Here is a 141,813-nt window from a genome sequence, read left to right as displayed (position 1 = left end):
TTACATGTCTTTTGTCTTTAAATTTCAGTCTATGAATGAAATGTTCTAAATCTAAAGCAGTGTAAACGTGACGGGATAAATCTGGAATGTCTGTTTTGTGGTGCCAAAATTTAGAACAAAGTCACAAGGTCCTAATGTAAAATATGTGTAATGCTTACCTGACTTTTCACAAAGTGTGAGACTGTTTGGCTAAAAAGAAATAGTTTTTTGATCCATAATTTTGAAAAGAAAATCACTAAAAACCCTGAAGTCTGAAGAAATGGCAAATAAACACAAGTATCAGTATTAAACTTCTATAATTTTGAAAAAAATGGATGTATATATATATATATTAATATGTTATTCAGTTGTGAAGATGTAGCTTTGATGTTTATTCTACAATCAGAATTGAATAGACATGCTTTTTTTTTGTAAGCTAATTGTGTTAAGATCTTCTCATGCAACCAATGTTTCCCATGTGACCAAAGTCGACTATGTAGAAAGATAACATGGGAACCAAAAATCTCATATGTACCCAAGGTTCACATGAATCCAATGTGTCACAGGATCGCCAAATTTAAGGCAGCTCTTGGATGATTATGGATTGCAAGTGAATGGCCTGAATTATTCCACTTCATAAACTATTTGAAGAGGAAACTAGTAAGACCAAATTGTTGCTCGTATTTCTGGTTGTAACCGTCTCTGTGCATGACAGAGAGGGTGAACTGTTCCCAATTAGCCACCCACAATATATTCAACCTGAAATCCCAAAAGCGAGTCTCCAAATTTCTAGGAAAAAGAACTGTAGTGTATATTCTGTATGGAAAAAGTCCCAGATTCTAGGGTGGGGCTAGAAAGAGATGTATTTATCAGGGAACAAAATGCTACCCTGAGGTTGAAAACGTTATCACTTAATTTTATTATTTCTCTGCCTTATAACAGGAATGAAGCCAGCTATCTCAGGGGTGTTCATATTAATTTTGGAGTCTTAAAGTGCAAATAAGAATGTTGACTTCTATCACTTTTTTCTAAAACCTTTATACATCCCTAAGCCAAGATTTTAACAGTGCAATCAATCATGAAAATAGGATTTCTGTTGATGCTGACTCTTAAGATGTGAATGTAACCTGTGCCAATACAACAGTAAATGGAAATTTATAAGTTGCCTATTGTCGTCTTCACCAGTATGACAATCATGCTTTCAGTTTACACTAGCTTTTAGCATAATCCTAGCCAATTTGGGCTGAATTCCATAGCTAAGCAAGAGCAGCCCTGGTTAGCACTTGAACTGGAGCCAATGGCAGGCTGTACAAAATCAGAACATATCCCTCCCAAGGGAAAGCAATAACAAACTAATACTATAACAATCCCAAGAAAACACTATGGATGTAGGCACTAATAGCCACTCAGTTCAAAGGCCTTTAATTAATTAAGTTAGGCATGAATGCTATTCATGCTGATATTAAAACAACTGAATATATCTAAGAAATGTCTGTCATATATTCATGCATAGTGATTGATGATGTTCCTTGTGCTTTAATTTGAATAGTCATCTAAACACCCTGTGATTGATCATCTCTAAATGGTCCATTTATATACACAAGAATCATTTGATGCTACATTTCAAAAGTGATAAACAAGCAAAGAACAGTCTGAACCGATCTTGAGTCACCAGTGATGACTTTTTGAGAAGTAGAAGTAATATTCCTAGATCTTCTGTAGTGTCACCCTTCTATTTGTCATTCTGCCGTTATGCTTACATTTTAAAATTAGAATAACATTCTAACTGCTGAAATTGATATGGTTGTGTGAAACTGTGAAAATAACAAGAGTGAGAAATGACTGGCGTGTGACAATTGCTGCTCATTTTCTTTGTTCTTTAGGGACTGCTGATAAAGCCTGAAATCGATAGTGCGCAATTCTCACACGAATAATTGCTGCAGTTGCTTTACAGTTAACAGAATGCTGCCACAAAGAGGGAGTTTGTGTTTTAAAATATTTTGTTGCAGATAGGCTTGTGCTTTTCTTACTTGTATGAAGTAATCCATAAGAATCAAGCACTTTCCACTTTCTACAGGCACCACAATTGTATGGCTTAGGCAGAAAATAAGTATTAAATGCATAAAATAGGTAGTAACTCTGAAATGTGATGAAAGTGCAATACATTAAATCTGAAGAAAATATGTGTAACCGAGTTGTGCAAATTTATATAGGAAGAAATAAGTTCAAATGATGGTTGATGGTGGAGCAGAGCTCCATTCTAGAAGGGGAAGATGTAAAATTTCAATTGCAAAGGCCTATAAAGAATATGTGTTAGGAATAGATTTCTCTTAAGATATCTTTAAATGAAATTATGGAACTGAATGAGGAAATAGTTTTTGTACTATAACTTGCTTTAACCTAAGTGTGTACTATCACAAGAAATATTTATTTTTTAAACAAATAGCTTTTACTATTGCTGCTACTGCCTCCAGTTGTAAATAATATGTCTGTTGTATTTTTGTATACTACTTTTTGCCTCTCAAAGCATATTTTTAAAATGTCAATTTTACAATTTTAATTTTTCTTTGCTGTTTTTGTGAAGCACAATTTCTTATAAACAATAAAAATTGAATGTCTGAGAAATGTTATCTGGTTTGCTGCTGACACACTCAAGCACAACTAATTAAAACACAAGGAGCCATTCCAGCCAAGAATTAAGACTTTCTCTCCCACTAAAACAAAAGTCATATTTTATCACTTTTTAATTAATAAAAAGAAAATACAAAAACAATGATAATATATCCATTTATCTTTCCAAAGATCAGCCTTTTTCTAGTAGTAAGAACATAAAGAATCCATTTAAGTTGTCAGATTGTCAAATTCCACAGACTAGGTTTAAAACAATATTGTCCTCTGAATATCTTAGCTTTTGTTGCACAATCATATTTATATAATCCAGTACTTTCTCCAAAAAATTCCTAAGTATAACACATTGTAGAAACATTTTAAAGAAGTGTCTCCAACAAAATGCTGTTTGTGACAGTCCTTTTCTATACAAACATAATGAAGTCTTCTGAATATTTTTGTTCTATAAGTCATAATTGGAAGTCCATTGACATGTTTGTTATAGAAATTAAGACATTGTCTAGCCAATATAGGACCCTCTAATTCTTTATTCTACTCTAATTTCTTAACATCTGCATATCTAATAGATTTACTGATAACAAATATCTAAAAACTAAAACTTTTTTTAATTTTAAAGGATTAACAAGTTGTTTTAACATCTCAGGTGTCTCAGAAGTTGAAAATGCTGTTGGTTCAGTGCTGTTAACAAATGTTGTAACTGTAAATATTGCCACTGGGTTACCTCTGATAGATGATATTTAACTCTTAGCGCAGAGTATGTTGAAAATTGGATGTCATCATCTAACAGTTGGTCCAAAGTCATTATCCCTGCTTCCACCCAGTTTTTCCATATCACCATTTTTAGTCATACCAGATTGACTTTATGGGGAAACGCAAACTTAAAAACCGAGACAAAGAAGAACATTTATTTGTTTGTCTGTTCTTGGGGTTTTGTCTCGAAGGTAGGAGCACTCGGGGCTGTGACTCCTAGGCTTAGGAACAACATCAGCGCTCTCTGTTCAGAAGAGGGTAATGCTAGGAGTGAAGAAAATACACACCATCCATAGGAATGAGAAGGGTTTTTTTTTTTGCACAAATACAGTATATGTGCACCCATAGAGAAAAACTCCCACAAAATACCCTCAAACCAAGCCAAAGATATCTCAGGTATCATGTCCTTCTATGTATCTAAGATATACTCAAAATTGCATGGTCCTTTGTTGGGATAAGCCTGATGCCCTGTTTGATCTTGCATACTTTATGGCTGCTTTCTATGAATTATATGAATGAACTAGCAGGATACCCGTGCTTGTGAAACTATGTGATCGGGCAATGCAGGAGAAATTCAGTTCACTCCATTTCAATCCATTGGCTCAGTGGCGGTTGGTGATTGAAACACATAGGGAATATCACTCCTGCCGCCTTGAGTCCGGAAGCAGTTCTATAGGTGGAAGGCATAGACATTATGGTGAAGTACTGATATTTAGTACTGAAGAAGCCCCAGACTGCTCCTGAACTGAGGTAACGGAATGTGAGGCAATTGACAGTTGGAACAGAGTTTTTTTCAGGTGGGGAGAGGGAGTAGAACTCCTTAGCATCATAGTGTGTTAATTACTAATGAAATACTAATGATCTGATGATCATTTCAAAAAAACCTTTCTTAGCAAGCACGTAGAAGCCAAGAGGTACATACATGCCAAATTTCAAGTTTGTAGGCTTTACGGTTCTGGAGATTTCGTGATGAGTGAGTGGTATTTGGCTTTTATATATATGATTACATGGTGGTGGGGAGGGAAAAAACCCTTCCTCATTCCCTGAATCCATGAATGGACTATTATGTTTCTCTAAAAGAATATGGGTGCATAGACCAACTCTTAAAACAATGTAATAGCTGTTAAAAAATTAAAATATAAATAAATGCAAAACTGCAGAAGAAAGAGCATCCATCATCAAAAACCTTTGCCTTGGCAGACCAACAGGTTGAACTCTTCATATAATGGAACATTTTTAAAAAGAATGACAAGCACTTCTTGAGAACCAATCGTTAATATGAGTGAAAATTGTGAAACCTTGAGAATACGAACAGGAAGCTGGGGGTAGGTGAGATTGCTTTAATGAAATAGCAGAAGTGCTACGTTTACCATGACACCCAAAGCACTGTTTCGAAAAAGTTTTCTAAGTATGCACAGCCATTATTATCCTGAAAAACACAATAGCATATTATTCAAGTAAAGTATTAGTAACATGCCTCCCTATAAGCTATCAATTCCATTCTGTTTAATTACAAATAATTCAAAAACGTATGTAGGAAATGCATGCTAAGTATCACGATACTTGGAATAAGTTGCATCTTTTACCTAGTGGAGTATGAAGCTTTCTCCTCCAATGTAAAGTTTCTCCTTCAAAGTAAGCCTTTTAAGGATAATACCCTTGCATTGGACTATAGCCCAGAAAGCTTTGGTAGAATATATGTGCTATTGTTTAAAGTATCTGCCACCAGACTCAAACATGGGTCTTGTGGCTCAATAAATTATGGTTTGTTTACTGTTTGCTGACTGGATTTATGAGATATGAAAACCATAAGCCGTAATGAATATATATTGGGTCCAGATAACATGTTATGCCAAATCCCAAAAAATCATATTTTGTGGTTTGTTGAATGAAGTATATCTGACTTTGCTAGACCAGACCAACATAGCTATTTTTCTGGAAAAAGTGTACATTGATTCTGATCTGAACTCCGTAGTAGCAACGCGGAAACTCTTCTGCTGAAGGGCCATCCAAAGGCTGCTGCATTTCTACTTTCAGCCATAAAGGAGGCAGAAGAATTGGATGATGAGTAGAACCAACAGAACCCTCTGTTGACGTTTCATAGAGTGGAGACTTCATGCTATCCTTCTTTGAAAATGTTCATGCTACCTTGGACCTTTGGTTGATCAAATCACAATGTGCTAAAGAAGAAACTACTGTAGCCTCCCAAGCAGAGGTCAGTTCCTACTGGTTTGGCCCTGTTCGGCCAAGTAGGTAGTAACTTGGTCTGCCACACCCCATAACTGGTTCTCTCGGCGGTGCCATAGGCAATGCCATCTTGTTTTTTGCTACTACGCATGCTCAGAAGCATTTTTGTTCAGATTGCACAGCGCATTCCTGAACGAAACAGCAGCTGCAGCAGCTAGAACCCACCCCTGCTTCCCAGGCCACATATTGAGCTGAACCAATGCTGCCTTTAGTCTTAAATGGTCTCTTCTATGTTCAGTGATTGCCTTTATAACTGGCCAGGCCAGGTATCACAACCAGAGTTGCCTCCTGCATGTACAAGCAGAGTTAAAGCCCCTTCCTCAAACGAAAATGTGATCGATTTTCACATTTTTGTTCAAATGACTGACAGATAAGCTAATGGAAGATGCTTATGGTCCATGAAGGTTCTGATTAATGGATCATAAGCTTTACTAAACAAGATGTGATATTCCTCCATGGATCAGCGAATCTAGATGAGTTGGCTAAAGGAACAGCTCTTTTCCCAATGTTCTTTGGATTATCACGCTACCACTGCCCCCAAATCACTAATCACTCACGCTCCTGCTGATCCATTCCTGCTCTATTTCTTCATGGCCTCCTCCCTCCCCCTCCAACAGCTTATCCTGCATTGAACTTGCACTGCCTTGTCACTCTGGCGCTGAGTCAGGATGGTTCCAGATGTACGTCAGCTTACTGTTGCTTGTCTGCAGACTTTCACGCGAAAAAAGCCCAAGTGTTGAGAAATGGTTGCAGGCTTTGAGTCACAAGTTTTGTTTTTAAAAGGCCAAGTTGAAGTAACCCCAAGGCACCAGGCTGATGCAAGATGTTGCTTTGAATAGAAATTGATGCCATGGTAAGTTTTTAAATGAGAGAGAAGACTCCTCCAGATTGAGACATTTGGTTACAAGTAATTTTCTAAAGCATTTGTTTGTTTCTCAGAAGAAGGAAGGCATTTCACAGCCTGTCCCCAAACAATAATGTAATATATTGATACAGCATGTTATACTTGTTAGATTGGGTAATGGATAGGCACACACAGGTTTAACGGTAACAACAGCTCTTTATTAAGTACAACAAGTGAGAACAATCCAGCGAAGGTTGAGTTTGACAGCAGCCCTTTTATAGGGAGCTGTCAGACCCTTCGACCAATAGGATTAAACCTCTGTTTCCCCCCCCCCCCCCAGCAACAGAGGACCTTGGTGGAAACCACTGTAGTTAGAACAAGTATCTAACAATACTTAATGGGTGAAAAGTAGTAAATCTATTGTTAACACAGTGAATATCTAAACACGCTAGCTATTTTGCTGTTTGGTAGTTTAAAATGGTTGGTGTGGGGAGCCTTGTGAATTCTGGATTTTATTCAATAGCCTCTGCTGGTATCCTTATTGAGACCAACACAATCTACCCTCTGGAGGTTAGTTTGTGAGAAAATATATATATATTTTCTCCCACAGCACTGCCAAACTTCCATTTCCTTGCTTTTATTTTTTAAAAGACATCTTTAAGTTGCAATGCAAGGACTTTACTATTTTGTTTCTATGAGATCAATCAAGATCAATTAATCCTAGCCTCAAAGTTTCCACAGAGATAACAGAGGAAAGTAGTATTGAAAGACCTGTTCCTTCTTGCTTTGACAAGGAAGGAAGGAAGGAAGGAAGGAAGGAAGGAAGGAAGGAAGGAAGGAAGGAAGGAAGGAAGGAAGGAAGGAAGGCTCTGCATTTATGTCAAAAGACATGAGGTGGGAAGGGGAGTAAAGACATCCAGATGTGCAAATATCAGAAACCACTGGAAAGCCACTGGGACTAGGAAGGTGGAAACAGTCCCTACAAGAAAAAGGCAGACACTAGAGTCACAAAACAGCCAGCCAGGGGAGTTCACAGTTCCTCCAGGGTGTCTGTACTAAGCACCAGCTTGGCTGCTTGCTAACTCACTGAAATCTGGTTTGGAATTTCTGAAGTTGGCTTGTGGAACAGCTTGGGATGTGAACAAAGCAAGGCTTCTGGAATTATCGTTCCTCAAAGTTAGAATCCAGGAAGAAATTTTTTTTTCTTTGTTTGACTTATTATGACTGCCCATCTCAAATAAATGATGTTGGGTGGCTAACCATGCTAAGAGTAAATAAAAACAAATCCATTTAGGAAAAAATAAAGCAGACAGCAACCAGGATAAAGAAAATGCAAACAGCTATTAGGCCAACACACATCAAGGGATGAGACTTGAGCACAAAACTGGATCTTTAAGGGGATATGAAAGGGCAGTGGGGTTGAGGCCAACCTGATCTCCAAGTGGGTGCCATAGCAGAAAAGGCCCTCTTCCTTGGCCCTGCCAGCCAACATTTTTTCTTAGCCAATGATATTTGGAGCATGCCTCTTCTACTGAATTGCTTAGGATGTGTAGAAATACCTGGGAAAGATAATTCCATTAGTAATCCAGCCCCAAGCCACGAAGGGCTTTAAAGGTGATTTACTAGCTCCTGGAAACATACTGGAACCCAATGAACACTTATAGCATCCAATGGAAGAGAATTGTCAGGCATCTTTTCTTTTGGATCTTTGGCCTGCCACACTTTCTACTATTCTACTATGCATTTTCTACTGTGGGAAAATGGGAAAGGGATTGTAAGGAGTTAGATGCTATGTAGCCATAACAAAATTCTTTCTAGAAAGCCAAGGTCATCCTTTGTCTTTGCACCTCTGCACCTGAGTGGAACTGGATGGGGGGAACTGCCAGCATGACAATGGAAGATTAGACCATGTGATGGACTTGTGGGCGTGGGGGCAAGATCGTGAACTTTTAACGGGGTGGGGGAAACCGGGAAGCTTTCAGATTCAGGTTTCCCCAGATGTGCCAACAAGGCTCTGTTAATAAATTGGAATTTTGAGGAATGCTTTGCCTCAGACTCTGATTTAATTTTAGATGCTATTTGGAAACCTGACAATAATATTTAGAACACAGAGGATAGAGTTCACAGTTCAAGGTTGAACTATGGGTTCCTTGGTTCCCTTCGAACTTGACTGTTTTCTTGCAGACATTTCATTACCCAACTAAGGTATTCATGATGTTATCTAGTTGAGTAATGAAGCATCTTCAAGAAAACAACCAAACTCGGAGAGTGCCAAGGACCCCATAATTCTGCTAGCATGTGATCTATCTAGCAACATAATTCACCTTAATTAGTTTATACATCACAAGTTAGCAGAGAACCACACACTACATTAGAAACAACTCCAGAAGTCCTCCTCTGCAGGATTTCCCTGGTGCGTTTTTAAGTCAGAATTGGTCTAACTGTGATTTCCCATGGCTTTGTATTCCACTTTTTGCCTTTACTGTTCATTCCCCCCACCCCAATTTCTCGGCCTTGACAGTTTATCTTCTACTTCTTTGGAATGAGTGTTCTGGTAATTGTTCCAAAAAATGTCCACAAAGGAGGGTGACCTATCTAAAGGCCCAGGGCTGTAACCCACCCATTCCTTGTGCACAATTCCCAGTGCAAATCATTTTAGTGTGACACAAGGGAAAATTGTGCAATATACAAGCTATAAACATGTTAGCAGTATTGAATTCAAGGGAAATGTAATCAAATTTAATCTTAATCTATTTTTTTTAGTTCTGCCACTTTTTTTCCTGCCCCTCTCAGATATAATGAAATGTCTACTGTTTGAAACCCAGAAACCTTTCTGTTTAGAAGTCAAGATTGAGCTTCTACCTGAAAAGAAAGGTGTGCACACTTTATACTCCAATATTATCCTTGCTCCAAGCAATACTTATTATCTTTTTAAAATAGTCAGATGAATAGTCAGATTATAGATCTTTCTAAGGAGAGTTATGGGCTGGTAATAAAGCTGGTGGAAGCTCTTTCCTTTTTCCCAGTATCTGAAAAGAGAAAATAAGAATCATCATTATCATCTTTTAATGACCCCATAATTCCTTGCAGGGTGGAATATGGAGCTAGCAAAGTGTTTAATGGCTGGATGCCCTTCCTGTCGCCAATGCGGAGTTTTGTTCAGCAGATATATTCAAAAGAGAAAACAAGAATGCCTTATAATATTTAAGGGACAGAAATGGGCACTGATTGCTTTCTGCAATAGACAACAAAACAATGCAAGAAGAAGAGGAAGCAAATTTAAACCAGTGGGTGTAAATACGTTAGTCACTCGAGCAAGAGAAGTGATGATATCCTCCCTGGAGGAGCTATCTAGTTTATATTTTGCAAAAAAGAAAAAAAAAAGCCAGGAGGAAGGTGATTTAATTTTAACCCAGAAAACCAGCTGTAGTTTTTCTTCTCACACTTTGAATTTCAACACACACACACACACACACACACACCAAAGCAAAAGGCAATCAGAATTTAAGAACTGGGTGGGAATCTTTCGTTTGGCTTGGCTCACAGACCACCTGACCAGCCTATTCAAAATATTGGGGTTTGCCTTGAGCTGGATTTTCTTTTGTCTCAAAAGATGCCTTTATGGTGAGACTGGATCGGATCGAGTTGACCCATATCTATCAGTGGACTGGCTTGCCTCCAAGAAGCTGTGAGTGCTCCAATACTGGAGGTTTTTAAGAAGAGATTAGATATCCCTTTGTCTGAAATGGTATAGGACCGTGATGGCGAACCGATGGCAGACAGAGCTTTATTTGTCAGCACTGCAGCCCTCCGCTCTGGCACGCATGCTGATTTTCAGCCTTCTGGAGGGCCGGGAGAGGCCTTTTTTGCCCCCCCCCCCCCCCAGCTTCAGGAAAGCCTCCTGAGCCTGGGAAGGGTGAAAAACAGGCCCAACCAGAAGTTCGTTTCTGAAATTACAGTTGGGCCACTGGGCCATTTTTCGCCCTCCTCAGGCTCCAGAGGTTTTCCTGAAGCCTGGGGAGAGTGAAAAACAGCCCAACAGGCAAACCGGAAGTTTGGGAATGAGCTTCCAGTTGACCCATGGGGCCTGTTTTTCGCCCTCCTCAGGTTCCGGAGGCTTTCCTGAAGTCTGGGGAGGGCAAAAACTATGTTCAACCTTGCCAGGCTTCAGGAAACCCTTCGGAGCCTGAGGAGAGCAAAAGCTCGCCCCACATGGGAGGGGGGGGGGTTATGTACGCACATACACATGCACATCTGGGTGGGCATGTACGTGCTATAGCATGCACGCACAATTTTGGCACACCTTTGGAAAAAGGTTAGCCATCACTGGCATAGGCTCTTCTGCTTGTGCAAGGGGTTGGATTAGAAGACCTCCAAGATCCCTTCCAACTTTGGTATTCTGTCTGTTATCTCTGCCTTTTCTCTGTGAAGCTTCTCCATATTGTCTGCACTGCCCAGAATCTGCTGGCTGCCAAAGGATTCTGCCTATTCTCTCCGTCCCATGATTTTTGCTTTGTTAGGGCTGGCAGCAGGGCTGATTATAACAAGGATTGATCTGCCAGGATGCAAGACAGGCCTTTAGCCGGAGCTATAAATAAAACCACAGGATGACAGGAAAGGGAAAGGGAATGGAATCGCACAAGGTGAGGAAAGGGAAGAAAAAGGAACAGGCGAGAGAAATGGATGGAGAGCAGGCAGATGATGAGGGTGATAAGGGAAATAGATACACCAGGAACACAGGGTTTGCCTGCTCTGTTAGGTCAAAGCTGGGGTGGACACTGCGGCTGGATAACAACAATGAAGAAAGCAAAGGAAATACCAATAGCAATAGCCACCTTGGGTGCAATCCCAAAACAACAGGAGCATCCCTTGAACCTCATTGGCACGGACAAAACCATCACCATCGGCATTCATCAAATTTGCCAATTCATTGAACTGAGCAGTCAATTGCAAAAGCTTTTACTAAGAACAGCTTATATCCTGTGGTATCTGCAACACCCTCAAACATCCACATCTGCCTATCCCAAGTCCTTGAGAAGGACTCAGTGGGTAGACAAAAATGCCCAGGGGTGGGTTCCTGCCAGTTCTAACCTTTTCTATAGAAGAGGTTCCACAAATCTACAGTGACGTTTAGAACCGGTTCCAGCTCCCTCCCCCCGCCCGTCTGCACATCATCAAGATGAAGAGTGAGAAGAGGAATTCTGGGAGTTGAAGTCCACAAGTCTTAAAGCTGTCAAGTTTGAACACCCCTGGGGTTTTTTCCTAAATGGTTAGGGGTGCAAGGGTCTTGTAACTTGACAGCTTTAAGACTTGCGTGCTTCCAATGCCAGAGTTTCTGAGCCAACATTTTGGTTGCTAAGCAAGAGCGTTGTTAAGTGAGTTTCACCACATTTTACAAGTTGGCCATGCCCACCCAGTCACATGACTGCCAAGCCACTCCCACTCGGTCACATGACTGCCAAGCCACTCCCACTCGGTCACATGGCTGCCAAGCCACTTCCACCCAGTCACATGGCCGGCAAGCCACTCTCACAAAGCAGGCCACACCTACAGAAGAGGTTCTAAAAATTTTTGAAACCCACCACTGAAAATGCCAAATACAGTCTGAACATCTGGATCACTGTGTGGCAAAGCATAACAACATAAATGAGTCCAACAATTAAAACATCGGGAGACCAAAGACAACTAGCAAATACAAAGCTGAAAACCATAACATTGTACAAAATATTACAGCCTGAATGGCTGTCTCTGCTATTTAGCCTGCCCCACCTAACCAGGAGAGCTGAGCACCAAACAGCTATGTCACCTTCGGCTGCTTTTTGGTTTTTCCTTCTTTCTTTGATCCCCAAAAGTAGGAAAACCACTTTCCCTTTTCTGCTACTTAAGTAACATAGGGGCAGCCTGGGCTTGGCTCAGTGGTTGACCATGTGGGGAGGCTTAGATGGCGAATCTATGGCATACATGCCAGAGGTGGCATACAGCACCCTCTCTGTGGGCATGCGAGCCGTCACCCAGGTTGAGCTCTGCCACACATATGCATGTGCCTCTCACTGGCCAGATGCTCTTCAAGTGTTTGTTGTGCATGCGGGGAGAGCATGCAAGGGGGCAAGGCGCATTTGTGTAGGGCGCACATGCATGCACGGGGTAGGGCATATGCAGGGGCACACACGCATATGTGGGGGGCAGGGCACATACAGGGGGCCGCACATGCATTGCATTGGGGGGGTTCGGGCACATGCATGCATTCACACACACGCATGCGTGCTTTGAGCACTCAGTCTGGAAAAGGTTAGCCATCACTGGCCAAGACTTTCAAGGCATGCTACAATCCCCAAAAGTCCAAACTGACTTCAAAGGTAATTTTAGAATCCCTGTGTTTCTGGTGGAAACTGAACAGGGGCCCAAGAAGTAGTTTAGAAGGGTGAGAAGAAGAGGGAGAAGGAAGATTGGGATGAAAAGCCAAGTTCTGCCTTGAATCCTCCAGGATGTCAAATAGCCTAATATGAATTTTTAAAATCCATGTTTTATAGACATTGAAAATTCCCTGCATTGTCCCAAGGTCCTGGGATCCCCTTTGGCAACTTTCTGACAAGCAAAGTCAGTGGGGAAGCCAGATTCATTTAACAACCGTGTTACTAACTCAACAACAGCGGTGGTTCACTTAACAAATGCAGAAGAAAAATCGTAAAATGGGGCAAAACCCACTTAAAAAAATTCTCGCTTAGCAGCATAAATGTTGGGCTCAATTGTAGTCAGAAGTTGAGGACTACCAGTAAGTGAGGGCATCAGCTCTATTCTCCAATCTACCAATTTTTTTTGAAAAGGTGGAACTTTGAGAAGCTCTATCTGTGGATAGTTGAAACTTAGTAGGATATCCTAAGCATCTATCAAACATCATGTAGGAGATATTTGATAAAATATCTAAAAGAAATTTGCTTAATGATGGCTTGTGCAGTTAAGACAGAGGAGCATTTTGAAAGCTGTCTAACCACATTCAGCCCAGGCATACACATTACAGGAAACCAGAGAGCAAACGAAGCAGGTTTTTCATGCACAAAGGTAGATACAGGAAATCAAAGCATTTTGGGGAACAGGAAATTTTAGAAAATACCACAGCTGATTAAAAAAAATATATTCTGAAGAAATTAAGCTAAAAGAGTGAAGCCCATTTTTTAAATATTTTGTGGGCCTTTCCCTGTGATGGCTGTTGATGCATCATTTCATGTGGGAAATGCCAGTGTGTTCTTCAAAGTTTCTCTCACGAGGCATCCCATATCCCTGATGCTCGAGCAGAAATACTTGACCATAAGAGAATGTGACTGTGGCTGATGACCTCTGAAGTCACTGACATCTACAGATTTGTATTCCTAGAAATCTCCAGGAATCTCCAGAGATGCCATTTCTACCCATTCTGACTTCCGGATCTTCTCTGCAGCCTTTTGAAAGTCAGAAAATTGAAATAGGGGAAATACAAGGTATACATGACTTATTTATCAATTTTATACAGCTGCCTATCTCACGAAGGAGACTCTGGCTAAAATCACAACAAACTGACCAAAACCGCATGTAAAAATAACAACATAGAGCACATAAAAATCACTTTAAAAATTAAATATTATTTTTTAAAAAAACAACAACACAGAGATATAAACCCTAAGTGAAGAGAGAATAAGAATAACCGGCTCAGCAATGGAGTCATTTAAGTAAGTCTCAAATTTTCTGGGAGCCCAAAACCCAATAACATAAACTAGGCTTTTGAGGGCCTTCAAGATTGTGAAAAGGGGTGGAGCTAATCCAGGGGTGGGCTTCACAAATTTCAGCAGCAGGTTCTCTTCCCAGTTGCTTCGTGGACATGGCCATGTAGGTGCGGCCTAGTTGGCCTCCTGCACCACAGCAGCGGAGGGGGAGGAGTTTCCTCAAGCCTCGGGGGGGGGGGGGAATTGGGCCTTCCAGAACTTCCAGGAGGAGATTTCCCCCTCCCCAAACCTCTGCATGGGCTCTGCACTTACCTCGCATCTAAAATGGGCTGCATGGAGACTCCTGGGAGGGGTGGGGATGGGTGGGAGGGGCAGGGTGGAGTGGGAGGGGGTGGGTGGGGCCAGCCAGAGGTGGGATTTGGAGGCTCTCCGAACCGGCCATAACATTAGCTATGGGTTCTCCCAAACCCGGGCAAACCCGTAGCAGCCCACCCCTGAGCTAATCTAATTCCAGGAGAAAGATTGTTCCATAAGGCAAGCACCACAGCGGAGAAGGCATGTCTCTTGAGACCAGTGACGTGCGGTGAGGTTTATGGCTGGTGAGGCTGGTGACGTCATCAGGAAGGTGGGAAATGGGACGTGTGCTGGAGGCTCAGGCTGCCTCAGCCTCCAGCACACGTGATCCCATTCCCCGCCTTCCTGAGCGTGCTGCGCCGGCTTGTGCTCTGCAGTCCTCGAAAGCGACTGGGGAATGATGAAAACCTTCCTGCCTCTGCTGGACTTTGCGCGCTCCTCGCGACTGCAGTCACGAGAGCGTGCGAAATCCAGCAGAGGCAGGAAGGTTCTCGTCATTCCCCAGTTGCTTTCGTGCCTTTGTCATCGGGAGCGCTGACAACATTTCTGCCTCCGCCCTCCGCAGCTCCTGGGCGCGCCCGGACGGAGGTAGCCAGAATGGCGCCGAGGCAGTCCGGCTGGCGAGCGACCGAGGATCAGGCTGCCTCGCTTGCTCTTTCATCCGCCCGGACCGCCTCGGCGTCGCTGTGGCTACATCCATCCGGCCGCGCCCAGGAGCTGCGGAGGGCGGAGGCAGAAATGTTGTCAGCGCTCCCGAAATGTCGGCGCTTCTGGATGACGAAGGCACGAAAGTGGAGCGCCGACAACATTTCTGCCTCCGCCCTCCACAGCTCCCGGGCGCGGCCGGACGGATGTAGCCACAGCGATGCCGAGGCGGTCCGGGCGGACGAAAGAGCGAGCGAGGCAGCCTGATCCTCGTTCGCTCGCCCGCCGGACTGCCTCGGCGCCATTCTGGCTACCTCCGTTCCCCAGTCGCTTTCGTGCCTTCGTCATCGGGAGCGCCGACAACATTTCTGCCTCCGCAGCTCTCGGGCGCGGCTGGACGGATGTATATAATATTATAATATTATATATATATATATAGTATATAATATTATATACTATTATTTCATGAAGAGAGGTGAGGCTCTGCCTCCCTTGCCTCCCCTGACCGCACGTCCCTGCTTGAGACCCACCTAAAAACAGTTGTACTACTGAAGATGAATATCCAACTGCTCCCTCTGGCTCTGCTGTGCTTTATAAAAATGTCATGAATTACAGTGGTAGTTTCGGAACAACTACATCTTATTCTGTGTCATGCTTGTTGCTGATATTCTATGATAAGCATGATATCAGCATCAAAGTTATAATACAATATACTACTGATCAGTGGTGGGTTTCAAAATTTTTTGGAACCTACTCTGTGGGTGTGGCCTCCTTTGTGGGAGTGGCTTGCCAGCCATGTGACCTGGTGGGAGTGGCTTGCCGGCCATGTGACCGGGTGGGAGTGGCTTGCCGGCCATGTGACCGGGTGGGAGTGGCTTGGCAGTCATGTGACCGGATGGGAGTGGCCAAGACAATGTCACTGAATTTTTTGCCCCAATGAATGATCTACAAAAAGAAGATATCAAAAAGGAAATTTATTATTTTGTACACTTACTACTTAAATAAGATTAAAATAAGTACACAAAACAATAAAAGAGATACTTACAGAAGGTAAGTAGCTTACTACTTACTACTTGCATTTCAAAGGAAATAAATACATATTTAATTTTACACATGTTAACAGCTGTTGGAATTGTGTTTGCACAACAGTGGAAAAAACAAAGATATGAAAATGAATAAATATTAGAATGTGCAAGAATGAATAAATTGACAATTAAAACCAAGAAGGCTTTGAATACTTTTTCATGTGGAATTTGTTTTATCAATTGCTAACTAACAGAAACAGCAATTAGAAATCTAAAAGTATGAAAGAAAACACCAATTATGAAAGGAAAGGTCATTAAAATGTATAAGGAAATATTATTAGTACTTGATCATTATTAATGTGTAGATAACTGCAGGACATTACATACCCACAAACACAAACTATGACAGTGCCAGGAAAACACACACACACAAACAAACAATTTCCCCCCAAAAGACTGCAGATGAAACCAGTTTTTTTCCCTAACCCTAAGAACAGGAAAGACAAAGCCACAGGAATAAAAACCATCAAGGCATTGTGGGAAATTATAAAGGACAGTGCCAGGAAGCTCACAGAACCAGCAACCACCTCACAATTACCTAAACAACCAGGTATCACATAGAAACACACAAAATCTGGCAAAGCTGCCTTGCACCAACCTGGCCTGCCCATAGAAAAGAAGCCACCTTGAGACACATACCATACACCAACCTGTACACTTAAAAGCAACATATTGCATCACAAATAAAACATTTGCAAAAAGGAATAACATTTCTTGTAATAAACATTCTATAAACAATAAATAAATAAAATTTCCCTAAAAATAATTAAAAACCACCAGGTTCAGAGAACACTAAAGGACCCCAAAGTCCTCTCCCTCATCTTTTTCCTTTTTGTCCTTCGACTTCTCCTCCTCCTCCTTTCCCCACAACCCCATCTAGTTTGTTACCTAGTTTGGTAGTGAAATGTCTGTAAAAAAAACCACCAAGCTCAGAAAGCAGCAAGGATCCCACTTTCCCCCACCTCCTCCCTCTTTCTCCTTTTTGTCCCCCCCCCCCCCCCAAAGACTGCAAATGAAACCAGTGTTTTTTTCCCCCCTAACCCTAAGGACAGGAAAGACAAAGCCACTGGAATAAAAACCATCAAGGCATTGTGGGAAATTATAAAGGACAGTGCCAGGAAGCTCACAGAACCAGCAACCACCTCACAATTACCTAAACAACCAGGGTGAAACACATTAAATGTGGCAAAGCTGCCTTGCACCAACCTGGCCTGCCCATAGAAAAGCACCCACTTTGAGATATATTAACCTGGTCTGAACACTTTTAAGCAACATATTGCACCACAAAGAAAACATTTGCAAAAAGGAATAACATTTCTTGTAGTAAATATATTTTATAAACAATTAAAACATAAAAATTCCCAAACAATAATTTAAAAAAGATATTCTATAAATAAAAAAAAATCCTTAAAAACCATTGTTAAGTATTCCACCAGCAATAATTTATACTATAACTATTTTAAGGTATTTATTATTTATTATTCACATTTATAGACCGCCCCCTCTCCCGGAAAGGACTCGGGGCGGTTGTACCAACTGTAACCATTATTCCACCAGCAATAATTTATACTGTACCATTTCAAACTACTCCACACACAATAATTTAAAATGAAACCATTGAAAACATTCAATACACAATAAATTACAATAAAACAATTTAAAACAATTCTATACACAATACATTTTAAAGTATTGAGTATAGAATATTTTAAAATGGTTTATTTTAATTTATTTTGGATAGAATCTTTTTTAAAATAGTCTGAGACAATTTTAAAAAAGAATCCATACACAATAAATTGAAGTAAACCATTTTAAAATATTCTACACTCAATACTTTTAAGTAAAAATATTTTAAAAAATTCTATGCACAATAAATAAAATATTATTTTAAAATACATTAAAAAAATAAAAGAAAAAAAACCAGGTTACTTACCAGCAGGCAGAATCAGCAGCTCTCCGATGCAACAGGCAGCAGACAGGTAGAGAGGCAGAGGACAGGTAAGACTGTTTAAGACTGCTTAGGGCTTAGCCAGCCAGGCAAGGCTGGAGAGGGGAGGGTGGGGGGCTTTTGGCCTAGCCTCGCGGAGGCTTGCCACCCACGCGACGCCGGCGCTTCGTCCCGGAAAGGCCCAGGGGCCTCTCCGGGGCTAAGCTAGCTTCCCGGCGGCCGCGCTTCCCACGCGACGCCGGCGCTTCGTCCCGGAAAGGCCCAGGGGCCTCTCCGGGGCGAAGCTAGCTTCCCGGCGGCCGCGCTTCCCACGCGACGCCGGCGCTTCGTCCCGGAAAGGCCCCGGGGCCTCTCCTGGGCAAAGCTAGCTTCCCGGCGGTTGCGCTTCCCACGCGACGCCGGCGCTTCGTCCCGGAAAGGCCCCGGGGCTTCTCCTGGGCGAAGCTAGCTTCCCGGCGGCCGCGCTTCCCACGCGACGCCGGCGCTTCGTCCCGGAAAGGCCCCGGGGCCTCTCCTGGGCGAAGCTAGCTTCCCGGCGGCCGCGCTTCCCACGCGACGCCGGCGCTTCGTCCCGGAAAGGCCCCGGGGCCTCTCCTGGGCGAAGCTAGCTTCCCGGCGGCCGCGCTTCCCACGCAACGCCGGCGCTTCGTCCCGGAAAGGCCCCGGGGCCTCTTCTGGGCGAAGCTAGCTTCCCGGCGGCCGCGCTTCCCACGCGACGCCGGCACTTCGTCCCGGAAAGGCCACGGGGCCTCTCCTGGGCGAAGCTAGCTGCCCGCCGCCCGCATGGCCCACGCCAGCCCGCCGCTTCAGCGAGGCCTTTCCTCGCCAAAGCTAGCCTCCCGCCCCCCCCTCGCGCTTAGTTGCTTACCTGAGGGAAGCAGCAAGCTCCTGGAAGGCGAAGAGAAGGGAGTTTTGAAATGGAGGACCCACTTTTAAACGGGTCGCCTCCAGCCCGCTCACTGATTGGCTGGACTCCAGCCAATCAGTGAGCGGCTGCCTGGGCTAGCTAGTTTAGTGCAGATGGGCGGGGGAGCGAGCGAGCTGCATTGGGATGGCAAGGGCGATTGAGCGACAGGACCGGTGCCGGTTCCCAGAAGTTACTTCCGGGTCCGGTTACTTCCGGGTTCGGTCGCCAACCGGTTCGCGCGCCCCGGTGCGAACTGGTAGGAACCCACCACTGCTACTGATGTTTTTGATATATTTTGTGATATTTATACTCTTTCATTTGTACGCCAGTTTCCTGAAAAGAATCATATGTAAAACATTTTCATTCCATCAAAATATACACATAACTCTCTGAGGTTTCCATAATAGCTGGGCCAGGAATAAGGTATTCTTGGATTGCATTTTTGTAAATTCTTCAAGAGAAATAAAAGCCACATACTATGGAGTTTCAATCCTTGGTATTCAGAAAGTTCTGAGGTCCATTTGTATCTGAGGACACGACGCTGCCTTCTAATTGGCCAGGTCATTTTATCTGATTAGGCTCAGCATTGCACACTGTAAATCTTTGGTCTGTCTTGAGTTCAAAACGAAGATTCTCAATTACAAAAGCCCTTTCCAAATTAAAGTCAAAACAAAACATTTTTCTCTAAGACTACAAATTGGGTTGCTAAGGGTTTCTTTGTTCCTTATCTGGAAATTGTTGTGTGGAGGACAGAGGAAGTAACTCTATTTATAGTGGAACCCACATACGTATTCATTGTGTCCCCTGTGTTCCTGCAACCATGGAAATGGCTACTATCAGTGTTAGATTGGGTAATGGATAGGCACACACAGGCTCAACGGTAACAACAGCTCTTTATTAACAACAACAAGTGAGAACAATCCAGTGAAGGTTGAGTCTGACAGCAGCCTTTTTATAGGGAGCTGTCAGACCCTTCGACCAAAAGGATTAAACCTCTGTTCCCGCCGGAACAGAGGACCTTGATGGAAACCACTGCAGTTAGTACAAGTATCTTGTCAGGGTGTGAATTCCGCCCTGTAAATTAACGAGGTATGAAATCGTGGCATTTCCTTGAAGCATACTTTTTAAATAAGTAAAATAAACCCGAGGTATATTCTAAGAAAAACATTTTATTGTAAAGAAAGTAAAAATACAAACTTACTAACTAAATGACTACATCTTGGCAAAGTTTTCCTGTCTGCCTTGGCAGACGGACAAAAGAAAAGAAAGTAAAGATGAAGGTATGGAATGTGTGACATGCGCAGTAAAGCTTAGATAAGAAACAGTTCATTCTACCGTATAACCCAGAATATGGGCACAGCTGGAAAACCAAATAAACTCAGTGACATATCTAACAATCAGTATCTGTGTAGTGCCCCTTTGTACCAAAGGATGTTTGGTAGGTGGTTTGAAATGTGCATTCTAGTAATGGGTGAACTCCTGCAAGCCCTACTCCAAATAGTTTAGTAGTTGAGTAGTTTTTACAATGAAGATCCCAAGGGGGGGAAAATGCATTTATAATACTTCTTTCCCCGGGGGTATCATACATTTTTATATTACTTAGTGAAATTGTTATTACTAGCCCAATCCATGATGGAAGGAGCCTTTGGAATTTACTCTAATATGTTAAAATAACCACATGTGAGAACATAAAGGTTTGAATGCGGGCAGCAACCACATCAAGTGTTTGCAAGTAGCAAAAGGACATAAAACAAAAAAAAGGACATAAGACAAGGTCTTATTTTCTTTTGACCCCCCAAAATAAGCACTTGGCCTTATTTTCGGGGAGGTCTTCTTGTGGTGCAGGAGGTGGTGAATGTGGTCACCTCATGGCTGCTGCTGTGTTACAATATTTTTGGGGAGGGCTTATTTTTTTTGGAGGACTTATTTTAGCGCATGCCCTCAAAAGCCCGATTGGGCGTATTATCCAGGGAGGTCTTATTTTCAGGGAAACAGGGTATGTTTTAAAATGTCTCTCTCACTACAAAACAGAAAGATAAATATTTCACGTACTGCAATCACACACATATTCCAGAAAAGACTATTTAAGAATATTTAGGCATATATTTAGCCTATTAAAACCATGCACACACAAAAGAGTGGTTTCCCTATTTGCACTTGTACAACATTGCTAATATGACGCTGTACTTGTGTCTGTGGTTTGTTATCAGGTGCCTCATTTAAGAAGACCAAGTTCCTGAGGCTGAAGATTATCTGAAAGGCTACTGTGAGGACTATTCAAGGCAGAATTGTATGAACATGGTTTGATTGTTCGGTATCATTTCCAACAAAGTGTGTTTTAATATATCTTGTTGATTGATATTTGTTGCTTTTAATTTTGCACAGCCCTGAGTCATACATTGAACAGATGCCCATACACTGAAAAACAGGGTAGGGGAAATGAAGAAAATGACATCAAACCTGTATCTTGAATTGCACCTGGGATCAACTGGCAGCCAACACAGCTCCTATAGTAGTGATGTTGAGTGATAAAGGGGTGACAAGGGAACAAATTATCATCATTATGTTACTGACCTGTGTATTATCATTTTTTTTCTTACACCCAAAGAAACGAATATAATAGAAGAAGCATTGTTGTAAGGATTTCAGCATACTTTAATAGTGTTAGAATGTGAACCACAGCTGAACTGAAATGTTTTTTCCATTCGTTCTTGAGTCCAGACAAAATAGCACCAGCCTTGTGTTCTCCATTGCTAATTGCCATCCCACTTCTGTTAAGTCACCAGCTTCCTTCCAAGAGAATGGATGACAAAAGTATTTTCTGCATGACTTGCTAACTGCCGTAATCATATTGAAAGGATGCGTGTGGACCTCAAGACCCTCAGCTCACACTTTTTTGAATAGAGGCCATATTTAATATGCTTTCCTGCAATGATGGATTGAGGAATATGCAGCAAGTCCTGGGAACATAGTGTTGTGGCCCGCCAGGGGACAGCAGAGCTGGCAGCAGATTCAGACAGTGAGAAGGTTGGGAAAGAACATGGGCCAATCCTGGAGTCTGGGGAAGGCTCTGACGAGTAGTCTGTGTCGAAAGCAGAGAGGGGGCCATGACCGTATGTCAGTTATCAGTTGCCTTCAGAGTCAGACATCATTGAGGCAGATGAACAACTGGAGCCTGTTCCCAGTGTGTGCATGCGCAGAGTTGCCAGACGAAGGGAACAGCTAAGGAACAAGGGTCGACTTGGGAGCAAAGCTACAGGTGGATGGTGAATGTCCCTTCCCATAGGGAATAAAAGAGGAGCGAAAGGGGAGGGGTGTTTGCAGGAGACAATTAGTTCATTCCTGCATTCTTGCCAAATATTGTGGCGTCTGAAAGATATCAGCCTGGCCACTCTCCAAGCCTGATAAAGGTCGGTAATTGTGAACTATCTTGAAAGACTGTGGGAGAGGAAAGACTTTGCTGGAGAGGAATTCACTGTATATTAAATAAAAGGGATTTATCGGGACGAGGAGTTGGCTTCGTGCCGCTGGGAAAGCTAGGTCAGAACACATAGTAGAGAAAGAGGGACGTGGAGAAAGAGACACAGGAGGGGCGAAAACTCCACAAGGAGAGTTTTCTTACACCAGGTGTGACCAAGTTCTGCAGAAATGACTTTGGCAGGCTTTCAAGATTTTGTATGATGCCCTCCTAGAAACAAAGCCCTTTCCAGAAACCCAAGGGGTTCTTATTTCTTGAGTCAATCTGCCTGGAAGGGGTTGATACCCGATGTGCTTCAAAAATGGGGCTTTCTGACTTGCACAAGAGCCTAGTGTGTGGTTTTGCTACCATTCATTCTCTTCGTGTGTTTCTGAGACTTCCTGTACTTTGTGATGCAGATCTTGGGCATGTTGTGGATTTTTTTTCTTTATATCTAATAAGCAGTCCTCTGAAGCCCTAGTTACCCACTCGGACCCTACAACCAGTGTTCCAAGGTGGAAGGCAAACAATGAGTGGTCAGAGAGGACCAGTCACTCCTCCTCCCATTTCCAAGGCTGGACTGATGAAATAGGAGACTATTTTTGTTTCACTGACTATATTGCATTTATTCATCTATCTATCTATCTATCTATCTATCTATCTATCTATCTATCTATCTATCTATCTATCTATCATCCATCCATCCATCCATCCATCCATCCATCCATCCATCCATCCATCTATCTATCTATCTATCTATCTATCTAACATATATCCTGCTTTTCTAATTTTTACAAATAGCTCAAGGCAGTGAACATGGCTAACTATGAAATGGTGGTGTTTCCTTTCCCTGCACAACAGTCTACTAGGTGATATACCACCCAGATAAGTGTTGAGTATGCGGGAAGAATCACTGGTGGGGGGGACTCATACAAAAGATCTCTCAATGGAGCCCTCATGTCAACAAAACCCATCCTTGGAATGGAAAGTTATTGGCATTTGTGTGCCTAGCATACAAGGCGGGAAGGATTTAGAAACATGATTCCACCAATTAGGAGTCTTCGTTACCAAAAACCTGATAGTCCCAAAGGTCCTTTTTCAGGAGGCCACTGGACTTTCTTATTTTTTCTTTGGAAGATGTTTTGTTTCTCATTCAAGAAGCTTCTTCAGCTCTGACAGGCTGGTGGGAAATGAAAGGATTTATATTCCTTGCAGACAGCTGGTCATTTCCATCCTTTTATAGAGTGTAATTTAGAGATAGAAAATGGTATCATGGTAGACAAAAGAAGTTACTGGGGACATGTTTGGCTAGGTGCAACCTGGAAAAGTCTATATATGGCATTGAAAATAAAACAGGATTTTCAACTTTTCATCCCTACTTTGCCACAATCAGATAGACAAGGAGAGTCCTGTCTCATTCAAAAATGAATGTTAGTCCCCTATTAATATATTCAAAGACTCTTGCTTTACTTTTAAGTAACAGTTTTAATCTCCCTCCCCCTCTTCCCCCCTCTCTCCCTCCCTCTCCCCTTCTCCCTCTCCCCCTCCCTTCCCCTCTTCCCCTTTCTCTCCCTCCCGCACACCCCCTCTCCCCCCTCTCTCCCTCTCTCCCCCTCCCTCTCTCTCCCTCTCGCTCCCTCCCTCTTTCTCTCTGTCCCTCTCAATTTCTGCTATGCTTTTGAAAATGGTGAGTTCCTTAATACAAATTTAAAGTCATTTATAAAAGGCACGAAATCATCACATCTGGAGAGATTGACAGATGGTGTTTTGGACACAGATTATCAAGGGACAGAAAAATAGCATGTTAAGAGTACCTTCTACTTGCCACTAGCTGAAGGAGGCGGGGGAAGAATAAGCAGATCTTATAAGCAAAAAAATACAAAAAACCCACCACCACTACACGCCCTGAGTAACACTGAGTGATCTGAGAAACAGATTTATGTAACCTGCACCCTAAACCACAAGTCACATGGGTTTCCCCTATGCTTTTTTTTTTTTTGTATACTTTGGGCTAGAGTAGTTATGCTTTTAGCTGGCTTCCTCACTCATGCAATACTCTTCAGTGCTGAATGAGCTCAGCTTGAATGCAAGATGTCCTTGAAGAGGCTGATTCAACAGAGAGGCAATGCCAACTGTGTGGGCTACTGTCTCAGCTCAAATTACAGCCCATCTTTGAAGTCCATTGGACAACCTTTGGACAACCAGAGAAGCCAAATGTTCTCAGACCCAATTGGGAGATTGTCCAAGGACTGCAAACAGGTACTGCTCACTTTGGAACTTTGCAGGATTTCCTTTGTGCTGCCTATAAAAGACATACCGTATTTCTTCCCTTCTTGGCTAACCAGAAATAGATTTGCCAGAAGATTTACTGGGAGCTCAAAAGATTCAAGCCTAAACTAGTTTAAGAAAAAGTTTTGTACCAGGAGCATTGCTTGAATTACAGAAATTTAGTAGGGATTTAGCTGGTGATTATTTTTTTGTCTTCTCCTTTCTTTCATATTGCTCTCTGGTTTATATATAGAAAAATGATTTGATATCCTATATATGCATGTATTTATGAACACTCCTTTCTTCCTCCCTCCCTCCCTCTTTTGGGATATTTTTTTATTTTACGTGGCCAAATAATTCATAGCAATTTCAGCACTACCAAAGTTACTGGAGCGCATGGTGCCCTTTGCTCTTCTCTCTCAGACAGAAAAAATGTTTGGGACAATCTCTAGGTAGCGGAGTGGTGTTGATAAAGGGATTGTAATCCCAACTGATTTGAGTGCAAGCCAAAGGCAGACCCCAGATGTAGCTTGTTCCCACAACAGCAGCCTCCTCGGTCAGCTTGACTAAAGTCAGTTCTGGGAATTGCAGCTGTGATGCAACGAAAGGGTGCCAGCAGGTCCATCTTAACAGCATTATGGGCCCCCGGGCAAAACAGTGTACTGGGGCCCCTACAACAACTACCCACAGGAATAAAAATATAAACGGTCGATAAAATTAAACATACGTATATTTGCATGTTATTATTAATTTTTAAAATGCAGTAAAATGTAATAAATATGTTGCTGTATTTATATGATATGAGGTGCATTGAAGGGTTAACATACATAGATTAGCATGGGGCCCCTATGCTTGTGGGGCTCCCGGGCAAGTGCCCATTAGGCCCATGCATTAAGACAGCCCTGGGTGCCAAGATAGAGAAGGTGCTTTAAAACAGCCGGTCAGCTTAAGGTCAGACCATAATCCAAGCCTCCTTTGACACAAAATCCTGTTGCTTTTTCTTAACTGTCTACTTGTGCCAAATGGGGAGTTTGCAACATTGAAGAATATGTTGAGGAGGTCGGACGGTGGTAGTTAAAATAGCTCTTACTGTCTATTTTAAAGGGATGAGTTTTGGTCTCGCAGATGTAATCATTAACTTCAGACCATACAGTGGTGATGTTTAATTTTTAGATTACTTGAAAAAAATGTTTGTCTGATTATATAGCTTGACATTCAACTTTTCAGTTTATAAAAAGGTTTGTATGGGAGGAAAAAGAAAGTGACAATGAAAAATAGCAAGCTAACATCCTCCCTTTTTTTCAGAACATGCATTATTTTATTTCTATATTGGAACTAGCATCAAACATGCATTATCTTATTTCCATATTACAATTGCCATACATCTCCTCTATGTTTTATTTAATGCTTTAATTTGGGAAAACCTACTTTTATCACATGTGTGTACCTGATAGGCAGAGGACAGAGATATTGTCTGAAGGAGATTGTCCTGAACGACAGGTGTAAGATGACTTTCAGTTTACTTTGACTTATGAATGGTAGCTTTGGGTTGGTTAGAGGAGCAGCAAGGATTGATTACTGAGTTCATATATAGAAAATCTCAGAAATCCCAATTTAAAACAAAACAAAACAAAATCCCAGAAGAAAGCAATAGAAAACCACATCTGTATCATTGACAGGAAAACTACAGCAACGTGTAAATCAGCCACCGAGAATGCGTTTCAATACCCTGTTTCCCCGAAAAGAAGCCCTCCCCGGATAATAAGCCCAATTGGGCTTTTGAGCATATGCGCTAAAATAAGCCCTCCCCTGAAAATAAGCCCTCCCCAAAAATACTGCAACCCAGCAGCAGCCCTGAGGTGACCACACTCGCCGCCTCCTGCACCTCAAAAATAATAAGTCCTCCCTGAAAATAAGGTGAAGTGATTATTTCGGGGTCAAAAGAAAATAAGACCCTGTCTTATTTTCAGGGAAACATGGTATTATGTTCAAAAGTGAGTCAATATTGTTTGACTACATTTACAACTCAAGGCAACCATATTAAGCGCTTTTAACTATTTTTATATTTTCCCTAGTTTATATGCCATCCAGAGACCACTGAAGGCGGGTGGCTAATACATACATACATGCATACATACAAACAAATAAATGGACCCAACTCACACAGTGTCCTGCCTCATTGGGCCTTCTACTTTTCCAGTGAAAAAGGGGCTACGGCACTTTCTTGATTTATGAACATCATGTGCAGGACTAAAGATGCTTGAGCCAAGTCCTCCTATAGTTTTTTAAGTAGTCAGAATTAGTAAATTTGAGCCAAAAATTCTGAACAACTAGAATGGACCCTAGTAATAAAATCAAAATCTGCAAAACATAGTGTCTTTCTTTGGGGGTTGTTGCTGCTGCTACTGTTGTGCTTTTCTGTTGTTCTTTTGCATAGTTCCTTGATATTCTTGAATGAGGAATCTATGTTGATATGGCGTTTTGTTTAGGAAGATGGCAGAGACTGCCCTGTAAAAGTTTGGGAAGAATAAATAAACTGGAATTTGCATAGAGTAACAAAAGACGATATACAAATTCAAACAAAATTAGAAAGGCACATACCTATAGCAATAGCAATAGCCTGCAGACTTATATACCATTTCATAGTACTTTATAGCCCTGTTTAAGCAGTTTACAGTGTCAGCTTATTTTACCGACCTTGAAAGGATGGACGGCTGAGTCAACCTTGAGCCTGGTGAGATTCAATCTGCTAAACGGCTGGCAGCCAGTGATCAGCAGAAGTAGCCTGCAATACTGCACTCTAACCACTGCGCCACCGTGTTTCTAATATATATTTGAACAATTAACAAATTAGCATGTTGTATATGAAAGTTATCAGTAACAAATTTATGGCAAAACGAAGGAAGATTTCCCTCACCCATTCTAAATTACTAAGATAAGATCTTCATAGATCTGATGAGAGCTTTAGATGACTTTGAAGAAGAAGCTGTCCATGATACCTGAATGAGATGTCCACATTGCGAAGAAAGGTCTCTCTTGTTCAGGGAGGCTTTTTGACAACCAATTTAGCTGCTAGATATGACTATCAGATGAGTATTCTACTAACAGTTAAAAATGAAAGACAGAAATTATGGTTATGGTCTATATGTGGCTTTCTACTCTGAAAAAGATGATTATAAACAAAATTGGGGTCAATTAGAGCAAGATTTCTAACTTAGTTATACTGGTCAACTTCGACTGATAAAGTATTTGTAAAGCAGTTGTCTTGTTTATTTCATTATTAAGGATTCCTATCAGTCCACATGAGACGTTTTCATCATGCTACTGGTTTTATTTGATAGAAAAAATACTTCTGCCTGTGATGGAACTAATTTCCTGCTCTCCATTTCTATTTCCAGCTTGCTTTAAATAGAACGAGCTCCATAAGCAAATCTTCTGGCCCACACCGGTAATAAAGATATTACTTTGCTCCTTTCTTTTATTATTTGTTTACTATCTACCTGCCTGTAAAGCAACAAATGTGTAGGAAGATAGAGGAATATAATGAATGGTGAAGATGCAAGCATGAATTACTGCAGTGAAATATGTGGGCTGTTACAGAGGTGAAAAGATTAAATGATTCATAAGGGCAACCTCTCTATGAAACCAGTTAAGAATGCAATTATTATGCCACATTGTGGCAAAATGGCATTAAGAGATTAAGTAGGTATGTATATTAGATTTTTTAAAAAAGCCCTTAGAAGACATTGCATGCAAGTTCATATCTATGTTAAAGAAACCACTGATTGATCTGGTAGCAAATGCACGAGGAAGGGACCTAGCGTTTTATGTTCTGTTAGGTTCACAATTTGATTTATTCCACCAAATCAGGAAGCCGAGTGTGTAACCTGAGAGGATTGGTGCAGAAAACAAATATGCCGAATAGACATATTTTAACTCTGTGCCTGTTGTCCAAAAAATTATGCCAGGGAGATAAATATGAACATAAATTGCAAGCTGGAGCAGATGTGAGATAACGGCAAAATTATTACCCACTTTGCTCCACTTTGATTTCTCAGCTGTGCCCTTTGTTAATTTTTTCACATCGTAAACCGATGGCTATATTCCCCCTTTAGAGTGATAATCGCCATCTGCCTTTTCTGTCCCCTATCATGACTGAAGCCCATTTTGAACTCAAGTTTTTGAAGAATCAAAAACTCTGAGGTCTACTTCGTTACCTTTTTTTGAGTTCAAACCTGGAGGTCCTTGCCTTGCCTTGCATTTTATCTAATTTGTGTCCATGGTTTATTTCACTTATTTCCCATATTTCTCCAACATGGTCTCCTCCCAGATATTTTGGGAATTCGTGCTACTTGAAAACTGCTGGAGGGCACCAAGCTGGAGAACTATTTGATTTCCCCAATGTAGGAATTCGCCGTATTACTTTTGTTTTCAGTAAAGTTGAAGATAATCTCATAAGAAAAGCCCATTCAAAAGTTATTATTTTTGTTCACTGTATCTTCTAATCACTTACTGGTAGCAATGGTAGATGGCATAGCTCAACAACTTCTTCCTATTTTATTTTTTATGCAGAAAGACATTTAAAATCTTCAAGGAAGACAATGAAACATTTGGATTTGAAATCCAGGTGAGGCCTTAACTTTGTGAATAGGCATTTACGTGGCTAATATGTAGGATGGCAAATAGTAATTCCAGAAGACTGATTTCAGCAAAGGCGTTCTTTGATACTCGTAGAGATATTCCTCACTCATTGATGTTCAAGCATTCTGGGCCATTGTGGACAATTGAAACAGTAGCTTCTGACCATCTTTGGAGCTCTGCTTCTATTGACTTCCATCCTCAATGTGGCACAAAGGACAAGGAAAACCCATCAGAATCCTTTTGCTTAAGGAACTTACAATTACATGCTGTTGCTGGGGCTTGATGGAAGAAACTTCAAAACCAGCCTCATTTATGAAGCTGTTGGAGCAATTTGAGGCCACTTGCTCTTTATCTATTGTATCTTACGTTGCACGTTTTTAGAGAGAAACCATAACATTACACAGGCATATCTATGAAATCGCAAGAGTTAACTCACCATGAAAGAAACTGTCCTTTTGTTGTGGCCCATCGGCTGCTGGCACCTCCAGTAGCTGAATCAGAGAAGGAGGAGGCGCGGGAGTTAGGGTCAGCAGCAAGGCAGCCTGAGAGCTCCAAGGGGGAAGAGGAAATGGGAGAGAGAAATGGGAGAGAGAGAGAGAGAGAGACAGAGAGAGAGAGAGCCTTGGCCATTAGTCAGCCCTCAGATGGAGAGTCAATAGCCCCCAGGTCTGGAGGTGACTGATGAAGAAGAGGAGGAACAGCTGGGACTAGTGCCCAATGTCCGGATGCGCAGAAGATAGAGAAGAGGAGAGTAGTGGAAATCTGTGGTCCGATCCTCGGGGCGGAAAAGCTACCGCTGCTAGTGAAGCAGGGGTGATGTGTTCTTCATAGGGCCAGCCCTACCAGGGGGTAAAATGAGTCATTTACCCTTTGTATCAGATTCCAGGAGGTATATCTACATTGTGCTTTGGAGAGTTAAATGTCGGGTGACTGGAGCTGCATCTTTAAGTTACCTTGCTCCCTTCGGATGCAGGGAAAGGTGGTATTCCTATCACAGTTGAAGAACATCCCACTGCCCTTTCAATCAGATTTTGTACAGTATGTGGCATGGTAGGGGATGCTACTTTGCCATAGGCAGCAAAATGTTTGGGTCAGGGGTGAAATCCAGCAGGTTCTAACAGGTTCTGGAGAACCGGTAGCGGAAATTTTGAATAGTTTGGAGAGCCGCCAAATGCCACCTCTGGCTGGCCCCAGAGTGGGGAGGGAATGGAGATTTTGCAGTATCCTTCCCCCTGCCACGCCCACCAAGCCTTGCCCACCAAGCCACACCACGCTCTCCAAGCCACACCCACAGAACCGGTAGTTTAAAAATTTGAATTTCACCACAGGTTTGGGTCTGTCTCCTGGTCCTTGCTCCCTTCTGTGAAGGGCATTGGGGGGGGGGGGGGTCAAACAAACTCAAGAGTTCAGTCACAAATTGGTGCAATGCACATTTTTAAAAGGGGGGTTTCCACTGTATGATTGTGCTGTCCTCTTGATTTTTCAACCCTCCCCTTTTCCCTTTTCTTCCCTTTACAGCATGGGTGTCCAAACTTGGGAACTTTAAGACTTGTGGACTTCAACTCCCAGAATTCCCCAGCCAGCCATGCTGGCTGGGGAATTCTGGGAGTTGAAGTCCACAAGTCTTAAAGTTCTCAAGTTTGGACACTCCTGCTTTACAGCATGTTCTAAAAGCTGACATCTCACACTGGGCAACAGTGCAGAGAATCTTCCGTAGCGCAATGGCCCAGATTCCTCCTAATCATATTGGTGCAGCTTGGCAATCAGTCATATGCGATGAGAGAACAGGACAGCCCAGTTTTTGGGTGGGAAGCCTATTTTTTTCCTCTGATTGTTCCTGTTATTTTTCTTTAAAGGCTAAAAAGAGGAAATGTTTATTTTTGCACTTGACAAGTGAAGCTTTCCATGGGCGTAGGCAGTTTGGTAGAGTTATAAGGCAACTCACCTTCCTGTACCATGTTGGAAGCTCAAGGATAGCTGTTTGCACACTGCCCAGAAGAAATGCACCACCCAAAAATGAAGACAAAACAAGACATCATTTTATATATTTAAATTTTAAATAAAATACACTAGCCCTTAGTGAAGATATAGGGGTCTGTAGGAGCTATTTGCTTGCCATTGTTGTTGCCCAATTTCCAACTATAATGAGTAACTTCAAAGGCTTGGATTGGACCAGTGGTGAAATTCAGATTTTTTTACTACCGGTTCTGTGGGTGTGGCTTGGTAGGCATGGTGTGGCTTGGTGGGCGTGGCTTGGTGGGCGTGGCTTGGTGGGCGTGGCTTGGTGGGCGTGGCTTGGTGGGCGTGGCTTGGTGGGCATGGCAGGGGAAGGATACTGCAAAATCTCCATTCCCACCCCACTCTGGGGCCAGTCAGAGGTGGCATTTGCCAGTTCTCCGAACTACTCAAAATTTCCACTACCGGTTCTCCAGAACCTGTCAGAACCTGTTGGATTTCACCCCTGGATTGGAACCTATCAATGGAGGACACTTTCTAGCAGACTTAATTCACCTGACATGCTTATCCCTGATTGATTCATCTGTTGATTTGTGTGATAAGCCAATCAACTGACCACCATTCAGGCTAAAATGTAGTCGGCTTCTCAATGAGTTATGTGAACCCAACTAACATAACAGGCTATTCTTTGAAAAGGGGGACAGGTGGGCACTCTAATGGTAGCTAGGAATTGGGGCCAAAGGTTGCAAGATAGAGTTTCTCTTCTAATAGAACTTTTTGTTTCATTTTTTTATTTTAATCCTTTAATTCTTCCATTTTAGTGCCAAAATAATCATTTCATGGAAAGTTGCACTTATATTTGCAACGTGAAAGAAGGAAGCCCAGCTTCTCTTACCGGACTCCAACACGGTAACTAATCTTTCTTAGAATTCTCATGGTTTAAGGGATCGCATTTCTGATAATGTAGAAGGGTTGATGAAGATCAAAATACATATTCTCACATATTTCATTTTGCAATTGTCACAGGTTACATCCTGGTCGGCATCAATGGAGTGAGCATTAAAGGACTAAGTCACAAAGAACAAGTTGACATGATTAAATCATCTAGGAATCTTTTAAGGTAATCAAGAAATCTTGGGCTGCTGTCTGAGCTTATTTTTGTAATATTATGTATTTGTTATTGATTGGGGTGAGCATTGCATTAGTTTTTCACACGGATAAGGAAAGGATATGATTGCTCTCCTTAGATCAGAAATCCACTACAAATGGGAACAAACACATGTCTGTATTGTAAAGGGAGGAGAGATGGCCAAGATGACCTTCTGATGGATGAATGAGATACATCGTAACAAAGGGACGAGGATTAAATTGTAGCACTCTGCCACTCAAAGTTACAGTTTCCCCAAAAATCAGAAATAGTGGACAGTCCGGCGGCTGTTCTTGTCTCTCATGGTTTTCATGAGATCCAACAACTACATGAACCACTTTTCTCATTGTGTTTCCCTTTGACTAATTGAAGACATGATTAAGTAGCGTTCTTTTGCAACTATTGTCATTTCTTAACTACTGGCACTTTTAACTAAAAGTTAAAAGAACTAAAAGTTTAACTTTTAGTAAATTATCTTCCAGTTCAGATAGGGGAGACTAGCATCCATTTTTTTCATCTCTCCCTCTCTCCCCCTCTTTCTCCCTCTTCCCCCCTCTCTCCCTCTTTCCCTCTCCCACCCCTCCCGCCCCTCTCCTCTTCCCTCTCTCCCTCCCCTCCCTCCCCCTCCCTCCCCCTCCCTCTCCTGTCTCCCTCTCTCCCTCCCTCCCCCTCCCTCCTCTTGCTCTTTCTCCCTCCCTCCCTCCCACTATCTCTCCCCCTCTTCCTCTCCTTCTACCTCTCCCTACCTCTCCCCCCTCTCTCCTCTCCTTCTCTTCCCCCTCCCTCCTCCCTTTCTCTCCTTAAACTTCACTGGTATCATTATTAGAGTGATGGAAAAGTCACAAAGTGAAAAAACATTTACCAACTCTAGATTTTCTTGGCTCCTTAAATGATATTTCTTTCTGAAGGCTACCTTTCTGAAATAGACTGATCTGAAACATTTCTTGCTTCCATTCCTAGGGTTGTATTGCCACTATAAAATTATATTAAGGTGCTGCTGCTGATAGTAATTCACTTATTGGTTGGACACTGATGATGATATTGTTAATTCAATTTCTAGGTTAGATACAGTGAATGAAGCCCTGATTATGAAAAGAATGGAACTGGAAACCAAGTTGCATTGCATGAAGGTATGATTTCTATGTAAAATGCAAAGCAGGGCCTTGTGTCGGCTTCAGCCAGATTCTAAGGGGAAGGGAACCCCCTTGGGTTGCTCAGTGAGGCAAAGCTGGATCCCCCCAAAAGCAGCCCCACTGAATCCGAATTATTGTGAAGCTTTGTGAGCAACTCAGTGAATAGAGAAACAAAAAGTCTACAAACAAATTCCATATCCAGGTTAATTCCTCCATAAATGAAAACACTTGATGTCAAAGTCAATCCCTCCACTTCTCTATTTGGTGTTTTTGCCAGGATCTGCCTCCCTGCTTTATAGCTACGGATATAAACTCAACCTATTAACAAATACACTCACAGGTGCACGCCTGATTATTATTATTTGCTTAGAGTGCATTATTCAGTGAAGCTACCTTAAAACTTTACTGTCTTCTATACAATTGGACAGCCTTCTTGCCAAAAAGAACAACTTATAGGGAGGATTCAAATGTGTTGTAGTAGTTGAGATAATGTGATCAAGGCCAGGGAGATCCAGATTCAAATCCACTGCCCACTATCAAAACTCAATGAGATGATGTTGGACATATCATTCTCTCTCAACCCAATCTACCTTACAGGGTTTTTGTTGTCGAAAAAAAAATAAAGGAAGAAAGTATAAGCCCCTGCCTTTTTCTCCTGGGGGTTAAAAAACAGGCTATAAATCCATTAAATAAAAGTTAAACAAGGTTGTCTACTTCTAGCCCTCAAAGTTCAAGAAAAAGTTAGGGGAACGAAAGGGCCAAAATAGAGAAATTATCCATTGTCAGCTGCACCATATTACTGGAAATCCAAGTCAGCTCTTTTGTAATTCCTTAGATCCTACCCACTTAATGTTTTGGCTCACTAGAATAGAGAGACCAGGTATAAATTACATATAAGTCACAAAGGTTCTGGAACTGAATTGTTCCAACATTTTAAAGAAAATCCCACTGTATGGAAGTAACACATAGGATCTGTACCTACCCTTGCTATCACTCTATATGGGATGGCCAGTCCGAATGAGATGCCAAGTGTTCCTAACACCCACCTGACCTTCTGTTCCAGAATGCAGATCTAAATCCCGCGATGAACTTCATCCTGGTCTATGTTTTGATGGTTTGTCTGCTGCTGTTGGCTTTCCTACTCTGAAAATTGCCACCAAATAGTCACCTTTATTAAGACCAAAGGTGCAATTTAGTATTTAATCGGAACCTTTCCAGTTTTTGGAGGGCAGCAATTGGCCCACCACTCAAAGGGTAGCTGTGGCCACGAGTCTCCAAGAAATGGTGCATCTAAATAATGCTTGAAATACAACCCATACTGTGACTTTCTCAATACAGGTAGTCTTCCACCTATGGCCAGTGGTGGGATTCAGCCAATTCACACCATTTCGGGAGAACCGGTTGTTAACTTTCTGAGCAGTTTGGTTGTTGGAAGAAATCATTAGGACAGAAAACCGGTTGTTAAATTATTTGAATCCCACCACTGCCTATATAACAATCCCTTTAATGACTGTTCACACTTACCATGGCACTGAAAAAAGTGACGTGACCAGCCTTCACACATATAACCATTGCTACCTTCCCAAAGGTATGTGATCAGACTTTGGGTGTTTGGAAACTGGCATGTATTTTCGATGGTTGTAGCATCTCAGTGTGCTGGGATTGTCACTTGCAAGCATCCTAGTGATTTTCTGACAAGCAAAGTCAATGCGGGAAGCCAGGTTCGCTTAACGACTGCACAATCCGCTTAACAACTTCAGTGATTTGTTTTCCAACCATGGCACAAAATGTCGTAAATCGGGGCATGGCTCACTTAACATCTGTCTTAGCCACAGAAATTCTGGGCTCAGCTGTGGTTATCATTTGGGACCTACCTGTACATTAAGTCATTTACTGTTATGATAGAAAACTATCAGGCTCCACTAACGTAATTTAGAAGTGGACTTACAACAAAAGAAAAATACATATACAGGTAGTCCTCGAGTTACGACCCCAATTGAGCCACACATTTATGTTGCTAAGTGAAACATTTGTTAAGTGAGTTTTGCCCCATTTTACGGCTTTTCTTGCCCCAATTGTTAAGTGAATCATTGCATTTCTTAAGTTAGTAACACGGTTGTTAAGTGAATCTGGCTTCCCCATTGACTTTGCTTGTCAGAAGGTGGCAAAAGTTGATCCCATGACCCCAGGACACTGCAACGGTCATAAATATGAACCAGTCACTAAGCACCTGAATTTTGATCATCTGAACAATGGGGGGCTGCAACGGTTGTAAGTGTGAAAAACAGTCATAAGTCACTTTTTTCAGGGCTGTTGTAACTTTGAAAGGTCACTAAATGAACTGTTATAAGTCAAGGACTACCTGTATTTTTGTATGCAGTCTTGAGATATCCTCAGGTCAGATTTGTCACGATGAACAATAACTGAAGCATGGAGTTGCTGACTGATAAAAGACATGTTAGTTTCTAAATGACAAAGTGCTGTTTTCCCTTGGACAGAAAACTTTGCAAGATAAGTTGGCCGAGATCCAGGCCCTGTGCTTACGAGAAAAGGAACTTGCTCGCGGTAAGTCTGAACCTCCTGTTGCAGAAGTAAGAAACGGTCACACCCAATTTCTGCACGGACGTATGCAAACTCAGTTCATGGTTAACGAAGTTGCTGAGTTTCAGTTTTGTTTGCGTAGTTTGAAGGAAGTTCTGAAGAGGAGTAAGAGCCATATGCTGCTTTTATGAAAAGTACATTCGTGGTAGCCTATGTTGTGGACAGTAAACAGTAACAGAGTTGGAAGAGACCTTGGAGATCATCTAGTCCAACCCCCTGCTCACGCAGGAGATCTGTACTAGGGATTCGAACTGCTGAACTGCCAACCTTTCTGATCGTCTTAGCCACTGAGCCACCTAGTCATGGATGTGCCACATCGAGGAAGTTGTAAAATTAGATATTAAAATCATTATTATTTTTTTACCTTGCCATTCTGATGGTTATTGATGGTTATCAATTGCTTAGTTTTATTACAAATCATTGTCAGTTCCCCAATAAACTTTTATGTAGGCTCACATATAGCTTGATATTTCATATCAAGGTGCATGCAGCACATACATTAAGTAAACCGGCACTAATTTTTCTGTCTGATTCATATAATCTTTTCTGGCTGATTTGGAACATTAAAAAGAAATCAATATTTTTCATATCAAGGTGCATGCAGTGCTCTAGAAACTTCAAAACTAATTTTGGTTTGTCTTTGTTAATTTTTTTTTTCCTTTTGGACTCTGCCGAGTTCTGATTGACACTTAAAACTTTCAAAGGATGCGTGATTTCTTTATTTCTTTATTTGTCTGTTTATTAAATGTATATGCTGCCTCTATCAGATGACTCTGGACTTTATTTGTTTAGCTTGCTCAAGCTCATGGAAGGGGGATAGTGGCAGAAAAAAAGTTGGAATCTGGACTTTCCAAACGATACCTTAGCATCCAGAGTCTGAAACTAATTCAAACTACAGTTCTCCATTGACTTTGCTGGCTCTGTATCATAGCAATTTATTGTCTTGAGTCAACTAAGCATTGTTTAGGCCAGTGTTTCTTGACTTTGGGCACTTGAAGATGTGTGGACTTCAACTCCCAGAATTCCCCAATCAGCATCCACACATCTTCAAGTGGTCAAAGTTGAGAAACACTGATTTAGGCCAAAATGACACCAATGAGAACAGGCCTTACTGCTTCAACAGAGCCCTTTTGAAGCAATAAGGCCTGTTCTCATTGGTGTCATTTTGGAGTGATACTAGGAAAACTTTACCAGTGATTACCAAGGAAACAGCCTTAAAGGTTGCTAGAGATTGTAACTCCGTAATATGAGGAGGCTTACACTCATACAGAATAAGTCTGGAAACTAACCTTTTGCTCCACATGTAAAGGCTTCCAGTGTCTTCACAGTAATCAAATGGCACTTTTGGTATTCTTCTCGTACAAACAAACATTTCTGAGAATATAATGCTTGTTTTCTTCCGTTTGCTCTTTAGGAGAAGTCTGCTCACTACCAGATTCTGCAGGATTAGAAGGACCTAATATCTTTGGTGATCATGCTGGATTAGAATCCTCATTCGGCAGTAAACCCCGATTTTCCAGTGAAAGCAGCTGCTTAAGCCGCCTTAGCTCAATGACTGTGGATAGTGAGGACAGTTTTTACCAATCCAGTGTTTTCGAAGACACCGCTAAAGAGACTTTTAGCCGACAGTCAAGCACAGAAGATGACTGCTTTCTTCCCATTGGTAGTAATCAAGTGAAGAAGACATCACTGAGAAGGCATCGGAGTATCAGTGTGTCTAGCAATGTCTGTAGATCTCCTTCAAAGAATGGAGATAACTTCTCAAAGATCTTTGGGACTCTCCCACGGAAAAGCAGAAAGGGAAGTCTTCAAAGGAAGCTGTTGACTTTCATTCCTGGCCTTCACCGAGCTGTGGAAGAGGATGAAAGTCGCATCGGACAACAAGTTTAGAAGGACATGGAAATCTTGGACTGCAATTTGCATTTTTGAAATCAGATCGGGCCTGCATTTCATATTCTCAATCAGTTAATGAATGGAAGTAAAATAAATAGCTGGGATCGATAGCTTTGGTTTTTTTTTTTCCTGATATAGTTTCAAGACAATTGGATTGATAACTTACATTGGGGTGTTATTTGTGGATTTTTGGCGGGAAGCAGGAAAAATGTTGACTAGAGTCGTTGCTTAGTAACACTACAAGATAGGCCTGAAACCATGAAAAGGCAGCAATTTGTAGTAGCTAAGACATCACATAATCTATAAGTGTTCAATTGCTAGCAAGACAAGTTAAATGTATTTTTAAAATAAAAATATATATTGTTCTGGTTACCCAACATCTGGCTCACACCTTGTAAATCTGGGTGATGACTAAGCCAAATGATTCCCCTAGTTTATGTCACTCTAATGTGGAAGACAAGTGAAGTGTTAGAGGTCTTTGCCCAAGAATCTATACTGGCAAAATGCAGAAAGTCCTTGACCTACCACCACAATTGAGTCCAAAATTTCTGTTGTTAAGTGAAACATTTTTAGGTGAGTTTTGCCCCATTTTACGACCTTTCTTGCCACAGTCATTCTGTGAATAACTGAGGTTGATAAGTTAATAACCCAGATATAAAGGGTATCTGGCTTCCCCATTGACTTTGCTTGTCAAAAGTTTACAAAAGCTGACCACATAGCCTTAGTACACAGCACCGGTCATAATTATGAATTAGTTGCCAAGCATCTGAATTTTGATCACATGATCATGGAGATGCTTCAAAGGTCATCACTGAAAAAGGATCATGTCACTTTTTTCAGTGGCGTTGAAGCTTTGAACGGTCACTAAATGAACTGTTGTAAGTGGAGGACTACCTGTAGGTACCAGTTGGGATTTGAACCCAGTCTCCCAGAAGGTGGCTTTCAAACCACTGTCTAGCCATGTGACAGCAACATTAGGAAAAAGGATGATGAGAAGCTGGAGATAATGCCAGGGCCTGTAGGAGGAGCTAGAGGGGATGTGGAAAGTAGAGGCCAAATTGAGCATTGGGGGCTTTGACTCCTAAGTAGGGAGAGAGGCTCAACAACAGCCTCAGAGCTCTCTGTTCCAGAAGAGGGCAGTGCTAAGAATAGCCAAGATCTCTCAAAGTCCCAGGCCCTCCACAGACCCAAGACTGAGGAAGACACAATCTACTCATAGGGGTGAGAAGGATTTTATTTTAAAAAAATATATTGTAATCAACGGATATATTTGAAATTATGACCACATGGAAGAAGCTGTATGTGAACCAGAAATCTGTGTGAGTATGTTCAGAGAAATGCAATGATTTTTTTTAATGATTGGAACATTGTGGAAGAACATAAACACCACGAAGCCAATTGCAATCAGGGTGAGAATTAAAACAGGCTACTATACTCATCTATCTATAGTCCACACTCACACCTTACTTTTTGCAGAGGAACTGAAGCTGGAGTAGGCTTAAAGGAAATGTTGTTAGCATACTGAATTACAATAATAGCTATTGCTTTTAGAGTTTTATATACTGATATTTCCTGTTCTGTGAACTTCCTGGCTTGTTAAGGAAGAACTCAGTGTTGAAAGAGGAAGTGCTTTAGTACCACCTCCCCCTCCTCCTCCTCCTCCTCCTCCTCCTCCTCCTCCTCCTCCTCCTCCTCCTCCTCCTCCTCCTCCTCCTCCTCCTCCTCCTCCTCCTCCTCCTCCTCCTCCTCCTCCTCCTCTTCTTCTTCTTCTTCTTCTTCTTCTTCTTCTTCTTCTTCTTCTTCCAATACAATAGTAGAGTTGGAAGGGACCTTGGAGGTCTTCTAGTCCAACCCCCTGCCTAGGCAGGAAACCCTATACCGTTTCAGACAAATGGCTACCTAACATCTTCTTAAAGACTTCCAGTGTTGGGGCATTCACAACTTCTGGAGGCAAGCTGTTCCACTGATTAATTGTTCTAACTGTCAGGAAATTTCTCTCCTTGATTAGTTTCCACCCATTGCTGCTGCTGCTGCTTCTTCTTCTTCTTCTTCTTCTTCTTCTTCTTCTTCTTCTTCTTCTTCTTCTTCTTCTTCTTCTTCTTCTTCTTCTTCTTCTTCTTCTTCTTCTTCTTCTCCTCCTCCTCCTCCTCCTCCTCCTCCTCCTCCTCCTCCTCCTCCTCCTCCTCCTCCTCCTCCTCTTTATAAATATAGTCTGAATAATAATTTAACCATGGGGTAAGAATATTGGTCTTTTAAACATTCAAATTTTGCATTTATTGCCCCCTGCTTTGTGTTTGAATTGCTTGAGAACTGGTATTGTCTTAATATGGGTGCTGAAATTCCAGTGAACTCTTCAAAAATGGAAATACCGGAGATTTGTCATCCAAGACTGAAACAAACAAACAAAAAAAAAAAAAAACAGGTGAAGCAGACTGAAAAATAACATGTCAAATATCAATTCCAACTTTTAAAAAAAACCAAACAAAATATGTAACATTTGGATTTGTATGGCTTTCATCTTTGAAGTGAAATGGTTGAACTGGAAAACTTCCTAAGAGTCCAGTGTCTGGCGAGTGGATGTTTTGGAAGGAGACTAATCATTTTTAATTTCTAGGCAAAATGTTCCCTTTCATAAATCAACAAAATAAACACTGCTTTGATAGTACCACTTAGCAAATTTCTCCCGGTTCTTGTGCCCTTATTCATCACCTTGGATCCTGTTAGTGGACTGATTCTAAACAGACATGCAGTACTGTTTGCATTTCCAACACAGTATCTGAAGCAAACTTTAATTTAATGAAGCTTCTCGACTGATATAAATGCAAACAAATCAATCAGCTATCACAACTCCAGAGGAATCTTGTGGGGCAGCTGCAGCGTTGCAGCCAGTGCCTGCGGTTTCAGCTTATATTATTAACTTGAGAGCAGCTGGGACTTTCATTTCTCTTTCCAGTGAAAATGCTCCACACTTGAATTTTTCCGCAGTGCAGCCTGCTTGATTCCTGTGTGTAAACTGTCTGGAAAGGAAGCCAGCTTATGAAACCTCTGTCTGGATTTTGGAGTTCAGCACCTTTCTCTACTTTGACCCCAGTGCTGGCCCTTTAATCTCTTTGGCCAATGGCTACTTAGTCCTCTAACAAATGGATCTTCCTGTTTCTTTACCCTTCCGATCCTGGCCATGAAACAAGCTACAATCACTTTCCTTTCTTTGAGCAGGTCAGAAAGAATGAGAAAGAAGGAAAGAAAGAAAGAAAGAAAGAAAGAAAGAAAGGAGGGAGGGAGGGAGGGAGGGAGGGAGGAATGAATGAATGAAGGAAGGCCACCATACCTTTCTTCCATTCACTTAGACTAGAAGAGGAAATTTGTGTGTGTGTGTGTGTTTGGGTGTGTGTGTGTGTTTGGGTGTGTGTATTTTAAATCCAAAGGGAAGAAGAACTGATTCATAGGTTGAGGTTTCCTTAGAAGAGGTGTCTATCTGTAATGAAATGAAAAATAGTAGGCAAACTGGAAAGTCAGAAAACATGATGGTATTATTGGAAATAAAACTATGTTAAAGATAAGAGTAGCACTTTTCCATTTCCAAAACATTAGATCTGGAGAGGAGAGTGTTAAATGTTGAAATCAAGTAGGGCAGAAATGATAGCAGGTGAGCCCTTTAACACCCTGTATTGGAGATCTGCCCCCCCCCAATAGCATATAAAAATAAAGCTAGCTAAAATCACTATAGTAATATAATCAAACATCTGAGATAATCACTACAATCATAAGTAGTATGTCAGTAACAGCATAAATAGCACTGAAGTATGATCAGGGCCAATCAGTTATCCCAAAGGTGCTTTTTAAAAGAGGCAAACGGATTTTTGTTTTTCTTTGAAAATATTTCGCTTCTCATCCGAAAAGCTTCTTCTGCTCTGGCAGGATAGTGGGGAATGGAAGGATTTATATTCCTTGCAGACAGTCATTTGCATTCTTTTAGAGAGTATTTGAGGCCACGGAGGTTTCTCTGTGTCCTTAAAGTCACCTAAGTAGTGCAAATGGGTGCAGGAACTTCTTGGAACTGCTGAAAGGACTGTGCTGTAGACAGGAGATAGATGATGTCATATCCCTCCCCGTCTGTTAAGACGGCTGTTCAATTTTGACATTGATGGCCTCTTCGACCCTCTCTTTCAAACCAGCAGTCCTCTCTGTTCCAAAATGTGGATTTTGCTGTCTTCAAAACAGTGGCCTTTATCTTTTAAATGCAGATGGATTACAGATGGACTGCTAAATCTTGTCTTGATGGGTTTGTTCTCCTGTTTGTGCCATGAGAAAAAAATACCCACATCAAGACAAGATTCAGCAGTCCATCTGCAATCCATCTGCATTTAAAAGACAAAGACCACAGGTGAGCCTGAAGTCATAGTCAAACCTCCAAGTGGCCTCAATGACTCTCTAAAAGAATGCAAATGACTAGCTGTCTGCAAGGAATATGAATCCTTCCATTCCGCACTATCCAGTCAGAGCTGAAGAAGCTTCTTGGATGAGAAGCAAAATGTCTTCAAAGAAAAACCAGAAAGTCCAGTTGCCTCTTGAAAAAGCACTTTTGGGCAACCATGACCTGGATGACTGAGAATCTCCATAGGCATTTAGACCAATTGGTTACAGGTAAATTTTAAAAAGCATTCAGCTTTTATTCGTGGATGTGGACGGGAGGCCTCATAAGAGGCTCTTCCAGATGTACTGATGCCAAGAAGGTGAGTGAATATATGACTTATTCTTTACCAAACACTTTCCAGAGTCGAGTTAGACACTGGCATGTGAAAAGGAGACAGAATTACTGACAAAGAAAAGCAGAGAGACCTAAGACACCTAATAGCTGAGGGAAAGAAAGACTTTTCATTTGCACTTAAATAAGAGGGAAGGCACCAGGCAAACCTCCATAAGAAGCACATTTTAGAGACGGTTCATATAAGAGTGTGTGAGGAGATGGTGGGAAACTTGCCAAGAAGAGGACAAGAGAGTGTTAAGGAGTGGTTCTCTCTCTCTTTTTGGGTCTTTGTGGTGACAATGAGTTCAGAGCTCTGGGAGATGTAATATTTTTATCCTGCAGTTGAGACATGTGAAACTCTTCTCAAGCACGGTCCACCCTCGCAACACGAAGCTGATCTGCAGGCCCTGCTTGTTTACAATGCTAATATTACTCAGGTGGGTATATTGCCTGTTTCTCTGCAGAGCAGAGGAGAGAGGAAGTGGTTTTCTATAATGTTGTTATACACCAGCCATTGCCACAGTAACTTTGGCTTTGCAGTCTTCACACTGATGACGCAAACAAACTGCCAGGTGTTCTTCCTGAAAAAAAGTCCTTGAATAAATAAAGACCCACACTACTTATAGGGCTTCCATCCCATCAGAGATACAGGTTGAAGAAGGGCAGTATAACCACCCTTATGTATCCTGATTTATTTTCTCTGAGTAATGGGGGAGGTGGGGGAGGAAGATGAAACTTCAGAGCCTGATGGGCTGACAAGCAATGGCAATTACATAATACTGAAATGCAAGATCATAAGCATCGGCTGGACCTAGGAAGAGAGAAACCAGGAAGGAAAACAATCCCCGATAATTCTCCAAGCCCGAGAAGGGGGGGGGGCTCTTCCTGCTCCTAGTTGAATATCTTGGCAACAATACCACACTGGCTCTCAAAGCTTAAGTATTGCCACAAACCAAACCGTGGGGTTATTTGTTATGTATTAGCAGCATGCTTGGCTTCTGGTGGCTTTTTGAATATGTTCATGGAGGTTTTTTTTTTTTTTAGCAAAAACTCTTTGCCTTATTCTGGGATGTTATTTGACTTCTTAGTTTATAGCTATAGTCTGAAATACTAACAGGCCCAACCTTATTTAGCTTTATAGCCCTAACATTGGCCTTGGTAGCCTTAGTTGCTGGCCTCCAGCTCCTTTTGAAAGTGAAGGATCCTTCGTAATCTCTGACCTTGGTTGTTTTCTTGCAGATGTTTCATTACTCAAACTAGGTAACCTCATCAGTATAACCTCATCAGTATAGCACCCTGAGCTATAAATATTTATTGGTACCTTTTAGAACTCTTTGTAACCTCAGAAATAATTGACTATGGTAGACTTCTGAACGATATGCAACATAATAATTTCATTCCTTTTTAAGTAGAAGTTCCAGTTTTGTGTAGGGGCGCATGATAGTTTCTCCTTTGTGGATTCTGCAAAGCCCCCCCCCCCCGCTGCTTATTATCTACCTGAAGTCACTACAGAGGTCATCTGTTGGTTTGGGGCATGTTATCTTCATTCTGGCCGAGTTTAGAGTGGTTGATGGACCCCTTGTATGGTGGTTTGGCCTAGTCAACCAAAGTTGTTGAACTTTTTTTTGTCTTTTTAAGAATGTTGTGGTTGCTTTTTTGTTCTACCCTGTAGGCTGCCCAAAGTCACAAGAAATTGGAGCATGGTAAAAATTCCCTAAATACATATTCAAGAGCAATGGTTAGAATGCCGTTTTGCAGGCAAACTCTGCTCACAGCCAGGAATTTCATCCTGGCCAGGTCAAGGTTGACTCAGCCTTCCATCCTTCTGAAGTAGGTAAAATGAGGACCCAGATGGTTGGTGGCAATAGGCTGACTCTGTAAACCTCTTAGAGAGGGCTGTAAAGCACTGTGAAGTGGTATATAAGTAAGTGCTACTGCTACTCTACCTCCTAAAAGTACTTCTTTTCATATTCCATGTCCATCATTTAGGCTGAGTGGTGGATTGAGAGCTATAGAGTGGTATATACGTCTAAGTGCTAGTGCTATTCTATTTTAGCAAATGTTTTGTTATTTCATACTCCTATTTGTAAACAGATTCAGCAATGTCTTTGCCTTTTTGTCTAACTTCATTTGCCTCTGTTAGAGCCTTTCTATGATTATTTTGAGAAGGGGTATGCAAATATTCTGTACATAAAGCAATGTGAGACATTACAAAGTTAGCTTAGCCTCAAACCTCTTTTGATTGGGAGGATTTATTGCAGAAAAACACCAAATTGCCACATCCCCAAATGATTATTTATTTATTTATTCATTCATTTATTCCTATTTCTAAATTGCCCATCTCCCTCAGATACAGTTTGGGAACAAATTTGACATGACCTGGAGAGAAATGGAACATTCTGGAGTTCTCTGGAACATTCCATTCCTGGACTGATTAATTTTGCACATTCCATTTCTTAAATATGACTACTTAATGACCCAGTAATTTCTCTGATCTTCTTAAAAACACCACCCATTTCTTTTTCTTATTCATAGTCTTTATTGGTTAATACTCTTGACTGAGTATTAACTGAGTTTCCTTGTTTGAAAAAAAAATCTGACTTTAGTTACTGACTGGACATCTTTGTTATTGTTGTTTTCTTTTGGCATAAGTTTTATCCTCCATGTTTCTCTGACTATCATATTAGCTTATTCCGAAAGCCTCTTGAATATATTTTCTTTGAAATTTTAGAAGCATATTTTTTCTGCTTTAGTTTTCACAGTGCCTTTGATCTGTAATCTGTCCCTGGCATTGATCTCACATTATGACTGTATATTCTCAATTGCTTACAATTCTCATCAATTTTCTCTCTTTCAACTCTGACTTTTTCGCAATATGCACCTGGAACTATCTTGGCTATGTAGCGATTCAGCGCTGCAATTTTGGTGGGTTTATTTTAATACAGAATTTTTTTAAAAAAGAAAGACAAAAAGAAAAGAAACAGACAAAACTTCAGAAATAAAAAAAAAGAAATAGAAAGAAGCAACTTCTAATTTCCTTTGCAGCAAATATAAGCATGATTACAAAGTTCTGTCTTATGCCAGGGCTATAAAAACAGCTTGCTTTATCTATTCCCCCTTCCCCCCTAATCATCCATCCACAAGTTATAAGTGCATTTTTTTTGTTTCATGCAAAAAGACTGTAAGAGATTTCCAGTCAGCCACAAATGTAGATATTATCTTTTCACTAATCAAGGAAGTCAGTTTAGCCATCTGCAAATTGTTCACCAACAATTTTTCTGTGGTTGGTAGTGTCGAATCTTTCCACTTACTAGAGCATCTACTAATCTTCCTGCAGTTGTCAAATATATAAAATATGCCTTTTCCCCCTAGCTATCAGTCCATTAATCCCAAAAGAAAAGTCTCTGGTTTCAATTCTACATTTGTCTTTAAAATATTCTGAAATGGTGTATTAATCTGTAGGCATTTCCCCCCACTTTTTTTTATTTATCTACCACACATGATAAATTATCCTTCATGTTGTTAGATGACAGTGTTTCAAGCGCTGGACCTTAATCTGCCCAATCTTGCAGGTTGGGCAAACAAAGGTTCTTTCTTAGATAACCAAGCCCTGTGCTATTATAGGAAGTTGGCACCCACTTCTCTCCTAGAAAAATGAAATATTTTAGGAAATATGAAAAAGGCAGAATATTATATTTCCCTGGATGAGAAATGGAGAAACGTGTTTTTAGGAAGGAAACAGACCCACTCTTAATAGCTCCCACCATCCTCAATAGCCCACAGTAGATGTCCCACTTAAGAGATACAGAGATAGCTAGGTCGATTCATAGGCAAATGCCCTCACCCAAAATCCAACAAAGGTAGGATTAGCCCTCTACCCATCTCACCACATGGCACCAGGGAAGATTACATCACCCAGCAAGGCTCAACCAAGCCTGGGACTCAGGACAGCCTACAGAGTTGCCCCTGCACGGCCCCATGGGAGTCCGACAACCAATCAGAATACAAGCTCCAATTCAAAAGCCCAGAGAGGGTATACAATGCAGGCACTCTCAGCATCTCTGCCCCTTTTTTCTTCACCCGACATCTTGAAGGCATGTGATCCTGCCCACCATTAAAGCCATCTTTCCAAACAGCCACCATGTCTCCAGTGTTTTTCTCTGCACTTGGAACTGAACCCAGAAGGACATTAATTCCAACACTATGATGCTGTTTTAATTACATTTTATTTCTCTTTTTAGCTATATTGACAAAGTAATTCTTGCCTGAGTTACCTACCCCTATCTCAACAAATAATAATTATTTTTAAATAGAAAGATTGAATATGGATATTTAGGATTTTGTATTTCTCCTTATGTTTACCCAGGTACTAATGCTTACTCCAAAGGTTTTGTTTTTAAAAATATTTGCTGTTGTGTAATTTCTGTTTTTGTTTGATTTTTTTAAATTTCAGGGTGTTTTTTTTTGCTTTTGCAAGTTTTGTTCCTCTTAAAAAAAAATAAACGAAAAAGCAAACAAAGACGCATAGGGATTGTATATTTAATGTGTTTGAAAAGTAAATGCCAAATTTAAGACAATGCACATACTGAAAAAAAAGACATTTTAACTTCATTTAACACGAAGTTCACACTGGAAAAAAAAAGGAGAGAACAAAATAAATGATGTTTGGCTTGATCTGTCAGTCTATTCCTGTCCAGAATATATGTTCTGCATCAAACAGAGTTAGTGTTGGCAAGGAAATTAGATTTCATTCTTCTCACATCATAGCATGACTTGTAAATCAAGATATTCAGAGCTTTCTGACATTCCCAATAACACAAACAGGAAATGGCTACTGTAGTGAACATGGGGGGCTGTCTCACTTGAAATCAAGTTAACCACAATTTGAAGGTTATCTACAAATTTCCTCAGGACAGTGGTAAATATTTGGGTACCCTCCCTGACCCATGTTACATTTTACGATATGCATCTTTGCACGTATTTGGGAGACATTCATCCCACTTAAGCTTTGTTGAATGGGATTTTCAGTCTTTTGTGGTGCTAAAGAAAGATGCAAAAATTGGGCTAACAGGAGAACCTTCTTCAAAACTGAGTGTGTATTGTAAGCAGCAGTGCCTCTTTGATGCCGTTCTCTGCTTTTTATAAAATATCTTCCCCTTTCGGTCCCCTTGCCCGTAATAGTTTTTATCAGGGGATTTATTTCTGAATAGACACAAATAGGATTTTAGTAAATCTGGAAAGACTTTTTTTTTTTTAATTCCTAAGAGCTTTTTATTCCTAAGAGCTTTCAGATTGGCTTCTCCCTCCTTTCTTTGCACCTATAAGCTATTTTGTCCACAAGGACAAATAGGGACAGATAAGGGGAAGGCTCTTCCCATACTGCCCTGCGTTTGTTTCCCACATGATCTAATTATTAGTCAGAGGAAACTCTATGTTTAAGGACAAAAATAGAATTCTGTAGATGTATATCTCTTCAAGATAGAAGTGCGGTCCTTGTAGCATCATGTATTTCCTAGTAAATCCCCTTTTTATGTCAAGCGCCACGGATATCCGTTTAGCAATTCCCGATAGCTAAGCACGCACTTTGCCTCCAGGACAGTTTGATCATGAGCACTTCACATTTGCAATGGGATGCCTTGTGACCAAGTTACTTTATGTACTTTTCATGCTCTGCTTACGTTCAGAAGCACATCATCTAACAAGACTCTTGCTGAATTCAAATGCCCAATATGTCCCCAGTCTTTATGGCTGTGAGAACCGGCAGTGGTTGCAGCGGGGAGGAAATGGTGTCAGGCCTGCAGCCATATTTCTTTTGGATCTTTGGCCTGCCACACTTATATTCTATTCTACTATGCTGTTTCCTTAGTGGGGAATTGGGAGGGGGGATAGTAAGGAGTAGAATGTTATGTAGCCAAAATAAAATTCCTTTCTGGATTGCCAAGGTCATCCTTTGTCTTGGCATCTTTGCACCTAACGGCAACTGGATGGGTGGAACTGCCAGCATGGCAGTGGAAGATTGGACCATGTGATGGACTTGTGGATGTGGAGCAAGAACATGAACTTTAACTTGGGGGGGGGGGGGCGGAAAAAGCTCCAGATTTAGGTTTCCCCCCAGATGTGCCAGCATGGCTCTCTTAATAAATTGGAACTTTGAGCAGCATGTTGCCTTGGACTCTAATTTAATTTTGGATGCTATCTGGAACGCTGACAGATGGTTTGGCTTGTGTACTTGCTGCTTGCACAAATGGAGCTTTGCACACTTGTCCACCACTTGTGCGGCCCAGTTCTCAATGGACCGGTACCATCTATGGACTAGGAGTTGGGGACCCCTGCAATAAGACCTTTCAGTGTTACATAACCTATGAGCATAATTGGGACCAGAATTTCTATTGCTAAGCATGGCAATAGTTAAGTGAGTTGCACTTGATATATATTTTTTGCCATTGTTGTTAAGTGAATCATGTGGTTGTTAAGTGAATCTGGCTTTCCCCATGGACTGCTTGTCAGAAATTGGCTGGGAAGGTTGCAAAAGGATCGGTTTTTAGTGACTTTTTTCAGTGCCATTGTTAACTTTGTTCTCTAAATGAATGGTTGAAGTCAAGGACTATTACATAAGTTAATGCAAGTGGCTTTTTCCTCCTAGAAGAGGATGTTACAATAATGTTCTCGAGCTCATTGCTAGACATGTTGTCAGTGAGGATATGGGAAGTAGTCTGCCATGAGAAACAAGAGTGGTTTAATGAACACAAGAGGACTTAAGAGGAAATTATTAAATTCTGTGGCCTGTTGGACTTAGTTCTGCAGATATTGGCTTGTGTGAGCTTAGGAAGGAAGGAAGAAGCGGCTGAAGTGGCCAATGGAAGGGCTGCCATGGACATCCTTCTCTGTTCAAATGCTAGACAAAGTGGGAGGCTAGGGGTCAATAATAAAAGCAGTGGAAGATGGGAGCTGTTGAAAGAAGACTTTGGTGCTTTTTTCCTGTTGGAAATACCCCCTCCTTGACTTATGACTAACAAAATTGAACAGAACCAGTTTTGTATTTTAAGAGTTCAATCAAAGCAATCGTAACATTTGATACAGGGATGGGTTCTGGCTGTTGCTACTGCCGGTTTGCTTAGGGACGCGCTGTGCATATGCATGCGCTTGATGCGTACTTTGCACGAAAACACAGTACTAAAAAATGCTTGCGCAAAAGCAAAAAACAAGATGGTGGTGCCTATGGCGCCGCCGAGAGAACCAGTTCGGAGGCATGGCAGGCCGAGTTACTACCTACTCGTCCGAACGGGTCCAAACTGCAAGGAACCCACCTCTGATTTGACAGATATTTATCTAAAATTGGAACATCTGGGTTAGGTCACATCTGGGATATGGAAGAAATGGCTGGCAAGGACTTCAGGTCTGTTCAGCATTATGGTATGAAAGAGCTTCTCTGCTGCCTTCCTGGAATAAATCTGATTTTTAATTTATTTACTCAGATAAAATTCCTTCACTGAAATCGGTCCTCATCGTGAAACTTTGCAAATGGCTGACTTTCCGGAGCTTTGGGATGAACCGGAATTTGAGATCGGATCAAATCTACTATTCTGACCTGTAGATGGCAATATTGAGCCAAGGGTCAGCCTTGCTCCATTGGAAAGTTCACACACAAGATGACTGCACTTTTAGGCAATTCCTATGTGATTCTCAGAGATGATCCAGTTCTAGCCATAGGAAGTCAGAGAGATGGGGAACTCCCATCCTCATCCTGATTTGGCTTTATAAATTGTCCTGGGATTCTTTGTTAAAGAGTGACTTAATTTATTTGTATGGGATGGTGACCATTTACTCTGTCTTGGAGCTTCCCTTGAGGACCAAAGAGGAATGACTGCTGGTGCAAAAGGCAGCTACCCAGTTACTTGCAGGACTCTTCCAATATTGCCATGTGATGACACTGTTGTTATGGGAGTTGCATTGACTGCTTTTTTGTTTCTCGGGGCAAATGTGGTTCAGGGCTTAGAAACCATCTCCATTGCTTAGAGACCACCCCAAATGCTGAAGCTACCATATGTTGAGAAGGCACATAAAGACAGGCATTCTTGGGGGGGGGGTGCTCCTGTCAGTTGCCACCTTATGCTTGCTTATGCTTTGCTGCAATGCAGTGACAGACTGCCATGAACTGGAGAGAAGGGAACCGAAGGGGGTGGTGAATGCTTGGGGAAATGAAAGTAAGTGCTGTATCCCCTCGAGACACTGCCTCAAAGTCACTGAGCTGGAAGAAGCTGCATACCAAACTACACTATGAAAACATGTTGCCTGAATATGATTGGTTACATGCATATGGGCAATGAGAGACAGCTAAGGAAGGGAAAACTTGAACTTAGTGATTTTGGCACGCAATTCTCAGTTCTGGGTTTGCATTACTGCAATATACTTGACTTCTAATAAAACTATACCTTTCTCAACTGATGGAGCCAAGGGTTGTTTCTATTTAGAGGTTTAAGTTGTGGCAAGTCTAACATCTCCCTTCCTTTGAAGCAGCAGGAATGGTTTCCTCTCATCCAGAAGTCCCAACTTTTCTGGAAAGCATTTAGAGATCAATACAGGAATTGAAGATACATCACCACAGTTCTTGTTCCTGTCTTGTATCTAACGGTATTGTTATTTTCTTGTGACTTTATTGCTTTGAGGCTTTGGAATGGCGCAGTCATTACGAACCAATACATTATTTTACAATAATTAAGTGTATAAACTTAGTTCTTTGTCTGCTTTTCCTATTAAAGTGTTAGCTGCTTCGGTAGTTCAGTCATTCTTCCTTATAGTATGGAGCATTTACTCATTTTCCTGCTATTTATCAATTAGGATCACATTCTGTAGCATCATCCTCCATCCTCATTTGGATAAGGTATTGACTTTCCCCTCTCCTAATTAATTAACTAATTAAGATAAATACACTTCTGAAATTGCTAGTATCACAATTATGCATTATTGGGGGGCATCATTCTTTCCCCCCTATTGTTCACTGAAACAGATTTCTACCAGTTTGCATACCTGGGCTATAAAAATAGGATATGGACAACTAAAGTTAGATGAGAGCAAAGTGACACAGAAGACTCTTTGCTGCCATCAACTGGTCATCAAACATTTTGCAAGCCAAACATGATTAACACACATGTCTGTACATGCACACATGCATACACCCTAGTTGCAATTCTGGAACATAACAAACATCAAAGCCATTTTTATTCACCTGGAGCTTAACTGAGAAGAAAGATAGCATGGTAGAGTGAAATGAAATAATTATACCTGTTGGGTCATTTATTAGGCAAAGAATTTCTTACTTAGGAAAGACCGATCTTCTCTTTCATAGGTTTCATTCTTCATGGGGTTCATTCGTCCATTATATTCATAAGGTTTCACTCTTTGAGAAAGAAGCAAGACTGAAAGTAATTATGGATGTACTGAGAAAATTAGAGAAAATCAAAGGGGAACCACAAATGAACAGCAATTTAAACTTCTTTGTATAAAGAAATACAGAGAAGCGTATGAAATCTAATTTGCTGCCCATCTCACTCTTACTATTTTCCTATATCACTAACTTCACTTCCTTGCTGAGGATTTCAGCGATTGCTTTCTGCTATTTAATTTCCCTTAATTTGACCTGATGCCAAACACTTTTTTACAACATAAATCAAACCAACATAAATTAAAACATAAAAGATGTTTTCATCATAAAACATCTCCCAGGATCTAACATATGGAAAGTGAAGCAACTTGAAGCCAAAGATCCATGGATTGATATGCTGAAATTCTGCTGAACTAACACTGAACAGAAACATATTCACAGAAAACAAATGTTTAATTAGTACATTTGTAATTGATAACCATATTTATTAGGCAACTATCTCACCTTTCCACCATAAAGCCATGGTGGCACAGTGCTTAGAGTACAGTATTGCAGGCTAATTCTGCTGACAGCCAGCTGCCAGCAGTTTGAGTCTCACCAGCTCAACATTGACTCAGCCTTCCATCCTTCCAAGGTGGGTAAAATGAGGACCCAGATTGTTGGGACAATATGTTGACTCTGTAAACCCCTTAGAGACGGCTGTAAATGCACTATGAAGCGGTATATAAATCTAAGTGCTATTGCTATAAAGAGCCCTCAACAATCTCTAAGCAACACAACACAAATGCATATTCATAATAAAAAGCACAATGAAGTCACAGCAAAAATAGAACCCGAAACATTTATACAAACTAAAAACTGTCCCCAAATCTACTTCAAAACCCAAATGAAAGAGATGCTTCTTGATACCCTTCCTAAAATCAGAGGGGAGGGGCAGATAACAGTGAACTGCACTTCAGCAACAGCACAGTTGTTGAGTGGAAACCACAAGCCTTTGGCTCCACTGCTGACCAACAAGAGCTTTAAGACACACCCATGTGTTTTCTTTGTTGCAGGAAGCAGATTGATGGGGTGCTGAAAGCACAGGATCTGACTGAGTAAAACATCACTGAAGGCAATATATACACACACATTAATTTTAAGCGGAGATGCATCCTTCTAGCATGTGGCACACTGGTTACCCCGTGATAAGAAGCCATTTGCTGAACTGCATGATTAATTGGTAGACAAGCTGAACAGGGTATTTATGTACATTTCCATATGGCACACTGCAATTAATCAATGGCATGCCACAGGATTTGGAGAATGGATCACGGCCTAGTTCCCTTCAGTCTGCCCCCCCCCCCCCAAACCCTCTACCTCCTTCCAAGCAGCATATCAAATAAATATAAATTGGGACAGGAGAGGAAAGGGAGGATATTCTGAAGAATTAAAAAGAAGAGAGCCCCGTTTTAGTTCAAGGTAGTTTTAATTATCTTCAGTATTAGTCAACTGTGGCGGGGCAGTGGTTAGAATTGCAGACTGACTCTGCTCACTGCCAGCAGTTTGACCCTGATCAGCTCAAGGTTGACTCAGCTTTCAATCCTTCCGAGGTGGGTAAAATAAGACCCAGATTGTTAGGGGCAATATGCTGACTCTGCAAACAGCTCAGAGAGGGCTGTAAAGCACCATGAAGCAGTCTATTTCCAGCTGTTGTGTGGTGTTGCATGCACAATTATTAATGATAAAATAACCAAAGGCCATTGTATATTAAACATTACCTCTAAGTTAGGGTTCCAATGCATTCTTTTTGACGGAAATAGGAGGTGAGGAAGCAGAACAGTTTCCTTCAAGTTATTTAACCTATAGGTTGCCGTCCCAGATGCTTGCACTCCAGTGGTGCTCCGAAGAAACACCAAATCCATAAGGATGCTAGATGAAGAAAAAACAACCATTCTATTCATTTTGTCATCTTTCACAAGGAAGCTGACCTTTGCTCTGAGACTAGGTTTTCTTGATGCCCTGGAAAGCAGGATTTTTTTTTTCTTCTCCTGTTTGATCGCGGGATAAGGAAGAAAGCTGTAGGAATCGGCTGCTGTTGATAGGCATTTATTTGAGCACGGCCTGAGAGTTGTTGCAAAGGTGCTTTGATCAATCATTAACATTCAATAATTTGCTTGTATGTCTTATTAATCAGCAATGAAAGCTGGGTCTTAATGGATTATCCCAGAGTGGCAGGTACATTGGAATATTCAATATAGACATGCTTCGTAGATTTGTCTTTGTTTAGAAGGCAACTCCGGCCTTCTATTTTGTTTTTTCCAAATAAAATCTCACTTGAGTTAAACTTTTCAAGTGAATCCATGGATATGTCCTTTTTTTTAAAAAAAAAAGTTTTTATTGAACACAAATTAAACATTGGACACAGTGTAACCATCCTGGCAAAGTCTTTGCCATACATACTAAGATATAAAGGTATACATTATAACCACCATGCTTATTTACAATTGGTCTGTTCAGCATTTACAAATATAAAAATATCGTATTTACAACCATGTTGCTTTGTTTTTATTTTATACATTTTCACTGTTAAGAGTTTCATACATAATTCTAATCTCCATTCTATAAATCTTAGTCATTGCTTATTTGGGGTCTTTCCGATTTTGTTCCAACCATCGATAAAATTTATCCCAGATCTTATAATATTCTGATTTGTCTTTATTCTTCAATTCCCATGTCAATTTATCCATTTCAGCACAAATCAGAATTTTCTAATTAGTTCCTCTTCTTGTGAAATTTCTCTTTTTTTCCAGTTTTGGGCAAAGACCATTCTTGTTGCCATAATAATATGTATTGTTAAGTAGATTACCTCCTTGTTATGTTTATCATTTATGATTCCCAAAAGAAATAGTTCTGGTTTGAATTCTATTTCCTCTATGGTTATCTCTATCATCCACCTTTGAATTTTCCGCCAATATTCTTTTGTTTTTTGACAAAACCACCACATATGGTAGTATGTGCCTGATAATTTCTCACAATTGGTGCTACATTTCTAAGCATTTTGGTTATTCTCGCGGGTGGGAGATGCCACCTATAAAACATTTTATATAAGTTTTCTTTATACGGTATTGACAATGTTATTTTCCTATTCCTTCTCCATAGTTCTTGCCATTTTTCCAGATGGATATGTCCTAATAGCTTTCTTGGCCACAGTATGGACTCTGGTTGACAGTGCTTTCTTCCTACTTTGGTGGTGACTTCCCTGTCTAATCTACAGCCCTGGGATTTCCCATCAAGTCTAACTCCTATTAGCTTTTCGATATCAGCTAACATCAGCTAAGTGCTGCCATCTGCTGCATCACTGGGAAAAATGTGCATTGTTTTCCCTAGCAGGTGCTGCTACTAACAGCAGAGCTATCTAGAAAAGAAATCAGACTGTCGGAGAAGAACGGCATTTAATGGCTAACAGACATATTTCTTTAGCTTCCATAATACCATTTTGATTTTAGATCTTCAAAACAAAAGACAAATAGAGCAGTCATGTTACAACACAGTCCTAGAAAAGCTGGAGATGCTTATTTTTTAATTTAAATATTTATTATTCCTTAATTTCTTATCTCTCTGTATTTGCAGCTCAAATAAATATGCTGGTTCTTTCTTAATGTGTTTCTACAAGGATATGTTCCTCCTAAAAGCACCTGTTTTCATACTTCATGTAGGAGAGGCCATCCATCGTTTTGGTTGAATGGTGGATTGAGGACTACAAATAGATGCCTGATCTGTAGCCTCAAGAAGCTACTTTGATAGTGTCCTAAGCCTGAATCCAATGGGAATTGGTCAGATATTTAATATACTATATAATACTCCAGGAGGAAAATGGTATGAAAAAATAGTAAAAGTCCTCTCTGGATTAAACTAAGTTTCCAGTAACATACAGTTTTCTTAGAAACTAAGAGACCTTGAATTTTAGTCTTGCCTTCCTTGTTGATTTTCAGCAGATCATTCAATTAAAAAAAAAAGTCTATAGCAAACTACTTATGGAAAACTACATAGATTTGTCCCTGTGGTCAACAGGAATCAAGGTAGACTTAATGGGCCATTACTTATACTTAACTAATTCACTCTAATGTCTAAACTAAAAAAATTACCCACTTACCGTGTGTTTATGTATACACTGATTTCCCTGCTAACAAGTCTTGTACGTCTTTCAGCACCAAAGAAAGAACATGGCTTGAAGATGGGGAATGCTGTGCTCTTAGGCAGAGTAAGGCAATCATTTTGAGCAGCAGATGCTGAAGACTCCCAAATGGACCTCTTGAACATTGTTGCGCTGACCTGTGCATTACACCTGTTTACCCATATGTTTAATTGGACACTGCCCAGAGTCATTTGGTGAGTGAGATGGATGGTCTTCAAAGTCAGTATATAAATAAATGACCAGTTTGTCCCATGACTAAGCCAGGGGTGTCACATTTGCATCGTCATCATGTGACATACTGTAGCGTGACTTTTTCCCCCTTTGCTAAACCAGGGGTGGGCGTGGCCAGCGCATGACGCATCCGGCCCACAGAGCTTGATACACCTGCTGATGGCTAACCTGTTATCTGAAATCCAGAGGAGGATATCATCCATCATCCAGTTTGAAATAAGGTTCATCTGCAGTCTAGTTCTGTACAGTGACTGAAAATGAAGCACTATCTAGTCCTTCACCCAAAATAGCAAAGTACATAGAAAAAAAGGTAGGCTCTAATAAGAAGAGACTTGGGTTGCAGGTACTAAGGATGCCAGATATAGAAAATGTCCTCTTTCTTGGAAGTTGGATTTATTGGGACCAAGATCCCTCTAAACAGACAAGTATTGGAGACTAATGGATCTATGGCAGCCAAAATCTTACATTTGGTCATCCCCATTTGAGTCTGATGCAATAGTGTCTGATGTAATATCTTGAGCTTAGCATACTGTATAAACCCAGTGGTGGTATTGATAAATCATGGCTCACTATGTGTGAATCCCAACTGTGGTTTTACTTAGCAAATCTTGGCCAATAAACACAACATGGAAACCTTGTCACAGATTGCAATCTGAGCATGAGCTTGTAAGGAGAAGACAATTACTTGGGGAGTGGACTTTTAGGCAACGCCATTTCCCTACTACAGGAAAAGAGATCTCCTTCATTAATGTTATCATGTGCAAGATCTATCGCTTAATGACACAATTTATTTGCACACAGAGCTGTAGCATTCATTAAGCACCTCCACTTTGTTTCTCAGTGATGACTGACCATCAGAGATCAGATATTCGGCTACTAGCAGAATCTCAGTGATCATTTAGAGCAGGGGTGTCAAACTTGTGGCCCGTGGCCTGGATACGTCACATGCTGGCCACGCCCACCCCCATTTTAGCGAAGGGGGAAAATCACAATATGTCACGCGATGACAACATGACACTGCGAGTTTGACACTTCTGATTTAGAGGTTCTGGGCTTTTCTTCCATTTCTCAGTATTGGAACTGAGCCTAGCAGTTTGACTGTGGATGAAAAAAAATGGAGAAAAATACAACACTTACATCTTCAATGGGAATATCATTCAGCTTAAATTGTTTTTCTGCAGAAGTAAACCAATGCTTCCCTTGGCTGAATTTTATAAACTATGTACTTCTAACATTCCATCCTGTTTATTCTGTCACTCATGGACTTCATGGCAGAAATGGGAATATTCCACTTTTGATGGGAAGGAAATAAGAAAAAAAAGATAGGTGTAGCTTGTTGTTCTGGGCTGGGGAAAGATGATGATGTTGGATGCTCACATCGTTGACAAATGGGTAGCACCTAATGGCCTCTTCGCATCTGGGCAGGACAAACAAGCCATGCAATTGTAGTGCCTTGGAGATACATAATAATATCCACCAGAAGAGAGTTTTACAACACATCACTGGACCTTATCTGGAGAACCGCCACTTGCAAATGTTACAGGTTGTTGTATAAGATACCTATGCCAAATAGTCTTTGGAATCTGGATGGAGATATTGGTAGCGTGTTGAAAGATCGATTTGAGATTTTGTGCTGCAGCAATGCTGTAAATCAATCTTTTGATATTATCCACTGGGAAGGATACTTTGGTGGCCTTCTTGACCTGTAATGTTCAGACAACTCACTGAAACATTTAAGAGCATGGAGAAATAGAATTGAAGGCAGAACTTCAAAACCTACTTGACAGTTGTGTCACTAAATGGTAATCTCCCTTTTGCTGCCTCGACTCAACAATTCTAAAATATCTCCTTTACATCATCAACAACAGAACTTTACTTTGTGGCTACTTTTTTTAACACATGCATTTTAAAAAAAGTATTATTACCATATGTAAGACATTATTTTAATTGTGTATAATATATTGTTTAATTGTGTGAATAGTGTACTCGGATTAACACATCTTGAAAAAAGTGATGCAACCACATGCAAGATTACCCAGTGCCCGCTTTTATTCTTTCACAAATGTCAAATGAATTCTTTGTCTGACCCAGGAGGATATCAAGGTTTAACCAGAACCTATTGGGGAATGTTAATCTGTTTATACTGCAGTACTGTGTCTCAAGGTGGTCACTTGGTGTAGATTAAAAGGTTGGGACAATCACACTCTTGTTTCAAGGCGAGCGGACAAAGCAGCTTTATGGTAGATGGACAAAAATCTCTGCTTATTTCAATGGGGCTGATAGGCGGAAAGCTCAGCTTTGCATACCAGCACAAAAAGCTTTGTTGCTTGTAGATTGTTTGTTTATGTAAATTGAAAATAGTGCATTTATTATGCAACAGAAAGGCTAAGTGACAGGAGAGCTACCGATTGGCTAGCTTTTTTGTGAGGAGAGCTCGGACAAACCCAAGACAAATCTATTCTCTATTTTGGTTACAACAACTTGAAGGGAAGGGAAGCTTGTTGATTCTTCAACAATTCTTTATTCCACACACACACAAACCTACACAGAACAATTGGTTTGAATATTGCAATAATTATAGGATTTTTTTTTATTGTCACTGGATACAAATCTGCAAGGAAGCAACTGGAAGTTACTTTAATCATGACAGAAGATATCCAAGCTCCGACCAGTATTAATCGGAACATGTCTTCTGAGAAACCTCAGCTCCAGGTCATTGATATTATTGATCAACTAGCTAATTCTTCTGAGATACCTCCATATGAAATTACAGAGATTAATCCCGGCTCTCCCTTTATAGAAGAAAATCAAGAAGGTGCTAAACATTTGGCAGAGAATTCGACACACCAAATTTCGGATGCTACAAAAGAACTTCAAGGTAAAATGACATCGGCACAATTGTGCTTTCCAGTAGCTTTAGAAAAAAAAAAGATAACGGATTTGCATTTTGTTTTATTGCATCATATTTCAGTAGCATTTTTAAAAGAATGTTATATTTTTTAAAGAATAAAAAATAGTAACCCAAGGTTACAAAGGACAGCCCCCCCCTCCCCAAATGTCTGAGCTTTTAAAAAGAAAGTAAACAAACAAATATTCCTTATTTTAGGTAAGGTCTCGATAAAACGAGCTACTTTTAATTCCTACTTATTTCAAATTGAAGAAATGTAATCATGTGTACTACATGTTCTTGTTAAAAGTAGCCTGATTTAAAAGAGTTGTAGTTTGGCTGAATTTTGCCTCAGGCTGATAATTTTAATTGACTTTATTTATAAGTCCTCAGTCTTAAAAAAAACCAAACAGTTTAACTGCAAATTCAGTTCACTTAGAGTCCCAGCTGGATTGTACGGTGAAGGGATTAATAACTGCAAGTTATAATCTTTTGTTTTTAGGGAAATATCACTGTTATACTTTATATCTTTTCAAGGAAAGCCAGAAGGAAAAAATGAAGAAAAAAAATGTCTCATTTATCAGGAATCAAGAGGCAGTGAAGAAGAATCCAGAGACGGTGAGAAATACACTTAGTTTTTGGAAGTAAAGAAACATCATGGATATTGTGAATTGCGTCATGATCTAACTTGAGTTATAGACAGTGGGCTCACGTTTATTTTAATAGGTTACTTAACATGTTTACTGCTTCAGGTTAAATTAATTATAGCTGTGTTCCATCAAGTGTGAGGACTTCACTATAGCCCAATTCTGCTATCTAACAGCATCTCTCAAGCCAATATTGTTTCAAGGGCTCTTTGTAATAGCCAGGATGGGCTGAAGAGATGGGGTTAGTAATTCAACAGATTTGAATGGAACCAGGTTGAGAAAGGCTTCTTACAGGAATAGATTAGTAATCTACTCCCCCCCCCCCTCAGTTGTAGGCCAGACCTGACCTTAGTGGAAATAAATGCCATAAACGTGTGTGAGAGAGTGACAGAATCAAAACAGTCTTGGGAACAGTTAAGCCTTGCCTATTGTTGCAGTTTTGGTTAAGGTAATCTGCAAAAGCCATGACTAACCTTAAAGAGAATATTTCTCTAGGTTCCAGCCCTTGTGGGAATCTTTATCGTGGGGATAAAGCAGCCTCTGGGATGGGAAAATGCTTATGAAGAGAGTGTTGGAGAAGAAATAGTTAACCATTGGATGATTGACCTCTTGTCTTTTGAAGCACACAAGCTAGTTGCTTTCCTGAATTTAAGGAATGTATAGTTTGGTTCATACACAGAAATGAATATACGGAAGAAGAGGAAACAGGAGAGCTCCATTTGTTTTATCAACTTCTATCCAGCCCCAAATGAACCAATAAACGTTGGCTGGAAAATTCTAGCTAGCTTATGACAGCATTTTTCAGCTGACTCACCGTAAGGCAGCAATGACAAGAAGCAGTATATCTTGTCCACATTTAAGTCTGGTAGTTATTTTGGACTAGAGGCAGGCACATTTGTAATTTTTAAAACACATTATAGGTATTCTCACAAAATGGATGTCAAGGAAAAGGGCTTGCTTATTCACAAAATGGCTGCCATGATCATTCATAAAAGGACACTTTCTCTAGGACCCCACAATTCTCTTTCCTGCCCAGCTTATCTTTGACTTCCTTTCAAGCAAGTGAATATAGAGCACTTTTGCACGAAGTGATGAGTTTTTAAAAATTTTCTGAGACTGCCTGAAAGATACATGTTGTTAAGTCCTACCAAACATGTTCCTTGCCAGAAACTGGTGGCATTATAAGATGATCATATAGAAGCAGATGTTTTGTTTTGCATGTTTTCTATTGAAATCTAATAGGAAATAAACAACAATGTGTATTAAACTCATGGATGAACGAAGAGGGAAAAAATAATATTCACTATATTTGTGACTTCCCTAGGTCCTAGATCTGTTCTTTCAATATTGTTATTTTGACATATAGTCTATGATGTTTTAATCAAGAGATCAATTACTAGCCATTATTCCACCAGCCAAGGATCAGAAAAAGTAAAACTTGCTTAAGAGTTAAGGCTATTACATCTATTGGAGGCAAGGAGGGTCATTGTTCCATGAGGCAGGCACTACAACTGAGACGGCATGACTTCTAAGTCCCACAGATGATATTTCCTAATAGAAGGAACATAAAGAATGCCAGTCATTCAGATTCTGGTGGGCAAAGCATAATGGGCAGAGACGAATGGTCTCGTGAGTATCCTGGTCCCATGTCATGTAGGACTTTATAGGGGATAACCAGCATTCTGAATTGTGCCTGAAAGCCCACTGAGAGCCAGTGAAACTCACATAGATAACCGTCCAAAATGCTCATTGTCAACCCTGAAGCTGATCTGGCCAAAGCTGGTCTAGTTGAGTCCCAGGCCAGCAGGCACATCCATTTTCTGAACCAGCTGCAGCTTCTGAATGTTCTTCAAGGCCAGTCCCACATAAAGCACATTGCAATAATCCAGCTGAGAGATGAGTAAGGCATGACTTATCATGAGTTGGGCCTCTTGGACTGGCAACAGGAACAATTGCACATAAGATACATCATTATAAAGGCCTTCTAAACTAGAAGCCGTGTGCTCAGAAAGACACCCCCTCCCCCCAATTGTTTACTAACTCTGTTTGGAGGAGTGTTATGTCATTCAGAGATAAAGATTAAAAAAAAACCTAACTGGATTGGATGTGGTACCAAAACTCACAGCTACCTGATCTTATTAAGATTAAGCTGGAGCTTGTTCTTCTCCATCTAGACCCCCACATCTTCCAGACACTTGGATAGAACTTTGACAGTGTTCATTTGGTTGACCTATAGCAGAAACATATGGGTATCGTCAGCATATAATAACTTGGCCAGTGTCAATGAATGATCTCCCACAGAATCTCTGTGGGAGTTTATCCATTCTTATAGGAATTAAAAAAGAAGCTTCTTATAGGAATTAAAAAGAAGTGGAAATGTAGACCAGACTTGGGCATTTAGCAGCCCATGAACCACATCTGGCTTACAGGCTGTCTCAGTCAAGGCCACTGTCATCGGTGGGATGGAGCGTCACTGGTGGTGGGATGTGGGGTGATGCCATTATTGGGGGTATGGCATCAGCAGCAAGGAGTAAGGCATCAGTGATGGTGGGCTTCCATAACAGGCCCAGTTTCTCATGTGGCCCCTTGGGAAAATTTATTGCTTACCTCTGTAGTAGAACCTGGAGGAATCGCACAAAGCAGGGGCCTTGAACGTGATCACTTCCCACTGACCAATACTGGCTGGAACCAGCCCCAGAGGAAGGAGGATAGTAGCATCATGCCTTCCAATCACAACCCCTTGAGCTTCTCCAGAAGAATACCATGAGTGATGGTATCAAAAACCACTGAAAGATCGGAGAGTGCCAGGATGGACTCACAACATCTATTTTGTGCCAAAGGGCATAAACAAGTGCAATGAATGTTGCCTCAGTGCTATAACTAGCACTGAAACTTGACTGAAAATGGTTTGGAATCCTTTGAGGGGACTCTAGAGCTGTAGGCTGACTGTCCTCACAACTTTCTGTAAAAGACAAAGATTGGAGATTGGACAAAAATTGTCCAATTCTGCTGGGTCAAGCAGTGGCTTTTGGGGCAAAGCTTCCTCCCTTTTCAAACCAGGCAGCACCAACGCCTCTACAGAAAAGCATTAACCACTCCATAGACCAGTCATATCACACCTCTGGGGAAGCCTTCACCAACCAAGAAGGATGTGAATTCATATCTAAAATGCTGAACACAAAGCCCATGTCTACTTCCTCAATTCTAAGCGGGTCATATTTCCCCCAGATAATCTGTAAAGATCAGATCTCAGGCATCTCAATAGGACCTGTACAATTCTAGTCCAACTCCAAATGACTCCAGCCAAGGAACATAGAATAATGCCCTGCAAGTATTCGTTAAATTCCTCTTTGCTCAGAAGAGATTCATCTAAACAGGATCACTGACCAGCTCTCTGTAGATGCATGAAGAGGATGGAAAATTAAGTGTCAGCCATTGAGGTAGACAGTTAGGAAACTGAAGTCATGCAGGTTAATACTATTTTTATTATAAGATTATAGAACCTTGCATACCTAAAGGTACTTTCTCCCTCTTTTCCTTTATTTTCATGAGAATTAGGGAGGGTATTTTCTGAGATGCTTCCTCAGATTACAGTTCTCGCCCAGACTCAGGTTTCTTTTATCTAACTGTTGTCTTGATAGTAATTCTTCCTTCTGTTCCTCAAGATTATTCCTTCCATCCATCACAATAATTACATTTTCTCACCCTTATCATCATGGCATAATGCCTAAGGAGGGCTCTTACCTGGGCTCAGTTGAGTTCATTTTTTTGCCTTCGCCCAACAGTGCATCTCTTATGCTGCTTTGTCAGGAGGAATTCCTCTAAAAAACCAGGGAGCTCTCTCTGCTTCTTATGGTATATATATAGTCCTGGTTTATTTTCAGGATCTTTACAATCTTCACATCAAACACAAAGCTGAAACTAGCAGGATATTGGTATTAAGTATCTTCACTGTTCTGTTTATCCCAAAGTGATTGCAGTTCTTTCTAAACATAAGAGTTTTTCAAAATTATCAGGTGTATGGTACATCCTGGCATATCTCCTACTGAATGAACACATTTAATGCTACTTCTTCCCCATGGACTTTAAAGCACAAGGCTAGTGCAAATCCCATTTTGCAAATCAGGTTGAATTAACTTTGTTCAGTGAAGGCTTTTACTTGCACAGGGCTTGCTAAGTGTCTGATTTCACAGCCTTCACACTGCATTAGTGCCCATGAGTCACATTTCACATGATTAAGCTTGGTAAATCATTCCAATCATTTAGAGCCACTTTAACTACATGTCAGAAACCATACTTATCCAGTGACCCAAAAGGGCACAAGACGATGCACGTTTCCGTCTGTCCTGCAGTGCTGACATACATACACCGAACTTTTACGAAGTGACTTTGGGTGAATGCCCCCAGAAAAAGCTTCAACTTATTTATCTTCAAACTTATATTTTTGGGAGAATCACGCCTAGATGCAGGGGTGAAATGCTACCAGTTCGGATCGTTTCGCCTGAACTGGTAGTAAAAAAATGCTACCGGTTCAGGCGAACCGGAATTTCCAACGTGACACCTGATTTAAATTAGCTAGAATCGTCGGATTTCCTGCTTTCTAGCTAATCTAAATCACGTGGCATAGCTGTTCTATTTACCTTTTCAGATTCGGAAGGCTTAAAAATGTTCCTTTTTTAGCACTGCACGGATGCGCCTCAGGCATGCATGGGTGCAAAACGCACATGCGTGCACACTCACCAAACCGATAGCAGATTTCGGAGGCTTTCACCACTGCCTAGATGTTAGTGTTTCCCGGTTTGATAATCAGGGAGTAAAATACGAAACTTTTTTCTGGTTCCTGAGAAAATCTCCTATTGATTCCCTTCCTCTCCACTTATAAAGAATCAAACAAAAAAGTAATGAGAAAGTGGAGATAAAAAGCTTAGATAACTATGCATGAATTACTATATTGTCAGGATAAGAAGATATAGATATTTATGTAACATTTCATATTGATCGACCAATTATATATACAAGCTACCAACCGACCTCCCCCCCCAAATTTTGAATACACACATATGACTACAGTGTTAAAGATTTTCGATGTTGCTTGGTAAATTTGTCAGGGTGGCTGAAAAAATGAGATCAATTTACGTTACTGATAAGGTACCTATTATACCATAGTAGATGTCCTTAACTGCTTCTGAGAAATCATTGTCCTTATTATGGCCCACTTGGTTTTTTAGGTATGTTTGTTAATATTTCTTTGGTGTTAAAAGTTCCCCTCCTCAGTGTCTTTGAGAACTAACATTTCTGAATAGATTGATGGCAATGATGGCTGCTGGTTATCTCTAGATCACGGGTGTCAAACTCGCACCGTCATGGCGGCGTCACATGACGTATCGGAACTTTCACCCCCCTTCGCTAAACCGGATATGGGTGTGGCCAGTGCGTGACGCATCTGGCCCGTGGGCTGGGGGTTTGACAGCCCTGCTCTAGATTATACACACAGATGAACCCAAAGGGATAGTGCAGGACATTGGTTGCTATTTTAGAGATCCATGTTTACAACTATGGAGTTTGTCATTCCTAACATGGTTTGAAGCTAACCAGGTTCAACCTGGAGACCTTCAGAAGTATTAGACTTAAGTACTCATCATCCTCACTGACATGAATACTAATTATATTTGTTAGAAATAAAGTAAGTTGAGTTCAGGACATCTGGAGGATGTCAGGTTGAGGAAAGGTGCCCAAATCCACCATGTATTACAATGTGACTATTTGAAAATAATAAGAGGAAGATTTAGAACACTGCTGCCTTCGTGATATCGTAAGGCAGACAGAGGCAGATTAGCATAATGCAGTAAAGCATAGGTAGAAAAGAGGTTGTCACAATATGTCCAAAGCAGTGGTGAGTTTCAAATTTTTTTAGAACCTCTTCTGTAGGTGTGGCCTGCTTTGTGGGAGTGACTTGCCAGCCATGTGACTGGGTGGGCATGGCCAACTTGTAAAATATGGTGAAGCTCATTTAACAACACTCTTACTTAGCAACCAAAATGTTGGCTCAGAAACGCTGGCATTTGAAGCACGTGAGTCTTAAAGCTGTCAAGTTACAAGACCCTTGCATTCCTAACCCTTTAGGAAAAAAACCCAGGGGTGTTCAAACTTGGCAGCTTTAAGACTTGTGGATTTCAACTCCCAGAATTCCTCCTCCAGTCATGTTAGCTCATGAACTCTGGCATTGAAGTGTGCATGTCTTAAAACTGTCAAGTTACAACACTCTTGCACCCCTAACCCTTTAGAAAAAAAAACCCCAGGGGTATTCAAACTTGACAGCTTTAAGACTTGTGGACTTCAACTCCCAGAATTCCTCCTCTTGCTCTTAATCTTGATGATGTGTGGATGGGCAGCGGGGGGAGCTGGAATCGGTTCTAAACGGCACTGTAGATTTGTGGAACCTCTTCTATAGAAGAGGTTAGAACTGGCAGGAACCCACCCCTGGTCCAAAGGGCAAGGCAAATTGTTTGAGAAAGAAGTATGTCTCTAATTCAAAGATACCATCATTAATAAAGGAAAGGAATCCCTGAATGGGCTGTGGGATATGAACTCTAATGCAGGTAGTCCTCAACTTATGACTACAATTGAGGCCCAAATTTATGCTGTTAAGCGAGAATAGGTTAAGTGAGTGTCGTCCCATTTTATGACCTTTCTTGCCACAGTTCTTAAGTGAATCACTGCCCTTGTTTAATTAGTAACCTGGTTGTTAGGTGAATCTGGCTTCCCCACTGACTTTGCATGTCAGAAGGTTGCCAAAGTGATCACATGACCCTGGGGCGCTGCAACAGTCATAAGTATGAACCAGTTGCCAAGCATCTGAATTTTGACTACGTGGCCACGGGGATGCTGCAAAGGTCGTAACTCTGAAGAATGGTCCTAAGTCACTTTTTTCAGTGCCATTGTAACTTTGAACAGTCACTAAATGAACTGTTGTACGTTGAGTACTACCTGTATAGAATCCATAGATAATGATTAAACTAAAAGCCAAAACTTTAGTGGAGATGTGAGACGTAAAACTAATCAAGGATGTGATTCTCTCCAACAGACATGGGAAACATAAGGCTAGTCCAACAATTCAGTAGTCCAGCATAGTAGAGCCAAGTTTGATGTGGTGATTAAGATGCTGGATTAAGAATGGAGAAACCACATTCTAGTTCAGCCTTAGGTCAGATGGGTGATCTTGGGCCAATCATTCTTTCTCAGCCGTAGGAAGAAGGGTGAACCCAGGGGTGGGCTGCTACGGGTTCGCCCGTGTTTGGGAGAACCCGTAGCTAACGTTATGGCCGGTTCGGAGAACCTCCAAATCCCACCCCGGCTGGCCCTGCCTGCCCTGCCTCTCCCACTCCACCCTGCCCCTCCCAGGAGTCTCCACGCGGCCCAGTTTGGATGTGAGGTAAGTGCAGGGGCCACATGGAGGCTCGGGGAGGGGGGAAAAACAGGCCTCGCAGAAGTTCCGGAAGGCCAGAAATGGGCCCATTTCCAACATCTGGAGAGCCTCCAGAGCCTGCAGGAAGCAGTTTTTGCCCTCCCAGAGGCTCAAGGAAAGCCTCTGGAGCCTGGTGAAGGCGAAACACCACCACCACCCCCGCCGTGGTGCAGGAGGCCGACTAGGCCATGCCCACCATAGCCACGCCCACCCCTAGGTGAACCCCTTCTGAAAATGCTGCCTAGATAACCACATGGACGTGTTCGGACAGTTGCCAGAAGTCAAGGCCGACTGAAGTGGGTTTGTTTTTTTTTTAAAAGCTACAAAAGTTAATAATATGAGTAAATGATGATCCTGAAGTCCCTTACTAGGAGGGAGCCTTAATGAACTTATGGGTTGAGACAGACAAGCTTGAACTGTCTGCTTGTCAGCATATTGCTATATTGTGAGTGTTGTTATTTGTTACAGGGCTCCATGAGAAGGCTGCTACTTTAAGTACTAAAGAATGTCAGGGGGAAGAAAATGTCTCATCCAAATTTCGGGATGAAAGCACCGATATCCCTACAGAAGCAGAGGAGGAGCAAAGAAAGGTACAGTTGAACGAGACCAGCGACCAAATTAAAGAAGAAACACTCTTAAAAGACAATGAGAGCCTAACAGAAGAAGACTGGGAAGGTGAAGATGATGAATTTCAACAGGAAACCAGCGTGGCTTTTCATAAAAAAGGGCAAGAAAACCATAATATCCAAGGCCTTCCTACCAGTCCCAGCTATGCCTCTCAGACTGAGAAATATGACGACCAGCCAGGGGCCCTGAAAAAAAATGATATCTCTCGGCACAGTTATTCTCGTTATAACACAATATCCTATCGGAAGATCCGGAAGGGAAACACTAAACAGAGAATCGATGAATTTGAGTCCATGATGCATTCATAAACTGAGGCAGAGAATCAAATAGGCTTGCTAGGACCCTTCCATCTATCTCCAATCCAGATGCTCCTCCATCTACAATATCAAGTTATTGTAAAGTCTTTGGTGGCTTCAATCCAACTAAATGTAGTAGTCCTGACTAATGGTGTAACAAGAGGCTCCCTTGCCACTTGGGAGTTAGCCACATTGACCGCATGAAGGTTTACTTCTAAATAAATATATACATAAGATCAGGATGCATGATTGTAATCCTATACACACTTAACTGGAAGAAGTCCCCCTCAATGTAATGTAACTTATGATGGCAAGTACCTACCTACATATCTTGCAACAAGCTTGCGTTCTGACTTCAGGCCTACTGATTTTGGATGCAACTGATGGTAGCTGGATGGGGGCCCTGTATGCATTGTTTGATTATAGGCTTAAACAGTGTAACTACTTCTATTTTAAAATGACAGTTTTAGAGTTTAAGTTGATAGTGCGATCAATTTACCCCAATTAGATTTTAAAGATACATTTCAAACAAAATGTTTCTGTCCATTTTTGGTACATCATTGACACTTTGTTCTGTTTTAACAAGATTGGGGGGGGGGGGTTTGCCGGTTTTTCTATAGCGCTACCTTGCATAAATTCACTCTAGCATTTCATGTCAGTCTTAATAAATTACTAATTCAGCCTAGGAGCATCTTTGTAAGTGAGCGATCCACATCACTCTTATTTGGCAGCCAGAGTATTGAAAACGGGCTGCTTTGAAAGTAGGACTCATCTGAGTTCTATAAACTCCAGGCCTATACACACGTACCATCAAGTACAATGGTTTTGAGGGCAGGACAAGAAGCAATGGATGGAAACTAATCAAGGGGAGAAAAACCATGAAATCATCTTTGGAGAACTCGGGGCACCTTATATGGTTTCCCCAAAAATACAGATGACTATGAAATGGCTTTCCTAAGATAACCAAGCAAGTAGATGTGCATAACAGTTTATGTCTCTATTCCAACCATCTGAGAAATGAAGGGAAATTATGAATGCTAGTTTTCATGTCTATCTTCTGAAGGTATTCAACAGATTGACTAAGTTAACTGATCATAAGACACCATATGGTTAGTTTCTGATTTAGCAAAACGGATGTATCTCTCATTCAATACCCCAGGATTAAAATACCACGATTTAATGTGATCTGTGAACTGATTTCTTAACATTTGCAGTCATGGTGGGAGGAATGGGGAAGGTATTGCGTAGTTATTTTGTTGATTGTTTTACAAGGTTTTTGGCAGGACATGTTACTTTAGTGACTCTTTTTATAAATTGGTGGACGAAATTGTGGAAGCAATCAGGGGAAGCGATCATTTACCTTCCCTACTGATTCTCAAATGTGGATGTGGGTGTGTGCACACACACACAAACACACATGCTTGCTTCACTTGCGTACCCCCCCCCCCCATTCACTTTCTTTGCACCTATTGTTTGCAATGTCTGTGATTGTCTGAGTTGTGGCTTCTGTTTTGTTGCTGTGGAGGGCACCGCTGCTCAGCAGCTGCCCCTGCCCAGTGCGGTCCTTATCATTTTTATTAAATTTCTTTTGCACTTGACTTAACTGAACATCAAGGGTAATAAAATTAAACGAAAGAAAGCGAAATGGTGCGGGGATGGAGCTGTTACAACGCCACTGAAGTTTAGAAATGAAATAATGCTTTGGGTTTATTTTTCACGTTTTGGAATCTATTTTTGTTCATCATACAAATCACTTCTTTATTGTTTAAATGAATAAAATGACAGCATTGTACAAACTAAACACTAACCTCATTGTACCAAGGCAAGTTGTTTATTCGCCCCATTAGTCTGTATGACCCCAGAGGATAGATTTGCAAATAGTAGGCTTCTGTTTATGATCCTTGTCTCCAGACAAATGCTAAGAATTCAATCAACATTTCATCTTCATTCTGAGAACACACACGTATTACTTTGTGTGAAATAAAAATGTGTGCGCGCGTTCACAGATTTATTGAAATTAATATTTGGGAAGAAGTAAACTGAATGAAGAGTCTACTTTGCTCTCCAAACTAGTGAATTAAACATCTTCCCCTTTACATCCCAACTATATTCAGCAGGTACACTTTCTATTTGTTGCCTAATGAAATAGCTGAACATATATATGCAGTTACATACATACAACCCCATTCGCACACACATACATATAGCAGCAGCACATAGCAAGATTCTTAAAATCTGAATTTTGCTGAAGAGTGTTTCCTTCCAAGAATTCCTTTCAAAACGGTCAAGATTGGTACAAATACTTTTTCTTCTGAAGTCTGGTAAGTTGTCCCCATCCTCCACGTTTGCAATCAAATTCTAATAAATTAAACTTGGAGTAGCAGTCTTCCTGGTTACTTTCTATATATTCTAGTGCAAATATTTCAGTCTCAAATAAGCCTGTAGACCTCAGCAGCTTTGGTGTGCTTTGACTTCAATAAATGGCCTTGGGAAATGTCTCATTATCAAGGCACAATTTGTGTGTATGTGTGTGGGGGGGTTGTTGTAAATTTGCGTGCAACAAAAACTTCAGTTGAGTTGAATGAATCAATAATCTGGATGACATCACCTCTAAGCTGCTTCAGTAGCTGTCCCTGTGGATTCCACACACAAGGTTGGTAGTGTTACAGAACCGGATCCAAAAGAAGGGTCACTTGCTTTATATACAATTAGTGGTTATTATTTTAATGTGGGTTCTGTATTCCACTAGAGAAGAAAGCAGAAAAGAGACAAGGAACCAAGTGCACGGATACTGAACAGGTAACACCTGGCTCAACAGCAGTAACTGTTTGAAGGATCTAGGAGTCTTACTGGACCCCCACTTAAGTATGAGCCAGCAGTGTTGCTTCAAATAACATGCAAACTATTTTAATTCCTCCTTTGCTCAAAGATTTTAGGGAACCACATGCGCAGAAGCATCTGGGTGAATGGGCAGAGCCTCCCCCGCCGCTACTACCGCTTCGGCCGATCCAGGCCGGACCGGCAGCAACCAACCTCTGGTGTATAGTATTCAAGAAACCCTCTTTGACCCAGCAGTTTCAAACCCTCTGTCATGCAATCACTGATGAGAAAAATACTACAGTTCAGATGCTGAGTCACAACTGAAAAACAACTAAATATCCATGGTGCTGCAAAATTAACAGATGGGGACACAGTAAGAACTTATTAAAACACACAAACCATTTTTATATAGCAACATTTTTGGTATTTAATACTAGATTTCAAAATTAAAACTTCATATCAAACATTATCAACAAATACCATCAAGGAAGGAACATCTTATATAAATGATATGTGCTCAAGTTTGAAAACGTAATCTTTTATAGGTATCTATTCCACAACAATTTCCAGGGGGGGGGGGATGTTAGTGAAATTTATTCCAATGTAAGTCATAGGGGACGGCAGATTAAGGCACATCTTGTTAGTTCATATATATAAATCACTGATTGATTTACAAGGATTTACAAATCCTATTTGTAGATTTGAATAAATCTACCTAAGCATGAATAAGAATCAAATCCAGCAATGAAACTATGATGGGAGGAGCCTGGCTAGCAGAATTGTTGTATCCATCAACACACCATTCAAAACTACTCCAGAGGATGTCTTGAATGGAATTTAAGGCACACCCAGTGATGAAAAGTCCCATTGCACCAGCCATAGTTATGTATACAAATGTGTATCCAAATCATTCCAATAATATATACTTAAATTCACCAAAGAAAAGAAAAGCTCTTCTCTGGATGCTAATTCAGCTAAAACAAAACAAAACAGAACAAAACAAGGAGCAGCTATTAACTGAAACAATTTTAACACCAGGTGCATAATATACAACCAGAACAAATTATATTTCATACAAAAATAATGGCAGAGTTCATACATTGATCCCATACATTGATCCCTATAGTTTTTTGCTTTTCAGACACAGATCTATTAAACAAAACACAGAAGTCTGCTAAAAACATTTTACTGAAGAAGTCGCAATTGCTAGGTGCATACAGACATACATATGAAAATGAAACAAACAATATATTATTCAGATTAGTGTGAGGCAGGAAGCAAACATGTTAACATTTAAGGCTCCCTGAAATAGTTATTAGGATTCATTTTGAGTGCCTCGGATCAGAAAAAGAGAACAGTTGCTTCAGTATCAGCACCTTCATTATCATGAGTAATAAACTTTAACAGAATGGTCCATATTTTCAATAAATGATCTTTTGATCTGAGGCTTGGTAATACATTAAAATGCAACATGCCTTCTTATTACATAAATAGATACTGTTCGTGTATCAATAATAGAAAGCTCTATAAACTAATTTTCCATGTACCACAAGGATTTTTTTTTTGTTCTTAGGTAAAACCAAGATTGTGCTTTAAGTACAGGTAGTCCTCAATGTAGACCATAACTGAGCCAAAAATTCATTGCTAAGTGAGAAATTTGTTAAATGGGTTTTGTCCCATTTTATGAAATTTCTCACATTTATTAAGTGAATCACAGCATTCTTAAATTAGTAACACGGTTGTTAAGTGAATCTGGTTTCCCCATTGATTTTGCTTGTTGGTATGTTGCAAAAGGGGATCATAAGACCCTTGGACACTGCAACTGTCATAAAGGTGAGTCAGTTGTCAGGCATCCAAATGTAAATCACATGACCATGGGGATGCTGCCACAATCATAACAATGGTCGTAAGTCACTTTTTTCAGTGCTGTCGTAACTTTGAACAGTCACTAAACGAACTGTTGTAAGTCGAGCACTACCTGTAGATTAAAAAAAATCTTTTAATGAACCTGTAATCCCTTACAGGGCGGAGTCAGGGCAACTGAATGGAGCTAAGTGTTTACTGGCCGGATGCCTTTCCTTTCCCAATGCAGAATTCGCAGCTGATTATGTAAATAATCATTGTGCCAGAGAGAGAGAGATCTGCCTCTACCTAGAAATATCTGCCTCTATCTACTACTTGTAGATAGCAAGGGAAATGAACTGCAGAGAATTTGTAATCATTTCAGTGAAACTCAATTTAAGTTTTGGTTTATAGGTGCAACTTGAGATTGTTCGTATTTCGGAGCTGACACCTACCTTGGAGAGATGTTAATAGCAATAGCAATAGCACTAGACTTATATAGCTTATTCACAGTGCTTTACAGCCCTCTCTAAGCAGTTAAAAGAGTCAGCCTATTGCCCCAACAATCTGGGTCCTCATTTTACCCACCTCGGATGGAAGGCTGAGTCAACCTTGAGTTTATTGCAGAGGTGCTATTCTGCTGGTTTGCCATGGTTCAGGCGAACCAGTAATGGCGGCGGCAGGAGGCTCCGCCCACCTGCCCAGATATCATCATGGACGCTGAACTGTAGTAAAGGTAAGAGGATTTTATGCCTGGCATGGTGCGATTTGAACTGCCGAACTGCAGCTAGCAATCAGCTAAAGTAGCCTGCAGTACCTCAATCTAACCACTGAGTCACCTCGGCTCTTAAAAGATGTCCATGTTTGTCACATCTTGTACAAATCAATATGGAAAAATCAGTTTTTCACCTGGGCTTGTTGCTGTTATGATCTATCAATGCTGGGCCAAATACAGGGGTTATCCATGCAGACTGGATGGGCACCTAGGTCTTTTTCTGCTGTCAGTTTTCTATCCTTATTGGGCATTTCATTCATAAATGCAAAAATCACCACAAGCACAGTGTTCAGTTTCATTGGGCTTTGAAAGAAAGGAAAAAGGGATGGCAGGCTGCATTCACTGTGTATTAACACTATTAAACAAATTAACATAATTAACGTGGCGTCTATAGACATTTTTAGACGTTCGGTGCCAGGATTTTACATTACGGTGAACACGAGGCTATTTGCCATGCTATATGGATGGCTGGATCCCAGAGTGATATTTGTTCATTGAATTATTTTGTAAGGGGGAAAAAATAAGAAACATCAAAATTGCATCATGTGCATTTTTTTAAGAGGCAAGAAATGGATTGGATAAATTCAAGGATATAATCAACTGTATTGACACAAGTATCATCAGAGCAGTATTCAAATCTTTTTGCACAAAGCAGGTAGATTCACTTAGAAGCATGGGCTAAAGAACATCTATATCCTGGCTTGATTCTGAAAACAATTACACAAAGTGCTGCAGAACACAGAATCCAAAGAGGCAAAGTAAATGCTCAAGTAAGGATGAGGGGCTTATTTGTCTTTTATTAAGAATTCAGGAATCAGCGTTGGAGAATGAGGGAAGATTCTTTCTGCCCTCTTCTACACTGGTTGGCAGGGACACTTATTGGATTTGGTATCCTTTCCAAAAGCATGGCATCAAATTTCTAAGCCCAATTCATTTTTGGAATGCATTCTGGTAAATTTTCACCAAAAAAAAAGACAACATATGGTTGCAAAATGTAGGGAAATATGTTAACGTGACTGCTTGTTAAAGAACGAAAATAAGAAATCGCGATTGATTGCAAAGGGATATTTGTGCCATATTTTAAAAACTTGTGAATATTAATTTTATCAGATATTCTGCTTTGGAGTGAGGGAAATGTCACAGGTGCTCATGCTTAAATCCTGGGCTTCTAATTTTTATTCAGATATTGAGCCCAAGTTATCTGTTTCCTGCAAGAAAAAATTGGATATAACATTGCACTTTTTTATTGCTGCTATGTTCCCCACACTACAAAGGGAATGCTTTATAATTTTTAAAGCCTAAACCATTTATGAAACAGACATTTTGGAAAATAGAGTGTCAAAATGCATTGGGACTGATGTGAAATACAATGTGACTGTTACATATGGCCTCTCTATGTTGGCTTAAATGAAGAATGATAGAATATCAGCACACACAATGTAATGAAATTAATGTTTTTGATAAATCATGAGCTCACAGACAACATCTGTGTAATTTTTTTGATAGCGCCCGCAGGGTAGCAATACTAAATGATGTGCAAAGGAAATCAGAAAGACAGTTGGGAATGAAACTGTGATGTCTCTTAGGCAAATCAATATTTTGGCAGCTTTGCTTTGCCAAGCGTTGTCAGCATTATGTGATATTATATACAAAGACCCTCTTAGACACCAAAGAATCTCATAACCGGCTGTAAATATGTTGGCTGATGAAAGCTTGGCTGCCTTCTAAGCTTGTATTACAAAAAGATACAATAATGTCAGCACGATGTTCTGAGACACAAGATGTGAATTTTAAGTCTTTTGCTCCAGAGCAATTCACAATCATAAGAATTCTTATGCTGATGAGCTGTTTCAGCAAATTAATTCCAGAGTTACCAGTGTTCATTGCTCTTCAATAAATACCTTGAAGATTATTGTTAAATATTTTGGTCCTGTCAAATAACAGCTTCATTTAACAATGGGCACCACTCTCAAGCCACAACCAACCAAGAGCAATAGCACTAGCAATAGCACTTAGACTTATATACCGCTTCATAGTGCTTTCCAGCCCTCTCTAAGAGGTTTACAGAGTCAGCCTATTGCCCCCAACAATCTGGCTCCTCATTTTACCCACCTCGGAAGGTTGGAAGACTGAGTCAACCTTGATCCAGTGAGATGGGAACTGCTAAATTGCAGCTAGCAGTCAGCTGAAGTAGCCTGCAGTACTGCGCACTAACCACCGCCCCCAATCAGGAGCCCCCAATCCCTGAGAAACACACATTCTTGATAATAATGTGCTGTAAAGCCAGGCATCCATCTCTTGGGGAAGCCCATATTTTATTTATTTGTATCCCACCTTTTATTATTTTTACAAACAACTTAAGGTGGTGAGCACATCCAATACATCATCTTCTTCCTATGCCCCCTACAACAACATTGTGAGGTGAATTGGGTTGAGTGAGTGACTGGCCCAAATCGCCCAGCTGGCTTTCATAGCTAAGGTGGGACTTGAACTCACGTTCTCCTGCTTTCTAACTTCGTACCTTAACTGCTAAACCAAACTAGCTCTAGGTCCTTCATTAAGAGTTTCTTTTCACATACAACTATCTAGAGATAGGGTGGTTGCAAGCCATGACATAGTCCCCTTGTGCTATGCATAGGTGTGCTAAATACCTGGAAAAATATATATTTATAGTGTACAATTGCATAGTGTAGAAATAATTTCATTATACCGTCGGGCAATGTGACTTCAGATAATGGGTGGATAACTCGATAGTGTTTCTCCCAACATCAAAAAAATATAAGTTCACATATTGTCCCCTCGGGGAGAGGGGGCGGTTTATAAATCGAATAAATGAATGAAATGAATGAATTGGCAAAGTATGAAAAACACAAGTATTTGTTTTTTTAGAAGATGACAAACTATTTCAAGATAGTGGGGTATGTGGGAAATTTGACTTTGCTTTTGGAAGCATTCAAGATTTTTTTTTTTTCTTAAGTGCTAATTATCTGTTTTAGGGGAAACTGAGCTGAACACGGTGAGGTCCATTCTTAAGTAGCATCTTATTTTTTTAGAGATGCTCATTCTGAATTTTACATCAGGAACATTCCATCCCTATGATCTTGTAGATTGTAAAAATACACTAACATCTAATGGAACATTAACTGATAAGGTGGCAAGTTCCAAAGTACAAACCAAACAGTCTTCTGAAAAATGTTTCTGTGACCCAAAGAGTTGCATGCATGTGGCAATGCTTGGAATCTGTGTTTGGAGACTACACACACCGGGCTCTTCATGCTGTCAAAATCGTTACATGTAAGTTCCAAATTGGCTAGCAAGAGGTAAATGCCTCTATCCTGCAGCGCCTTATGGTAGCAGTACGAAGTGTTGGATGAACTACCCAATGTGAGTTTACATGGTTCTTTTAATTTCTCTTGCCTAGTGAGATGAATCACATCAATGACATACATGATGCTGCTGCTTTACATTCTGAAGAAATGCTGTTTCAATGAATACTATGCAAGTTCTACTTTGTCAGTTCTATCATTTGCCCTCTCCTCCTGCCGAATACATGCTTGTCATCCTTCTGAAGGGATCACATCTTTATGTCCAGTTTCTAAAACAAGAAATGTGAATTCTTGTCACAAGAGGGAAACACACACAGAATATCCAGCCAAACTTGTAAGTTATCCAAAAAGAAACTTCAAAGCAAAATCAAAATTTTTAAGGCTCGCGATCCTGTTTTCAATATATCTATTAGAGAGACTCTTCTTTTTCCTTCCCATCTTGGATGATCTGACAGGTGTTGAAGTGACTGTAATTCTAAGAGAAAGAGTCATCAAAAAAGTTACTTCTGATCTCTACAGCCAAGTGATTTCAGCCTGAGATTCTACCACATTTTCTTGGAGATGTCAGCAAGACGACTTTTTCTGCTAGAGTTGGAAGATATTTTCCACCTTCTGTACATGCTTTTGAAATGAAGGTTTTAGATATTTAAGACTACAAGATTTGCCAAAGAGTTTTCTGATTGAGAGAGGAGGGGAGGAGAGAACACTAATGAAATGAAATATTCATAACGGGTCCCATAATAATATAGCATAATATTCTGTTGTTTACTTTTTGTCATGGAAAAAGATACTCAAAGTATTTCCTTTTTGTTGAACCTTTTTTTTCCCCTGGCCAGATTTCTGCCCAGCCTCCTTTGAGGTAACAGGCCTGGTTGGAATGACACCAGTTAAACCAGCTGTGCTCTTTCTCCATCTGTTGATTTCCCCATACACAGCTTTTAAATTGTGGTTTTGAGAAACCTTGCTGATTTTTTACTTCCCATTTCTAGAGCTGTCATTCTTGAACTTATCAGCGTACTAAGCAGCTCCTCCATGTAGCTTGCTTGGCTTCTGTTTCACTCGGCATAATAATTTCCAAATTGCCACTTCTGATGATTATTGCTTGAAAAACAAATGTTAGCCCTCAGGATTTTCTGCGACTGGTCTATTTCCAAACACGTGGCCCTTGAAAGATGTTCTAAAACAATGTGATCCATCTACAGAGAAGAGAGAAGATGGTGATAATGGGTTATAGACACAAAGCTGAAAAGTAAGCCATTGCTTTTTTACTAGAAAAACTCTTGGCAAAGTAACTCTTGCCATGTTTCCCAACATACTTCATTTAGAAGCAGAACAGGAAGTATACCACATGTCTTTTGGACAAGAAGAACAGGTCTATCTGTTCTTGGACTAGACTAGAGTCTCTATGTGGCACAGCTTGCTAATTCTATGAAAGTTCAAACACAATTCCTCCCATCTAAATAGTAATTGTTATGCAAAGGAAGTTATACCATGCCTTTGCAATAATGGGTAATTTAATGGCAGGTGATTCTGCCCTTCAGATTGCAATATTACTCATCTGATGAAATAGGGGACATATCACAACAAAAAGAGGGTTGGATAATTGGTTAATTGTCCAAATCAAATTATAAATTCCTGAAAAGTTTTGAATGAGTAAGAATCATATTCGCAGGTGCAACTAACTCTAGGTAGGTTTCCTAATAAGTAACGTAACTATTCTCAAACAGCTTATTTAAGAAATGAGTTTGAAGAATCTTTGATAAAAATAAGATATTTAAAAGCTGAAAAAGGTAAGGAAATGAAAAAACTGCATTGCCACAAATATTCAAAATCTAGAGATTCACAATGCAAGTAAATACCGATCATCATAATAAAGGGATTGTCAGCATTCAAGGTACAGCACTGGCAATAAAAACAAAGATCATTAGCATTTCACTCATTTCTTACTATTTGCAGGTAGTCCTCAATTTACGACCAAAATTGAGCCCAAAATTTCTGTTGCTAGGTGAAACATTTGTTAAGTGAATTGTGCCCCATTTTACAATTTTTCTTGCCAGAGATACTCAGCAAATCACTGCAGTTGGTAAATTAGTAACGTGGTTGTTAAGTGAAACCAGCTTTCCCATTGACTTTGCTTGTCAGAAGGTCGCAAAAGCGGATCACATCACCCTGGGACACTGCAACCGTCATACATACGAAGGGTCTGAATTTTGATCATGTGAGTGTGGAGATGCTGTGATGGTCGTAAGTATGAAAATGGTCATAAGTCACTTTTTTCAGTGATGTTGTAACTTGGAATGGTCACTATGTAAATTGTTGTAAGTCGAGGACTACCTGTACACTAAATCTGTGAAGGCATGGAAAGAAACCACCCAGAGTTAACCCAAGGTAAGGTGGCCAATACTGTTGTGTCCAAAGCCAGCAAACATAAGGTGTCAATCAACACCCACCAAACGTCTGGATTGGTCAATACCAGTAGGCATCACCAGAGGGAGCTAACCTTCATCTGATTGGTTATATTGATTATATTGGTTATATAAATAGCTGTCAAACCGGAGTTCACTGTTTTTGTTATGCTGTTACTTAGTTGTGTCTCAAATAAATATTAGTTCTTTACGAATCGCCTCATGCATCTTAATTCTAATTAAGAATATAATAAATACATTTTACAAATAAATTTAAAAATATCTTTTTGGCATTCCACTTCGGTGTCTCTGCCATCAGATTCCTATCTTGGATTTGATGTCTGGCAAAGTGTTCCTATCTGTGTCAAGTTGCATGTGTGTACATAGATGTAGGCACAATATTGATACTACCCTGTTTCCCTGAAAATAAGACCTCCCTGGATAATAAGCCCAATCGGGCTTTTGAGCTCATGCGCTACAATAATCCCTCCCCCGAAAATAACCCTTCCCCGAAAATATTACAACACAGCAGCAGCCATGAGGTGACCATGCTTGCTGCTTCCTGCGCCTCAAAAATAATAAGACCACCCAGCCAGGAGGAGCCAATGTCATGACGAGACGACGTGCGATCTCAATGCTCTGAGATCGGCATCAATACTTTTGCCGCTGGGTGGTCCAAACGGACCTAAACCATCCTGCAGAGACGGTGAACAGGAAGAATACATCTTGCTGATCTCAGGGACATCGCAAAGTCCCTGATTGATCCAAGAGAAGTTCTTCAAGCCGGCAACAAAAAATCCAGCCATTAAGCTGATGAAGTGGGGGCGGCTCCAAAATGGAAGGATACGGAAAGAGAAAGTGTTTCCAGCTGGTGAGGAATTTTTACCGTTTTAAAAGAGACTGCCTATAAAAAACTTAAAACTAATTTAAATTGGAGAACAGAAGAAATAAGTGGCAGAATTAAATTTGGAATGGTTTTGGACAGTGGGTTATCTTACTTTTTAAATGCTATCTTCATGGATGGAATTTATGCAAGCCATTTAAAACGAATGGATTAAGTTTTCTATTTCTTTTTCTTTCTTTTATTATTCTTTGTAACCTATGGACTAAAATTCTCCTCTTTCATTACTGTGGGTGTTCTTTTAACTCATTCAAGAATCAGACTTTTTTAAAAACTTGAAATACAAAAAAAGATACAAAAAGAAACAAAGAAAATTGCAACAATAACTGCTACTCAGAAGTTGGAGGTTTGTGCATTGGAAATGAAACACTCTTATTTTTCTCACTGATTATCCTGGCTTGGCACTCCAAGGTCTCACTGCTTGTTTATAGAGAGTGATAAGAAGAAAAGCATACAGCTGTCCCTTTGAAGTATATCTTTAACCAGAGAAAGGTGAAAATAAAAAGTTATTGTGAAACTATGCTTAATCTTGTTAAAACCTTCCAAGCTACAGCAGCAGTGTTTGTTAGCTGGAGATATTGGCACAATTTCAACAGCAGAAGGAAATTTTAAGTCTGCAAAAGATATTCTCAGAAATACAGAAATTATCAAACACATATGAGAGGATAGAGAAGAAGTTGGAAGACTTAGAGCATCTAACAGCAAAATATGTTGAAGAAGTTGGAGATGTTTATCAAGTGGAAAAAGTGGCAGTTAAAATCCTAAAAATCGAAAAGGAAAATGAATATAAAGAAATTAAAATTGCTGATATTTATGGTGATTGGTTTGTCTCTGAAAATGGAAAGAGTGGAATACTGAAAGAGAATTAAATGGAGGGGAAATCTACCCCAGATGGCAAGATACAGAAGAAGAAGAAACAAAAGAATTTATGGATTTAAAGAGAGAAACTTTATTAGCAACATCATTGATAACACTACAATCAAAGATAAGCTGATTAAGGAAACAGAAGAAGGGCATCGAAATTACATGAGAGATTTTATAAGCAAGGAGTTGCTAAGAGGAGTCCATACAAAGTTGATTAAGGAGATGATTAGAGGACTGACACCACAAATGGCAGAAGATATGAGACTGTTTTGCTACTGGAAAGATACAGGTTGATAGATGGAAGAGTATAATTTAAAACTAATTAAACTTAGTGAAATTTAGTGACAATAGATGTAGTTAAATAAATAATTGATAATGATAATAATGTATACAATGTGTAGTGTTATGATAAGTAATAATTGGATATGAATATTGAATGGCACCCATGAAAGGAAGATTAGAAATCTTTTTGATTATATATAAAACTTAATAAAAAAGAACTAAGTTAGATACAGTTAAGTCTTGATTATTAGGGGGAAAATGTTATGATGCAGGATATAGTTAAATAAAGGAGGGATAATGATAACTACGTATATACAGGTATGGGTACAACATAAGGAAACTGGATGTAAATTGTAAACAGTGATTTGGAAAGGAGGATTAGAAAACTTTGTTATTAAATATTATGGATGTTTAGCTAGAAGAGAACATAAGGATTTAGTGTTATTGGAGGATTTTAGAAATAGTAAATGAAATGCCAGTATGTGGTTATGTATTAAATCTTGGTATATTTTATGATGAAGGACATTTAAACAATTATAGTCAAATGAAAATGGAGATATGAGGATTGGTAACATGTATGAATATCTGAGTTAAAATACTTGAATTAATATGAATTATGTTTTGACTGTGGAAGAGATACATGGACGACTTTTTGTAACCAAAACACTTTCTACAGTATGTAAAGAAGGATGTGTTGTGTTTGTTTTGAAAATTAAAAATAATTTTTTTAAAATAATAACAACAACAACAACAACAACAACAACAACAACAACAACATCATCATCAAACATGGAGAAGTAAAAACTATTGTCAGGAGAGAGTACACCAACAGAGTTAGGAAAATTTTGAAATCTAAATTAAATGGTGGAAATACAATCAAGGCCATAAATACCTGGGCAATACCAGTTATAAGATACACAGCTGGTATAGTTAACTGGACACAAACTGATTTGAACATTTTGGACCGAAAAACCAGGAAACTAATGACAATGCACTACAGTTTACATCCACGTGGTGACACTGATAGACTATACCTGCCCCGAAAATCAGGTGGCAGAGGATTATTACAAGTGAAGCAAATAGTTGAAGAAGAAAAACATGCACTGGCTGATTATTTAAAAGAAAGTCAAGAACATCTATTAATCGAAGTAAAGAACAAAAATTTATTGAAGGCCCAACAGACGAAACAAGAATACAGAAAAGATGTGATAAAATCAAGAATGGAGAGTTGGCAGAACAAAGCATTGCATGGTCAATTTCTGGAAAAAATAAAAGATAAAGTGGACAGTAAAAAAACTTGGTTATGGTTAACAACAGGTACATTAAAGAAAGAAACAGAGTCACTAATCCTGGCTGCGCAAGAACAAGCTATCCGAACAAATGCCATTAAGGCCAAAATCGAAAAATCCTCTGATGATGCCAAATGCAGACTCTGCAAAGAAGTTGATGAAACTGTTGACCACATACTCAGCTGCTGTAAAAAAATCGCACAGACTGACTATAAAATGCGGCACAATTCAGTGGCACAAATGATCCACTGGAATTTGTGCAAAAATTATAATATTAAAACAGCAACAAACTGGTGGGAACATAAGCCTGAAAAAGTCATCGAGAGTCAGATGGTCAAGATCTTGTGGGATTTTCGCATACAAACGGATAAAATACTGGCGCATAATACACCAGACATCACACTGGTTGAGAAAAATAAGGTTACAATCATAGACATCGCAATACCAGGTGATAGCAGGGTCGCCGAGAAGGAATATGAAAAAATCGCGAAATACCAGGACTTAAAAATCGAAATCCAATGATTATGGCACAAACCAGCAGTGGTAATTCCAGGGGTAATCGGCACACTGGGTGCTATTCCAAAAGCACTGGAATTACATTTAAAACAGTTAAAAATTGACAAAATCACCATCAGTCAAATGCAAAAGGCTGCACTGCTTGGATCTGCACACATATTACGAAAATACGTTACGACGTCCTAGGCCCCTGGGTGGGGCCTGATTAGTAATTAATGCCAAATCCAGCGAAACAACTGGCCGCTGTGATACACTTCTGTTGATGCAATAATAATAATAATAATAATAATAATAATAATAATAATAATAATAATAATAATAATAATAATAATAATAATAATAATAATAATAATAATAATACCACCCCGAAAATAAGGCCAAGTGCTTATTTCGGGGATCAGAAGAAAATAAGACCCTGTCCTATTTTCGGGGAAACATGGTATAGGTTGTTCTTGACTTACAACCATTTGTTTAGTGACTGTTTGAACTTACAACAGCATTGACTTATAACTTGTTTTCACCCTCAGGATCATTGTAGCGTTCACTTGATCAAAATGCAGGTGCTGGGCAAACTGGCATGTATTTATGACAGTTTCAGTGTCCCAGGGTCTTTTGAACACCACTTTTAATCTTCCTATCCGGCTTCTGACAAGCAAAGTCAATGGGGGGAAACCAGATTCATTTAATAACTGTGGCAAAAAAAAGTCATAAAATGGGGCACAACTCATTTAACAACTGGAAACGTTCACCTCAATTATGTTTCTAAGTCAAAGACTCCCTCTACTATATCCAGAAAGATGGAAATGGGTATCTTTCAATATCTGGAAGCTGCCTACTGACTGATCTTTGGCAAAATGGGCGGCAGGCACCTCTGATAAGTAAGTTCTTTCTCTTTGTCCTTCCATACAAAGAAAAAAAAATGAAGAAAAAGTTTGTCATGACTACCCCCCAAAGAACAAGCTGCTCTGCTGATTTTTCCTTGTTTTCAAGAGAAGCAGCCATAAAAGGGCCTTTGTAAATAACAGGAAACCATGTTTCCCCCAAAATAAAGACAGTGTTTTATTTTCTTTTGACCCCCGAAATAAGCGCATGGCCTTATATTCAGGGACGTCTTATTATTTTTGAGGTGCAGGAGGCAGTGAATGTGGTCACCTCATGGCTGCTCCTGTGTTGCAATATTTTCGGGGAGGGCTTATTTTGGGGGGAGGGTTTATTTAAGCACATGCGCTCAAAAGCCCAATTGGGCTTATTATCCAGGGAGGTCTTATTTTCAGGGAAACAAGGTATTACTTTTGTATAAAAGAAATCCATAATTTTGTTTCCTGTGACAGAGATATCTTTAGGCTGCATTTCTCCCATAAGCCTTATATTCTGTTGCTTTAACATCCAAAATTCCCATAAAAACTAATGTGATATTTTACCACAGCAGATAAAATTTGTGTAGGCCTCAGTTTGATGTTAATTCAATATTGAATGGGTGAAATAATGTGTCCAATTGTGTTTAATTAGTTTTTAGGTCTAGCTAGCTACTAAACACATAAATTAACAGAAAAAGGAAACAACAACACTCATCCAAGAATCCATCTTCCATATAAAGACAACTTAAATCAGGGATCCCCAAACTTGGACATTTTAAGACTTGTGGACTTCAACTCCCAGAAGCTGGCTGGAGAATTCTTGGAGTTGCAGTCTACAAGTCTTAAAGTGGCCAAGTTTGAAGACCTCTGACTTAAATGGATGTAAAATTTTCTTACGTTTTTAGGAAGCTTTTAGCTCAAGACAATACCTTTTCTTTCTATATGATGGAAGAATAAATGAAAGGCATCTCTATAACCAAGACTGGGTACATGATTACTGATGAGATACTCTAATTGCTGTAATTAATCTTCCCCACAAAAACCAAAAGACTCTACCGACATATTCTATCCCCATTCCAATTTTAGATACAGAAAAATCATTCTAATTTACTTTGGCATTTTCTCAGCATTAAGATCAATTTCTAGGTCCTATAGCTATGGAGGGTAAAATAGAATTTATTTTTTTCTTTTTCTAAATACATTCATTAAATGATTTCTTTTCGGATCAGAACAGCTTGGTAAAAACTATTTTTGGATCCTAAGTTAGCAGTTTATGCTGTCATCTAAGGTAAATAAATCTAAACGGTTGAATCTATAGCTTTGACAAGTTTGTATCAAAGCAACAGGAAATCAAATGAGATTATTTTTCAATAACATCAATGACTCTTTAAAAGACTTTCTAGCACAGCCTAATGCAAAATTGGATGCATATATTCCAACTGGAACAAGTAAGTTATTCACGGCTGTTGTTTTATATTCCCCCTGCCCCCCTTATTTGCATTTATATTCTGCCTTTCCCATTAATAGCTAAAAGCAGATTACATGAGGTTCTCCCTAATCTTTCTCCCACATCACAATCCTTTGAGGTAGAATGGACTGACAACATGTGATTGGTCTAGGGCAGGGCTCTCCAATCTTGGCAACTTTAAGCCTGGCAGACTTCAATTCCCAGAATTCCCCAGCCAGCTGGCTGGGGAATTATGGGAGTTGAAGTCCGCCAGGCTTAAAGTTGCCAAGATTGGAGAGCCCTGGTCTACGGAGTTCCATGATCAAGTGGGGGAAGGGGCACCTAGCTCTCCTTGTTCAACTCATTACTTCAACCTCTATACATACTGACATTTATCTCTATAATATAAGGAGCAATTTTTGCATTTCATCTAACCAATGTGGTTTTATCATGAAGGGGAGAGTTTCTCCATCTTGTCGAGAGGCATTTTCTTACAGCATGAGATTTTTCTTTTTTAAACTACAAGTATTGAATCTGGAACATATCCAACGCAACAAATATTGTTTCACATTAATTTGTAGGACTGCTCTTTTGGTGCCCTATGTATCCATCCATATTTTGGATATGTATAGACATTATTTAGTGGGGTTTCTTCTTCCTGCTTCACTGTTTTTCACCACACCTTCATGTCATTTGTTTAAAATAACAGAGTAATGTATAGCAAGTCCTAGCCAAATTTGTCTGATGTTAAAAAAACATGCATGCAGGCAGGGGTGAAATTCAGCAGGTTCTGGAGAACCGGTAGTGGAAATTTTGAGTAGTTCAGAGAACTGGCAAATGCCATCTCTGACTGGCCCCAGAGTGGGGAGGGAATGGGGATTTTGCAGTCTCCTTCCCCTGGAGTGGGGAGGGAATGGGGATTTTGCAGTCTCCTTCCTCTGGATTGGGGAGGGAATGGGGATTTTGCAGTCTCCTTCCCCTGGAGTGGGGGAGGGGGGAATATGGATTTTGCAGTCTCCTTCCCCTGGAGTGGGGAGGGAATATGGATTTTGCAGTCTCCTTCCCCTGGAGTGGGGAGGGAATGGGGATTTTGCAGTCTCCTTCCCCTGGAGTGGGGAGGGAATGGGGATTTTGCAGTCTCCTTCCTCTGGATTGGGGAGGGAATGGGGATTTTGCAGTCTCCTTCCCCTGGAGTGGGGGAGGGGGGAATATGGATTTTGCAGTCTCCTTCCCCTGGAGTGGGGAGGGAATATGGATTTTGCAGTCTCCTTCCCCTGGAGTGGGGAGGGAATGGGGATTTTGGAGTCTCCTTCCCCTGGAGTGGGATGGGAATGGAGATTTTGCAGTATCCTTTCCCTGGAGTGGGGAGGGAATTGAGATTTTGCAGTCTCCTTCCCCTGGAGTGGGGCGGGAATGGGGATTTTGCAGTCTCCTTCCCCTGGAGTGGGGCGGGAATGGGGATTTTGCAGTCTCCTTCCCCTGGAGTGGGGAGGGAATGGGGATTTTGGAGTCCCCTTCCCCTGGAGTGGGGAGGGAATGGGGATTTTGTAGTCTCCTTCCCCTGGAGCAGGATGGGAATGGAGATTTTGCAGTATCCTTCCCCTACCACGCCCACCAACCCACACCCACAGAACTGGTAATAAAAAAATTTGAATTTCACCCCCGCATGCAGGGTTACTGAGGAAATCACAGGGAACTTGGCAGTGGTGCCCACCGTTCAAGTGCTTTCATTAGAAGGGATGAATCATTCAGAATGATGAAAGCAGTGATTGCTCCACAAAAACACAAGCTGCACCCCTTTTGTACATGCCTGCAACTTCGTAACTTATATGGAAAAAAAGGTAGAGCTTGTTATCACCCACACACCCCACAACCCCTACCTCGGTTTGGAATTAAAAAAGAAGGAAATGACAAATTGTTTACACATTGTTGACAAGAAAGCTGTCCCTAAAGTCAATTAGTCATGAAAAAGACCTTCCTTCTGGGAAAGGTGTTTTTTTTTTTTTTTTGCAAAATGCATGAGTCTCTCTTATCTGTGTTTAGTGTGAGCCACCAATGAATTATATCTGTATTAGATAAGCGTCTAAACCTGATGGTTGCCTATTAGATTTTTAGTGTTTATTAACTTGTGGAGGGTAAATTGCTCAGCAATTTTGTTTTTTAATGACAGTTTTCCAGTTTGGATATCCTAAGGCCGTGATGGCGAACCTATGGCATGTGTGCCCAAAGTGGCACGTGGAGCCATGTCACCTGGCACATGTGGCGTTGCCTGTTCCTCTTCTGAGTTTCTGGTGCGCATGCGCATGTGGCCTTTGTGCGTGGAAGAGCTGGTCTTCTGTTTTCTGGCACCAGCATGCATGCTGGCCAGCTGATCGGTGCATGCGAATGCATGGCAGTAACTGGAAGACTTGTTGGCCGGTGCGCATGCACTTGCGGGAAAACAGAAGTTCATTTTCCATCGCGCGCATGCCCCCTGGGCAGTTCGTCTTCCTGGTTGTGGCCCATGAGCATGCGCTCCTTTTGACACTTGATGCCACACCCGCATGCACTGAGTGCCGAAAAGATTCGCCATCACTGTCCTAAGGAATGCATCCCTGTTCTTATAAATGGGAAATGATATAATGGAACAGCATTAAACAAAAGGCAATGTTTCCAAATTTATTTTTGCTACTACACTTTTTCACTTAAAAATGGAGCATGGAGAGAAGTTTCATGGCTGGCAGATAATAAAATTTAGAACTTAAAATATCTGTCAGGTCTAGTTCCACCCACCCACCCCCTTTTTGGGGGGACAGTGGTTTTTTTTTCTTCTTCCAACATTTGGCACTAGTTTGGTAGCTCTTAGACTTTCAGACAGACTTTCGACTTGTAATACTGGAGTTAAAAGTGTGAAGCTAGCAATAAAGTGCAAATCCTGGCTAAACCATTAAGATCCCTACTGGGTGACCCTGAACAAACACAGTCTTCAGTCCAATCCCAAAAGTGCTTTTTCAAGAGCACAACCGGACATCAGAAAGTCCAGTTGCCTTGTGAAAAAGCACCTTTGGGACACCCATGACTGAGAATCTCTAGAGACATTCTTCAGTCCAATGTTCAGATCAGGGATGTTGTGAAGAGTGAAGTGCAATGAGAATGATATGCACTGCTCTGGACCACTTGGAGGTAGCTGAGGATAGATTTTATCCCTATCTACCGAAAAAAAAAAAAGCTAAGATTAAACCTTGCACAAGTCCTTTCCTTGCTTGAATAACAAATGTCTGCCTGTCTGTCATCGGCATACAAAGGGAAATGATGTAGCAAGCTATCTCTGTTTTGAACCGGTTCCACTTTAGCCACAGTGAGAAGGGTTGTTATTTGCTAAACAACTGCACTTACGAGTTCTGGGTGAAAAGCTACCAGTGATTTATGCAACCATTTCTGGCTATTGTTTCTTTTATCGCAAGGGTGCAGACCCAGGGTCCCTTCAGCATCAGTAAGTGCCAGGCAGGAGTCTTCATGCTGGATTAGCCTCAGCCAAGTGTAGTTGAACTTTTGGTTCTGCACATAGAAAAGAATTGGCAAAGATAAAGATTCAATCAGGGTTTTCTGAATTACAGAGCTGATTCTCTGCCCTGGATCACTCTAAGACGCCCTTTCCAGGGGTTACTCAAATACTGACCAAAGATTCACTATAAATAATACAATTTCCTTTCTCAGTTAGACCAGGGCTGAAGGCACACATAAGATATATATTCAAAACTTGTAATCCATAAATAAAAGACAGACTGACATTTTTATTGTCCCCTTCCCCCCTTTCTACAGACTTACCTTTTTGTTACTTTAAAAATGCATTAAACTATGTTTGGTGTATTAAATTGAAAATGTAGGTTATTCAAACTAAGTGTGCATTTTTTTTTTAATTCACTTTAACATGTTAATTTTTATTATAAACAGACTTAACAAGCTGCTTCATTTGTCCCTTCCTTTAATAAAGTTATTATTGGAAACATAAGCGACTGTTAATTCACCTAACACAAAGGAAGTTGCATATTCAGAACAGATATAAAAAAGATTAACTTTCAGGGGGAAATTTTGAAGGGGGACAATAAGATTCAAAATAGACATATTGTTACTTGAAAAATGGATCTGATCATTTTCTGCATCAGAGATACTATTGCTCTCAGCATTTCTGGTCTTTTAATTTTATTAAAAGTTTGCCTATATTGGGACAAATAGATATGTATTTCCAAATACCTCCGCTTAAAAATAAAATTTTAGAAAATAATTCATAATCCATTTAAAAAGATTTCTTGGGGCAAACACATTAAAAAAGACTTCTTAAGCCTCTTCTCCATGACATTGCATTTACATCCACCACCCTCAATGTTTTTCCATTTTTTTCAATTGTGGTCCTCATATCTATATCTCTAATAGGGTATCCCTCTTGTTTGGTGAATGCAGAAAGCTAAGAAGCATGAGCAAACTTGAGAGAGGGCACAACCCTGCTTTGTCTGAATCCAAGGCTACCCAACCAGGATCAGGGTGTTCTTGTCTAATCTCACCTTACTCCTATTCCAAGGTGAATCTCCTTAGACTTCTTCCGGGGAGGGGGGGGGGCATCACAAGCCTGTGCTCAGCTTTCTGCGATCAACCTTGACTGTTGCTTCCTTTCTGCTTCTTGTAGGGAAAGGGCCAGACTGTTCAAACAGAGGCCATCAAAAGATCCTATAGTATAGATAGGATCTTCAGCTCCTGCCTGAAGAAGGAATTCTGGCTGCAATTCAATTTTGGGCATGAAAGCCAAATGAATCACTGTCACATTGCAATCCCCTTCTGTCAACACCACTGGATAGATCTGACCAAGAAATCAACTCCACAGGAAGGCTAAGAATATGATAATTGGGACTGGCAATAACAGAATCTTCCGAGTCTAATTGGGACGTACTTCCTCCTCCTATTCTTTATAGGTCAGTGATTTAGTGAAGTGTCTGCCTGAGTAGCTTCTAAATGTTAGCTTGTTCTGCACTTAAAAAATGCTTCAGTCCCTTTTGCCTATGTAATAATTCTTGCACGACTCTATCAAGGTCATCTGCCTTACCCTGTACACCCAGGTTTCTCAACTTTGGCAATTTAAAGAGGTATGGACTTCAATTCCCACAATTCCCTAGCCAGCACGTTGGCTGGGGAATTCTGGGAATTGAAGTCCACACATCTTAAAGTTGCCAAGATTGAGAAACACTGCAGTCTATACCTTCTGCTTAGATAAGATGACAATTGGGTTATTCAGAAAGAACTGGATTCCTTTTGACTGCAGGGTGGTTAAAGGTACTTTAAAACTAAAAATAATACAAGCATCACAGCTGGGAAGAGAACTTAATAGCATATACAGTATAGGACCAAACCATGTGCAGTACTTTGAAGATGTTTTAAAGGGTTTAGCCTCTAAGAATAATAAATAAGTATTTCCAGTCTTACCTTATTATTAATATCACATGTTTCAAAGGTAAGGTTATGCTGATTCACAGTGATGCACTTATCCAATGCTACATTAATAATCTAGAACAAATAAATGATTGAAAGACATATTCAGAAAAAAAAATAACTTTAAATTATACCAAAAAAGACAATAGTTGACTGAAAATGTTGAAGCAATTAAATTTTATAATCACTATTTAGCATTTGTAATCTGCATCTGATTGTATTTTATTTGTGGAAGAACAATATTATGCACTGAGTATGCCAATTTATTACCAGCAAAATGTATTTGTATGCCTGATTCTCCCAGGACAGAAAAAGTAGTACCAGAAGGCTGAAATGAAATGAAACCTGAAAGGATCTTAAATAAATTTTATAAAGAACTAGAGGAAATGAGTGGACAGCTCCAGCAAATGTTCACTAAAGATAGAAAAGCGGATGGAGAATTTTAAAATGAACTGATTGTTGATAGAATGGTCCTTGACTTATGACCACAATTGAGCCCAAAATTTATGTTGCCAAGTGAGCAATTTGTTAGGTGAGTTTTGCCCCATCTTATGACCTTGCCACAGTTGTTGAGTGAATCACTGCAATTGTTAAATTAGCTACACTGTGGTTAAGTGAATCTGGCTTCCCTGTTGACTTTGTTAGATGGTCGCAAAAGGGGATCCCTCTATCAGCAATCAGTTCATTTTAAAATTCTCCATCCACTTTTCTGTCTCTAGTGAACATTTTCTGGAGCTGTTCACTCATTTCCTCTAGTTCTTTATAAAATTTATTTACAATCTGCAATGGTTCATTCCATTTTCCCTATCAAACATGGCAAAGATAGGTTTATCTTTGATATGTTAAATTATATAGGTTAATTTTCTACAAACTCCTACATGTTCCACACTGCATCTTGCAATCTCACCTCAAATATTGTGTTCCCAGCCATTAACATGGCACCATCAGCATCCAAAAACATTTGTCCTTAAGTCAAAAAACCACAATGCCAACACATAAGCACTTGTTACATTTTTACCACAAATAAACAACTATGGAAATGTTTCACATCCTTGTCTTATTCTATGCTCAATGCTGAATATTTCCCCAATCCATTTGTTTCTCACAATTAGTTTACTTCAATCTTAAAGAGCTGCAGTGGCGCAGTAGTTAGAATGCAGCACTGCAGGCTACTTCTGCTGCCTGTTGGCAATCTGGCAGTTCGAATCTCACCACGCTCAGGACTGACTCAGCCTTCCATCTTTCCGAGGTGGGTAAAATGAGGACCCAGATTGTTGGGGGCAATAGGCTGACTCTGTAAACTGCTTAGAGGGGGCTGTAAAGCACTGTGAAGCGGTATACAAGTCTGAGTGCTATTGCTGTAAGCAGGTCTTATTACATTAAGCAATTAATCTCCAACTCCACACTTCCAAAAATGATTCTGCAATTCCTTCTATGTGGAAAAATGTGAAGCTGAGATAAGCACACACACAAAAATGACACTATCTCAGTCTTCACCTTGTAGACGTGAACCTAAGCTCTTACCAGTGTTCAGTCACCTCTACAACTGTCTACCTCTCACTAAAGGCATCTTTTCTTCCGCTTCATTTCCCTCAGCTCTGCTCATATTATAAAAGTTTTGCTATGCACTATTTGCACAAAAAACACAGTTTGCATCGCGCCTCCTTGATCGATTCTACCCCATCTCCAGTTTTATATGAACACACAAAAGCACTTTAATTTCTGTTGATCAAAGTTAATACACTTCCTGATTCTTGTCAACACTCCTTAATCCTTGGCTGTCCAAACTTAACTTTCCCTACTTCAGATGCTGTCATTTCGTTTTTCAGAAGGGAGTCTCCAAGATTTATTTCTATTTGTTGCTGTATCGTATCAGCAACCCTAAGCAGGGACAGGTAAAAATGTAATTATCCACAGCTGACCTTTTGCAGTTAATTTGGTTGCCCAACCCATTGAAACAGCAATCTTCTATCTTAAAATTAGTTGGTCTAACCAAGACTAATTCATAGTTTTAAACAAACTCTTCCAGATTAATGAAGTGAGCTGTAATTTGCTATTTTAAAGGTCAAAAAAATAAATATAAATAAGTGGATAAGCCCTCCTGCTGTTATAAGATCTCAGTTTGCTAATGGATTTGGAAGATGAGTGACTGGTTATATATAACATTTTTTTCAGTACTGAGATATAAGGCTTATATTAAGAATCCCTTTTCCCCCCACTTCATAATATCCAAATGTTTGTGATGCTTGAGTCAATGGATAATAGAACAAACTCTAACCCATTCCTTGTCCTTAGAGTAAGGAGATTTAGAAGGACTCCTATACAAATTCATAATTGTGCTGAAAAATGGAATCTCAGTAGATGTACTTATCTTCTATCTATCCTAGAATTCCTTCTTTTATGAGCCGAGGTGGTGCAGTGGCTAGAATGCAGCATTGCAGGCTACTTCTGCTGCCAGCACTTCGGCAGTTCGATTCTCACCAGGCTCAAGTTTGACTCACCCTTCCATTGTTCCGAGATCGTTAAAATGAGGACCCATATTGTTTGGGGGCAATATGCTGATTCTGTAAACTGCTTAGAGAGGGCTGTAAAGCACTGCAAAGTAGTATATACATCTAAGTGCTATTGCTATTTACACAACTATTATAATGCAAGAGCTCCAAATTGTTTGATCAGGTCACCATTCAAGTTGTTCCGCAAAATTTGTCAAGATTAACATTATCAAAAGCAAGAACAGTTTTTTTCATACCATTATAGTTTATCATGAGATATATGCAAGGACTAGCCTGGGATAGCAGAAAAATGTTGGTGTAATATGTAGAACAGAAGGTCTGGTGGAAAGAATAGGGTTTCAATATGGCCCTGGTCTTGTGTTTTCATGATGTATGCTTTTCAGCATGCGAGGCAAGATACACTATGATCCTCCTTGTTGAGCTACATTTTATCATACATAATTAATTCTACTCTTTTCCTAACGTGGGATTTAGCAGTTTTATTCTAATTTGCTTTATTTGTCCTGCCATGTTGTTGCTTTAATCCTAATATTTACACTTTGTAAACTACATTTACAAACACTTCGTAAGCTGCAGTTTGTTTACAGAGTCAGCATATTGCTCCCAACAATCTGGGTTCTCATTTTACCCACCTCGGAAGGAATGGAAGGCTGAGTCAACCTTGAGCAGGTCAGGATTGAACTCCTTGCAGTGGCAGAGTTTGCCTGCAATACTGCATTCTAACCACTGCACCACCACGGCTCTTAGTACGAAGTACAAAAAAGAGCCATGAGAAATGTACCTTCAAGATGTTCAGAAAACTGTAACCATAAGAATTACAGTTCCATGTGATTGTTGATATACAGGATGCTGATATCGCAGAATGAAATGTTGTGCCTTATGTCTTACAAGAACAGTATGTTGCCCTATTGCTCCATGGATTCAAGGTATTGAAACAGCAAAATGAAGATCCAACAGATTCCTACATGGCTTGAACAGGCTTCGAAATCTGCCTTTAGGGATGCCAGGTAAAAAGGCAGATACAACAGGAAAACTGCATTTGATATGCAGTTTTTATATAAATGAAACACACACACACACACACACACACACACACACACACAGAGAATTGTTTTATTTTATGTTAAAGTTATCAGAAGAAGCAATCGTAAAAAAAGGAAGCCAAACAACTTCCTCTCATCTCCCATAGCTCATAAAAAACTTTATGGCTCCACTTTGTAGTTGCTGAGAATGCTATTCCAGAGGAACTCATGATACACTTTGGGTTACGATGGCTATTATTTACAACTGCTAAATTATCTTTGGAACTGGAGAAGGGGGTATTAAAAGCTTCTTAAGATGCACCATAATACAGTTTTATAGAAAGTCTTGGCTTTGGGACCCTACAGAAACAATTCCTATTTTATTCCAGAAAGGAATAAAATGGATTTCTAGTGCACTCTAGTGGTTGCAAATTGAAAATATGAAATCCTGAAGGCTTTGAAGTGAACAGTTCTACAATTAGGTTGAATGCCTGAAACATCTGCTTGGTATCAACACATCTCATTTAGGTAACAGTTAAATAAATAAATGGTAACAACTTATATAGATTGTGGAAGGTAAGGATAGCAAAGCTTTATGTTTACTGAAGGAGGATCAGTGTTTAGGGCTTACAAATTTTAAACATTTCCCCATTTTGTAATGTATAAATATTGTCCTGAGATCTATACCAGTTTCCTATATAAACTTCTGCCAGATGATTCCTGGGAAAGAAATGATAAAACATACTGTTTTTTTCTCTTCTAGATCCCAATGTACTCATAATGCCTAACTTTCCACTGACAAAACTACTATCCTTTGATTATAGTTAACGGATTTCAAATCAGAGATGTTGCACTGTAATAACATAAATATCCAGGAGTAGTAATAGAAAATATTGATAAATGAAAAAGCAGTGCTTAAGAAAAATGTAGATTTAGAGAAAAATGCATGAATTCTGCAGCCTCTACTTCCAAGACTTCAGCTAAGTTTGCATAGGGAGCCCATCACCAGTAGGTTGTGCTTCCAAAAAACAAAAGTGCCTGGCTATTGTGTAACACAAATACATATGTACAGGTTAGGTTCACTCATTAATCTAAACCATAAAAGAGTTTACTTTCACTGTAGTGTTGTGTGTTGTATAAACACATGTAATAGTGTTTTATTGAATATACCCATCACATTATTTCTTTCAATGAATATGTTACATGCAGCAAAGAAGCAAGAAACATTAACCAAATAAACAACAGACATTAATAATGGATACACGTGAAATAAGATTTAAAAAAACAGTTATATCTAGTTTAAGGTAAAGGTTCCCCTTGCACATATGTGCCAATCATTCCCGACTCTAGGGGGCGATGCTCATCTCCGTTTCAAAGCTGAAGAGCCAGCACTGTCCGAAGACATCTCCGTGATCATGTAGCGGCATGACTAAATGACAAAGGAGCACGGAATGCTGTTACCTTCCCACCAAAGATGGTCCTTATTTTTCTACGTGCATTTTTACGTGCTTTCGAACTGCTAGGTTGGCAGAAGCTGGGACAAGTAACGGAAGTTCACTCCATTACACGGCACTAGGGATTCGAACCACTTAACTGCCGACCTTTCTGATCAACAAGCTCAGCGTCTTAGCCACTGAGCCACCACATCCCTGTTATCTAGTTTATATGAACACAATTGACTATATCTCTCCATACTTTGCAAACTATCAGAAGTCTTTTATATACTTACAAACTATCCTTGTTTCTACCAAATCCACATATTGATTTATACATTCATTAGGTTTGTTTTTCTCAGTTACTTCTTTCTAAGATCTCATAAAGCTATTCAAATATAATTTCTGGTATTTTCCCTTCCTATAAATATATGTTTTTTTAAATATAGAGATTTACTTAGAAATTCAATCCTCATTCACTTTCTCTGTACTGTATGATCAAACTATTGCAGTATACTTTTTTGAACTGGTCACACATTTCCATGTTCAATCCATCTGTATTCATTCTTGACCCTAACACTTCGTCTTGCCACAGATTTCTTAACTTATTCCCACTGCATTTTACTTTTTCATTCGTTCAACTTTCCCCATTATTATGTCAAAGAGAATAGAAACACCTTCTTGCAGACAGCCATTTTTGCTTCTTTTGACCCTTACAACATACAACATACCACCTTCTACCCTTTCACTAGCCTTTGTAGGTCTTGAAATCTTGCCACCTTTGTTTCTATTTTTAGCAAATATTCTACAAAGATAGAAAAATTCATCTACATTTTGCACCTCTTCATCATTCATGTATAGCTTGCAAGTATTCATTCATATTTCATAGTGAAATATCATTGCTTGATCTTTTGATACATTACTTTTATTCATACGTCATATCCTTTCTACATCCTACAATTATTATACATTCACTCAATATCATTCAGATATTCAACCATTATCACGAGGAGACGAATACACACATATTTAAATCCTCATCCAAAAATCTCTAATAAGCATTTTGGCATTTATCCATAAATATATTAAACTCAGTAAATATCACACTTGCTTAGTCCTGAACCATTTCCTAATCATTCCATTTATTTTACTTCTGAATGCCATCTTGCCTTATTAGCAATCAATCAATTCTACATTTACGAACGTGTATTCTAATTATCGCCAATTATGAATTCCTACTTTCATACACATACCTTATCTTCCAATATACATTTTACCTTTTTGTTATTATTCCGTCACTTCTCTATAGAACTGTAGATGTAGACCACCATCTTTCAGATTTATGATATCCTTCAACTTATTCTTACTTTTATCAACACACTTTCTTAATTCATGTTTAATATTTGTTCTTTTTACGTTACACATCTAATCTTCCATATGTCATGGCTCTCCTATTATCGCCCCATAGATATTCCTACAATCTATTATGGCTTTAGTTAACTGAGTTAACTAAGTCATTAATCATATCTGTTCCTGGAACAGCATTTCATGCCAATGGCATGGCACAGAAAATGTAATCAGTTTGGTCACATTTTGGCTAACATGTTACAAGACTAACCAAAACTTATGTTTACTCCAAGCATGCCCATTATATTCTATAAAATCTTTGTCTTTACTATTTACCCCATCTCCATTCCAAGTTTTAATCTTTTTGTCATAATTATCACCAGATGGACCCACATACAGTATATTGACCTCCATTGCCTATTCAGGCTTTAGTTAGATAATCTAACCTTTCATAAGTTTTTTTTTAAAAATTATAATTAATTAAACCAGACTGTAGCACAATGTGTGGACTCAGTTATTTATACAGATAAACCATTACCAATAACTTCGTTTGGCTTTATCTTTCTCCAGAGCGCCTTCTACTTTATTGATCTCAACTTCAACTGGGAAAGATTCTTCTCTTTGGCCTGACAGTTAAATTAACTTTCTCTACCTTTTGAGGCAATACACCTTCAAAAACTAGTTGCTGGGAGAACCAGAGTAGGCTACACAGTCACTCTTAAAAAGGAAAAGCCGGTAAGGTAAAAGAAAGTTATTTTCTATGTAAGGAGAATACAAACCAGAGTTTTGGTCACAGCTCCAAATATCAGCAGTTTTCTCTCAACTGCACATGTGCAGCAATGTGCGAGCAAAACGCCCTCTCAGCAAACCCGTAGTAAACCGGTTAGGAACCCACCACTGGCTAGAACAGTGGAAAAGACTATCGCAGACTAGTTGTGCTCTGTATGTATGCTAGCAACTATGTGATGTCAGCATATGACAAAGTAAAGCTGTACCCTCTTTGTCATCTGACAGTCTTGGGGCCTTCATAGGCTAATGATGAACTCTATGTTTTTCTGTTTTACTTTAAATAAAGCATACTGACATTAGAATCTTAAGATACAGTACATTCATGGATTTGACAGTAAGAAAAACCCAGTAGCAATGTCCTTTGATTTTTTTATATTGTGGATATTACCCTCAGGATAGTGATTCAGTATACAGAACTCCGTAATTGAAGTTTTAAAATGACCATGAATTATTAGAACAAAAGTGCATTATGGAACAAGGTGACATAATAAGCCAACCAATTCACCCACCCCTCTCTTTAGAACTTGATGGAAACTTCAACTAGTGTAACGATACATTTTGCTGCTGCTAACATGAGATTTTTATAGTGCAAAAGAAATTAAACTAAAACCACCATTGACATAAGCAATAGCACAAACCCAAGTTGGTAAAATGAACATACCAGCCCATTAGCTTTTACGAGAGGGGCCTCCAAATCAGGATATACGTTTTCCAAATACCACTTGAAGTTCTTGCACTGAAGCTGCTCCCTCAGTTTCTTCTGTTGAGTCAAATCTCCAATGTCCAAGTTTTTTTGAATGAGGTGATAACCATGTCCGTAGAAAAGATCAGTGTATTCATCCAGCCAAACCTCTGCCACCCGGGCCAAATTCCGTTCTACTGTAGTGAGGCGATCTTTAGGGAAGGAGTAGGGGTTATCATTCCTAAAAATATGACCTACTCGGGAACACGGGATAATCTCAATTTCTCCTCCACACATCCAAACCTGATGGAATAAAATCAGGCCAACAATAGATACAATTTCTAGAAATTTTATTCCACAATCTACAATGTATAGATATCTTAATTTCTGCATATGTCTTACTTTGGGTTTTTTTTAATGAGAAATTCCATATCTACTAAGTTGAGAACATATAAAATTAACCATGTATTCACAGCACAAATAATGGCTTGGGGTTTCAAATTCTTGGATAAATCATGGTTTATACAACACCCTCTCTAATTTCTACAACTCAGAATTACTTTCTTGTTGAAACATTCAGAACTAAAACAATGGTCAAAATGGTTGTTTAGCAATTCAACAATTCAGGTTGTTTAGCAATACCACTTATAATGAGCATAAATATTAGTTTGCACATTTTAATTTTTTTTTCTTTTGACGCAAGCCAGTGTTGAGGCCTCAATCATTTGGCGACTGAGACTTCATGCTGAATTATATTAAAACTTCATTGATCATTGCTTTCTAATGATTTAAATACAAGTGTAAATATTGAGGGATTGGCCACCATTTGAAGCTTTATGTCTTTATTGAAAGGGAAGCTTAAGATTTTATAATGTAAATTACATTTAGATAATACTATATATATTGCTTAGGAAACCTGATAGTTAAAATATCAATAGATTATTAGTTATAGAATTATAAATAATACTCTTATACAGGAAAATTTCAGTTTTCTTGACTTTGGTACACTGACTTTGCATACAATAGACACAAATAAAAAAATGTTATTTTATTACATCTGCTGACGATCTTGCTTAGAGATCTGCATCATCTGTGCAGCCATGATAACATACTTTTGATTTATCAGGCATTGGGTATTAGGAATATCCCCTTCCATAGATACAAATATATCATACTGACATACTGTTTATTTTAATACAGTTATTTCTAATCATCCATAGTTGAGAGAATTGGAAATGAATGCATATGTATGATTTAGCTACTGACAAGAGAGCATTAATTTGACAATCAAGTACGAATCAAAAACAAAAATATGTTTAACATACCTTGAATGAGATCTCCATATTTTCACCTCCCCAAACATCAAGACCAGGATCATATGCCCCAAGCTCAAAAAAATACTTCTTATCAATAGAAAACAGCCCACCTGCCATCACAGGACACCTAATAATTGAACCAGACATTACATGCACATTGTGGTTTAGGAGGGCAAATGAAAATTTTGCTATTTTGAGACATGTGCTTTTGCATACAAACAACAATTGTTGTATTAAATGCAAACATACCTGAAAGTTCACAACCCTGGAAAACTAGTTTGGCAATAGTTTAATGTTTTGTTTCAAAATCTTATAAAATCTCTTGATTTATATTAGGCAAAAATTTAAAGTAGAAGCAGGGAACTTGTGGCCACTTATTGGCAGGTTGCAAGTTCCATGAACCAGAATGGGCAGAGGTAATTTAATAATATCTAGAAAATCAAAAGTTCTTTAGTCTGCTTTAAAGTAACATCTTTAGTTGAATAAACAAGTCACGTTTAGCATCATTTTAGTTTCCATCCAGAAAGAAGAAATTTGTAAATCATAAACTATTGTGTCATTCTATCATGTCAAACATTTATTACTTAAAAAGCAATTCTGTTCACAAAACTTTAACTTCATATACTTACCTAATTATATCAGCTTCCTTAATCTTATTTTTTTTAATGACATCTGAAGGAATTGGCTTCCACCCAAAATTCATTGGCCATGTAAAAACACCGCGTTGAAAACTATCCACAGTCATGTAACTAAATGATGGAGAACATGCAAAAAATTAATTTAAGAAGCAAATGCTGAATCAGAAGCTACAATAAACTGAATGACATCTTTGAGGTTTGGGTTAACAAAACCAGACTAAAAACAATAGCCTGCAAAATTATGAACTGATTAGCAATAGCACTTAAACTTATATACTGCTTTACAGTGCTTTACATCCCACTCTAAGGGGTTTAGAGTCAGCCTATTGCCCCCAACAATATGGGTCCTAATTTTACCCAGGTGGGATGGAAGGCTGAGTCAATCTTCAGCCTGGTGAGATTTGAACTGCTAAATTGCAGTCAGCCGCCAGTCAGCAGAAGTAGCCTGCAGTACTGCACTCCAATCACTGCGCCACCGAGGCTCATTAACTTTATGATGTTTGTGTTTTCTTACTTTATTTTGAATTAAACTTTATAGCAAACAAGAAATAATCTCAAGAAAATATGTTCTATCAAGGTAGAACTGTGTTTTGCCCAAAGGAGGGCAGTAATCTGTGTTAAGAGTCCCAAGGCTTCTCTTGTTGTCACTGATACTTTATAAATGTTTTTAAAGTGTTTTGAAGGAACATGCCTATAAGAGCTTGATGTATCATATCCTTCAAGATAGAAAGGCTGAATATTAAAAAGGACAGAGGTCAGAGTACATGAGATCATGAAGGTGTGACCAATTCAGTTATCAGTGTGCTTCCTCTCGGAAGACCTAATTCAGGATACAGTCCTGCACTGTGCTAAATTTCCTCTCTGTCCATGGATCACTCCCCCACCTCACCCCCGGCCCCAATAGTTTCAAGGGAAACACGGAAGAATAAAACTCACCTCATATCTTTGTCACTGATCACTTCAATGACAGGGCAAGCAACTTTTTTTCTATTTAAATGAATTCTGTCCAGTAGCGGTTCCAACCACCCCACGTTGCATTCCACATGAGAATCTAAGAAGGTCAGGACATCACCTAGAGGAACAAGTAAATTTGCCATTATAACAAGGAACAGGAAAAACTTGGAAAGGTTTATAGTATTTATTGGCATTTTGGAAAAAAAATTGTATTCGCTTCCTACTGTGGATAGGTATTTAACGTATAATCCATACATAACAAAGAAGTTTACAGGAGACATTGCTTAAGCAATTTTTTTTCTCAGATTATATCTCTTCATTATTTATTCAAAAACTTCCACCTTGCCATGATATAATGTTGTTTTTTACTGTTCACTTTGTCAAGAATCATAAAAAGATTCCGCACTAAAAAGTAACTTGGAAATGCTAATTCTTAACTGTATCTTAATCATACCATATATTCTTTCCAACACACAATTTTTATATACCACTGGGAAAAATGTCCTTTATGGCATTTCACTAATTGATAAGAATGCCTTGGCTGGTCAGCACCATATTCACCTAATTAGAAATTTCTCTAGAGTAGTGAAATTGTGATGTGCTTTAAAGCTTCATTAATATATATGACATATGAGTTGGAAAACGTGTTAATAAAGTTTTTCATTTTATTAACAAAGACTTGCAAACATGGCAATGGTGTAATAATAAAAAGGTATACCTACGGAAGGACAAATTTTATTTCATGCAGAACAATCTTGAAGGTGCTTATTAGCTCTATGTGAGCAATAACTGGTCCTATCACCCGCTAATGTCTCCATCACCGCTGCATATCAGGCAAACTCAAAATGGAGTTGTTATATGCATACTAATATACTAATACTGAAGTCTTTTATAACGTAATAGATTCTCTCCTGCCTGGAGGGTATCTCTGCACATAAGCAAGTCCCTTATGGTCATAAAACATATGTCTAGTGGTTACATGACTTGGGTGCATAATGGTAGGATTAGTTTCCACAAATTTGCAAGACTTTTATTTTGTTTTTAAACATATAAGGGTGGCTGCTGAACTCCCAGATATGAAAATCAATCACTAACCAATTGATTATTATCTAAAGGAAGGAAGAGGAAGAAAGAAGTCAAAGAGCTTCTCCTCCTTTTGATGATTTTTGGTATTACCTGTGAAAATATTCACCTCTCTCAAAATTTCCTTTCCCTCAGTGAGTCTGCATAATTAAACCTTATTGACTGTGTAATGTAATTACCTCATTTTCTCTGGCTACAATTAACCCAACCAACTCATTAAAGAAGCATCGGGTTAATTCACATTTCATTTTGATGGTCATCAACTCTCAAAACTTGGAGACTTTATTAATTTATTTACATTATTCTACTCATGACACGATTTCCAATAGACCAGGCTTGTGTGGAAAAATTATTCAGGATTCTGAAGGGAAATATGGTGATAGAATGTACAGAGAAATGCAGCAAGGACACCAAAATAGAACTCCCTTTTTATGATTCTGTAATCCTTTAATTCGGGGAACACAGATTATTATTTTCATATAAAATAGAAAAAAAAGAGGAATTTTTCAGAAAGTATTTCTATCACACATCTCCCAAAAACTATTTGAATCCAAAAATCAAAGCAAAAATATATCTTCCTATCCATTCCTATTCTTAAAATGTCCCAGAACTGATAACAATAACATTCAGAAGAAAAACAATTCCAAATAAATAAGTATTCTGAAAATTGGTAAAGTATTGGTAAGAGCATTTGTTGCAATAGCTATTAAAGTAGATGAGATTCTCACACTGGAATATGAGCAGAGCTGGCCTCAAACCATTAACTTGCTACTAAATTTCTATCTTTAGTGGACAGAAAGCTTTAACATTTTAAAACTTTCAAATATATGTGTAACACTTTCTGCTAAAAACACCAAGGTGCTGCACAGCAAATAAAACAATGTCAAATTCATAAAATACTACATCAACAATAAAAACATTTAAAAATTAAAAGCATTACCACTAAATTCTATTAGAAAGGCCAGTGTCAGCGTTCCAAATATCATGCAGAATTAAATCATTGTCCAAGGCAAAGTAGTCCTTAAAACTCCAATTTAATAAGACAGGCATGTTGGCATTATGCTGGTGAAATTTCAACTCTAATGTACATCCGGTGAATTCACCCAGTTAAAAGTTCATCATTTTTCCCCACACCCCATAATTCATCACATGGTCCAATCTTCATCTTCCACGCTGGCATGTACACCCCTCTTCTTCCGGCCAGGTGTCGAGGTGCGGAGACAAAAGACGACCTTGAGCTTCTAAGAAATTCATAACAATACATTCCACAATCCTACTCCTTTCTATTCCCCCCTCCCAACTACTATACCAATGAAACAGCATAATATATATATGTTTTAATTATGTGGCAGGCCAAAGATTCTAAAAGGAACAGAATTACAGGCCTGACAGCCAGATTAGAAAGACATTTTGGAGTGCAGGTGAATTAATGCTAAATATGCTGCGCAGCCTAATTTTAAAAATATCTCAATTTCAATAAATTTATTGTATAGTTGTTGGAATAATACATTATACTATGTTGTATTAGAGCTTATTTATGGCTTAGCATGAGCATATAAACCCAGCCAGTGATTTTTACACTGTTTAGTTCTAAATGTCATGTGTAAACAGCCATTGTCGCTAAATTGACCATTGGCTTACCTGAAGGGTTGTTCTCGGTGCACTGCAGGAGTGTGCAAGCAAAGGCTAAATTCTGTCCCACTGCCCAAGGACTGGATTGAAAATCTGTTGGCCACACCCTCTGGCTCCTTCCATCCTCAGTTTTTCAATGAAGGCATGGTCCATCTGAGATGGATGTCCGCCTGGCAAAGGCTCCTCACGCGGAAAAGCAGGACATCCTGGAAATAATACCCCAGGGTGGGGTTGGACACTCCTGCAGTGCACCGAGAACAACCCTTCAGGCAATCTGAGACACAGTTGACAGAACAGGTTCAGATGGAGGTGCCACTCCAACGGATCCAGAGTGGCCCTGCTTAGCCAATCCGCGCTAATGTTGTTCATCCCCGATATGTGTTCCGCTCTTATGGAACTCACATGACGCTCTGTCCACCGTCCAAGCGCATCGGCCTCCATCATCAACACATTGGATCTGGTGCCACCTTGGCGATTTATGTGCGCCTTTGCCGCCACATTATCCGTCCGGACAAGCATATGGCGCCCCTGCAGGTCTGACTGGAACTTGCGCAGAGCAAGGCAGACCGCCCTCAACTCCAGCCAGTTGATGTTGTGGGCAAGTTCGTTGGCGGACTACCTGCCCTGCACCACCTTGTTATGTAGGTGAGCTCCCCACCTGAAGAGGCTGGCATCCGACGTGAGGATCACATGCTTGGGTTGTCGGAACAGCGAGCCCTTCATCAATGCTGGTGTTTGCCACCACCTGAGGGAGTGTAATACTTTCGGCGATGGGTGAACGCAGGCCCTGGAGTTGCTGGCATTGGCTCTCTGTGATGGAAGGAGGAACCATTGCAACTCTTTTGCGTGCAGCCTTGCCCAGGGAACAATTGCCAGGCAGGAGATCATCTTGCTCAGCAACTGTGACAGCAAAACCACGGGGATGGTGTGAGACCCTTGAACCAGCTCCTGGAAGCTGCGAATCCAATCTGGAGACAGGGACACGAGACATGATGAAGTGTTGATCACCGCTCCCAAGTGTAACACCCTTGTGGAGGGAGTGAGATGACTCTTCTTCTGGTTGATGGAAAACCTGTGGTACTGTAGGGAGTCCATGGTGACTCCTCTCCTGACTTTCAGGTCCCTTAGTGCTTGCGTGTGGGAGGACGACTGGATCAAAATGTCATCCAGATAACATTGTAGACGAATGGGGCGCTTTCGGAGGTCCGCCGCCACTGCAGCCATATCTTTGTGAAGACCCTCAGGACTGATGACAACCCGAAGGGGAAGGCCTGATGCTGGTAATGCCGGCTGGTATAATAAAACCACAGGAATCACCTGTGGGCCAGTCTTATCGGAACGTGGAGGTAGGCCACCTGTAGGTCAATGGAAGTCATCAGATCCCCTGGTCGAAGACTGCCCAGGATTGACTGGAGGGACTGCATCTTGAACTTCTTGTAGGCAGGATGATAGTTGAGTTTTTTCAAGTCCAAGATGGCCCTCCACCCTCCTGAGCTTTTTGGAACCAGAAAGAGGATGGAGTAGAACCCCCTCCTCTCCTGCCTGAGGGGAACTGGTTCTATGGCCCTTATTTCTGTCAGATGACGAATCTCTGTCTCCATGAGCCCTCTCTTGATCGCACACCTGGGGGTGGGACAACGAATGAAATGACGGGAGGGAAGGGAAATGAACTCTAGGTTGAGGCCTAACCTCACTGTTTGCAGTACCCACGCATCTGACGTAGTTGTCTCCCAATGTTCTGCAAACAATTGAAGCCGACCCCCTATAGAGGTATGTGACTGTGGTCATTTGTTGCAGCGGAATGGCTTGTTGGCCGAACCGCCTCGAAATGGGCGTCTAGAGAAGGACTGGTGACGGGTCCTGTCCCTAAAAGGCTGCCTGTCCTAGTTTCGTTTGGAGCTCTGGGCATAAGGGCGTTGGAAGGAATTGGAAGTGGAGGAGGAATTAGGTTGCGAGTCAGTGGCTCGAAAGGACTGCTTCCGAAAGGAAGAATTTCTGCGGTCTGGTTTGCGTGAGACGGAAGGCATAACCTTCCGCTTGTCTTTATTCTCAATAACGACAGAGTCTAAGGCATCCCCAAACAACTTGCCACCCTTGAAGGGGGCAGACGCTAGCTTCTATTTAGATCTCATGTCCGCGTTCCAATGGCGGAGCCATAGTAGTCAGTGGGAGGTGATGTTCACGGCCATGGCTCTGGAAGCAAACTTTGCTGTGTTAAGAGATGCATCTGCGGTGCATTCAGCTGCCGCCATTATTTTGTGAACATTCTGGCGGAGCCTGGTATCACCTTGGGGAATACGTGTGAGCAGTTGACACAACCAGGCAATGGAAGCCCTGCTAAAGAAAGAGGCCGAGGTGGAAGCCCTAATGGCCCACACCCCAGCCTGGTGGGTTTTGTGACAAACCCTTTCTGTTCTCTTATCTTCTGCCTTGAGCCCTTCCAAGAGATCTGGGGGAAGGATGGAATTAGAGGTCAGGGCTGCCACCGGGCCATCGACCTCCGGTAATTTAAGATTGTCCATACCAGATTCTACGGCATAAAGCTGCTTGTCATTAACTCCCCCCCCCCAGGGTCGCCCAGGTCCCTGGCTGCACCCACTGACTTTGCACAATGTCCTTGAATAACTTGGGCGCTTGAATGGTCTCGTCAAACAACCCCCCACTGGGGTCAGTAGACTCCTGAGTAACAGTGGGGGTCGCTTTTTGGTGAGTAATGGCCTTTGCCTTGTATAATATAGACTTAAATAATGAAGGCTTGAACAGCCTGTTAAAGGCGGGCTTATCAGTTAGCAAGCCCTCATCCTCAGACAGATCTGGTTCAGCCAGATCCCCCTCCCCTCCGAGACTGATTCAGCACTAACCACAGAGGGGGGAGACGAGGAAGGCCTGGGAGTCTTAGACCTGCTCTTGTGCCCCTGAGCCGATTTTTCGGCACGTTCCTTGAGGCCCTGGGCAATGCTCAGGGATATTGCAGAAGCAATCACCTCCCTCATTTCAGCTGAGAGAAAAGGTCCCTGGTTCTCCACTGGGCGGATCCCTGCCCTAGAATTGGAATGTGAGGCCGACCTACAGGGCACAGCAGAAGGGGGAGAGTCCTCTTCTTCCACTACCCCACAGTCAAACAGATCTGCACCCCCACCAATAGAGGGGGAAGGGGATCTGGACCCTCCATATGATTGGTCAGAGGAGACCTCCTGTGGTTCTCTCCCGCAGGAGGATGGGGGAGGGGCTGGTTGGGAAAGGCCGTCTCCCTGGGGACTCAGGTGGGTCCGCACGATGGACCTGAGCCACCATGATGGTTTGCCTCTGTGCCCTACCAAATTGCTTCTCTAGGGCTTTTTGGCGCCTGGCATCCACCTTATCCTGACCTGCAGACTCCTTCCTGAAATAAGGGTGTCTGCCAATTTCACTTATAGCTTCCCTGGCTGCCCTCCCTGCCCTTCTACTAAAGGGTCTGTGCACCCCGATGGAGGGCCCTTGCTCAGGAGCTTCGGCAATGGCATCCATGTCCATGCTGCCCGAGATACCGAAAGCCGATTCAAAGGGAATTGTAGGCCTGGAGGTAGATTGTGAGTTCCGCCCATGCACTCGCTCTTGCTAAGGCGCTGTGGTCAGGAGGAGGGGCAGGACTCTGTTGGGACCACAGGTGGAACTTGCTATTGGCAGGGAGGGAAAGGCCGGTGGAGGATGGCAGCTGCCAAGGCCTTCGAATGCCGAAGCACTTGCCCGAAGCTTGCTGCTGGAAGGTGAGGTGGATCCGCTGGAACCTGGAGCTCTGGCAGCAATGAGCGGCAATTCAGTTTTTCGGCGGGGCAAAAAAAACACCTCCAAAATGGCCACCACCGCTTCCCAAGATGGCTGTGCACAGTGAGGAACACGCGGCGTGGCTCCGGCAGATGGACGGTTGCTCCTGTTCGATGTCTTCACCATGCAGCCGCTAGAAACGCTGGATGTGCCTCCCGAATGCCGGACAGGCCACCGAAAGTCCCGCCGGTGAAGATGAGCTGGGCTGAATTGAAAAACTGAGGATGGAAGGAGCCAGAGGGCATGACCAACAGATTTTCAATCCAGTCCTTGGGCAGTGGGACAGAATTTAACCCTTGCTTGGACACTCCAAGTAGTGCACCAGAGAACAACAAATTCTTTGCTATCACCTTTACCGTGGGGATACTGGAAGTTGTTTTTAGCTTTATCTCTAACATTAATTTGAAGAATAAATTGGGTATAATTCAACAATTGAATCCTTTTATGGAGTGGTGTTGATAGTCTCAAGTTCTTAGATTCTTATTTATTCCAAAAGTAGAAACTATGTGTTCTCGGAGTTTACAGGGCTGTCCTTGGTATTAACAGTAATTAGGGCTGGAATATCCATTCCTAAGAAGTGTGATGTCATGTCATTGCACCACTTAACAACAGTATTTCTGGCAGTCCCCAGTTACTGTTGTTAAGCTAAGACTGTGCAGGTTGTTAAGTGAGGAATTCAGATGATTGCAACTTCTGATTTCCTACCAGCTTCTCCGCTGACTTTACCTGTGGGAATCCAAGACTGCAAATCATGTCCACCTGACAATGAGACACAGCATCAACTGGCAATCTAGGCCAGTTGTTAAGCATTCAGATCACAATCCTGTGACCATGGGAAATTGTGCCATATGGAACTCTTGAGGACCTGTTTATTTTATTCAGTTATTTTAGAAAATTTATATAGCCGCCTACTTGCTCACACCGACTAGGTGGCTTACCAGCAATAAAAACACAAAATAGGAAAAGTAAAATAAAAAACAAGTACAGGTTGTAGTTGTAAGTACAACTCGGTTACTGCTGTCACAAGTCAGAACTGTCATTAAATGAGGACTGCCTATATTGTATTGTTATTTTTTTAAGTGTAAACTGCTTAGAATAATGAGAGGATAAAAAAAGCCGTGACGTCACACAATTGTCAATCTCAGTTGAATACAGTGTGTTAGCATCTGTTCCCAGCTAACCAAACCAAAGAACATACTACTTAGTTCCCTTTATTCTAATGAAATTTAAATGAACAAATTTCATTTAACAAACTAGATTGTTCTAATTATTTCTGTACCTTGTAGGGTAACTGCAATTAATCAATCAATGCCAGTCTGCTTACCTTTGGCAATCTGTGCTCCAGCTAGTCTTGCTCGTATTAAACCATGCCTTTCTTTCAGATGAAGGATACGGACCTTTGAAAACTGTGCCATGTATTTGTCTAATTTGTCCTTCAGGTAAGCTAAATTAGAACAGAGGAGAATCATGTATGTGGACTACAGATTGTACCTATTTCAAACTTAACGAATAAAATGGGTCATCAGTCCCCAAAAACTGTCTCCGATACTTGTAAAGGACATTGAAAAATACCAAAAAGTTATTTTCTACCGACAGTTATTATAGGGGGTAGAAACTGTATATCACTATTACCTATTAATCAACTGATTATACATCACCCTTACTAAGAAGAATTGATCCAGTAAAATCTTCCCAAAGTTGCACACATACAAAATACCAGTGATTTATATCAACTGGTCTATCCAGAAATCTACAATATTCTTGAGCTGAAGAAGTTTCTTGGATGAGAAGCGAAACGTCTCCCAAAAAACCCCCCAGAAAGTCCAGTTGCCACTTGAAAAAAAAAAGCACCTTTGGGACTATAATATTCTTGCAATCTGAAAAAAATAAACATACCACCTTCTACCTGTCAAGCTGCTTAAAAGTGTCATGGCTGACTGTTTTAAATAATAAAAATCAAGGGTCCTCTAAATGAAACAAGGATTTGGTTAACAGCTATCTCCAGGTTTGCAGTATTCTTTATGTCCCCACAAAAAGGAAGGAATAAAATAACACTTTTGGGATGAAGAGGCTGCAGAGAATTATTTTTCCTGAAGAGAAAAAAAGAAAACCTGAGTTGCCAACCTTTGAAGCAGTCATGAAAATGTTCCTGTCATCAATCAGCTGCTTCTGCCTTAAAAAATGGCCCAATGATATTTTCTGGGAAATTATTATTAAAGGAAAAAAGATTTATCTATACTAGCTACAATTGACGAAGTATTGCCAAATCTCCCCCCCCCGCCCCGCCCTATAAGGATTTCACAATCTAAAAGTGTTTTTGTCATAACATTTATGGAATTTCCCTCTCTCTATAGGCCAAAAGCAAATTCTTTCTACTAGGCTTCAGCAGCATACTTAGCTGATCTTCCATAGCTTGCACACAAGCATCCAATGATCCCAAAATATTCTGCATGCTTTTAAGTCAAATGCATATGTATGGCACATTTGTTTCTAAATTGTAAGGGGAGGAAAAAATATGATATAATTTAGGAGAAAGGATGGAAGAATCTGGAGGCGGAGTGAAAAGAGGGATCAGACTAGAATCCCTACGTAGCCACAAAGAACTAACTGCTGTTGACTCTTATCCAAGCAGGTGCCAATCATTAGTTGAGGAGATTCCTGTGCATAGGCATGAGAAGCAATAAATCCATGTATTGGACTTTCATGGATGGGGGCCCACTGAAGCAAAATAAGGCCATTTTGACATTTCAGGGAAATATATGGGATGCATTGGAGAACCTCAGTAACTTCTCTCATGATGAAAAAAATGTTTTGTTTTCAAACAACAAATTATCAAATGGCATGTTGATTCTAAGATGCTGACTTACCTCTTGTGCTAAAATCATCCACCAAAATAACTTCTTTAATCAATTCAGGGGGGGACCGGTTGAGGATACTATGGACAGAACGCAGGAGAGTGGACCATACTTCATCGACAAAGCACATGATAACGCTAGTGGTGGGAAGGTCATTGTGGACAAGAAGATCTGAACATCTGGAGCAAAAGAAATTAATAGCATAGCATAATATAACATAAATAAACACTTGATACAAGCTTACTGGTAGAAGTGAACATTAACTTATTTAATTGCCATAAAAACTTATTTTACTGATATTTTCTTTTGAGGAGAGTTGAGCACTAAAAATAAATTCTAGTTACTATATTTTTTGGAGTATAAGACGCACCGGAGTATAAGATGCACCAAGATTTTGAAGAGGTAAATTTTTTTAAAAAAGTGTTTGCACTCTGTAGGCCTCCCAAACCCTCTGCACGTCTCATTTTTTGTGAAAAACGGGGCATGAAGAGTTTGAGAGGCCTGCAAAGTGCTCCTGGGGGCGGGGCGGGGGAGAGCAAAAAACAGCCCGTTTTTCCATAAAATGGGCCCATTTTTGCAAAAAAAAAAAAAAAAAAAAAGGCATGCACAGCCTTTAGGATGCTTGTAGAGTGCTCCTTGGGGTGTGTGGGGGGGGGCACAAATGAGCAAGAAAGGCCCATTTCCACTCATTTTTGCCCTCCCCAGCCCCCAGAAGCATTTTACAGGCCTCCCAAACCCTCTGCACATCCATTTTTGTGAAAGGTGCATGGTTTGGGGAGGCCAAAAATGCTGTATTCAGTCTATAAGACACACCCAGATTTTCACATTCTTTTTGGGGGGAGGAAAAGTGCATCTTATACTCCGAAAAATACAGTAAATAATACCTCTCAAAATGCAAACATTTCGTCCCTGGCAATTAAAAGTTGTGGAAAAGAAATCTGAGTGTAAAGCTATCACTTGAGTACCTGAATCCAATACAGCTAACAGCATCAGCTGTTAAGCATTGCTAGGCATCTGCTTAATGGAAATTGAGAAATAGTAATGACATAATCCTATAATACATCTCAATGTAGTGGGGAGCATTGTGAACAGTTATGCCTGCTCAGTTGCTGTCAATGTACTCTCTAGTTAGGGAAGTTGAAGGTTCTTACTCTTTCTTCTGATAATTTTTTTAATCTCAAAATTAAAGTTAGATTGTTCAAACTTCAAATATAAACTGTTTCTTCCATGATCAGACAGTGACAGGTGCATATCTGTCATATCTTCTTCTGCATAGCCGACCAGGTGAAGACAACAAGTAAATGAGCATCAGGGAGGAAGAGGATCTGTTCAAGGGAAAAGGCCCCATTTAGGATTACAAACTGAATGCTTTGGCCAATTCCATCGGCTGACCTTGACTGCAACTGCACAAATACTATTGTAACTAAACAGTGACTGAGTTTCTGACAAAAAATATCAGAGTGAGAAATCCTGCCATTTACAAAAAGGCCACTTCTGGGGACTAATGAGCTGGTTTTCACTGAAATTCACAGACTTTTTGCCCGAACCTGGGCCAGAAGTGGAAGCATCTCAATAAGACATGGTCCCCGGCCTTTAGCACTGTCGATTTCGGTGCCTACAATGTGCCTATGTGCTAGATACAAATCATAAATTTACGTTGCGCCTTCATGCCACACAAGATCCAATTTACATTACATCAAAAGAACAGAACAGGCTGGTGCAGAATTTTTTACACATTCTAAATTTAAAAAACAAGCTTTTTCTGGCCCCTTCTAGTAAGAGCATTTTTCAAGTCCTTAATTCAGACACTCATAATATCTCATTCCTGAGTGAAAATTTCAGATCCTCATTAATTTCTAGATGGGCCCAGACAGATTTGCCTGGTTCTCTTCAACTGTCAAAAGAATACTGAAAATAGAAGTATTAGGAGAAGGGGAAAGCTTAGTATACCAAAGAGCAGATATAGAACTTTTAAAGTTCAATTTAAAATCCAGATTTGTGGTCTGGTTTGATTGCTTCAGTTTTGAGAGATATACTGTTGCTGTTCAATCACTAAGCCATATCCTATTCTTTAGAACCCCGTGGATCATAACACACCATGCCCACCCTGTCTTCCATTGTCTCCCTGAGTCTGCCCAAATATCAATGATACTATCTGCCCATCTCATCCTTTGTCGTCCCCTTCTCCTTTAGCCTTCAATCTTTCCCAAAAAAATTTCCAATGAGTCTTTCTTCTTTCATTGGTGGCCAAAGTATTTAAGCTTCGAGATACATATTGCCAGCTACAAAATAGGCTTTTCAGGCACATCCACATTATATTATCTTAAAATACGTCTTTCTCTTCCTTCCATACCCAGTTCTCAGATTGACTAGAAGACTTTTTTCCAAGAAAGCCATGGAGCTTATTGCCATTAGATAGGATGCTGAAAAAAACAAGACGTAAAAAATTCTGCAACTGTTACTACCCAAAGAAAACAACAAATTCTGTAATGAGATTTTAAAAAATGGAAAGACCCTTGCCAAGAATTTGTGATTGGGGATATGTTTTCCAGTTTCCTCTAAGGGTTGATCAAGAAATGGGAAGACCGAAAAGTGAAAAACTATAATGAGGCGTGGTGTTTTCTAAGCATTCCTGCAAGGAGGCAGGGTTATTATTTACTTTATAATATTATTGTTAATTTAATAATAACATTACTACTGGTATCCTCAGATAGCTGCGAAGCCTTGTAATAGCACTCTTCCATATTCCATCCCCACATAAAATGTAACATTTTTCTGATCTAACATTGCATGAAGAAACATGCGGCTGGAGATAAATACTCTTATAAATTTGTCACAATATTCCAAGCTGGACGAGGTCAACCAAAGCACTTTAGTAAATTAAAAGAAGCTAGATGCAGCCATTCAATGCTACTCTGACCATGAATATCATAGTGGAAGTCTACTATTATTATTACTATTAGTCTTCTCATCGTTCCTATCACCCATCTCCTTCTACTTATGACTGCAGCACTGTAACTTTGTTGCTTGTATCCTTACGATTTATATTGATATTTTTTCCTGATTGCTTATTTGTATCCTATGACTATCATTAAGTGCTGTACCTTATGATTCCCGAGGAATGTATCTTGTCTTTTTATATACACTGAGAGCATATGCACCAAAGACAAATTCCTTGTGTGTCCAATCACACTTGGCCAATAAGAATTCTATTCTATTCTATTCTATTCTATTCTATTCTATTCTATTCTATTCTAGCAGAGAAGGGACCCCCATAAAGGACTTCCAACTTAAGTGCTTTCCTGAACAGGAGTTAAGTTCAACCACAAAGAGTCTATGTCAAGTTTAATTGAGAAATAACCCATACGTGGCACTAACTGTTGATAGAATTTCTGTTTGTATTAATACATCCTTGTCGCTGGCAAAGAATAGTCCCCAGTGGATGATAAAAATAAAAGATCCAGGCTACAGCCTGGATTTTTATTAGCCAGTTTCTGGTTTAAAATAGCACCCCCGCCTCCTGTGATCACGCAGGGTGGCCAAAATAGTCTTCAAATCCCAAGGCACCTACATTATTTTTCCAGAGGAAAATCTTTGTTGAAAAAAAAAACAAGGCTTGGCAATCACAATGTGTTATAAGGAAATAGAAGTCAAGAGAAACGAAATAATTTATGAAGAGCAAATACTGTGGATTTTGTGGTACAAGGAAACTAAAGGCAAAGCAAATGTAAACTGTGCGTAAACTGGAAGCATGTAATACCTAATGTTTTCCAACTGCCCAGAGATTACAGCGTCCAGAAGTCTCAGCCAACATGGCCCCGGATCTCCTGGGAGTTGTAATCCTGATTTAATAAAAACCCACCCACTCTCAACTCCATTTTGTCAGCTGTCCCTGAATCACATGTGGTTGGTGGTTCTGCTTCATCAATAAGGGGAATCTTTCTTTCTAATCAGTCTCCAGCTCCATTTTATTTTCAGTGCCTTTCTCCTGGCTTGGAATTGAACCAGATGGATTTTTCTTCCAACAATGGGAATCAGTTTGGAAAAGGCTATAGTAAGAAAGGGCAGAGTAAATCACTGAATCTACCTCTCTATAAATGTGTTCCACTACTACTACGATGACCTAACACTATAGATTGATCACCTAAAATTCCCTAGCAGAAAACTGCAATGTGAGTTTATGGAAGTTATTTTTTATTCTTAACACAATTGTTACACAAGCAAACCTAGTTTTATTCCAGCTGGGAGGGAAAAAAACAACAACTTGATTTCCAGTGCACTCTAGTGGCTGCCGGTTGGAAATGTGAGATTTCAGAATGAATTAGTTTTGGTACTCAGAAGATGATAAGAATGTCAGGAAGACAGCAAGAACCTTTTAGTTATAAAGCTCTAGTGATAGTGACAAAACCCTAAAACATTCTGCATCAGTATCTGAGTGCCATGTGTCACACTGTTCTTACAAAGAATTAATAAAAAGGCTAACCTATGATACTTTGCTGCCATGTATGCCCCAAGTTATGAACGCAGATCGCACACACTTTTAACTAGGCCAAGGTACTTCCAAAAACTTTCATTTTAATATAGTTTTAATACAATGTAAAATAACAATTCACAATTGTCCTTGAAATTTTCCTCTAGGGTCCCTACCAGATGAATGGGGCAGGACAGAAATGTTCAAATTATTTTCCCCTTATTGTTTATTATTGCATTTTTTTAATGTGTGGCAAAGACTTTATTTTAAGCCAAATGTTTAAAAACATTGCTACATCTTGTGCTCGTTCCAACATATTTTACTGCTGTGCAACTTAAATTATATTACAGTCCTTGATTTATGACCATTCATGTAACAATCCTTCAAAGTTATGGCTATCTTGGAAAAATGATTTATAACCTGTCCCAGTACTTATGATCATCATATCATCCCCACAATCACACGATCACAATTTGGTTGCTTGACAACCAGCTCACATTTATGACAAGCTGTAGCATTCTGAAATCACATGACAATGATTTGTAATTTTCCTAGGATATGTGCACATATATGCTAGTCGTTCCCAACTCTAGGGGGCGGTGCTCATCTCCGTTTCAAAGCCGAAGAGCCAGCCCTGTCCAAAGACATCTCCGTGGCCATGTGGCTGGCATGATTAAATGCCGAAGGTGCACGGAACGCTGTCACCTTCCCACCAAAGGTGGTTCCTATTTTTCTACTTACATTTTTACATGCTTTCGAATTGCTAGGTTGGCAGAAGCTGGGACAAGTAATGGAAGCTCACTCCGTTACGTGGCACTAGGGATTTGAACCACCAAACTGCATACCTTTCTGATCGGCAAGCTCAGCATCTTAGCCACTGAGCTACTGCGTCCCTATTATTATTTTCCTAGCTACTGTCCAACAAATGGGGAAGCTTGATTGGCTTAATGATATGATTCACTTCATATGTTCATTCGTTCATTCATTTATATTTATTTGCTGCCCATCTTGTATCCAAAGACTCTGGGATGCTTACAATAATAAAAAATATTGAAAAAACATTAAACTCATCCATTATAAAAATACAACAAATAAAAAACAACTGTGGCAAAAATGATTACAAAAAATTGGGTCTGGTCACATGATGACTGTCTTTACAACAGCCCCAATTTACTATGGAAATTGTAGTCCCAATTGCGTCCATAAATCAAGGACCTATCTGTATCATTGCTTTTTTAAACAATTGTTTTATTATATATTTATCTATTTTATTAATTGTGAGATACTCTGGAATGGGAACAAATTGAAAAGAAAGATATAAACGTCTCAAAAAAAGAAAGAAAAGAAACACATTGCAATTCTTGCTATATGACTACCAGACCTATATAAAGCAAAGGGTACTACTGTACAAATAGACTACTATTCTAAGAGGAAGGCCTCAGTGTTATTTTTAATGTTGTTAAGGATGTTACAATAATCCATGGGAAATGTTATATCCCAGTGATGGCGAACCTATGGCACGGGTGCCACAGGTGGCATGCGGAGCCATTTGTCAGGGCACACGAAGCGCTGCCCTGTCAGCTGGCCAGCGCGCATGCTCGCACTGGCCAGCTGAGTTCACCCTTTTTAAAAGCCATTTTTCGCCATCCCCAGGCTCCAGAGGCTGCCCCCCCCCCCCCGGAGGCCCTCCAGAGGCTTCATGAGCTTCCCTGAAGCCTCCGGAGTGTAAAAATCCGACCCTATGGGCAAACCGGAGGTTCGGGAACGGACTTCCAATTTGCTTAGAGGTTCGTTTTGACTGCTCCTGAGGCTTCAGGGAAGCGTCCTGAAGGTCCCTGAAGCCTTCGGACCACTCAAAACGACCCTCCGAGCAAACCAGAAGTGACTTCCTGTTTGCTCGGAGGTTCATTTTGACTGCTCCGGAGGCCTTCTTGGGGGTGGCGTGGGAGGCTGTTTTCGCCCTCCCCAGGCTCCTATAAAGCCTCTGGAGATTGGGGAGGGCGAAAAAAGCATGCAAAAAATGGGGGGTCGCGCCTGTAGTGTGCGCATGCACACTGGGGGTCGCACATTGCATTATGGGTGTGGCACACCCGCACACGACCCCCATGCACTCCCCCCACTTATGGCACGCAAGCCAAAAAGGGTTTGCCATTGCTGCTATATCCATTCCAGGTCACAAAATGTTGAATTACAGGTAGTTCTGGACTTACAACCACAATTGAGCCCCAAAATTTCTGTTGCTAAGTGAAACATCTGTAAAGTGAGCTTTGCTCATTTTACGACCTTTCTTGCCACAGTTGTTGTTAAGTTAGTAACATGGTTGTTAAGTGAATCTGGCTTCCCCATTGACTTTGATTGTCAGGTCACAGAAGCTGATCACATGACATCCGGACACTGCAATTGGCATAAATATGAGTCAGTTGCCAGGTGCCTAAATTTTAATCACATGACTGCAATGGTCATACGTCACTTTTTCTAGTGCCATTGCAACTTTGAACGGTCACTAAATGAACTGTTGTAAGTTGAGGACTATTTTAGTAGCTATCAAGTCAAGGGCTAAAGATATTCCAGAAAAAGAGCCTCATAGAAATGACAGCTACAGAAATAGGAAATACATGTAGTTGAGAATTTTGTTTTATTTTCTTTTATTTTTAAAAAAATTGATGCTGTCCATCTCCCCTAAGGTGAATGGAAAGCTGATGTTTGAATGACAAATATACATCCACTTCAAAAATCACAAATAAAGGGTATGGATTCTTCAGTCCCTAGAAACACATTAATATCTCTGCAAACCTAGAGCCAGCCTTTTTAAAGTGCTCAGTCTCTAAAGAATAAACACGGATGAAGTGAGGTGGGAGTAGATTTGCCTGAAATGTATATAAATGCAAAAAGGTGAAGGAACATAGCAAGTTGCCTTATACTGAGTCAGACCATTGTTGCCAAGAATGCTTTCAACATTAGAAAATGGGTGCATTTAAAGTGTATATTGTATGTATATACACTTTAAATGCACCCATATGTATGTATATTGTTTTGTTTTGTTTTGGCAATTCCATGCATTATATCCCTCTTCGTATAGCCAAACAAAGTAAAATGCAGCAATGTCAAAAGAAAACAAAATTCACTTATATCCAGAAAGACTTTAATTTCTAGGAGTACCAGTATTACTAATGATGTTTAAGTGTTTTGTTTGCATATACTTAGTAGAATAAATTGATTTGTTTGGAGAACTGGCGCCCTTTAGAAAAAAGAAGGGGAAAAAAACTACTTGCAAGGCTGTTTTTCTGGTCATGTTGTCCAAATAAAAGCTTTCCCCCCTCCCCCACAACACAGTCAGCAAACATTGACAGCCTCAAAGCAAGCAACGTTTCAATATGACCCACTAAGCCTATCAAAGAAGTACCGCAGAAAATCTGTAGATCTCTAGCCGGTGATAAAGATTTCTCTCATTTCATTGAATTTGTCATTTTACATCATGCTGTTTTAGAAAAAAAAAATAGAAGAAGAGTCCAAAGGTTTTGGTCAGGTCTTCTCTGCATGAACAAAAGGCTGAAGGGAAAGCATTTTTCTCTATTTCTATTTGCAATTCAGCTAAGGGTTTGATGGATGCCTTAAGGGAATCTTTACCCCTTAGGCTAATATATCTTCCAGCAGATCTTGAGAAGGCCAGGGCAACCTACCAAAGAACTCCTCCCACAGAGAATCAGTTCCTCTAATCATTTTTCACCAATGTTTGATAGGGTGGTTGATCCTATCCTCCCAACCTAAATGGAAAAGTTTTTTTGTTGTTGTTCTGTTGGGAAAATAGTGGATTGTAGCTCAATGCAGCATGCCTGTTTTACATGACAAGGCTCTTAGTTCAATGACTGGCATCTCTGATTGAAACACAGATCAAATAGCAGTCGATGGGAAACATTATTCTCTGCCCTTTGCCATTCTGGGCTTCGTAGTCTAATCAGGTAATCCTGTTGCATTTGAGAGCCTTCACTCTGTTAAGGTGGCCCTGAAGGCTGCCCAAATATTGCCATAATGCACCACTATCTCTGGCCAAACCCAAGGATATCAAGTACCAGTCACAATATAACAACACTCCATTGTACAAATAATCTGATTTATAACATGAATGCCAAACTCCAGTTTCTGCAGATGATATACCAACATGTATTTATGACAATATTCAAGGCAGATTATTTGAAGGTTCTCTGGTGCCTTTATTAATGTCCCCGTGCTTCAAGATGTTAAAGACAGCATTTGTTGGCCTACCTACTTTCAAGTTCAGTTAGACTGGCAGACAAAAGGGGAAATGGGAAACAGCTTTTAGGTAGAAGAATTTAACTCAAATATGAGCGGCTACTTACCTTCCTCAAAGGCCTCTGGAAACTCACATGTTTTGCATGGCTTTAATGGAGGGGTCAAATTTATCTATCACAATATTTCTGTACTGCTCAAACATTTTACAGTTTTTAAAAAGAGAGCATCCATGCAAATAAATTACAACTGGAGCTCAAGTCAAAAGGTTCGGGCCAAAATCTTGATGGAAAAGTTGGTTCCCATCGGAATGGGGCCTTTTGTCTCCTAGCATTGGCCGCCCCTCCTTCTCTGCCAACATTTCTCCTCGGGCAATTCTCCTCGGATGGCACGCCCCCACCCATTTGCCCTCGGCAATGGGCCACCGCCCATCCGTCCCACAAGCTTCAGTGCTGCTCATTCACCATACAGGTGGTTTCGTTCTGGGTTTTTCACCGCCTGGGACAGTTAGTCGCCATAGCTTTACAAACCACATTTACCGTTCCCATAGCTTTACAAACACAAGTAGGATGAGGGCTCTTCCACCACCCCTCAGAGCTTCAAGTGTTCCCTATTGAAGATGCTGTCTGCAAGAGCCCCTTAAACTCAAGTAGGGTGAGCAGCCTTCTTAAGCAGATTGATTCTGCAACTCAACAGTTACTAAGTCATGTGTGCTTTTTAGGTTAAAACAGCACCTGGTATTTTCTATATTAGGTATCAGAAACCAACTGTTTAAGACACATAAATGCTACTTTAAATATATGCAATTCCCAAATCAGTGCACTTCTCTCTATAAGCCGATTATCATGCATGGGTAATACTGTTTTCCACGGCTCTGAAAGCCTGTGTTAAAATGAAATAATGACAGTTCGCCACTGATTTGATTCTGTGGCTGAGTTCACACATCACAGGAAGCTATATAATAGTTGTGCTGGTTTGAGGGGATGGTGGCTTATATTGTCTGAACTAAGTCACCAAGATTTGTAAACTATAGCTTTCAGCTTAGTACTATACAATTCTTTCTCCCTAAAACAGAATAAAAAACCTAATTGAACTTCTTTTTTTAATAAAAAGTAATAATAACAGAATTATAACCGAAAAAATGACATTTAAACAAAGGAAAGGATGCTAAATACAGAAGCAGGATGAGGACTGGAGAACTATGTAATGCATTCATGCCTGGGAACAATATTTGGAGAAAACTAATTAAGGTTAACTTCAGACCAACAATCAAGTAAGCAATACCCCAATCAAGAAATTGCCAAAGAGCCATCAGTAAACAGGCCAACCAAAGAATCCCTAAAACCAACCCCCCACCCACACAGACTGGGAAGCCACCAGAATATAAACTGACAGCAAACAACACTCCTTACTAGCACTGATGATGTTACCTAGTTAAGGTAATGAAATGTCTGCAAGAAAACAAGCAGGCTCAGAGACCACCAAGGACCCCTCTAAAAGGAATTCATTGATAAAATTTAAATACTGCCTATCTCATTCAAAGTGACTCTGGGCAGTTTACAGAAAACTATGTGTTTCCTATAATTGGATGTCTGTGACCTTTACTGGTTTAGCACCAGGGGTGGTGATGGATACTCCTGAAACTGGTTTCAAACTTCTGTTTTCTGTTTGATGTTGTAGCTGCCAAAGCAAAGTTCTTCTTGCAGGAAAATTGCTCCTCCAAGGGCCAACTTTGTTCTTTGAAATAAGCAGAAAGGAAATCCTTGTGTTCCATATTCAAGGCTACACAAATAGTTTGTATGTGTGTATGTCTGGGTGTGTTTACACAATTCAGCACATCACTCAGTGTTAACTTTTTGGTAGTAATGATATCTAATCTGATGGGCCAGTTTCCAATTTCCATGCATATCTTAGTATCAGCATGAATATTCTAGTTGTACAGTTCCACTAACAAGATTCCAGATGTAAAAATCCATAGCTATGTTTCAACTGTGACACACCATTTTAAATGCACTCATCTCATAAAATTATGTACACTCACCGTAAAATTAGATAAAGCAAGTATCCTACGTCTAATTTCTAAACAAACTTTAAAAGGATTGCATTGTTCACTTGCCCAATGTACTTCTACTAAAATACTAAAAAAATACTAAATTCAAAGTACTCAAAGTACTCTTAAGTCCTTAAACAATTTGAGATCTTGCTATTTGAGCTTCAAGGTTAACATCTGATATTCTGTATTTTTTTTTAAGTATTGGGGGAGGCCTTTTCTATATCGTGGCCTCACATTGTTTGGATGCCCCCTCCCCCCGAAAAGCATGAATATTATTGTCTTTGTTGGCTTTGAGGAAAATTGTAAAGGTTAATTCCACTCCACATCTTGCTAATTATGCTTATTACCAATTTGCTGATACAAATGTATCTAATATGTATTAGTGAAGTACTTTTGTGAATATTGTATGTTTAAAATAGTATCTCTTTCTGAAGGACTACATCTGAACCATGAATCTTTAGCCTTTTATCTTATTTTAGATTTTTTTAAATCCTGTCTTTATTTTTATAAATAATTCAAGGCTGTGAACATATCTAATAATACTCCTCTTTTCCCCACAACAAACACCATGTGAGGGGAATTGGGTTGAGAGGCAATGAGTGGCCCAAAGTCATCCAGCTGACAGGAGGGACTAGAATTCAAGAGATTTTTGGTTTCTAATCTGTTATCTTAATCACTAGACCAAGATGTCTTTTGTTTGTTTGTTTGTTTGTTTGTTTCATAGACTCGAGAGTCCCTACAAACCTTTTCGGAGGGGGAAAAAGGGTATTTTCCACTCAACTCACACCAAATGACTGGGTGGAATGTAATACTTAAATGCATGTTACATATTTAAATGCATACAAATGTTATTACAAAGCAAATCAATTCTGCTCAATGCAGTTATCAAATACTGTATGAAAAAAATAACTGTATAGTATAATAATATTTATATAATATATCCACATTCATGGACTCCCATGAAATCTATCCTCGGGCCTTCAAGAATTCCTGCTCTAGACAAGCATTTGATAAATCAGCAATTGCACTAGCCCAAATGTATACTATGCAGCGTAAGTAATTGCAGCTTACCCAGCAGGCCTTGTGTCATCAATGGCACGATCAACTGGGATTAAGTCACTGAGGTAGACATTGAAATTCCCTTCATTCCATCTCCTTTTGGCTTCTTCCTCCTTCTCACCAGGGACTTCAGCAGGGCGCCCAAATTGACCTGGTGCTCCGGGGTCTCTTGGGGTCAGGGTCCTATCAATCGTTAACACTTTGTGCATCCTAGTATTTAGTGCGAAATCCACATTACTCCAATTAGGTTTGGGGAATTGCTCTTTGCCTGCTAAATGGCCTTTATCAACCTTCCCCAATGCTCCTCTTTTGGCAAGGATCCCTTCCGCGGACACAGCTTTAATAAGGCCTTCTATTTGGGTTGTATTGGTGGCTTTCCCCTTATCGTCTGGCAACTGAACATACTTTCCCATCGATTTAAATCCTTTGGTGCTGGCTTGGAGATGCTGAATTGCTGGGAAAACCATAGGGACCAGCTCCTTGGTTATAAACACCTGTTGCTTTTCTGACAGAGCATCCTTTACGGGAGGTATTTTTACATTCTTCCTGCTTGGCAGGTGTCCCTGAGCTTTTTTATTCAGAGATACTTCCTTCTTCTCTGATGTCAAGGTATTCAGCTTGCCTGCAGGTAAATCCCACCTTTTTGTGACCTCAGGAACCTCTATTGCTCTTACTAGCCCCCCAGTCCTGTTGGCTTTGAGAAGACCATGATTGGCCTGCCATTCCTCAGGCATGTTTCCAGGGGGGACACCACGTTTTAACCCAGCCAAAACCCCATTATCTGTGAACTCCGCGAGCACTAACACCTCCGTTCCTCCGGCGCTCTTCTGAGCTGGCACCTTCTGCAGGGCTCCGTTTGGAAGAGTTGGGTTGACAGGCGCTCCCCTTCCAGCCACTATTAAGTGGGGCTCCTGCTGACGTAGGGCCAGAGCCGTCTTTGTCTGCCGGGGGTCGCCGCCGGTGGCTGCCGCCCCATTGATTTTCTTCTCCGGGGCCCGGGGCCCGGGTTGAGCGGGCGGTCCCTGCCGTTTCAACGGGAGTATGTCACGCAAGCCGGGTATTTTCCCGGGCGCTGCTTTGGCCGGGGTCGCGCCGGGGGATAAGCGCTGCCCTCTCCCTTCCGCGTCCCGGCCAGCATCTTCGTTGTTCCTAGAAAGCTTCTCCCCGTCTTGTCCCGGGAACAGCGGGGAAGCTTCGGGCGCCTCTCGGGACCACCGCCCCGGGCCATGCTCGGAGTTGCGCCAAACTCGCCCTGCTGGCCCCTTTTCTTCTCCCCGCGTCTCTCCTTGCAGCACTTTGGTGCCGCTCTCGCCGAAGGACAACTTGAGGGCTGCCATGTCAAAGATCAGCCAAACCACCGAAGCTGCGAAGATCAAAGCCAGGGCTCTCCCGCTGCCTCGGCAAACCTTCCGGAATTTATTCATTTCGGAGAAAGTTTGCCTCTCTTCTAGAAAACGCTTTTCTTCCGGCCGACCCCGGGCCTCCTTAACCTACAGAGGCAGCAAGAGGAGCGAAACGCGGAGCCCCCTCGCCCTGGAGTTCGCCCGCATCTCGAGCTAGGAGAAGTCGCCTGTTGCGCTTTGCCTGCGTGGCATATTTATAGCGCGGCATCCACGTCTCCTCGGCTTCGCGTGGCGGGCCTTGCAGCCGCATGTCCTCAGCCAGCCAGTCAGCCTGCAACCAGGGCCCGAGCGGCCGGAGGTGCAGATTGCAGTCTCTTCTTAGGAGTCCCTTTCCTATTTCTCTCGGCTGCCTGGGGGATTCTCCACTCTACTTGCTGGGGGGGGGAAGAGGGGGGGGGAGAGAGATTAACAGGAGGCTGCAGGATCAGCTGGAGAAATTGATCCCAGCCACCGCCCCCACCGCCCTGCCCAAGCTGGTTTTCTTTCTCTGTAATTCGACACCGGAGAGAAAACAAAGTGCAAACTTCTTACCGCTTTGGCGTGGCCTCTGCTACCACCTTCCGAGATCCCAGATAACTTTGGAAAAGCATGCCCAAACGCCAGAAACCAGCCTGGTGCCTGCCTCTGTGTGTATGGGGCTCACCATGGAAGTCATGGGGGAAATTCTCTTCAGAAGATCCCTTGCACGATCTTGAATGATTCTTACGTTTAATCATTAATCGCCCACCCTTTTCCTCTTCTTTGGCAAGCCACGGTTTGTTTCATCGTGGTTTATCGAATACATGTGCTGAGTTCAGAGGTTACGCTAAGGCGCGCAAGGTTCACCCATCACAGTTCGGTGATTTAGCTGACATGCTAATGCCAGGAGTAAGCAGACCGCGTTTCAGCTCAGCATGTTACTCCAATGGCTGGCGGCCATGGATCAAAAAGATGGGGGAGGGTGGGGGTGGGGAGGTTTAAGGGGAAGGGGAGAAAGCACAGTTTATTCTTACTACTTTCTGATATTTGGAATAGGAGCAACCAATGAGAGTGTTTTCAAATTGTGTTTACTTTTAAGTAGGCTTTCAGGGAGGACTCAAACTTAACAAAAACCATCTGGGCATAAGAGAGACTAGACGAAAAATATTAATGCAATAATAAAATAGGTCAGAAATTAAAAAATAAAATAAAAATAAAATTCCCTCATGACGGAACATTTTTAAAGGTAGGTGCAAAGCAAATGACTCTCCCTAGGTAGAGGCCTACAGAGATGATGTCCCACTGAAAAAGCTCCTTTTCCAGTGTGGTTTGGTTACCATACTTTGCATCAACATCAGTCAGAGGAGATTGTATGGGTCTTACTCTCTACTGGGGAGAAGTGTTCTTCCTCATGTCTATACTCCAAAAAAATACAGTATGTCAGCATGGGATTTGCAGTCTGTTGCTAGCCCTAATCCTTCTCTCTGTTAAGTCACTGTAGCATAACTCACAGCTGCTCTTGGAGAGACTCAGAAAAGGTGGGGGGAGATATCTCAGTCATGGATTGACAATGAGATGAAGGCAATATCGTGGAGCTATGGCAGAAAAAGATGAATCCAAATCATAAAAAGCCTTTACAAGCGAGCCAAAAGTTAGCCAAAGCTAACATTACTTGGTAGAACTGAATTTATAACTGCATAGTTATTGGATACAGTCTTTGCTTCTTATTTACTCGTTTATCTTGGGTGTTCTGAATGGTGCATGAACAAGAATGCAACATCTGCATGAAAGTAGATACTTGGTAGTTAGTGAGATATGGCTCAGGAAAGATCTCACTCTAATCTTACATCACAGGTTTTGATAATATGAAGCTGCAATCCTAAATCTATTTTACCTGGATTGGTTTCCATTGAAATCCATGTGACATATCTGAGTATAAAAAATGTTGTTGGTCTTAAAAGTTAGTAATTTTTTGTGTAGCTTCAGGTAGTATAAAAAGTGATAAAGAAAAGTAGAAATGCATATGTAATAGTTATCCTGGACGTGGAAGAGCCTTCTACCCAGCACATTAAATAAAAACACAAGGTTCAGTGAAGCTATCCAAGACAGCTGCAGTAGAGTGGATTAGGATCTATAGGTTGTCTACTCTTGCTGTAAATGATAGCAGCCTTTATGGACTTAGTTCACATATACTGCTAAGCCCAACACATTTTGGCCTGGCAGTATATATGAATTTAGCCATCATAGAATTAAGCACACGAAAGTTTGTTGCTGTACCTTTGGTGTGGTACAAGGAAATAAATTTTAAGTTGCCATGCTGTGGTTTCAAACATCTCTGTGATGCTCTATTTGAATTCTAGCTTCTCACACCATCAGCTAGTTTCAAATTTCTGAGAATAGTTCAACAACATAAAACAGGGTGTTTTTAGCAGTTTCTCCTACCTTTCACCCCGTGAATGAATTATTGAAAATAAATAAAGAAGTATGCACTCACTTTTAAACTATGCTTGCACATGGTGAATCATGAAACATTTCAGAGCTGGAAATGATATAATCAAATAGTGCTACCATAAACTTTGCAATGTGGCTTTACCACTTAGCAAATACAAATATGTGGTTTCTGTTTGTTCAACATAAGATAACAGCTTTTAATTTACTCCAGAACACTAACATTAAAATAATACTGAGGGTCAACCTCACATGGACATAAAAATGTAACATGTAATAAAGGTTTTCCCTTCTTTTCATTTCTTTTTGAAACAAAAACACAAAGGTCAAAATGGAGATCATGGATTGGTGCTTTGTAATAAAAAATCAAGCCACACCTCACCTATCTACAACAAATATTTAAGATATAGTGTTACAGGATAATGGAGTAGAATATTTGCTTTGCATGTATAGGAAGTTAAAACCCACCCCTCTGCTAGAAAAATGAAATGTCCTGGGAAATATTAAGAAGGCAGAATATTATATTTCCCTGGATAAGAAATGGAGAAACATGTTTTAGGCAGGAAGCAGACTCACTCTTAATAGCCCCCACCTTTGTCAATGGGCCATTTAAAAAGCCTGGGCCTGTCTATCCTACATAACAAAGATCTCCCCCTTCAGCTCCAGGGTGATGGCATTAAGGCATGATAATATTAGCCCTTTACCCATCTCACCACAGGGCACCTGGGAAGAAGCAATGCTCAACCAAACTTGGACTCACAACCTAGAGAGTTGCCCCTGCATGGCCCCATGGGAGTCTGACAACCAATCAGAATACAAGATCGAGATCAAAAGCCAGAGAGGGCATAAAACCAGGAACTTTCAGCATCTCGCTCTCTTTTCTTCTTCACCCAACATCTGGAAGCATGTGATCCCCTTTTCTGTTCAGGAGCTCAAGCCATGTGATCCTGTCCACCATTAAATCATCTTTCCAAGCAGCATCCATGTCTCCAGAGTCTTTTCCCCCCCCTTGGAACTGAACCCAGAAGGACATTTCTCCCAACACATGAAATACTGTGCAAATTTGACAATGAGGATCACAGTAGTAATACATACTTAACTGTACTTTAAAGGAATTATTAACACATTTTAAATTTGAAAGCGAACTATTTCTATTTATTTCTAATGTGCTAGTTTCTTTGCAGAATCTTTTTTAAATGGTATATAAATGACCATCAGAAAATATACATATAATGTGATATTTCCTGAGAAACAGGTATGTTGTAATAGGGATAATTATGAGTAGTCTCCTGCAGTTCTTGATCAAGATTTCATACTATTTATGAATACTTTATTCTACATCTGGAGTTTTAAAAGTTTCATCTTTCCATTCCTATTTTGAAACTATTTTTTGGCATATCTGAAGTTTGTGTTTGGTGTGGATTTTTTCCCCTGAATGTTATTTTCACATTGTTTCAATTACACTTAATTTCTGATTCAATCTTCTACCTTAGTTTACTTTTATTAAACTGTAAACAGAACAAAGGTAAACTGTACAGCTTTGCCTCTGATTGCCTTGTAATCCCCATTTGTACTTCATTGTTCAAATGCCAAAATGTTGTGTCAGTATTATTGCTGAACTGTCAAATTTATAAAATATTACACAAGGAATTATGGTAAGCCTATATTACTTCCAAACAAAACCCCTCCCCAAAGCAAAAATAATTAGATACAAGATTTTTTGCTTGCCCCTTTAAGAGGTACCAACAAGTGGTTATCTAACTTCCTGCAGCTGTTGAAGGGTGTGCCCTAATATAATCATTAGGCAAGGAAGCTTTCATAATTTGCTTGAAGTTTGCTGTCCCTTTTGTGATCTCTGTGTCCCCTTTTATTGCCTCTTTTCCCAGTCACTGTCAGTTACTGGCCTCCCTTACAAGACAATAGGTGACATAGCCTGACAGATTACATGCACCTAGAGCAGTGGTTCCCAACCTTTTCTTGGCCATGCTTCACCTAAGCATCTCTAAAATCCTGATGCCCTCCCCTCGTGACATATAATTCTTACTTTACTGAAAAAATAAACTCTACTCATGCAGAGGAAGCCTAAAAGCCGTTAATTTGGTTTAAACAAGGTTCAAATTGCCCCTCATTAAAAATCAAACTGTCCCCCTGTGGGGCATGGGCCCCACGCTGGGAACCACTGACCTAGCGGTTCCCTTTGTTTAATGTCAGAGTGAGGGTAACTAAAGCCTCTCATCTCCAACTCACGAGTTGGAGATGAGAAGAAGGCAGTGCCATTGGGATACAAGAGGAAAAAGGAGGAAAAGGACATGTTTGGGCAGTGATTAGTTATAAGTGAGGGAACTAACTAACCTGGCTGTAAAAGTATCTTAAAGTGTGGCACAGATTGAATCTAATTGGCCTAAATTATGTACTAAATCTATCATGATTTAGAACATAATTTAGAAATTTTCTAACCATTTGGATTGCAATATGCAAAAGAGAAAAATCCTTGCTGGATTGGTCCATCCATCATTATCTATTATTGTGTTTTTAAGAGTAGCAAAAACAGTTGTCTTGAAAAGACCTATGACAGGATGTGACAGCAACAGGCTGCATCAGCATCTGATTTCCAGGAAAATATGTCACCTCTGATACATTGCTTACATAGGGATTACATTACAGGTAGTCCTCATTTAACAATTATCTCATACTGCAAATATTCACAGTAATGAAAAAGTAACTTTGTCACCAATCCTCATATTTATTTATTCAGTTTATGGAATAACATGCATGGATTAGCAATATATGTTAATATTTCATTTAGACTAGTAGAATCCTCATATTTATGGCTTTCATAGGTCTGTGAAGCAAAGGAAAGGTGAAATAATATTATAAACACTGTGAGGGTTTAACTGCTTCGCTTAATAGCCAAGTTGCCAGTCCCAGTTGGGGCTGACTAAACAAGGACTACCTGTATTAACTGTGTATATTGTAAACTATCTCCCTCAGAAGACATGACACACACACACATGTGCACACACACTTGTGCCTTAAAGTCATCTTGACTCCTGGCAACTCCCTGGACAAGTGCCTGAAGTTTCCATGGCAACATTTTTAGACATTTGCCCTTACCTTCTTCCTCAGCTGAGGGAGAATGACTTGTACACAGTCACCCAGCTGGCTCTATGCCTAAGGCAGGACTAGAAGTCACAGTATCCTGGTTCATAGCCTGGTGTCTTAATCACTGCACTAAGCTGACTATATGAGGTACCCAGTTGCCTTCAAGGCTTTAATTCAAGATGCCAGTTATTACCTATAAAACCTGCCTGTTTCCTACTATATATGCCCATCCGGTTACTCTAACAGAATTGGCTTGCTTCAGGTCTCTTCAACTAAGCAAAGTGATCTTTTGCGAGGAAGGCACAGAAGAGGCTGTACTTCTTGAGATTGCCCAGGAAGATAAATCTATCTCAGCATCTACTTCTGTCCTACTATCGCAGCACCATTGAGAGTGTCCTGACATACGGCATTCTTGCATGGTATGGGAGCAGCTCTGCAGCGGACAAAAAAGCTCTACAGAGAATCATTAAAACTGCCCAAAATATCATCGGGCTACAGCTACCAGCCCTGGATGACATCTTCACATCTCGCTGTTTGAGGAAGTTGCACAACATTCTCAGAGATTCTTCCCATCCTGATTGCAATCTTTTTGGACTGTTGCTTCTGGCAGAAGATACAGAACAATTAAAACTAGGACCACACGTCTTCTGAATAGTTTTTTTTATCCCAGAGCTATAATTGCACTCAGTGAGCTGTTGGACAGCATTACTTGGTCTGTTGTATGGATGCTTGGGTGGTTTAAGGGTGGGGAATTTTTGGAGGGGGGCTGTTTGGGGATTGTCATGTGTGTTGGGCCTGGTCTCTGGGTGTTATGTGAATTTCGTTGTATGTGTATACTGTGTATATACATACAATGACAAAATAAATAAATCTAAATCTTGTGGGGCCTTCTATGTCCATTGGAATAGCATCCCACCTGACATCTTTATGGCCCTTGCATGTCCACCTTCAAGCGATCTTTAAAAAAAACCTTTTTAAAATAAAACAATTCAGTACCAAAAGCTGATTTGGTACTTCAAGGAGGAGAAAAGAATTTGAAAAGTGAATGGAAGAAAGAACAAAGAAAGGTTTGTTGAAGAGAAAAGTGGATTCAGATATAACTTTAGTACTAGTAGTCAAAGAAACTTGATCAATGCAACTGATTTGTACTCTCATTTTTTTCCCCAAATAAAAAGCACTGTAGCTCAGAACTAATAAATGAGCATAAGGCAATTTAAATATATATTTTTGTGAATCCAGAGGCCAGAAAAAGGTTTCCTCACAGGGTTATTTGGCCTCACAGAATTTTATGGTGAATCCAAAAATTGTCATCTTCTATTGTGGGCACCGTCTGCCTAGCATTGCTTGCTCAGACTTTCTTCTCACAGCCAGCAAGAAGAAAACTATAATGAGTGTACAACTAGCAATGTTAGAAGCCATTCTTCTAAAAGCAACTTCACTCAATTAAGGTAGAAGTCAAAAATCCTGGGCATCTCCATTAAGTCATCCAGTTACAGATTCTGAACCTCAGTCTTCTTTTGCCCCTGTTAGATGGGGTGAACGGACGAGACAGACTCAGGCTTGTGACAAACAGCAGCTCTTTATTAAGAAAACTATGTACAATCCACCACCTCTCCATCCAACAGCTAGCCCTTTTATAGGGAGCTGTCAGATGGCTTGGCCAATTGGCTTTAAGTATTTTCCCGCCAGATTGGAGGACCTTGGTGGAACTGGCTGTCAGTATGTAACAGCCCCAGTTTAAAATCACACAGAAATCCAATGTAAAATGAAATAATGAAGCTTCATATGATTATGGAATTAGGCCCCTTGGTCTGAGATTTAGAATAGAACTGTAATAAAATGAATTAATGTAAAATAAGTGAATGTGCTTGTTATTTTACTTACAGATTTACATTTATGTACATATCACTTTTGAGGATAATTCCTTGCAAGGTGACTCCCAAACATTGATTTATTTTTTCACTGTACAGATTACTACTATACAATGTAATGGAGCTAAGCCTTCTTTATCTACAGGTAAAAATGCCCCAGAATAGCAAAAGTTGCCGAGCCTTAAATCTACTCAAAAATTAATTCAGCTGCTACCATAGCAAGTCCATAGATTGTTTTTCTTCCCTAGTGTAGTTTCCCTCTCACGCTATGCTTGTTGGAGTCATTAAGTAACAGCTTTGATAATAAGCTACAGAAACAAGTCTTCTGGACAAAGGATATACTGATGCATCAGTGAATATTAGGATTGTTTTGAATATTCATGCAAATTTTGTTAAGTATTTCATGCTCACAATTTCATAATTGAACTCCAAAGCTTAGATGTGTACTATTCACGTGGAAAATTTGTCACTTTGCAACTTCACACTTTACCACTTTGCCAACATTTGCCACTTCACTAATATTTTGTTAGCAATCACATAAGCGGTAATTAGATGTTAACATTCTTGTATGACTAAAGACTTGTTCCGTGACACAGAGCAGCTAATTATAAGGAAAGCTCTATCTTTCCTGCTTCCTGAGGAATCCTTGAAAAGCAAATAAGAATGGTTCATTTTTTGGGTAGAGAGCATAGACCTCAGCCTGAATATTTATGCAGCTTTTAAAATTCCAGTCTTGAAACCAATTTGGACTATCTCTTCCAATGACATACTGATGGAAAGAGATTTGGAAATCTCCAGAGGGAGGCTTTTACATGGAGGGCAATATCAGCCTGATGGACAAATATCCATATTTTTTCACTAAATAAGTTAGGAAACTATTACTTCTGTCATTTCAACTGTTTTCTGTCATTTTTTTTTACTTCTGCTGCATTTGAGTTTTTAAAAAAATCCATTCAGATAGCCATCCTAAAACAGTTCATTAACAAATAAGCACCAACAAACTGTAATAAGGATCCATTTATATAAGAATATTTTAGGATTGCTTCTCCTGGTAGCTCCTCCTTTATTGGCAACAAAGGGTACTTTTACTAGGCGGTATTCACTTTCAGGGAGAAAATATTATTAAATACCTATCAAAGAACTGCTTAGAAGAAGATATTGATAAGTGAGGCTACTCAATTAACCATGAAATTTTATTGCAGCTTTGGTGACAATACAATAACTTCTGCTGCATTTCTCCAAGGCCAGCAGAACTGTTGAAATTATTATAAGGCGTATTACATGCCTATAATTTTTGCATTTTGCATGGTGCCTATCTGAGGCCATTGCCTCATTCTGTCTAATGACAGGATCGGTCTTGCAAAATCTCACTAGAGAACTGAAACAGTGGATTCTTCAATCAATGCTTACATTTTTTTAAAAATCATTTTTTTATTAAGGAGTAGGAGCAAAAAAAAAACAGAGTGTAAAAGTAATTGTCTTCTAAAAATGTCTTCATTATAACTGATGAAAAAGTCATAAAGAACTATTCAAGGTTTCTCTTAAAGCTGGGTTTTAAGCAAAAAAGGAGGGCAGGGGAGAGAAAGGAAATTCTTCCTGATCATTGTAATCCCAGTGGTGGGTTGCCAATTTTTAAACTATTTGTTTGGGTGTGCTCACACACCCACTCACACGATGCTTCTTTTCATGTGCAGAAGCTTCTGCGCATGCACAGAGGCATCTGGGTGGGTGGGCGAAGCCTCCTGCTGCTGCTACTACAGGTTCACCCTATCCGGGCCGAACAGGGAGTAACCCACCTCTGTGTAATGTGTGTGATGCAAAAACTTACTATTCATATGAAATACCAGAGATTACTGGAGGGAAAAATGATATACAGTAGGTGTCCTTCCTTTGAAAATATAAATGCCAACAGTATTTTAGATTTGCCACTAGAAATGCAAGGATTCCTTGCAATACAGGTAACCAGTGGTGGGTTGCAGGCGTACCAGAGCCTGCCCAGAGCACCAGATACCGTTCCGGTACTGTGCTCTGGAGGGGCCATCCGCCTGCCTGCGCTCCTTACCTGTCTTTAAACTCTTCGGGGCTACCGCGCATGTGCACAGTGCTACAGCGCCTGTGCGATGCTCCGTCAAGCAGCTGGAGTGTTGCGGAGGCTTGTAGAGGCGTCGCTAGATAGTAAGATGCTTGCGCGCGCTGCGCATGTTCATGTGGAGGACGCCGGGCCCCATTGTAACCGTACCGATTGCAATGGGATCCGGAACCCACCACTGCAGGTAACCTTAGCTTAACAACCGGTTGCTTAGCAACTGGTCAAAGTTACAATGGACGTCCCCAGAGCTACTTAAAATCTGGTTCTGGAGTTCCTACAGCAGCCTCCCCAGCAGTCACATGATCACATTTAGTGCTTGGCAACCAGCTCCCATTTTGCGCCCATTTGCTTCATCCCATAGTCATGTGATAGCAATTTTTGACCTTTTTTTGCCAGTTTCTGACATTTACCAGTTTGCAGCAAAAAAAAAAAGCCTGTTGAATAAAACATATCTGCTTAACAAATGCCATGTCTGCTTAATGGCTACTGCATCCGCTTAACAACCCCTGCAAAAAAAGTTTGTAAAATCAGACACAGTCATGCGGCGACCCACTTAACGACTGCTTTGACTTAAAACTGTAACTCAAAGCTCAATTATGGATGTAAGTCAAGGACTACCTATAGAATTTTTGCTCTCTGTTGTTCTTGGTGCCGTTCCTCTTATGCTGTTTTATTACAGATAATTCCTCTTTTGGGATCCCAAAGAAGGTTTCTTTGCAAGAGAGGCATCATGATACAATCTTTCAGGAAGAATATAATTTTCCCGGCTCTGCTGACTGGCCAAGGCTCTGATGTTGATGGTGATTATTGAACTAGGAAGAAGATTCCACCTCGTAGAATTCTGGATTTTTCAATTTATTTAATCTCTCCTTACTTAATAGCTAATGTTTTAATATTTTTAATTTTGGGGAGGGTTTTTTTAATGTTTGTAAGCTGTCCAGAGTCATTGACAGTAAGGTGGGCAGAATATAAATTTAATAAATAAAATTTAATTAAAGCAAAATAATTATTTGGGGAGGGGAAGTAGATCAGAATACATTTGCTTAATATATTCACAAATACTCAAAATGAGAACATCAGGCCAGCGGATTTGCAGAAGGGTCGTGTTTGGCTAATACGTGTCCTCTAAAGGCAGACAGCGTGTTTTAAATAAACAATGATAAAAACTGACCTGATAGTGCTTTTTAAATTACAAATTATGCATAAAGTGTTTGTGAAATTAATTAAGGGTTTCATTATGAGGAAAGTAAAACATCTACAGTAGTTAGAAAAAAACAACATTCAGGAACGTGAGGTATTTTCTATGCTTGCTAAATATAATCTGTCTCATAAAATGATTCTTTGTTGAATTACTGCTGTATATAATTCATGTATCATATTAACATTGCCATTAATTACTATTAGAGTAGAGAAGCCCTGAAAATCTGGTACACATACAAACAAATGCTGAAGCAGATGGTTGAAATTAACGAAACATGATCCACTGCTGAACTTGTTACCTAATTATATTGTTACATCAAAACAGTTAAACCAAATTTGTGAAGTTGTCAGTAGTGAGCTGGGGATTTGTAAAATCTACAAAACAATGCAACAACACAGTTGAATGATTTAAATGTTTTGTTTCATACCTCTGCCCATTTATTGGATTAATGGTTTAAAAAGCAGTTCTGGTAGATTGGGGCTAAAATTTATGAAGTGTGTTTTTCTCTAAATGTAATCTTATATGCATATCATTACACTAACTATAGAATAGAAATAATATTGACTTTTATTTCTGCCTGTATTTCTTGGTAAGTGAGAATAAGAAATAATAAGGAAGAAGACCCCGTGGGAAGTGTCCTAGACCTAGACCCAGGATAGCGAACCTAGGGCACGTGTGCCACAGGTGGCACGCGGAGCCATTTGTCAGGGCACACGAGGCGTTGCCCTGTCAGCTGGCCGGCGCTCATGCGCGCACTGGCCAGCTGAGGTCAGCCTTTTTTAAAGCCATTTTTCGCCCTCCCCAGGCTCCAGAGGCTTTATAGGAGCCTGGGGAGGGTGAAAAGAGCCTCCCCTGCCCCCCTGGAGGCCCTCTGGAGGCTTCAGGAGCTTTCCTGAAGTCTCCGGAGTGGAAAAAACCGGCCCTAGGGGCAAACCGGACAGACTTCCGGTTTGCTCGTAGGGTCGGTTTAAGCCCTCCGGAGGCTTCAGGGATCTTCAGGAGGCTTCCTCCGTTTGCTCGTAGGGTCATTTTTAGTCCTCCGGAGGCTTCAGGAAAACCTCCTGAAGGTCCCTGAAGCCTCTGGAGGGCCTCTGGGGAGTGGAGGAGGCTATTTTCACCTTTCCCGGGCTCCTATAAAGCCTCTGGAGCCTGGGGAGGGCAAAAAAAGTATGCAGAAAATGGGGGGTCATCCCACTCATGCGCACATGCACACTGGGGGTCATGCATTGCATTATGCATGCAGCACGCCCACGCACCCCCCCCTGCGCTCCTCCCTTATGGCCCTCGAGCCAAAAAAGTTTCGCCATCGCTGACCTAGGCAATGTCAGAGGACTTCAGCTTTCTGAGACAGCTGTTCAATTCCGTTGTATATATTCATTTGTTCATTCTTTAATTTTGCCATTAACTTTTCTTTATTTTTATTTAAGTATTTAAAGACATCAAATTGCAGAGGTCCATAATTTTTCTGGCCTTGGAGCCTTGCTGGCGCAGTGGTTAGAACGCAGTATTGCAGGCAAACTCTACCTATAGCCTGCAGTTTGAGCCTAATGGGGCTCAAGGTTGACTCAGCCTTCCATCCTTCTGAGGTCAGTAAAGTGAGGACCCAGAAGGTTGTGGGCAATAGGCTGACATTTTAAACAGCTCAGAGAGGGCTGCAAAGCACTATGGAGCAGTATATAAGTCTAAGTGCTATTGCATATAATTATGGAGATCATTATCAGATATTAGATTACTGCTTTTTGGATTGACTGGGGCTACCGTATTTGAAGTACAGAAATCTTGATGATCACTCGCTATCAGCCCCAAAATGCAGAAAGTCAAATTTTTGCTACCTCCAAGTGGTCATCTGGATTTTTATACCTAGATACCATACAGTATACCTGCCCTAAGGTTGCACCTTTGGAAAATGATTCAGTGAATTTCTGTCCTTTTTCAACTCAGGGTTTTAGATGCCAATTCTCATGTGAAGGAAAATATAAGATAATCAGAAAGATGACACAGGAGGGAGACTAATGACATATTTGCATGCACAAGCTTCAGCCTTTCTGGTCAACTTGTATGTTCTGATGAATCCTTAAGTGAAGAGAAGCAAACATTACCTCTGCATGGGAGAGAATTATCCTCAACACCTTTCTGGAAAATTGAAGGCATATTACTTATTTATTTTAATACTATTCTTGAATTCCATTGTATAAACTTTTCATCTTCTATTTTTGGTTCTAGATTTCTTCTTTTTCTGTGCCATCCTAGGAGTCTGTGTGCAAAAAATGTCATTAGAAATGTAACATGCCTATATGGGCATATATGCATTAGAAATGTAACATGCCTATATGGGCATATATGCATACTTTGTCATGCTCTCTCCCATATATATCTGTAAGTTCAAATGTTTTCCTATAGCAGGATTTCCTATACCAGTGATGGCTAATATTTTTGTCCTCGCATGCCGAAAGCAAGCGACAGCGCGTGCGCATTTGCCACATCCATAATGCAATGCACGCACAACACCCCTCTGCACTTTCCCCACCCCTGCGCATGCGCGCGCAACCCCACCCCCTGCTGTCTGTTTTGGGTCTAGCAGACCTCCCTGAAGCCTCCTAGGACCAAAAACCGGCCGTGGGGGGAGCACCCCCCCCCATGCTCCCCCCATGCATGCGCAACCAAAAATCAGCTGGCCGGTGGAGCTGAGCTGGGCGATGGCTCGCGTGCCCGCAGAGAGGGCTCCATGTGCCACCTGTGCCACGTATGCCATAGGTTCACCATCACGGTCCTATACTATTAGCATTCCCAGAAACATACTGCCTGCAGTTTATACTTTCATTTAGCTAATGCTTGAAAGAATCAAGAAATTAGTTTGAAGCCTCCTTGATATAGTTATAATTAATACAATACTATACAATAGTAGAGTTGGAAGGGACCTTGGAGGCCCTCTAGTCCAACCCCCTGCCTAGGCAGGAAACCCTATACCGTTTCAGACAGATGGCTATCCAATTGTATAGTTTTTATAAGGATAGCCACTCACTGAATGAATGAACTATGCTGCATAATTTGAAAGTACTTACCAGTATTTCATATCTCAGTCACTATTTTTTTGCTGGCAGCTATTTCATCAAATCTACTAAGATGCCTTATTCTGACTAAAGGTAATGCTGACCCTGTGGGACATTACCTATCCCTCTTTTCCAATATATCCTAATGTACTGATAGAATAATTTGAGGAGTATTCTCATTAGACCCCCTTGTTAGGCTAAGAGGCATTGATGCTACAGTCCAGAAAATAATGAAGATATTGGGAGGACCAAATGGTGAGAAAGACAATAAGCCCTGGTTGATAATAAAGGAAGCCCGGAAGTATTAGATTGGAGCCAAGTAATATAAAAACAACAACAACACACAATGGCATGATAGAGTCATTCTTGTTTTTCATGAACATATTCAATTTTCTGACTCCTTGGTCCAGCAGATATTGAAAGTTTTGAGTCAATATGCCAAATATATTTGACAGAGTTAAGGGAAAATAAAGAGCACAGACTATTATAATTCTATCATATCTTTTAAAATTATTGAGCGTCTCTGTCATTTATTAGTCGCTTCCATGTCGGACTCCCTAATCTGTGATCTTAAGGGAATTGTGTTATACTCTGTTGCCTGTTTAGAAGCATGTATTCTTTGTGCTGACTCAAAACTCTTTCAAGTGGGCTAACTATTGGAAACTTCCCAATGGTTATTTTCACAATGACAAAATTATTGGAAAGCCATAAAATTTATTTCACTAAAGTTATTTAAGGAAAACTTGGTGGTCTTGACTGGTCTTGATCCCAATTGTGATCATAAATCAAGGACTACCTGTAAAAACAAAGTTTTGTGGGTTGTTTTTTTTTAGTTCTCATTGGTAGTCCCAAAAGAAAAATCTCTCATTTCAGTTGTACTTTAACCTTTAAGATCTTCTGAATTAATGCATGCATTTATATCCAAAATGTTTTGTCATTTTTACTTGTCCATCAAATATCATTAAATGTCTTTCCATGCTGTTCACATTTCCAGCAAAGATTCAAACTACATTCTAGATAATTTTTCTGGTGACTTATATCAATGATACATCATTTTATAAAAAATTCTCTTTAAGGCTGGAACATAATGTAAATTTCAATCCTTTCAATCACATCTGTATAACAGAGCCAATTTTTTAGCCCGTTTTATGTTACATTCTTTCACTTCTTTTTCTTCTGTCTCATATTTCAATAAAAGTTGATACATCTTAGCAATAACATGTTGATCATTAGTACATAATTATATTTCAAATTCAGTCTTATTTGTTCAAAATCATAAAATATTTTATCCACTTTAAACCTTCCTATTAAATGTGAATTAAAAAAAACATTGCTAAGAATATCCTCCTGTTATCAAACTTTCTCTTGATTTCACTTTACAATCCCCATCAGAAAATTTTTTCTTGGCCTTGGTCAGTTAACCATTTATGTATATTTATTATTTCTCATCTATAAAATGCTGAGAAAACCTATAGATTTCATAAGGAAGAGATAATCTAGTTGCCATGTGAATAGTCAGCTATTTTCTTATGCTTTCGTGAAGGCAGTCTTAAAAGATATTGTGGATTTCGTTTCAGGGGTTTTAAAATTTGTAATATTTAATATTTCCCATTACAAATTTATGTATTTATGCATTCAATTTATATGCCACCCATCTCCTGCAAAGTGACTCTGTATGACGTACAAATAAAATAAATGCAGAAATATTAAAACATTAAATACAGAAACAAGCAGCAAGAGGCAAGATCAATTGCCACATCTTCTGTTATCCACCAGCCATTAACAACATTGTGTGTCCCCATTGGGCTCCCAAGCTAATTAGCAGAGCCATGTTTTAATGTCCTTCTGGAAGGCCAGAAGGAAAGGGATAGATCTTAAGGTAAAGGTTCCCCTTGTACATATGTACTAGTCATTCCCGACTCTAGGGGGCGCTGCTCATCCCCATTTCAAAGTCGAAGAGCCAGCACTGTCCAAAGACGTCTCCATGGTCATGTGTCCGCCATGACTAAATGCCGAAGGCACACAGAACGCTGTTACCCTCCCACCAAAGATGGTCCCTATTTTTCTATTTGCATTTTTACATGCTTTACATGGATAGATTTTACCTCAGGCAATAAAATATTCCAAGGAGTGTGGGCTTATGAGATAGAAACCAAGTTTATGCTGATTTTATATATTCTTTCTAAGCTGTTTGAACAATAAGATCGTACAATTTCTGAAATAAATCACATGTATTACACACACCCAAAGGCCAGTGAAAATCCTTGTGATACATGAATACTATACAATATTATACTGTAGTGAAATATGGGTGTTGCAAAAACACCTTGACTTGGATCCAGGCTAGATAATCATACCTTAATCCCCTTGAAGTAAATGGGAATCATGATTCACTTAAGTGTGACCGAATTTTCAAATGCCTTCGATTTCATGCAAACTATACGGCTTTAAAACCAATTTTCTATACGCTTAAATATATGCATGAAACATTTGTAGATTCACTCCCCCAATGTTCTTGCCGAGAAACTTATTTGGCAGACTGTGAGGCTCAAGTGTTGCAAGCAGAACTAAGAATCAGTTACAAAATAGAAATGAATATTCATGTTAGAGACTTAACAGTTATGTGAATTGCAGAAATATGGGAAACTTTGCACATCTATTTTCCTTCCTTGTCTTTGCTTTGACAAATGCATTGACATTGCTTAGTTTGAACTTTATAAATAATATCAAACAAATTTCAGTGAAGAAAATAGTGATTAACCTATGGTTTAGAGCTGTATAAGAAAATACAGAAGAACAGAGATGGACTTTTATATGTCTCCCATTGATTGCACTCCGTTGTTTACACACACATATAGAGGAGACACAGAACTGGAGGGATTGGGCAGAATTGTGTTTCAGAACTGAGATTGGACAGCATTCAAAGGAAGATGACACTTGAATGTGGGAATCTGTCTTATATAAGATCAAGCCATTAATCCGTATAACTCGGAGTACTCTTCATCAGGCATATGCAGTGTTGTTGTCCATATTTGGTTTGCAGTCCAAAACAAGTGGCTGGAAAAGTAAGAACTTAAATTGATGAAATGTGTAATTCAATTCAAATCAAATGAATTAAGTAGATGGTTAAATTTTATTTGTGAATGTATGTATGTATGTGTGTGTGTGTGTATGTATGTATGTATGTATATATGTATTTGTGTTACAACCCCTGGTATGCCCAAATATGGGAGGGAGCTCACTACTCCCCCTTTCTGTCCTTCGGCTCATTACAGAAGACCATCCAGGCAGAAAACCATATTTTTATTTTTAATGTTGCCTTTGCTATGTTTGTGTTGTATTTGTGCTGATAAATAAATAAAGGGAGAC

The 141,813-nt window shown here is 40.2% G+C and overlaps 3 protein-coding genes across 3 annotated transcripts; 2 read left to right on the top strand and 1 right to left on the bottom strand.

The window, feature by feature from the left end:
• The first annotated feature begins 24,557 nt into the window (after positions 1 to 24,557).
• On the top strand, positions 24,558 to 38,552 carry CYTIP (cytohesin 1 interacting protein). The gene is made up of 8 exons (XM_081945420.1): positions 24,558 to 24,800; positions 28,208 to 28,257; positions 29,382 to 29,436; positions 32,228 to 32,315; positions 32,433 to 32,526; positions 33,614 to 33,683; positions 36,185 to 36,251; positions 37,702 to 38,552. The coding sequence occupies exons 1-8, from the start codon at positions 24,633 to 24,635 to the stop codon at positions 38,175 to 38,177; spliced, it is 1,068 nt and encodes a 355-aa protein (XP_081801546.1). The 5' UTR covers positions 24,558 to 24,632; the 3' UTR covers positions 38,178 to 38,552.
• Positions 38,553 to 42,867: 4,315 nt separating this feature from the next.
• On the top strand, positions 42,868 to 71,109 carry ERMN (ermin). The gene is made up of 4 exons (XM_081945431.1): positions 42,868 to 42,913; positions 59,336 to 59,595; positions 60,142 to 60,222; positions 68,185 to 71,109. The coding sequence occupies exons 1-4, from the start codon at positions 42,903 to 42,905 to the stop codon at positions 68,649 to 68,651; spliced, it is 819 nt and encodes a 272-aa protein (XP_081801557.1). The 5' UTR covers positions 42,868 to 42,902; the 3' UTR covers positions 68,652 to 71,109.
• A 6,352-nt stretch (positions 71,110 to 77,461) lies between these two features.
• Positions 77,462 to 125,100, bottom strand: GALNT5 (polypeptide N-acetylgalactosaminyltransferase 5). The gene is made up of 10 exons (XM_081932652.1): positions 123,335 to 125,100; positions 111,504 to 111,670; positions 109,961 to 110,080; positions 102,100 to 102,235; positions 101,155 to 101,274; positions 100,535 to 100,652; positions 99,189 to 99,512; positions 91,418 to 91,498; positions 89,339 to 89,500; positions 77,462 to 78,598 (listed from the first exon to the last, which is right to left on the bottom strand). Exons 1-10 carry the CDS (start codon positions 124,744 to 124,746, stop codon positions 78,458 to 78,460), a joined length of 2,781 nt encoding a protein of 926 aa, XP_081788778.1. The 5' UTR covers positions 124,747 to 125,100; the 3' UTR covers positions 77,462 to 78,457.
• Between the last annotated feature and the right edge of the window lie 16,713 nt (positions 125,101 to 141,813).

The sequence above is a fragment of the Natrix helvetica genome, assembly GCF_964273705.1.
Source record: "Natrix helvetica genome assembly, chromosome: 1".
NCBI lineage: Eukaryota > Metazoa > Chordata > Lepidosauria > Squamata > Natricidae > Natrix > Natrix helvetica.
The sequence above is the reverse complement of the archived record's forward strand: the minus strand, read 5'-3'. Positions and strand labels throughout refer to the sequence as shown.

Coding starts and splice junctions, on each gene's coding strand:
- CYTIP (XM_081945420.1), top strand. CDS start 24,633: ATGTCCTTGAAGAGGCTGATTCAACAGAGAGGCAATGCCAACTGTGTG. Junction 24,801..28,207: donor TGTCCAAGGACTGCAAACAG/GTACTGCTCACT, acceptor TTCTATTTCCAG/CTTGCTTTAAATAGAACGAG. Junction 29,437..32,227: donor CATTTGGATTTGAAATCCAG/GTGAGGCCTTAA, acceptor CTTCCATTTTAG/TGCCAAAATAATCATTTCAT.
- ERMN (XM_081945431.1), top strand. Junction 59,596..60,141: donor TGCTACAAAAGAACTTCAAG/GTAAAATGACAT, acceptor TATCTTTTCAAG/GAAAGCCAGAAGGAAAAAAT. Junction 60,223..68,184: donor TGAAGAAGAATCCAGAGACG/GTGAGAAATACA, acceptor TATTTGTTACAG/GGCTCCATGAGAAGGCTGCT.
- GALNT5 (XM_081932652.1), bottom strand. CDS start 124,746: ATGAATAAATTCCGGAAGGTTTGCCGAGGCAGCGGGAGAGCCCTGGCT. Junction 110,081..111,503: donor GGATGATTTTAGCACAAGAG/GTAAGTCAGCAT, acceptor GTTCTAATTTAG/CTTACCTGAAGGACAAATTA. Junction 100,653..101,154: donor AAGGAAGCTGATATAATTAG/GTAAGTATATGA, acceptor TTCAATTATTAG/GTGTCCTGTGATGGCAGGTG.